General features: G+C 44.5%; 4 protein-coding genes across 7 annotated transcripts; 3 read left to right on the top strand and 1 right to left on the bottom strand.

Moving 5' to 3' along the window:
* The first annotated feature begins 16,629 nt into the window (after positions 1-16,629).
* On the top strand, positions 16,630-40,108 carry CNR2 (cannabinoid receptor 2). The gene is made up of 2 exons (XM_036871375.1): positions 16,630-16,771; positions 37,815-40,108. The coding sequence occupies exon 2, from the start codon at positions 37,860-37,862 to the stop codon at positions 38,940-38,942; it is 1,083 nt and encodes a 360-aa protein (XP_036727270.1). The 5' UTR covers positions 16,630-16,771; positions 37,815-37,859; the 3' UTR covers positions 38,943-40,108.
* A 4,684-nt stretch (positions 40,109-44,792) lies between these two features.
* On the bottom strand, positions 44,793-46,073 carry LOC118902454 (etoposide-induced protein 2.4 homolog). The gene is given in 2 exon segments (XM_036866792.1): positions 44,793-45,124; positions 45,127-46,073. Coding segments are annotated over 2 exon segments (1,032 nt in total). The 5' UTR covers positions 45,851-46,073; the 3' UTR covers positions 44,793-44,816.
* Positions 46,074-48,488: 2,415 nt separating this feature from the next.
* Positions 48,489-70,472, top strand: FUCA1 (alpha-L-fucosidase 1). 2 transcript variants are annotated; one of them, XM_036827479.1, is made up of 9 exons: positions 48,823-48,959; positions 51,930-52,014; positions 53,707-53,841; positions 61,211-61,348; positions 63,034-63,139; positions 66,629-66,829; positions 67,903-68,093; positions 69,386-69,485; positions 69,710-70,464. In XM_036827479.1, the coding sequence occupies exons 1-9, from the start codon at positions 48,851-48,853 to the stop codon at positions 69,848-69,850; spliced, it is 1,206 nt and encodes a 401-aa protein (XP_036683374.1). In that variant the 5' UTR covers positions 48,823-48,850; the 3' UTR covers positions 69,851-70,464. The 2 variants fall into 2 exon arrangements, with proteins under 2 accessions (XP_036683364.1, XP_036683374.1); XM_036827469.1 differs by lacking the exon at positions 51,930-52,014 and having other exon boundaries at positions 48,489-48,959; positions 69,710-70,472.
* Positions 70,473-82,570: 12,098 nt separating this feature from the next.
* HMGCL (3-hydroxy-3-methylglutaryl-CoA lyase) lies at positions 82,571-102,081 on the top strand. 3 transcript variants are annotated; one of them, XM_036824012.1, is made up of 9 exons: positions 82,571-82,717; positions 88,948-89,031; positions 91,189-91,296; positions 92,013-92,108; positions 94,753-94,901; positions 97,215-97,278; positions 98,728-98,916; positions 100,276-100,401; positions 101,405-102,081. In XM_036824012.1, exons 1-9 carry the CDS (start codon positions 82,658-82,660, stop codon positions 101,504-101,506), a joined length of 978 nt encoding a protein of 325 aa, XP_036679907.1. In that variant the 5' UTR covers positions 82,571-82,657; the 3' UTR covers positions 101,507-102,081. The 3 variants fall into 3 exon arrangements, with proteins under 3 accessions (XP_036679907.1, XP_036679916.1, XP_036679922.1); XM_036824021.1 differs by lacking the exon at positions 82,571-82,717 and adding an exon at positions 84,597-84,738; XM_036824027.1 differs by lacking the exons at positions 82,571-82,717; positions 88,948-89,031 and having other exon boundaries at positions 91,994-92,108.
* The last annotated feature ends 1,096 nt before the right edge of the window (positions 102,082-103,177 follow it).

Raw genomic sequence — 103,177 nt, 5'->3', positions numbered from 1 at the left:
AATGATGGAGTTGAGATTCAAACCCAGCCTGTCTGATTCCAAAACTGTTGTTTTTAGCTGTTGTACTATCCATGCACACTTGGCTGTTTCAATAGCTCAGGTGAATGTAAAATGTTATTGGTTATAATTTAGAGCTTAAATTTACAGTTGCCAGAAGTCTCAGATGACTGTTCATGAGCAGAGGAATGAGCTCTTTCACCTGCATTTAGCACTAGTCAAATGAATCCTATTTTGGTTCAATGTCAACTTGTTAAGGAAGTTTGCTACTCACTGTGGAAAATGAGTGACAAGCCCACTAACACAAACATGTGGAAGAATTTCTCTTCTTGCTATACTGGAAATGGTATAGGCTCTCCAGACTTCTTTCCTTTTTTTTTTAAATATTTATTTATTTGGTTGCACCACCTCTTAGTTGCAGAAGGCAGGCTCCTTAGTTGTGGCATGGGAACTCTTAGTTGCGGCATGCATGTGGGATCTAGTTCCCTGACCAGGGATCGAACCAGGCCCCCCTGCACTGGGAGTGCAGAGTCTTATCCACTGAGCCACCAGGGAGGTCCCAGTTCTCACGACTTCTATAAGAAGAACCTCAGCTTGAGGGAAGCTTTTGGACCTAACTTCATGGGCACCTCATAACATCAAATCTCTCAAACTACCCCAGAGTTTCTGGGTCAGGTCACACACAAGAGAACTTTGAAAAAACAGGTTTCCACAGAACCTCTGGGCCTGAGAGAGTTCTGCGTTCAAATAACTTCTCCCCCACCTCCTCCTCAGTCAGATTCTGCTGCTTGTGAATGGAAGGTCCTCTTCCTACCCTGAGGAATGTGTCCAGGAAAGTCTGCTGGAGCCATAAAGACTCTCTGCTTCTCTTTCTTCCCCTTCTGTTGAGACCGCATCTGCAAACTCTCAGCAAGAAAATGATACGTTGAGTCTTAAAGCCCAGGATAGAAAGCATGGTTTAGAAGTGTTTCAGGAACACTGAGATTGTTTTTTTTTAATGTGTTTTTGAAAGGTGTTCTTGTTTTCATTACATTGTAATGAGCAGATATAATTGCCTTAGCCCTTCAGCTTAAACAAGGAATCCACTCCATCCCCTCTTTTTTCCTGAGCTCCAATTCAGTCCTTGGAGCTGGATTGGATCCTTTGCGGGTGCAGCGATGAATGAGACATGGATCTTGCTTTTAAGGCATTTTGACAACAGGAGTCAGAAATGAGAGCAACTGTGTACACTATACAGCAGAGCAAGCTAAGTGCTCTGAGGGAGCTACAAAGAACTATAAATAAGTTTCTTCACATTTTGCACACAGCACTACTTTCATTTAGAGAAGCCCTTTCACTTACTTTCACAAGCTCTCCTTGAGTTCCGCCCCACCCCACTGGATCAACACAATGTTAAGTGCACAAGCTCTGGAGCTCGACAGCCTGGTTTTGAATCCCAGCCCTGCCACTCAAATGATGCACAGCCTTGGGCAAGTATCTTAATGTCTCTGGGTCAGGTTCCTCATTGGGAAAACGGAGATGATAATCTCTATCTCACTGGGTGGTTGTGAGGATTAAGGGAAGTGGTGTGTTTAAAGGGCTCAGAGCCCAGGAGGTACAGAGCATTTAATAACATTAGCAGTTACAGCATTTCCCTTCCATAAATGAGAGCCTGAAGTTTAGCTGACTTGGGCAAACTGACTTGCCCAGAATCATTCAGCTACTAGCCAGTGGACCAGGGCTTGAACCCAAGAATTCTCACACCAAGTCCAATGCTCTTTCTGTTGTTCAGCAGCCTGAAAGCTATGGGAGTTCAGAACTTGACCCCGGGTCTGGGAAAAGGGGTTGGGGGTGGGGGCAGTGGAAATCCAGGGAGGTTTCCTAAGACAGCATGGAATGGAGATTGTCCTTGAGTTCCCGTATCTGAAAACCTTCATCTAAAGATAAATTCAAAAATATACATGCACCTCAATGTTCACATCTGCACTATTTACAATAGCCAAGACATGGAAGCAACCTAAGTGTCCATTGAGAGATGAATGGATAAAGAAGATGTGGTACAGGGCTTCCCTGGTGGCGCAGTGGTTAAGAGTCTGCCTGCCAATGCAGGGGACACGGGTTTGAGCCCTGGTCTGGGAAGATCCCACATGCCGCGGAGCAACTGGGCCCGTGCACCACAACTACTGAGCCTGCGTGTCTGGAGCCTGTGCTCCGCAACGGGAGAGGCCACGACGATGAGAGGCCCACGCACCGCGATGAAGAGTGGCCCCCGCTCGCCGCAACTGGAGAAAGCCCTCGCACAGATACGAAGACCCAACACAGCCAAAAATAAAAATAAATAAATAAATAAATTTTTAAAAAAAAAAAAGATGTGGTACATATATGCAATGGAATACTACTCAGCCATTAAAAATAGTGTAATAATGCCATTTGCGGCAACATGGATGGACCTAGAGATTATCATACTAAGTGAAGTAAGCCAGAGAAAGACAAATATCATATGATATCACTTATATGTGGAATCTAAAAAAAAAGAAAAAAAGAAGCTACAAATGAACTTATTTACAAAACAGAAATAGACCCACAGACATAGAAAACAAATTTATGACTACCAAAGGGGAAAGGGGGTGGAGGAGGGATCAATTAGGAGGTTGGAATTAACATATACACACCACTATAAATAAAATAGATAACCAACAAGGACCTACTCTATAGCACAGGGAACTGTACTCAATGTTTTGTAATCGCCTATAAGGGAAAAGAATCTGTAAAAGAATATATGTATATCTATATCTATCTATCTATCTATATACATAACTGAATCACTTTGCTGTACACCTGAAACTAACACAACATTGTAAACCAACTATACTTCAATAAAATAAAAAATAAAGATTTCTTCCAACAACAACTCAGTTTGACAGTGTATCCCCTTAGATGTATTAGTGTAATTTCTTTCTTCACGTCGTACATTCAATTACTTTTCATGGCTCCCTCCTCTGTGTTTTCAAACACACGGTGCAAACTTCTGTTACAGCACTCATTGGAGGGTATTTGGGTTACCTGCGGTTCTAGTTACTATTGTTGCCTAATAAGTCACCCCAAAGCTTAATGGTTTAAAGCAACAGCAATGGTTTTATTGTCTCTCCAAGTTTCTGTGGGTCCAGCATACAGGAAGGATCGGCTGGGCGGCCTGACTCGGGTCTCTCATATGGTTGCTGGTGGCAGATGGTGGACGAAGCTGACTGGGCATCTCTCTGTCTTCATGGTCTCTCAAAGCCTCTCCTTGTGGTCTCTCCACATGGGCGAGTTTGGGCTTCCACACAGCCTGGCAACCTCAGGGCTGTCAGATCCTTTACATGGTAACTGAAGTCTTCAAGAGCGAGGGTTCCCAGCCTTGAAAGTCACATAGCATCACTTCTGGCATACTCTTTCAGTTAAAATAATCACAAAGGTCTTCCTAATTTCAAGAGGAGGTGACATAAACCTCACCTCTCCATGGGAGAAGTCATACAGACGGGAGACTTTGCTTAGGTCGTCTCTGGATAATACAGTCTGCCACTCTTGCTTTTGTGTCCACCTTCCATGCTAGAACGCTTGTGCATTCATTCACTCATGCAGTCATTTGTTCACTCATCAAACGTTTGTTGAGTGCCTACTATGTGCCAAGCAGTAAGCCAGTCCCTTTATATAGATAATTTCATCTAATCTTCATGTCAGCCCTTTGAAGCCAGTGCATTATCCCATTTAAGAAGCGAGGAAACTAAGGCTCAGAATGGTGCAGTGATTTGCCCGAGGTCACACAAATAATGGAGAAGCAGTGATTTTAACCCAGAACTGCCCATTCCAGAGCCTATGCCCATTTCTTACACCAGGCTACGCTCCCAGCTTCGACATAACCTGGTCACCTGTAGGGCCTTTTGATCTGATCTGCACCTTGGTGAGTCTCCTTGCCCTCCATTCCCCCAGGGTAGGTCAGTGGCTGGGAAAAGGAATGAGGAAGACACTGCCTGGGACCGGTGGGAAGAAACCCCAAGTCCTGGGCCAGCCATGGGCCTTGCATTTGTGGTTCCAGAGGTTCTGGCTGCACAGTGCATGATTGGGATTCATGTCCTTATTGATTCAACTATTCACACATGGCAAATAAGGTTTATTTCAGTGCCAACTCCAGTGGACAGTGGCAGCCTGGAGTGCTGCATTGTGGAGGATTGTGAGTAGCATTGGGCTCAGCAGGCATAAGGGCCTCTATCGACTAGTCATGTCTACCATGGGCATGCAACTGGGAGTTGCAACTCAACTCTCGGCCCTTGCATCCACCTTCCCAATATTATAAAGTTACATCTCTTTTCTTATGGGAGGATACTAGGATGCAAGCACCATGAGGGCAAGGACTTTGTTTGGTTTACTGCTGTAACCCCAGCACCTAGAACAGGGCCCAATGGGAATTAGGATCTCTATAAACATTCATTGAATAAAAGAGACAGTTATGACAAAGAAGTTAAATGGGTTGATTCCATGGGTTTGAATTTCAGCTCTGCCCCTTGCTGGCTGGATAACATTGGGTAAGTCATTTTATTTAACTTTTCTGAGGTTCAGCTACTTCATTCACTCATTTGTTCATTCAATAAATATTAGTTGAACACCTAGTATGTACCAAACACCGTTCTAGGCATTGGAGATGTAGAAGTGACCAAAATAGACATAGATCCCTACCCTCGTGGAGTTTATATTTTAGGGAAGAGAAACAGACAAGTGAACAAATAAGTGAAATATAGAGATTTATAGAAAGGACCTTTGGATAAATACAAGTTTCTGGCTTTCAGACCATAATGCTGAACTGGATTAAAATGCAAAGGGAAAAAAGCAAATCAGAGTATCCAAGAACAATGAGAGAATATCAAAAGTTATAAGATATGCTTACTTGGACTACCAGAAGGAGAAGAAAGAAAGAAAGGAGTAGAAGAAATATTTGAAATATTAATGGCTGGTAACTTTCCAAAATTAATAACAAACACTGAACCACAGATCCAAGAAGCACAGAAATCTTATCCAATGAGGTAAATACCCCCAAATGCACAGCTAGACATATCATATTCAAAATGCAGAAAACCAAAGACAAAGAGAAAATCTTGAAAGATGTCAGGAAGTTGGGGATAGTGTGATAGAAAGAATACCTTATCTATAGAGGAACAAAGATAATAATTACACCAGACCTCTCATCCAAAACCAGGCAAGCAAGAAGAGAGTGGAGTGAATAATTTAGTGTGTTGAGAGAAAAAAACCCGTGAACCTAGAATTCTATCCAGCAAAATTATCCTTTGAAAGTAAATGAGAAATGAAGACTCTCAGACAAACAAGAACTGAGGGAATTAATTGCTAGCAGATTTTCTCTGCAAGAAATTTTGAAAGAAGTTATTCAAGAAGAAGTAAAATATAGGTCAGAAACTTGGATGCACATAAAGAAGAGCAATGTAGAAGGAATAAATGAAGAACTCTTCAAGAACTGAGTAGGCATTCAATATCACTTTGAACGTTGCAATAAATGAATGAGTGAGTAATAGTAAATGTCAGCCTTTTAAATAAAGTGTTTGGTGATATTTCAAAAAAAAAATATATATAGTGGGTGTCAGATGATGATAAGTGTTTTGTTTGTTTGTTTTGGCTGCATTGGGTCTTCTTTGCTGCGCGCGGGCTTTCCCTAGTTGCAGCGAGTGAGGGCTACTCTTCGTTGCGGTGCGCGAGCTTCTCATTGCGGTGGCTTCCCTTGTTGCAGAGCACGGGCTCTAGGTGTTCGGGTTTCGGTAGTTGCAGCACGCTGGCTCAGTAGTTGCGGCACGCAGGCCCTAGGGTTTGCAGGCTTCAGTAGTTGTGGCTCGCAGGTTCTAGAGCGCAGGCTCAGTAGCTGTGGTGCACGGGCTTAGTTGCTCCCCGGCATGTGGGATCTTCCCGGACCAGGGCTCGAACCCATGTCCCTTGCATTGGCAGGCGGATTCTTAACCACTGTGCCACCAGGGAAGTCCTTGATAAGTGCTTTGAAGAAACATAAATCGAAGCAGGAGGACAGGAAATCCTGAAGTAAAGTAGAAGATTTGCCTCCTGGCCTATAAGACCCTTTGAAGATTTTAATCCAGGGCACAAAGGATGGTAGACCTCATCTCAGCCAAATCACTTGGACCTCCTTCTAACTCCTTCCTAGGAAAGACTATGTTATATTTCCATATGTAATGTAACATGGATATATGATCTTTATTGCTAAGGCTTGTGAGATTTTCTCACAAATGAAAAAGTGTTTGTTGAAAAGTTTAGTTCTATGCCTTGACTCCTTCCAGGCCTACCCAAATCCTTTCCCCTATAGATCTTCCCTGCTAGGTCACAAGTCTCACTTCTCAATCTGTTTGGTGTTTTTTTTAAAATTAATTAATTAATTTATTTATTTATTGGCTGCATTGGGTCTTCGTTGCTGTGCGCGGGCTTTCTCTAGTTGCAGTGAGCGGGGGCTACTCTTTGTTGTGGTGCGCGGACTTCTCATTGCAGCGGCTTCTCTCGTTGTGGAGCACAGGCTCTAGGTGCGCAGGCTTCAGTAGTTGCAGCATGCAGGCTTCAGTAGTTGTGGCTCGCGGACTCTAGAGCGCAAGCTCAGTAGTTGTGGCGCACGGGCTTAGTTGCTCCGCGGCATGTGGGATCTTCCCGGACCAGGGCTCGAACCTATGTCCCCTGAATTGGCAGGCGGATTCTTAATCATTGCACCCCAGGGAAGTCCCCTCAATCTGTTTTTGTTTTTGTTTTCTTGAATGGTTATATCTGTCAATTAGCTGGTAGGTATTTATTTGTCTGCTTATGTGTCTAGAACTTTGCATGGTGAGGGTTCAATACCTGGAGGTTGTTTTTATTTTCCTTTCATTTATTCAATGGACGTTTACTAAGTACCTACTGAAAGTCAGAGCTGGGAGGTCCACCCCATCCTCTAATTTTACAGGAGAAGCATCTAAGGCTCAGACTTGTTCAAGATCACACAGCCAGGATGAGGCAGAACTAGAACTTGAACCCCAATCCAGTCTTGCCTCCACTGTTGCTTCCTCAACCATTCAGGTATTCCCCACAACCCCTTGTTTGTGGACTGTTTCCTATGTCCTCTCATGGATCCTGAAAGCTATTGGAAAATTATTCATGACACTTGTTAAAGATGGTAAGAGAGGCTTTATTCAAGGGCTGGGGGTGGGGGAGCATTATGATGAGTGTAGGGACCACTGCAATGGTCTTTTGCAGCGGGAGAGAGATCGGACTCAGCTCTGAATACAGTATGGGCAAGTGGGGATTTCTAGCCAAGGGGCAGGGTGGGTGTGAGTGGATGGAAAATTACTAAGAGGCAACATCAGGAGTAAGGGGTGTGGGGGGTGGGATTCTGGCTAAACTGCCCTAACAGGATTCCTGCTGAAGGCCGGCCAGGGCGATCAGACATCACCTGGGGCTGGTGGAGGCTGAGAAGCCCAATTAGGTATGGAGGGAGATCAGACATGGAGGATGGGGGAATTCTAACTAAACCAACCTCACAGGATTCTTGCTAAAATTGGACAGCGCAGAGATGAACATGAAAATCCAAAAGTTGAAGCCTGATTGAAAAGTTCAGGGGAGCCTGAGTAGAATTTGGTCAAGGAGAGAATCTTTGTTGCTATTCAGTCTACGATTAAAAACCATGAAATAGTTTAGTCAACTTTCTTTTCTTGGAAGGTTCAAGATAAACCTACCGACAGCTTCTTGAGCCAACTCTGAGTCAGGAGTGTCCACAGCCAGTTGGACACTTTGGAATCTGCCCAGAGTGGAAACCACCTTTGCTGACCCTAAGATTGCTTAATCACCGGGCCCAGCCAGTCAGGCATCAGGAAGTGCCTCCCTCTGACCCATTTCCCTTGACCCTGCGTGGAGGCCTTGGATGCTGCGCTTTGTTTAAAGAATGGTTCTTCCTGCTCCTCCCCCGCCTTTGGGCTCGTTTTGTCCTCAGCCTTAACTCTCTTTGCCCTCCCTGCATTTCTCTGAATTGGGAAGTGAAAAGAGGGTTCTCTCCCCTCCCGGCTCCACCAGGACATTGCCCGCTACTCAATACTCAAACCGCCCCCACCCCACTCAGGCTGCGTTCTCCTGTTCCCTGTTCCCTACGTCTTGCTGATCACATGTGTCTTGTGCCTTCTGGACTCCTCCATAGACCCAAGCACAGTTCTAGACACAGAAGTAGGCAAATAAATACCTACCAGCTACTTGACAGATGTAACCATTCAAGAAAAAACAAAAACAAAAACAGATTGAGAAGTGGGATTTGTGACCTAGCAGGGAAGATCTATAGGGGAAAGGATTTGGTTAGGCCTGGAAGAAGGAGTCAAGATCAGACAGAAAAGCAGGAGGGAGAGGGCACTGCAGGCTGGGATGACAGCATAACCAAAGATGCAGAGGCAGTGATATGCAGGTGGGTCAGAATTCCAGACCTGGACAGGAGACCCTCTAACAAGTGTTTGCAAATTTCAGTTGGTGACCCATTTGTGGGTGATTAAAAATTATGTTTTTGGCTACAAATAACATTTTAAAGAATAAAACAGAGTAGATTTGAAGAGAATAAAGAGGATTATTACTGTTACATGAAATTGATGCTGTAATTTTATTCATAGCATGTAAATGTTATTATTTTTTTAGATAGTTGGTTATTTAAGTAATTAAATTGCTATTTAAGTACAATTTTCCTTTTTTACTAATGCTTGCCATAAAAGCTAATGGAAAACTTGGAATATCTCCAAGACTTAGATATCAAATCTCAAACTGTCCAACAAAGAAATAATGATGTTTTGACCAGCAAACTCCATCACAGAGCATGTGAAGGAAATATTAGATATGGTAACCACTTGGATCTGTGTTTCAAGTCATCAGAGAGGAGCACACTATGCGTGTTCAACAGCCTCGCCTGACGTTGGCACAGCCTCAGCTCCACGCAGCTCATAATTCATATGCTCTTCGCCAGAGCAGGAAACACAGGTCCTGAGAGAAGTGACGAAATCAATTTAAGATGATCTTGCATGATTCACTTTCATTTCCCTTGGAAAGACCCACAAAACTAAAGGATACGGGGGAGGGGGAGGAAGGACAGCTGGGTCAATGTTGTATTGTGTCCTGGATGCTAATCTTTCTTTTTAAATTAATTTTTATTGGAGTATAGTTGATTTACAATGTTGTGTTACTTTCTGCTGTACAGCAAAGTGAATCAGTTATGCATATACATATATCCACTATTTTTTAGATTCTTTTCCCATGTAGGTCATTACAGAGTATTGTGAAGAGTTCCCTGTGCTGACGAAGTGAGAGAGTGGCATGGACATATATACACTACCAAATGTAAAATAGATAGCTAGTGGGAAGCAGCCGCATAGCACAGGGAGATCAGCTCGGTGCTTTGTGACCACCTAGAGGGGTGGGATAGGGAGGGTGGGAGGGAGAAGCAAGAGGGAGGAGGTATGGGGATACATGTGTATGTATAGCTGATTCACTGTTATAAAGCAGAAACTAGCACACCATTGTAAAGCAATTATACTCCAATAAAGATGTTTAAAAAAAAAACTCAATGAATGAAAGTTATTCCCTAAAAAAAAAAAAGAGTTCCCTGTGATGTACACTAGGTCCTTATTCGTTATCTATTTTATATATAGTAGTGTGTATATGTCGATCCCAATCTCCCAATTTATCCCTTCCACCCCTTTCCCCCCTGGTAACCATAAGTTTGTTTTCTACATCTGTGACTCTATTTCTGTTTTGTAAATAGGTTCATCTGTAACATTTTTTTTAGATGCCACATATAAACGATATCATATGATATTTGTTTTTCTCTGTCTGACTTACTTCACTCAGCATGACAATCTCTAGGACCATCCATGTTGCTGCAAATGGCATTATTTCATTCTTTTTTATGGCTGAGTGTAAATGTTAGAAATGTACTGGGTCATAATGTAAAATGAATTTTTCATGGATTACAGTAAAAAAAATTTTTTTTTAACTTTTACTAACCCAGCCTGTTCATTTCACAGATGGGGGGACTGGGGCTCATGGAGAGAGCTAGGGCAGCCCCGGGGACCGGACACAGATCTCTTGACCCCTGGTGCTCTTCCACAAAGCATCCCACCCCCTGAGCTAAGGGAGCAGATAGAACTCAGCTCTTAAGCACTATGGCTCCCATTATTTTTCCCTCCCCGGGGACACTCCCCATTTTTTCATTCAACACATACTTGTTGAGCACCCACCATGGGTTGGGCATTTGTGCCAGGTACTGGGATCGTATGAAGTTTACAATGGGAACGTAGGATTTACTGCCTGACGTTGGTTTTCTCTTGGGTTAACTTTTAAATTTTTTGTTCTGATTGGGGACATTGAAGAAAAATTATTCTGACAATTGTTAAAATGGTAAGGAAGACTTTGTTCAGGAATACTGAGATAGGAATATTGCAGTAGGGAAGAGAGATGGGGCTCAACTCCAAATACAGCAAAGGCAGCTGAGGATTTAAAGCCAAGGAGCAGGGTGAGGGTGCCAGGGGGTTGAAAGTTACTAAGAAGAGATATTGAGGGTAGGGGGATTCTTGCTAAAGGCAGGCCAAGGACTGAGACATCAAAGTTGGGGGATGAGGGAACTTTCCTTGTGGTCCAGTGGGTAAAACTCCGCACTTCCACTGCAGGTCCCTGGTCAGGGAACTAAGCTCCTGCATGCCACGTGGCCAAAAAACAAAACAAAGTTGGGGGATGAGGAATTTGAAAAGATATCAATGGTGGGAGGGGAGGATGACTTAGTAGCCTTCCTTGCTAAGACTGGGCTGGGCAGGCCTAAGGCAGGACAGGGGCCAACATCAAGGCCTAGTTGAAAAGGGGACTCAGAGGAGGCTGTCTACCGTTTGGTCGGGGAGAGAGTCTTAGTGATGGCATCTATATCTGTCTTATTAATCTTGTGTTTACACTTGTCCTTGATATTTATACGGTGCTTTCCATTTTTTGCATTTAGTTGCTAGGTAGTATTAGTACAAGGGAAAACTGAAGTTCAAGGAAATTAAGTAACTTGATCAAGGTCACACAGCTGTTCAGTGGCAGAACTGGGAATGGACGCCCAGGTCCATCTGCTTCAGAGCCCAGATGCTTAACCACTGCGCTGCCTTGCTTCTCATGGCCAGACCCAGTTGGAAAATCCAAATCCAGTACTCTGCTACTGAAGATGCCTGCCACAGGTCCTGATTGGGGGCCCAGATGTTATCTGCCTGCGCTTGCACTGCTGTCTGAGCCCAATGGTGAGAGACGAGGCTATTATTAAACTCTCTCAGGTCCCTGAGCCTGGCAGGCTCAGATCTGCCCTCAGCCCCTGCCGACACTGTTATTTATAGAGCTGACTGTTTCCCGCTGCGGCTGGGCTCTGCCCCCAGGGCAAAGAGCCGATGGAAATACCCACATGCTTCGCCTGGGCACCAGAGCTCAAAGTTTGGCTCCAAATTCAGGTTCTGTTGATCCACCTTCTAATTCATCTTTTTAGCCGTCCTCTCTCCTCCGTCCCCGAGGCCCCCATAGCCATGCTGAGGCCCTCAGCATCTCTGGCCTGGACTTGCGGCAGCCGAGAGAAAAAGATTAAAAAGCTGGCAGTGGCTCTCTGGTTCCCTGCAGAGGGATCGGAGGCAAGCATTTTTATCTTCTTCCTCACATATATTTTAAATTTCCCAAATGTCTGCAATGAGAATTATTATACTTTTAGGGGGGCCCCTTGGGTGAGTTTACTGTCTTAAGTAGCCCCCTCCAGTCTAGGGTACCCTCCTCGCAGGTAACTGATTCATTGATGTACTGAATTTCTTTTATCCCCCTTCCTCCTGTGCTCCCCTCTGCTCCTCCCCCTCCACTACAGGTAACCTCTATGTGGTACCTCTTTGGTCACCAAATAACCTTGACTTTAAATGTATCCTTGTAAAATATGTTGTATTGTTTTCTGTGTGTAGGTGTTTACTAATCTACAAAAATAGTAGTATGCCACACGTCTTATTCTGCTTCTCTCTTTTTTTTAACTTGCACATATGTGGACATTGTCTGTGACTTCTGTTTAATTTCATAATCAGAAAAGAAGGCCCAACAAATAGCAAAGGTGGGGTCTGATGGATTTCAGAGGTAGCTGTGAGTGGATGCGGAGTCACATGTCCCCTTCCTTTGACATACAAAGGCAATACCTTGGAAAAGGGAAGAATAGGTACCCTTGGGGAGGGGATGTGTGTGCATTCATCTATGAGAAATTACCAGCTATCCTCACTGGGAGGGCTGGAGAGTGAGAGGATGGGACAACATGGAAATGCAGAGCCAGAAGGGTCCTTAGGCAGAGGTTGCAAACTGGAGGCCCGCAGGATAGATCCGGGCCGAAGATGTGTTGTTTGTTTAAACACATGTTTGATTAAAAAATCAAGGAATTCCAGATTTGGGGTATCTCTTGAAAAGTCATATGGTTTGGCCACTTGGGCTCATTCCTTCAAGGAACAATCAGCAGAGCCGAGAGGCACAACCTCCTTTGTGTCAACCTCCTGAGACATGGCAAGGGCTCTCTCAGCTAAAGTATAGTTGATTTACAACGTTGTGTTAATTTCTGCTGTACGGCAAAGTGACTCAGTTATTTCTGTGCGAGGGCTTTCTCTAGTTGCGGCAAGTGGGGGCCACTCTTCATCGCGGTGCGCGGGCCTCTCATTATCGCGGCCTCTCTTGTTGCGGAGCACAGGCTCCAGACGTGCAGGCTCAGCAATTGTGGCTCATGGGCCTAGTTGCTCTGCGGCATGTGGGATCTTCCCAGACCAGGGCTCGAACCCGTGTCCCCTGCATTGGCAGGCAGATTCTCAACCACTGCGCCACCAGGGAAGCCCTACCTTCTTCTTTATATTCTTTTCCACTGTGGCTCATCCCAGGACATTGAATATAGTTCCCTGTGCAGTAGGACATTGTTGTCCATCCACTCTATATGTAATAGTTTGCATCTGCTAACCCCAAACTCCCAATCCCTCCCTCCCCACCCTCCCTCCCCCTTGGCAACCACAAGTCTGTTCTCTATGTCTGTGAGTCTGTTTCTGCTTTGTAGATAGGCTCATTTGTGTCATATTTTAGATTCTCTATATAAGTGATATCATTCGGTATTTGTCTTTTTCTTTCTGACTTAGTATGATAATCTCTAGCTGCATCCACGTTGCTGCAAATGGCATTATTTTGTTCTTTTTTATGGCTGAGTAGTATTCCATCGTATCTATGTATCACATCTTCTTTATCCATTCCTCTGTTGATGGACATTTAGGTTGTTTCCATGTCTTAGCTATGGTCAATAGTGCTGCTGTAAACATAGGGGTGCATGTATCTTTTTTAATTATAGTTTTGTCCAGATATATGCCCAGGAGTGGGATTGCTGGATCATATGGTAACTCTACTTTTAGTTTTTGAGGAACCTCCTTACTGTTTTCCATAGTGGGTGCTCCAACTTACATTCCCACCAACAGTGTAGGAGGGCTCCCTTTTCTCCACACCATCGCCAGCATTTGTTATTTGTAGACTTCTTAATGATGGCCATTCTGACGGATGTGAGGTGGTACCTCATTGTAGTTTTGATTTGCATTTCTCTAATAATTAGCAATGATGAGCATCTTTCATGTGCCTATTGGCCATCTGTACAGCATCTCTGTACTTTAATAAGTTCTCCTGGAGAGTCTGATGAAGTTAACGTTTGAGAAACATTGACCAGGACCTGGTTCCTCATTCCTGGGTGAAGAAATTGAGACCAAAAAAAAAGAAAGTGCTTTGACTGAGCAACTGTAGATTCTCCCCAAACCTAGAATGTGAACCTAAGGCTAGCCCAATTCCAGAGACTGCACTCAAACCACCCACCACGCTGGAGAACCTAGTTCCACTTACTTTCAGCTTATATTCCCACTAAATGTACAAGAGCGTCTCACCACAGGCTTGCCATCATTGCTACTGTTTTTTTTGTTTTCTTGGGTTTTTTTGCCCAATTTGGTAAGTGAATCACCATGACTTAAGCATGCATTATGCAACCACCTAAAAGGGTGCTGGTAGTAAAAATTTGCAAAGATACACAAATCCTTCTCCGTGTAAATATCACCACCAATATCTGCATTTAGTAGATTAAGATAATTGTACATCAGGTTTTTTTAAAGCAGAAAATAGCAATGGTTTGGTGAAAATATGTTATTCCACAAGCTTGCCAGAGCATTTTATTTTCATTTTCCCAGGTGAATTCAGGTGCCATGTATACTGGAAGCTGAGTCCTCTGAAGGAGTCAGATGGCCTAGAAGTTACCAAGGCGGCTTCCCTGAAGCCTGGTAGGAAAGACACGACCCAGGAAGTTTCCTCCTTCAATCAGGCCCCGAATATGGCAGTGCTCTGGGCCCAACTATGGGCAGATGCATCCAGTAGATGGCAGTGTCTCACAGAACAAGGGCCGGGGGAAGCTGTCCACTAGGAACTGAAAAAACCGACTCCTGGACCCTTCCCTGCAGGTGCACCTAGCCCTCCCTGGGGAAAAACAGAACAGACTTCCTGTGTGGGCCCCCTCAGCCCTGCCCACAATAGCCAGAGGACTTGGAGATCTGGACCGACTGAGCAAGAAGGGCCCTTATCCATCACGTTGTCCAGTGCTGCCCAAGGTGTGTCCAAGGACCAACAGCATCACCTGGGAACTTGTTAGGAATTCAGATTCTCAGGCCTCACCCCAGAATACTTTAATCAGAAACTTGGGGCAGGGTGGGCCAGCAATCTGTGTTTTAACAAGCCCTTCGGGTGATTCTGATACACGCGGAAGTTACAGAAGCACCTATCATTTTCGAAGTGGGGAAATCGAGGCCAGACAAAGGAAGTAACACAGCCAGGCAGTGGCAGAACCACACTAGAACCCAGATTCCCAGTGTTCTTTCCACCTTAGCCTTTAAGTAGCTTCCTTCTTTTCTTCATTCATTCATTCATTTATTCCTCATTCATGCATTCAGCTTGCCATTCCACTCTCTGGGCTGCCATGGAGAGCAGGCTTTGGGGTCAACCTCCCCCTTCTTCTTCATGACAAGGTTTCCTCAAAACCAGGGGTCCGGGAGTCAGTGTCATGGAAGCGTCTGCTGGATCTTTGCCAGCTCAACCTTGGTGTTCTCCAATTCCTGTCCAGACAGAAGTCTGATGTAGGTTGCAGGTGGCCCCCACACCCCAGCTACCTCCTGTCTCCTTTTTCCTCTTTCTTAGCATCCCAGGGTCTCTTCCCATCCTTACTGTCAATTACTTGCTCTCAGGAAAGGCACAACAGTGCTCCCCAAAAGACTTGTCATCAAATGAAAGGCCTCCCAGAGTGGGGTTTGCTCAGAAGGGACCTGGGCTGGGTCTAGAGCCATTTCTCCACCTCCGTGTTATTGACATTGTGAGCTGGATAATTCCTGTGTCCTGCGCACGGTAGGATGTTTGGTGGCATTTTTGACCTCCACCCACTAGATGTCAGTAGGATTCCTTCCCAGTGTGACATCTTCACATATTGCCAGAGGTCCCCTCTGGGTGGAGTTGCCAGATAAAATATAGAATGGCCAGCTAAATATCAATTTCAGATAAACAAAAAATAATTTTTTAGTATATGTGTGTCTCAAATATTACCATCCTATATTTTTACTCGCTGAATCTAGTAACTCCACCTCGGGGGCAAAATCTCCCTTCTTGAGAATTACTGGCCCAGATCTATCCCTTGGGGTCTGGGGTGTGTGTGTATGGTGGCGGGGGGGGGGGGGGGGGGGGGGGGAGGCATTAGGTGAAAAGATCTGATGAGATAATTAAAGGCCATTACCCTAGGGAGTGAGAACTTTATCATACTCATCTTTGTATCCCTAAGGAGAAGTAGATTCTCATTAAATATTCTAGCTGATAACAGGTGTGAGAATAGTTCTGTATCAGGTGTTGGACTGGACGTTGGCTACACACTCCCTGCCCTCAGGGATCCCATGGTCCAGCAAACATAAACTGAAAATGGTGTTTGATTTGACCCACTTAACATTTTTAGAAGATTTGACTTTGTGGTCAACATTCTAAACTTGGAAGCCACTACATAAAAGTCAAGTTTTCCAGTATCTGTTGAAAAATGTGGTACATCTTCCAAATGCTTGGAACAGCTAGCAATCGGGCCTGCACTCCCAAGTAGCAAGGCTTGCCTGGAGCTGAGAGATGTGTTCCCCTTTTCCCCTGCAGTCCCCACCACTCCTTATTGCCCCATACCAGCATCCTTCACCCATTTATGTTATCTGCCTGGTGCCCGTAGGCATTTGGATTTCAAAGCTCTAGTCTGCTGGGGAAGAGTATTAGAATGGAACATCCTTTTAGGTGATCTGTGTAAAAAAAAATGGGTGCATTATCCCCATTTTACAGATGAAGAAACTAAGGTTTAGGGAGGTTGAGTGAATTGCTCAAGATCATAACAGCTAGGCTGGGTTGGAACCCAAATCCCATGACTCCAGGGCCTATGCCCTGGCCAGAGATCCCCATGAGAAACAATTCAACTGTAAGGGCAAGGACATTGTGGCACTGGGTACTCAGAGGGGAAGTGGTGACAGGGACGGAAGGCCAGAGCTCCGCACACTCACTCATCTGTGAGAAAGCAAAAGCAAGAGAAAGCTGGTGTGAGGGCAGCAGCCCCGCAGGAGCTCTGACTGGGACCCAGGGCTGGGCCTTCGACACACAACTGCCAGGACCCCTCAACGTCCAGCTGGGTCAGGGAGCTCAGCCAGGGACAACCGTGAGTAGCTTTTTCTGTTGTCTTATTTTGGGCTTCTTCCTCATTCCAGAAAACCTGTGTTCTTACCTTATCCCTTCCCTCCAGGGCTGTAAGAAGCTGGGTGGGCCTGCCTGGGGCCAGGGGATTGATGTTGTAGAGGACTCCTGAGGTTTTTGTGGACCAACCCCTGGAAGGCTAAGGGCTGGTGCAGTCCTCACCCTTGGACAGGACAAGAATCAGCTCTCAGCATTCATGTCCGCCAAAGTCAGGACACAAGGTGATGATCACAGCCCGCACAGAGCTTCACTGTGTGCCAGGTGCTGCTCTAACGGCCTTTTGTGTTTATTAAATCCTCGCGACGGTCTAAATCATTCCCCACTTTACAGACGGGGGCTCAGCAACTTACCTCAAGTCATATGGGCGTTAAATGAGAGCACTAGTCTTGAACTTAGGCATTCTGGCTCCATGGCCCACTCTTCAACCACTTGGCTCTCCTGCCTTACAAGTTACAGGCCTAAATAGCAGATGGTGGGCCAGGAAAAAACCCCAAAAGACTAAGGTTGGAAGAGACCATCTGGTGAGTCCTGGCCTTTGTTTTACAGGTGGGGAAACTGAGGCACAGAGAGATGCAGCGTGCCCGGTTGAGGCAGCTCGGTAATGTAGTGTAGTCTAGTCCACACTAGACCCAGGAGGCTAGGGGTCCACTTCCCTGGAGGTTCCACTCAGCGAACAGTAGTGTTGACCAGTGTGCCCTGGGGTCAGTGCCCGGGTGTGAACCCCAGCGCAGCCTCTAGTAGCCCTATGGCCTCAGACAAATCACTCTGCTTCTCTCCCACTCAGCTTCCTCTTCTGAGAAATTTGGGCCTGAGACCATCAGTCACAGGCTCGTGGGAGTGTTGACGGGATGATGCCGGCACTAGGATGGGTACCTGTGCTGGGCTCAGCAGGTGGCTGAGGTAGAGATTCTGATCTTCACCCCATCTGCTCTGGCCCTGGATTAGAGATGAGAATAAATGAGGCTGCGGGCTGTTTTTCCCTAGAATCGGTGGCTTGTAGACACCTTCAGGGCATAAAGACCAGGACTGAGGTGGGGGAGGGGCTGAGGAGGAATCTGCCCATTACCTCTGGTCCCCTCCCTGTGTGGGGCCATCCCTCCTCTCTCCTCGGCTTTGGATCGCAGATGCAGGCTCTCCTCTCCCCACCCACCTGGGACACCAGCTTAACCTTCTCACCGAGCTTAGGTCTTTCACAAAGGACAGGAAGAAGGGCCATCTTCAAACAGCTTCTGCTTTCCACCCCACCCCTGCACAAAGTCCCTGAGCCGGGAGACACCAAGGGCACTCTGAAGGGAGACAGGCTGTCCTACCCTACAGAGGAGGGAAACCAAGGCTCAAAGGCAATTGGTACTCGCTCAAGGTCACGTGGCCAAGAAAGAGAGGAGCCAGCGTTGGGTCCTGCTCTGAGGGCTCCAAAGCTTGTGCTGTCAATCACCGAATCCTGTGGAAGACCCAAGTCTCCCTCACCAATTAGTCAGGTGGCCCTGGCTGAGCCACATCACCTTTCTCAACCTCAGTCTCTTCAACTCTAAATATGAAGCTATGGTAGCATTACCTACCTGTCTCAAAGGGGTGCTTGTTTATTTTCTGAAGTTAACATTTATTGAGCTTTCTAGCACGACACGCTGGAGCTCTGCTAGCCCTGAAGACTTACCTCTTTCAATCCTCACAGCAGCCTGTGGGGGAGATGCTATCACTACCCACATTTGAGAGGCGAGAAACTGAAGTTGACACGGGCTTAAGACCTTGCTCAAGTTCACACAGCTGGTCACATGGCAAAGCCAAGACCCAAACCCAGGTCTGTCTGAATCCAGAACCATGGTATACTGTGGTGAGAATCAAACAGGAAAACAGTTGTGGAAAGTGCCTCATAAGCAGTAAGGTGCAATGCAGGCTCCAGGGTCAGCCGTCTTCCAGCAGAAAAGGACAAGACCATTATTCCCTGTTCCCACCATATCCTGGAGAGATAGGGTCCACAGAGCATGGGGTGTGTCCTGCCCCCACCCCCATGCAACGAAGACCCCAAAGGAAAGAAAATAGCAGACCAGGGCAGATCAATGGGGTAGGTCAGGTGGGGAAGAGCCTCCCCAGTGTCATTAGACCCAGACATGGGAAGGAAAGCTGGGGGTACCCCATCCAAACGGGGAGGATGTTTGTGGGACCTCGGGCAGAAGTGACAACATGGGTGGGTTGGGCGTCCTGTGGGTTTTGCTGCTTCTCTTCTCCTCCCCTACCTGCTCCCACCCCCACAGGGGAGGCCCCTGATCTGCTCACCCAGTGAGTCAGAAGCAGCCCCTCCCACCAAAGTCCCCCTGCCTTCCTCTCTGGGGGTTGCGGCCACCCCAAAGTTCCTCTTTGAGAATCACAGCTGCGTTCACAGTGTTGCCTCTGTCCGAGTTTAATGAGTCCATCCTTTATGTGTCTCCGTGGATCTGCCTGGATCCTGGGGAATCTGATGGAGCCAAAAGCAGGAGATGGGAGCCTGCTGAGGGCCAGGGGGGAGTGAGGTGCTTCATGGACCTTCTCTAAGTTGTCACATAATACCCACTGGACAGATGAGGCCACCAAGGCTCAGACACAGTAGGTAAATGGCAAAGACAAGAGTCAAGCCTGGGTCTGTCTTTCCACTACTTTCCACCAGCTCTTCCCAACAGGGAAGAAGGTGTTCCAGAAGGTTCACATTATTAGAATGTTTCCATTTTTTTTTAAATTAATTAATTAATTAATTTATGGCTGTGTTGGGTCTTCGTTTCTTTGCGAGGGCTTTCTCTAGTTGCGGCGAGCGGGGGCCACTCTTCATCGCGGTGCGCGGGCCTCTCACTATCGCGGCCTCTCTTGTTGCGGAGCACAGGCTCCAGACGCGCAGGCTCAGTAATTGTGGCTCACAGGCTTAGTTGCTCCGTGGCATGTGGGATCTTCCCGGACCCAGGCATGAACCTGTGTCCCCTGCATTGGCAGGCAGATTCTCAACCACTGCGCCACCAGGGAAGCCGGGGGCTACTCTTCATTGTGGTGCACAGGCTTCTCATTGTGGTAGCTTCTCTTTGTTGCAGAGCACGGACTCTAGGCGCACAGGCTTCAGTAGTTGTCGCACGTGGGCTCAGTAATTGTGGCTCACAGGCCTAGTTGCTCCGTGGCATGTGGAATCTTCCCAGACCAGGGATCAAACCCGCATCCCCTGCATTGGCAGGCGGATTCTTAACCACTGTGCCACCAGGGAAGCCCTACAAATATCAGACTTTTAAGCATCAAATGCAAGAATGCAAACCCCCAACTTATGAAAGTGATCTTGCAGGGCTTGCGGGATCTTAGTTCCCCGACCAGCGATTGAACCTGGGCCCCTGGCAGTGAGAGCGCTGAGTCCTACCCACTGGACCACCAGGGAATTCCCCATTTCATTCTATTTTAATGTCTATTTGGTCCCCCCATAAAACATCACTTTAAAATTTGTTCAGCAACCATGCATTTTCTTCTGTCATGAATTTAAAGCAAATCAGGCACATATGCCACTGTAAAGTGGGGAGAAGTCAAAATTTGTTTTTATATATTATGCATATAATTTAAATAAAATAAATGTTAGGGAAATTTTGGAAATAATACACTTATTAAAAATAGTACATTTGATTTAGGGGGTTTCCCTGGTGGCGCAGTGGTTAAGAATCTGCCTACCAATGCAGGGGACACAGGTTCATGCCCGGGTCCGGGAAGATCCCACATGCCACGGAGCAACTCAGCCCGTGAGCCACAACTACTGAGCCCACGCACCTACAGCCTGCGCGTCACAACAAGAAAAGCCACAGCAATGAGAAGCCCGCGTAACCCAACGAAGAGTAGCCCCCGCTCGCCGCAACAAAGACCCAACCCAGCAAAAAATGAATGAATTAATTAATTTTTTTAAAAAAAGTACATTTGACTTAAAAACACTTCCTTTTTCATGGACCATAGAAAATTATGATATAGCCCAAATAATTCTCATGGGGGTTTGTAAAATTATATTTTAGTGTGAAATAGTTCCTGAGTCAGGAGACATGAGAGATGGTCTAGTCCAACCATCTCATTCTATTTTATTTTACTCTTTAAATTTTGGATATGATCCTTAAGTAATCTGGCAGAGAAAATGCACACAAAAACAATAAACATAATAGCTAACGTTTATGAGGATTTATTAAGTGCCAGCCAGGCACTGTGTTATGCGTTTTCTACATGCCGCCCACCCCATTCACTCCTCACAACAGCCCTGAAGGGAGATAATTTCATTATCCCCATTTTACAGATGAGGACACTGAGGCTCAGGATAGTGAGGTAATTTGCCCAAGAGCCCACAGATATAATAAGGGGGCAGAATCAGAACTCACAACTGTGACTCAAGGCTGCCTCTTAAACCTCTAACTATTACCTTCTTATTCTGAGCTGATCCTTACCTGTTCACCACCTCTCTTCACAGAAGCAGGAGATAGAAATCCAGGTTACCTTGTAAGTGGGTGTACTGAAGGAATCAGTATTGCTGGATCTGATCCCAAATCCTAGGCCAGCAATGGTAATGTGCTTTCCTCTTCACGACCACGGAGGCCAGAAGCCAGACAGATCCCCAAACACACGTGAATTCATTCTATCACAAAAGGCTATCGTGGAACGTGCATGAGGGTCAACTCCACAGATGTCTGGCCTCTCCTTATCTGCCCGTGGCCTGAGTGCCCACACCGGGTTTAATTTAGCATCAAGCTGCTGTCAGCTGTCCCTGTGACCCTCCAGCCACTCTGTCACCACTCACATCTTAGCGGCCTGCAGCCCTACGACTCAGCCTCCTTCCTGATGCCAGTTCCCTCAATTATACAGTGGGAGTCATACCACTTCCCTCATTGGCTTGTCATGTGGAATGTGTGAGTTAATGTGTAAAGGGCGTGGCTTGGAGTCTGGCCCACAGTATACAGTAAGCGCTCATTCAGTGTCACTTTCTGTCTTTGTCATGAGCACCGGTGTGTTTCAAGAGCTGAGCCTCCAGGGCTCTGCGCACCATCACCCCACCACTCCCATCTCTGCTGGGGGACCAGCCCGAATTGTAACCGCCACCCCCACTGCTGCAACCCTAGAAACAACCAGAATCAAGATTAGGGAGGGACCCCACCCTCTGGGATCTGCCCAAGCCAGGAGGAGCAAGCGAGGCCTGCAGGGAAACCAACAGGGGATTCAGAAGACCCACCACGCGGTTAACCTTTCCTGCTCTCTGCTATACGGAGGAGCCACCGTGAAAAGGCCTCAGCATCCTTTAACGGCCTCTCTGCTCCCCCCCCACCCCCTACCCCATTACAACGCTTTGCTTGTAATGCACTTCATGGGCGGAGGGGGCTGATCAGCCACTTCTAGGTGTAATTTTAACAGTTTTAACAATGCTCCTAAACCAACCTGCTCCCCCCCACCGTGCTTCCCGTTGAACCTCCTGACCAAGCTTCCACCAGCAGCAAGTACCCCCAGGGGTGAGGGGGAGCCAGAGACTCTTATCGGGCCATTTACACTTTAATGACTGAGTTTCCTAAAATTTTCTGTAGTAGGTTTCTTTGAAGAGGAGGATAGGGACTTCCCTGGTGGCGCAGTGGTTAAGAATCCGCCTGCCAATGCAGGGGATGCGGGTTTGATCCCTGGTCTGGGAAGATCCCACATGCCGCGGAGCAACTAAGCCCGTGCGCCACAACTACTGAGCCTGCGTGCTGCAACTACTGAAGCCTGTGCGCCTAGAGCCCGTGCTCCGCAACAAGAGAAGCCACCGCAATGAGAAGTCACCACAATGAGAAGCCTGCGCACCGCAACAAAGAGTAGCCTCCACTTGCCGCAACTAGAGAAAGCCCGCGCACTGCAACGAAGACCCAACGCAGCCAAAAATAAATAAATAAAATAAATTAATTTATTAAAAAAACAAAAAAGAAAGAGGAGGATAGGCCTTTAGTTCCTATTATCAAGATGACGATAACCAGCACAGAATCAGAGTGAAGCCCTGAATTGTAGAGATGCTCCCTGCAGGGGCAGAACTAAGACACATGTCTTCAGACAGCATGTCAAGGTGCCCATCTTGAGACTCTGAACCCTGGGATCTGCTAAAGCAGGAAACAGGGAAGCCTATGTACTTACAGTATTTCAAGAACCCCCTCCCCCACAAAGGATAGAGGTCCCCAGGAGAAAGCTTCAGGATCTGACTGAGCAGGAGGTATGAGGATGATGGGCCTGGGCCTGGGTTCAAACTGGGCTTTACCCTCTGTATGACCTCGGGCAAGTCACTTCATTCCCGTGTGCTTCTATCTCCTCGTCTGTAAAAGAGAGACATGAGAATAGCACCACCTTCCCCTACTCATTGTGAGGAGTAACTGAGTTTACATGCAAAGCCCAGTGCTTGGCACACAGCAAGCCATTGTCATTAAGGTAAAGTCCCCCCTACCCTGCGATCCCCCTCTTGCCCATATATTCAAGGCGGGCAGGTCGGGCTCTAAAAGGCTTTTCCTATGTCCTCTTGCCACAGAACCTTTGAGAGTCACTTTTGAAATGTTAAGCCAGGCATGCCCTTCCTGTTGATGTATATTCTATCAGTCGGTCTTTTCCCCCATAAATCGATCAGTTGTGTCTACTTCGAGAATCTTGAAGAAGGTAACCCTCCCTGAGGATTTTCACAAGTGTAACAGAACTCCTTCAACCAATTCACCGGACAAATATTCCTTGAGCAGCTGCCATGGGCCAGGCAGCGTTCTAGGCCCCTGAGATGCAGCAGGAAACAAAACAGACAATGAGCCCCGGATCTCTTGGAGCTGACCTGTCAATGCCCTGGCAGCTAATGGTGGTGCTGGAGGCCCTGGTTAGAGGAAATGGTCCAAGGAGGAAAGGAGGAAAGGAGGAAAAGGAGACCAGGGAAGAGACTGTTGCCCAGAGTGTGAGAAAGACCCCCGTCCCCCTCCATCCAGGCCGGCCTGCCTTCCATGGACTGAGTCTGGCACCAGCCGTAGCAGAGCAGCCTGGCTTTGGGTTCTGATTCTGCCACCTACAAGCTGTGTGACCCTGGGCAAATCCATTCAGCTGAACCTCACTTTCCTGATCTCTAAGATAGTGAGAATAAAACATTTCTATCTGCAAGGACAGTTTGCAGGATAAAGGAGAGAGTGCAGGTAAAATGCCTCCTTGTAGTGCCTGCCACAAAGGAAGCACAGGAGACAGTGCAAAATTCATTTTCCTCATACGCTTTAACCACAACGACACATTAACAGACTGAATGCAGAAGCAGAGATGAGAATCCAGCTGCCTGACAATAAAGATAACTGCCCCCCCAAATTATTTTCATTAAAAACATGTTACTTCTATTAACATGTAACAGCTTTATTAAATATTGTTTCTAAGTTGTCAGTTTTAGTTTCTACCCGGTAGGTGTTGAAAGATGTAACCTGCAAGGAAAGCCCTTTAGAATCTGGGTAACTTTTGAGATGGTAAAGGGGTGCTGAGCCTATGAAGTCTGAGAACTGCTGCTCCAGGCGTTCTCACTGTTAGCTCTTTTGCAACCTGACAGATCCCATCCCTGCACCCAGTCCCCGCCTCTGCCCTGCCCCAGCCCTGCCGCAGCCCTGCCCCAGCCCGCCCCAGTTGTGTGTGGTTAATTGCACAACTCACAAAATGAAAGGACCAAGTTGGGTTTTGAGATCTCACCTGGTGCAGATGGACATTCTGAGAAGGGGACCGTTTTGCCTGAGGTTCCCAGGCATCAGTTCCACCCAAAATTGGAACTGGAATCCAGACTCCTATCTCCTTGGCCCAGGGCTCTCATGATTGCAGGCTGTCAGGTACTGACTTCTTTACCGCAGCCTGGTTAATAATCCATCAGGCCCCCAGGCACATTCTCAGCTTCCTGTTCACTCAGCTCCAGAAATCCTGATTGGAAACAGGATCTTCTCCCTCTGCTCAACCCCTCTCTCCTGCCTTTTGCCTCCCTCCTTGACCACGCCCCTGCCCTCACACCAGCCCAAGGACATAGCAGACATGGCATTGTCACTCTCATTTATTGCCAACTAACAAAGAACTTGAGAAAGTGAGGAGAGGGACTTCCCTGGCAGTCCAGTGGTTAAGACTCTGCGCTTCCACTGCAGAGGGAGCGGGTTCCATCCCCAGTCAGGGAATCAAGATCCTGCATGCCACGTGGCATAGCAAAAAAAAAAAAAAAAAAAAAAAAATTTGAGGAGAAAGCTACAGTATGTGTACATATTATATATACATATATAATCTGCCACCAGTGACGGGCTAACTGTGTGCCAGGCACTATACTAAGCATGATGCTATCCCAACTAGTCCTCGTGCTTCACCACCGATGAAATGTGTACTATATGTTATTCCCATTTTACAGATGAGAAAACTGAGGAAAAGAAGTGAATGAAGTAAGTGACTTTATCCAAGGGCACAAAGCTAATACTTGGCTGAGCCAGGACTGGAAATCAGCCTGACTGGCAAATCCATGGGGTTGGGACTTCACCAGGCTGATGGGGGCAGGACTAATATCTACACCAGCTAATGGTAGCAATGGAGGCATGACTGAGTGAAACTGGTCAGAAGAGGAAAAAGACAAAAAGAGAAAAGAGATGTGATTTGCCCCTGGGACTAAAGACAAAAGATTGCCTGTGTCTGGTGTCACCTGGGCAGGGTCATGCATTAGATCCTGTCCCTTTATCAACTTGACTTTGTCATAACACAAAGGCTCAAGTCCTGGCTTGACCTGCCACTTGCTGTGAACTGGGGGCAAGTGACTTGCCCTCTCTAAACCCGTTTGCTCAAGGAATGCTACCTGCTTCATATAATAGCCATGAGCCCTTCCCTGCTTTGCAAACTGTCAAGTATGATCTGAATGTGGGCCTTATGAGTCTATTCTCTGAAAGGGAAGTTGCTGGAGTATAAGGTAGTTGAAAAGAGGAAGAAGATATTTGAAAAGACTCAACAAAACTGTCCTGTGGGCAGATTTCAGGTTTGTTAATTTACCGTGTAATGGTTTGGAGGAGGTAAAGAATGTAAAGCAATAGAATGGGACCCTGGGTCTTCAGAGGAATGAACAAGAGCACAGGTTCCTCACGCCCCCAGCCAGTCTCTTAGCAACCCTGTAACCCAATTTCCTCATTTATGAAATATTGAAAATAATAATAAGATCAGGTTTAAATGAGATACTGAAGAAAAAGTGCTAGTGCAATGCCAAGTGCCCATCACCACTATCCTCCAATCTTCTTTTCAGATGGCAGTATGGAGGCAACAGAGAGTAAGTGACTTCTCCATAGAATTAACAAGTGCCAGAGCCAGGTTCAAACCCTGAGTATCTGCTTCCTGACTTGGGACGCTTTTCTTTCTACTACATCGCACACACGCTATGTCGTTCAATTAGGCGGCCAAGCTACTGCTTAATTGTTTTAAATAATTATTTCATCTGCACATCAAGAATGCTGGTATTACAGGGAAAATATTTTTTCAACTCAGAAGTAAACTTGCGAACAGTTTAAAAAAAAAAAAAGAATTCAGGTATTAATTTCCCCAGATACGGATGAAGAAACTGAGGCTCAGAGAGTTTGAGTAACTTGCCCCAAGGTCACACAGCCCATCAGTGGCAGAGCTGGGATTTGAACCCTACAATGCTTCATTCCGAAGATGTGGCATTTAACCTTCGCTACAGTGGAAAGAGGATTCAGGCATCATTTAGCTCAATTCCTCCTGGGAGAGAGGCTGGAGATGATACAGATTAATGAGGAAGGAAGGTCCAGGGAGAACAAGTGTCCAGACAGCAGGTGGTGACCTCACAGAGCCCTGAGCGGGAATGATGAATGGTGAGTAGACAGCAGACTTGGGACAGAATCCTTCAGCCCCACAAGGCAGATTCATGGGGACTGGGTTTCTTTGACGACCAACAGACATTTGAGAAAGGAATTGTGGAGGAGACCTCAATGATGATCTTTTGCCCCAATTCTGTAAAATACAAACTCTTTCCTAAAAGGACTGGAGGTGGCCTATGTTATGAATTAGGGCAGTGGAAATAAAAGTGAAGCACTAGAGAGACTTCCCTGGTGGCCCAGTGGCTAAGACTGCACGCTCCCAATCCAGGGGGCCCGTGTTCGATTCCTTGTCAGGGAATTAGATCCCACATGCCGCAACTAAAGATTCCGCATGCCGCAACGAGATCCCGAGTGCCAAAACTAAGATCCGAAGCAGCCAAATAAATATAGATATATATATATTTTTTTTAATTAAAAAAAAAGAAAAAACAAAACACTAGAAACTACTAAAAGAAGCAATAAATGAATGAGGAACCAACCTTGAATGACCCAGCACTGCTGGCTTGTACTGCATTTAGCTCTGAGCTTCCTGGCAGCTGAGGGAAAAGGAAACACGAAAGTTTGTCTGAAGAAACCTGCTTTTTTTCCTAATAGACATTTGTTCATTTATTCAATAAGTTGATTTGAAGATATTTAAGAGCCTACTTTTTGCCAGGCCCTGTGCCCAAGGGCTGGAAATCCAGGAGGAAAGTACTAGAGAAATCAGTTTGGGAAATAACCCCTTTGGCAGCCCTTTGCATCTCTCCTCTAAGGCAATTTCTATACTCTGCCTCGCATCGATAACCTTCTCCTGCGACTCATATCACTGGAGAAATTTTAAGTTCCTTCTTCCACATGCTGTCCCACCTCCCCTGCCAAATCCATTTTAGGAATGACTATCCTGGTGCTCTGTTTATAAGGTTAAGGAGCCTGGACAGTTGCCAACCTTCTAGTTAACTCTCTGCTTTCGACCTGCTGCTTGTGGGTCCTGCCTCTTTGCGGAAGTCTGGATCTGTGGGCCAGGAACACTATGGTGAGAAGCTCACAGTGAGGCTTAGGGCGCGGGAGGACTGGGACAGATGGACGATGTCTGCCATGACTTGGGAATGGGGAGTGGTGGCTTGGGGGCCATCAAATTGCCTTGCTTATGTGGGTTGAGTTCCATCTCCATAGGGCTGCTTAGCTTAGCTCGGGCCCTTCATCAAAAGATCTCCACCAAGAGTCTACTGTGGGCTCTTTTTGGTGTGAGGAGGACTAGAATACAAAGATGCCACCACTCCCTGACCCAGATTCTACGCTCAAAATTAGAAGCTCACGGTCCAGGGAGCAATATGAGGAAAACACACAAATAATGGAAGGTAGACAGTGATCCATGCATTAGGACTCAATGAGTTTCATCCTCGTGGACAGGTAAGGAGAAACCAGAGAATGCTTCCTGGAGGAGGTGGCTTTTGATATAGGGCCTGAAAAAATAAATAAGATTTGGGCAAAGGAACATAGCCCACAGCCCAGAACTCCAGAAAACTTTCTTGCAACTGCAACCAAGTGCTACCAAGCACGGAGGGGAATTAAGAGAAGAAAGATGGAAGGAAGGCCCCACGACACCCTTCCTATGGCTGAACATAGCACCAAGAGCCCTGCTGGGAAGCAAGTCAAGAGCCTCAACTTGGTCTATTACTAATGGATCATTCATGCAGGTCAAACAGGTTTTTTTTGTTTTTGTTTTTGTTTTTTTAATGTGATGGTCTGGACTTCATGGTAGTAAAGTGTCCACTGTGGATGAGTGAAGAGCTTTCTATATGCCTAAGTTCTCAGACGACAGTTGGACAAGACAAGCACAGAATCCTGTAAGAATCCTATAAACTAATTCTACTGAGTATGTCCTGCCGTTCATTAGACACATGCTGTAAGCCACCATACATTTCATAAATTTCTATCACTTGATTGCACAACAGTGTGATATGGGTAGTATTCCTCCTAGTTTACAGATGAATGAAACAGAGGCTCAGATAGGTGAAGTAACTTGCCCAAGATCACACAGCCCACAAGGTACAGAGCTGGATTTGAATCCAGGGCTGGTTGAATCCAAGGAGGTCTGGTTGCCAAGCCTGTGACATTGGGATCCAATATGGTGAGTTTCCCAGAGGAGACCTAAGAAGGGACCCAGGCAACCCACTTGCTTTAAAGATGAGAAAAGAAACACCCAGACAGGAGAAAGGACCTGCCCAAAGTCACTCAGTGGCAGAACAGGAACCGGAACCCAGGCCTCCCTACTCCCAGTAAGAGATAAATATGATGGCTCCCGGCCTCCAGTCTCAGCTTCTCACTGCACTTGTAGCGGCCACAATCAAAGGGCCAGCTCCTTCTCACTCACACATGGTCCCCAGTGCCTTTGGGCTTTCAACGCAGCAGTACAGAGGAGCCAGCTGGGACCATGGCATGCTTTCACTTCGCACTTTCAGTTCGGGTCAGTAAAACCCCCAGGCGCACCTTTTCCTGAGCAGCTTCCCGGCACTCGGTGCGCCCTTCGCAGACACTCAGCAGGAGTCAGGGCTCCAGGTCCTGGACACCCACTGCAGCATGGGCATGCTCTCTGGGGAAAGAGTGTCATGTAGTTTGGGGGTTTGGCATTTTTCTCAGGTGGGAAAAGCACTTGGTTGTTTGTTTCTCTTTTAATATTACATTTGTACGATGTCAAGTCACAAAATGTTTTTGCACGCATCAGTGGTTCCTAATATTTGGAACTCCACTGACACACTGATTTTTTTAAAAAATGAACCCTTTCCCCCTAACAAACGCACAGACATGAAGTCTTACCTACACTTTGAAAGGATTGGTACCCCGTCACAGCCTCCCCATGGACCTGGTTAAAGAGCCATGGGGGAGATGGCCAGCCAATTTGGTTTTCCCAAGGAGAATCGGACAGGTCTGGTCATTGTCATTTCACAATGAGAAGAGGGGCTCAGAAAGCTGAAGGGACTTGCCCAAAGTCACATGACAAGCCACGCAGAGGTGGAACTGGAACAGCTGTGCAGCACAGCAAGCACCGAGTCCCTCTCTGCGCCGGGCATTCAGACCAGTCCTTGCCCGGGAGGAAGGCTCATCTAGAAGCCAGAAGCTCTGACTCCAAAAGGGATTTCTATCTGCTCAGAGGGAAGGCAGACAGGGAGCTGGGTTTCCTGTTGCTCTGTGCATCCTGTTGTCGGATGTTTTCTTGTTAGGACCTCCACCCAAATGCCTGCATTTCCTGGCCTTACTTAATTTGGACAACAGCCATAGGTTGGTGGCCACGTCAGGCCTGGGTGAGGCGCAAATACCAGCCACCACCACCCCGACGCCCCTCTTCTAGGCTGGACTCGGCGTGGGGTAAGCCATTCTCTGATGATGGGGGGCTGTTTTCTAAGAGAAATATGGCAAGAGAGTTGGAGGGGGATGGGACTGGGGCTGCAGGGATGCAGGGAGGAAGCTTCCAGAAGTGGGAGGGTGGATATGGGAGCTGAGAAAGGCTTACACTGTCTCTTATTCACGTCCAGGGTTGAGAACTCGGCTGGCACCATTTCCTGTCTCACTCTCACTCTGGGGTGGCCTTGGCAACATTCAGCAAAGGGCATCCATCTCAGGGAAACACCTCTCTTCAGCTTTTCAAAGAAGGGTCACTTCTATGCTTACAGCACGAGGGTTGTTTGTTTTTTTTTTTAAATAATTTAAATTTATTTATTTATTTATTTATGGCTGTGTTGGGTCTTCGTTTCTATGCGAGGGCTTTCTCTAGTTGCGGCAAGCGGGGGCCACTCTTCATCGTGGTGCGCGGGCCTCTCATTATCGTGGCCTCTCTTGTTGAGGAGCACAGGCTGCAGACGCGCAGGCTCAGTAGCTGTGGCTCATGGGCCTAGTTGCTCCGCAGCATGTGGGATCTTCCCAGACCAGGGCTCGAACCCGTGTCCCCTGCATTGGCAGGCAGATTCTCAACCACTGCGCCACCAGGGAAGCCCAGCACGAGGGTTTTGATTGTGGTTTGGGGGATGTGAAATCTAGTTCCAGCTCTGCTGCTGATTTGTTGGGTGATCTTAGAAAATTACATCCCCACCCTTAGACTGTTTCCTTGATGGTAAAATGACAGAGTTGGATTAGATGAGAAGTTTTCAATCTGTTCCTTGGAGCCTGAGGGCTCCACAGAGGAATCTGGGCTGCCTGGAAGAGAGGACATAGGTGACATGAATTCAGATTTTTACCTGATTTATGAATAGGTGCTCCATTGACGGTAAAAAGCATTCTGCTCTCTTAAAATTTAAAAAACACTGGATTATAAGAGCTGCCACTTATTAAGCTCTTATAATGCTCCAGGCACATTATTCTCAACAATCTCACCAAGCAGGTTGAATTATCCCATTTGAAGATGCTCCTAATAATAATAACAGTAATAAGCACTTCCATATGTTATATTAATTTACTGAAATCCTCACAAAAACCCATTTTACAGATGAGAAATGGGAAAACAGAGGCATTAGGTATCTTGAACAAGGTCACCAGGCTAGGATTTGAACCTACCCTATGTGCTCCCCTCCCCCTCACACTCTTACTTGGGATCTACACTTTGGCAACAGCCCCTTTCCATCCAAATGGGTTTCATTCATTAAGCAGTTTTTGTTTGTTTGTTTGTTTGTTTGTTTTGGCCCCCCACTGCGGCTTGTGGGATCTTAGTTCCCCAACCAGGGATCGAACCTGGGCCCTCAGTAGTGAAAATGCAGAGTCCTAACCACTGGAATTCCCCATTAAGCAGTTTTTCAGCACCGACTAGGTAGCAGGCATTGTGCAAGGCACAGAAGACCCAGAAATAATGAAGGCTCAGTCCCTGACCTTGACAAGCTGTATGCCCTCCTCCAAGTAGTTTAATGTCTCTGAGCCTCCATTATCTATGAAATAACAATAACCACAATTCTTATATCAGAGATTGTGTGGATTACTTTAGATTGTGGCTGAGAAAAAATATTGTGTAGAAGTTAAATTGCATACAAATGTTGGTTGGTGCAGTTATCAACCTGGTTGGAGAAAAGACTAATCAGAACTGGTTATAATATATACAGAGTAAGTCTAGGAACTTGGTGTGTGACTGCGGGGTTGTGGAAGCTTTCACTGGGCGAAAGACAAGTCCAGAAAAAAGATGAGCCAGGGAGAGGAACACCTGGGGCAAAGGTGCAAGAAAGCAGAACTGTCTGAGGAATGGTGAGGCAACCAGTTGAGCCCAACTGGGGCTGCCTACAGCAGCGGCAAAGGAATACTTCTGACCTTGCTGTCACCAGACAGTACAGCACATTGGGGTGGGCTAGCGCTGTCCCATGAGCCCCTTGTCATTTAAAATGTTCCAGTAGCCACAATAAAAAATAAATAAATAGTGGGATAGGGAGGGTTGGAGGGAGACGCAAGAGGGAGGAGATATGGGGATATATGTATATGTATAGCTGATTCACTTTGTTATAAAGTAGAAACTAACACACCATTTTAAAGCAATTATACCCCAATAAAGATGTTAAAATAAATAAATAAATAAATAAAAAGAAACGGAAGAAATAAATGTTTTTATTTAGCCCAATATATCATTTCGACTGGTAATTAATATAAAAACATTACTAATGAGCTATGTTACCTTCTTTTTTCCATACTGTCTTTGAAATCTGGTGTGTATTTTACACTCAAGGCATATCTCCATTCAGACTAACCACATTTATGGTGCAGGTATAGACAGAACTGGAGTTGAACCCCAGTTCTCAACTCTTAAATAACTAGGTCATCCTGAGCGGCTTCCAAATTAAGAACAGTTCAGTGAAGTGTCGAGCTCTCTTCTAAATATATTTTGTGTATTGATTCACTTAATCCTTATAACGTGAACTATCTATAATGGTGGGTTACCGTCATTATCCCCATTTTATAGATAAGGAAATTGAGTACAGGGAGCCCAGAGAGCTTATCATTCCTAAACCTTCTTCCACTCTAAAATGAGCTTAAGCATAACCACCCTGGAAGTTACTGCGAGGGGAGACTTGAAAATGCCGTGAAGGTCTTCTCACCCAGACACACCAGGAAACCACTGCTCGGGAACCACAGACCTCTCTTGTCCCAACTCCCACTCCCTGATAACCTCTAGCAAGATCAGAAGTAGGGTGAGGAGAGTGAGGCCCTCACCATGGGCACAAAATTTAAATGGGTGCCAAAAAATTATAATAAATTCTGTTTTGAGTGTAAATAAAATATTTAAACCTTATAAAATACTGCTGTGAGTTTTAATGACCTACTTTTCCATTTTTCAATAATAACTACTTTTTAGTGTTTCAATGTTTAATGTTTTGAGGGGGAAAAAAAAGCCAGTAAAGAATACAGGGAAATGTCTACATAGAGGAACACATTTGCCTCAGGCAAGACATTGCTTTCTAGTCTAGTCCGGGAAAAAACCTGCACTCCCTCCTGCTTCTCTAGTTCCTCTGCCACTGTCCGTGAGCTCTCTTCTCTTTATCTACTCTATAAATCCTCTACATTCTCCTAAGGGATTGGACTTTTGGCTCAATGGTGTGATGTTAACATTTATCCTTGTTGACACATATAGCTCTAGTTCATTTTTTACTGTTTCATTTATTTCTGTGTATGGATGTACTATAATTTATCTATGCATTTTGCAATTGATGGACTTTTGTTGGTGGTTGGTGATGGTGGTTTTCTTTTGCTATTTCAAAAATGCTGATTGTACATGTCTCCTTGGGCACGTTTTCAGGAGCGGAATTGGTGCCTCTCAGGGCAGTGGCTCATCTTCAACTTCACTAGATTTTGCCAAACTGCTCTCCACAGTGTTTGCCCCAACTTACACCCCCATCACAGTGCTGACCGTTCGCACTCCACATCCTCTCCAGTACTCGATATTGTCAGATTCATCTTTTTGCTGATCTGATGGGAGTGAAACTTGCCTTTCTGTGGATGCTACTGAGGTTAAACATCTTTTCAAAGGATTATTGACCATTTCTCTTTCATGCCTGATATTTTTCTTATTTGTAGCTTCTCTCCTTCATCTTAAGTAATCTTGCCTGAGGTTTGTCTGTTTTATGATCTTTTCAAAGAACTAGTTTCGGTCTCTGTCAGGGCTTCTTATTCTCTGTTGTTTTACCATGTCATCAATTTCTGCTCTTATTATTTCTGCCTTCTGCCTTCTTTGTATTTTTGCTGTTGCTCTTTTTCTAATTTCATGAGTTGGATGTTTAGCTCATGAGTCTTTTTTCTTTTCTAATATGAGCATGTAGGTCTATAAATTTCCCTTTCAGTACTACTCACATGCATCCCACTCATTTTAATATGTTATAATTCTAAGAATTTTCTAATTTCTTTTATGATTTTTTGGCTCAGGAATTATTCAGGTGCTTCAAACCTGTGAAGTTTGTTAGTTATATTTTTTGAGTTCTTGATTTCTAAATAAATTGCACTGTGGTCAGAGAACATGGTTTGTATGTTACAGATTATTTAAAGTTTGTTGCAATTTACTTTTCACCTAAGACAAGACCAGTTTTGGTAAATGTCCACATTTGCTTGAAAACAATGGGTATTCTCTAATTATTGGGTGCTGAGTTCCATATATGACTATTAGATCAAACTTGTTAATTGCATGTTCAAATCTTATATATCATATTAATTAGTATATTGTCTGCTTAATTTATTAACTTCTGAGAGAGGAATGCTAAAAATCACTGACTGTTCAATTTCACTTCAATTCCACAAATATTTATTGAGTATCTACTATGTACCAAAAACTATTCTAAACCCTTATATCAGTGAACAAAATAGTCAGTTCCTTGACCTTATGGAACTTAAATTCTAGTGGAACAGATAATAAACAATAAAGATTATGTAGGGTAAATTATATGTTAGAAGGTGATTAGTGATATGGAAAAAATAAAATATAGAGCAGAGTAAGGGGGACCAGAAGAGCGGGAGGGTGGAGTGAGTTACAGTTTTAAATAGGATGATAGGGTAGATGTCTTTGAAAAGGCAAAATTTGAGCCACAACTTGAAGAAGGTGCAATTGACCCATGCATAGAAAAGAGTGTTCTGGAAGAGGGAACAACTAATGCAAAGGCCCCGTGGTGGGGCGGGGGGGAGTACCCATTAGTAAGCCAGTGTGGCTAAAGCTAGTTGACCAAGGGAAACATGGTTAGTAGGGAGGTCAGAGAGTCAATGGGGCCAGAACACACACAGCCTTCTAGGCCACTGTTAGTACTTTAGCTTTTACACTGAATGGAATGGGTGCTCTGTGGGGTTTGGGACAGAGGAGTGACATATTTGAAAAGGATCTGACATATTTTAAAAGGATCACCTTGGCTGTTGTATTGAAATTAGAGAGGCCTGGTTAAAAGCAGGGAGTCAGTTAGGAAGATATTGTAGTAAGCCAAGTAAGAGATTATGCCTGATTTTTAAAATCCTAAATTAGATCAATACCTTTACTCACTTCCTAAATAAAGCTTCAACTCTATTCATCTCTCTTGGCTTGTGTTACTGTCATTCACAATTTTACTTCCACTTTGTTTTTATACCCTCCAAATCAGTCTCAGTCATCATTATTATTATTATTGTTGCTTTATACATATTTTTTTATTTACTCATACATTTATCAATTTATTTGTTCACAATTCCTGCTTGCCTTTCTGTTCTTCCCTCTGTGAAGAATTTCCTTCTTCTAATGGCATATGCTTTAGACTTCCTTCAGTGAGAGTCTGTTAGTGGACAATTCTACTTTTATTTCTTTATTTTGAGTGATAGTGTAGCTTTTTTCCCTCTATCTTCTGGCTATTATTACTGCTATTGGAAAATCTGCTTTTAAATTTAATTGTGATTCCTTTGCCTTTTCTCTCTGATTGTTTTAAATTTTTTCTTTGTCTTTGGTATTCTGAAGTTTTATTATGCTATATGTGAATATGGAATTCTTTTTCTGTTTGTTTGGTTTTTGTTGGTTGGTTGGTTTTGTTTTTGGCCCCGCCGTGTGGCTTGTGGGATCTTAGTTCCCTGACCAGGGATCGAATGCCGGCCCTGGCAGTGCAAGCGCCAAGTCCTAACCACTGGACCACCAGGGAATTCCCATTGGTTTGTTTTTAAAATTCTGTTCAACACACAACTATATATAAAATGGATAAATAACAAAGTCCTACTGTATAGCACAGGGAACTATATTCAATATCTTGTAATAACCTATAATGGAAAAGAATCTGAAAAAGTATATATATATATATATATATATATATATATATATATATATATATATATATATATGAATCACTTTGCTGTACACCTGAAACTAACATAACATTGTAAATCAACTATACCTATACTTCAGTTTAAAAACAAAATTCTGCTCGAAGTTCACTGTGATTTCTAAATCTGAGGAGTCATGTCCAGGAGAATTCTGGGCAATTCTCCACTAGCATCTCTTTGAATATGGCCTCCCCAATGCCCACCACCAATTCTATTCTTCCTTTCTGAAACTCCAGTTAGATATATTTTAAACCTTCTCTTTCAATCCTTCCTGTCTCTTAACCTCTCTTTCATATTTCCCATCTCTCTATCTCCTTGTGCTGCATTTTGAGAAGTTTCTTCAGATCCACCTTCTAGATCAAAGCTTTTCAGCTAGTCTCTTCTGCTCTTTAACCTACCCTTAACGGTTTCTGTTTTCAATGACTTCATTTTTCACTTCCAGAAACTCTACTTGATTCTTTTTCAAATCTGCCTAGTCTCTCATTAGGTAATCATGGTTTTGATACCTTACTGTTTAATCATATTAAACATATTCGGACTTCCCTGGAGGTCCAGTGGTTAAGGCTCCGTGCTTCCAATGCAGGGGGCGTGGGTTCAATCCCTGGTCAGAACTAAGATTCCACATGCTGCGCAGCCAAAACAAACAAACAAACAAACAAAAGCATATAAACATATTCTATAACATAAACCCAAGAATTATATGAATTCTTGGAAGTCTAATTCTACTGTCTGACATTTCTGCTAACTCTTGTTCATGTTTCCTTGTGCATTTTGTAATTTTGCATCGTGAGCTCAAATTCCATGGGCCTTTATATGTGGAAATCTTGTGTGACCTGGATATGAGAGTATATCCCTCTAGAGAAACTCAGAGTTTGCTTTCTAATAATGTCCCATACAATATTTGGGTGCCCTGCTTGTTTTTCTCAATATTTAGGACATTCTTATACTAAGAATGATTCATTATCTGACATTCAAATTTATCTGGACTCCTATAGTTTATCTGGCAAATCTACTGGTGTGAAACCCAAGTCTTGTCTCCCATCCCTAAATAGTTGTTAAAACTTCAGCATCTTACTTACCAAAACTGGCAAACAAAACAAAATAAAACATCAATGCAAAAAACCCTCCACCGTATCACTCTGGATTCCATTTTTTCTTGGTTTTGATTTCCTCTCGGTTTTTGACCCTAGGAGATTCCTTACTTCAAAGGAAGTCTTAGGTGTAGTTTTCTGGTTTTTTTAAAAAGACCAAAAAAGGCAGGTCACTTTTATTTTATTTCTTATTTTATTTTATTGAGGTATAATTGACATGTAACATTATATTAGTTTCAGGTATACAACATAATGATTTGATATTTGTATATACTGTGAAATGATCACCACAATAAGTCATTAACATTTGTTACCACACATAGCTGCAAATTTATTTTCTTATGATGAGAACTTGTAAGATCTATTCTCTTAGCAACTTTCAGATACAATATTAGTAACTATAGTCACCATGTTGTACGTGCATTCCCAAGACTTATTTGTTTTATAATTGGAAGCTTGTACCTTTGACTACCTTTACCCATTTCACCCCCCGACCCCAACCCCTGCATCTGGCAGCCACCAATCTCTTCTCTGTATCTATGAATTAGATTTTTTCTTTTTCAGTTCCACATGTAAGTGAGATCATATGGTTTGCAGGTCACTTCTGCTTCTTGAATCCCCACATGCCTCTCCTAAGGCAACCAGTACAGACCTAGCACCCCACTAGGATGAAGAAAGGGTAAAATAGAGAGAAACCAATATAAATCGCTGTTTCAACACATGATCCATCGCACAGGTAAAGTGTTTGGTTAGAGTCAGTGATTGTATGAGGTCATTATTGCGCTGATTGAAAAAGAACTCATTTCTTCTTCTCATTGTACTACAGCAAAGGCTTCTTGGTAAGCCCGGCAGAAGCCGAGGGACCCAACCCATGGAGATATGCTGGAAGATACAGGCAGCCAATGGCTCCATTGATGGCTTGGATTTCAACCCCATGAAGGATTACATGATCCTGAGCAGTTCCCAAAAGATAGCTATCGTGGTGCTGTGCACCCCTCTGGGCCTACTAAGCGCCCTGGAGAATCTGGTGGTGCTCTACCTGATTCTGTCCTCACACCGGCTCCGCAGGAAGCCCTCGTACCTGTTCATTGGCAGCTTGGCTGGGGCTGACTTTCTGGCCAGTGTGGTCTTTGCCTTCAACTTTGTAAATTTCCACGTCTTCCATGGCGTTGATTCCAAAGCTGTCTTCCTGCTGAAGATTGGCAGCGTGACTATGACCTTCACGGCCTCTGTAGGCAGCCTGCTGCTGACGGCCATTGACCGCTACCTCTGTCTGCGCTACCCACCTACATACAAAGCCCTACTCACCCGTGGGAGGGCACTGGTGACCCTGGGCATCATGTGGGTCCTCTCAGCATTGGTTTCCTCTCTGCCTCTCATGGGATGGACTTGCTGTCCCAAGCCCTGCTCTGAGCTTTTCCCCCTGATCCCCAATGACTATCTGCTGGGCTGGCTCCTGTTCATTGCTGTCCTCTTCTCTGGCATCATCTATACCTATGCACATGTCCTCTGGAAGGCCCATCAGCATGTAGCCAGCTTGGCTGAGCACCGGGACAGGCAAGTGCTCGGAATGGCCCGGATGAGGCTGGATGTGCGGTTGGCCAAGACCTTGGGGGTGCTGCTGGCTGTGCTCTTCACGTGCTGGGTCCCGGTACTGACCCTCATGGTCTACAGCCTGGCCACCACTCCAAGCAAACAGGTCAAGAAGGTCTTCGCCTTCTGCTCCTTGCTCTGCCTTGTCAACTCCATGGTCAACCCCATCATCTACGCCCTGCGGAGTGGGGAGATCCGCTCCTCCGCGCACCACCGCCTGGCCCACTGGAAGAAGTGCCTGAGGGGCCTCGGGCCTGAAGGAAAAGAAGAGGTCCCGAGGTCCTCAGTCACTGAGACAGAGGCTGATGTGAAAATCACCCTGGGGCCAGATTCCAGAGAGCTGTACTGCTCTGATCACTAATGAGGCCACTTTCACAATTTTAAATAAGCCAAGTCAGAAATCATTTCAATCCCTGGAGGAGAGTGTCTTTGATCCTCTCACCTTACTTGAACCAGCCCCAGAGGCCTGGACACTTACCCCTTTTCACTGAGTGTTGGCACTGACCCCTGGTGGGTAACCTGGCCACGCCTGTCTGCACACAGTCTGTTGGGTAGCCAGGCCCTGTGAGGGGCGGCAAGGTGGGCAGGAGGCAGGAGGCCTGGGACAGGCTCATTGCAGGTCAGGACAACCTTCCCAACAAGACGGCTTAGTGCCTGCATTCTCTAGAGACCACGGGAGCCAAGCGGAGCCTTCAGGCTCAGCAGTAAAGGACCTGGAGGAAATCTGGGAAGAATGGATCACTCTCCTGGGATCTCAGCATGGCTGGCTAGCCCTTCTTCCTGTTTAATTGTTGGGTCCACCTTGGTTCTAGAGCTATGAAAGGCCCTACCTGCAGGTCACCCTTTCCCACAGAGGACCAAGAACTGCAATGCAATGAGGACCAAGGATGTTGATCCACCTCTTGCAGAGATAACTGACAAGCCTCCAGTTCAGGGCATCTTATTATTATGGCACCGGCCCTCTCTGACACCCTGATAATCCCCACTCACAACCATTGTGTCCTCCTAGGTATGTGGGGAATACAGAGGAGACTGGGATCGCTTGAGATGCAGATTGGTTTTGTGAAGACCTATTTGATGGTACCACTGGAAGCAGGCAGTGTCCCAGTCTAACCCAACTCCAAAAAAAAAGGAAGATATTCACAGAGATTTTATAAATCCCCAAATTGTTCCCGGTCATCCCTCAATTCAGCCCCTTTGTCTCCTCCACCCCCATGCCCTATACTGAATAATAAACAGAGCAAGTGGGAGGAGGGGGAAATTCCCTTACTATGTGCCAGGTATGGTGCTGACATCCCACAGTCCATCATCTCCAGCAAGGATTCAGCCCCATACTTTTGAAGATCCCAGGACACCCATATCTTACATATCAGGGAGGCTAGGTTCCTACCAAAGGGGCTTAAAGCAGTAGGCAAGAGAAACTGTTGATGGTGAGGAGGACTGCAGACGAATCCTAATGCAATTATTTGGAACTACAGATGGAATAAAAGGAAAGATATTGATTAAACGTGTCTTCATTTAATACTTACAAGACAAGGTGTTCACTATTCATTCATTCATCCACCCATCTCATAAATATGTGCCAGGCTCTGTGCTAGGTCCTGGATGTCCAGCCATAAATGAGACTCTGTCCCTGTCTAATGGGGCTCACATTCTACATTCTGGTGGGAAGAGAGCCAATAAAGAAAGAAAGAAGATGATTACTGGTGGTACAATGAAGGAAATCATCAGGGTGGTGGGATAGAGATTAACTGAGGTAACATTAGGTAAGGTAGAACTACTATGTGCTCTGGTCATAAGAGTCAACTGGCTTTTACTGAGGTTTTACTATGTGCCAGGCTCTGGGCTATGTGGGTTTAAATGAGGGATCTCACTTAGCCTTCACAGTAACCTGATGAAGAGGGTTTGGTATCCTCATTTTACAGATGAAGAAATCTCTGAGAGGCAAAATCACTTGCCTGAGGTCACACTGCTAACATGTACCCAAAGCTGGGGTTTTCAACCCCATTCTGTTTGACTCCTAAGCTTCTTTACCACTAACCTCTTGGCCTAGTTCAGTCAAATTCTGCTCGATTAGGATAGTAATAATACATAAGTATATAAATAATAATGACTTCAATAATAATAAGTCTAACAGTGATAAATATGTATAAAGTATAAGTGATAATATGACTTAATAGGTCCAATAATAATATTAGACTTTTGTAACATCAGATTGCTGCAAACTTATGATAATAACTCATCATTATTTCTCAACATACTTCATTTTATGCCCTGTATTAAACTTCCTGCAACAATTTTCCACAAACTGAGTGGCTTATAACAGCAGAAATTTATTCTTTCACAGGGCTGGACTCTAGAAAATCAAGGTGTCAGCAAGGCCATGCTCTCTCCAAAGTTGCAAGGGGAGGATCCTTCCTTGCTTTTTCCAACATCTGGCAGCTCCTTGTGTTCCTTGGCTTGTGGCAACATAACTCCTATCTCTGCCTCCATCTTCGCATGGCCTTTCCCCACCCTTTATCTCCAGGTGTCTTTTTTTTTTAATTGAGGTATAGCTGATTTACAATGTTAGTTTCAGGTATAAAACATAGTGATTCAACATTTTTATAGATTATACTCCATTTACTTATTATAAATATTGGCTATATTCCCTGTGCTGTACAATATATCCTTGTAGCTTATTTATTTGATGCATAGTAGTTTGTACCTCTTAACACCCACCCCATCTTGCCCCTCCCCCCTTCTCTCTCCCCACCGGTAACCACTAGTTTGTTCTCTATATCTGTGAGTCTGTTTTTGTTTTGTTATGTTCACTCTTTCGTTCTATTTTTTTAGATTCCACATATAAATGATAACATACACTATTTGTGTTTCTCTGTCTGACTTATTTCACTTAGCATAATACCCTCCAGGTCCATCCATATTGTTGTACATGGCAGGAATTTACTCTTTTTTAATGACTGAGTAGTATTCCATTTCATATATATATATATATATATATGTATATATATGTATATCACATCCTCTTTATCCATTCATCCCTTGATGGGCGCTTACGTTGCATCCATATCTTGGCTGTTATAAATAATGCTGCTATGAACATTGGGATTCATGTATCTTTTCGAATTAGTGTTTTCATTTTCTTCAGATATATGCCCAGGAGTGGAATTGCTGTATCATATGGTAGCTCTGTTTTTAGTTTTCTGAGGAACCTCCATACTGTTTTCCATAGTGGTTGCACCAATTTACATTCCCACCATCAGTGTACAAGGGTTCCTTCTTCTCCACATCCTTGCCAACATTTGTTGTTTGTGTTCTTTTTGATGATGGTCATCCTGACTGGTGTGAGGCGGTATCTCATTGTGGTTTTGATTTGCATTTCTCTAATAATTAGCAATGTTGAGCATCTTTTCATGTGCCTGATGGCCATGTGTATGTCTTCTTTGGAAAAATGTCTATTCAGGTCTTCTGACCATTTTTAATCAGGTTGTTTTCCTTTTTTTATATTGAGTTGTATGAGCTGTTTATATATTTTGGATATTAACCCCTTATCAGTCACATCATTTGTAAATATTTTCTCCCATTCAGTAGGTTTTCTTTTCATTTTGCTGATGGTTTCCTTTGCTGTGCAAAAGCTTTTAAGTTTAATTAGATCCCATTTATTTTTGCTTTTATTTCCTTTGCCTTAGGAGACAAATTCCAAAAAATATTGCTACGATTTATGTCAGAGAGTGTTCTGCCTATGTTTTCTTCTAGGAGGTTTATGGTTTCCCATCTTACATTTAGGTCTTTTCTCTTGGTGTCTTCTTTTATTTTTTTTATTTTTTATAGTTGACCTTTTATTCCCACAGAGGTTATCCTTTAAGGTGGTTCACGAACCCCTAACCATTAGTTGCCCTCTTCTGGGTTTATTCCAGTTTGTCACAACTTCTCTTAAATTTTCTCTTGGCCCCTTACCAAGTGCAGAGCAATGAACAAGGCAGTGCATGAATTTGTCCATTTAAAAGTTTCCAACAGACTTAACATACTCAGGTCTAGAAAGCATTTACTTTGTAGAGTTACTATAACGGACAACTCAGCTCTAGATAGGATAAAAGGGTCGTGTTTTCAACCACACATACCTGTCCAAGCTGTGATGTCTGTCCCTGAAGAGAGATTTGTGAACATGATTCCTTAGATCCTCCTGGCTGTATGATTGAAACTCAAGTTCTCACTTTCATCTGTAGTGATGTGCCCTCCCTTATTTTCAGTTACTATTAGTCTGCCTTAAACTGCCATTCTGAACTTGGCAAAAACAGAGCCTACTCTCCCTTTGATCCCAGTTTCCTAATCGTTGCCCTCACTGCCCATATGCTAGTGAAAAGGCAAGAGAAGTTTACACTGCTTTTGTGTACATCTCATGAAATTAGGAATACCTACAACAATAGACATTTGGTAATCTAGCCTTTGTACAGGCCTGGCCTCTCAGTTACACTAATAAAACTTTACAGATTCCTCACGTCCAGTGACTTAAAGCATTTTCTATAGCCAGGCACAGTGCTGGATAATATCACTTGCCTTCCTCTACTCAACTTCCCTCACCCTTCTAAGACCAGCTTAGCTGACACAAATACAAATTTCAGGCAGCAAAGATGTGGCCATTTTAATCTCATTTTAAAAACTACAACAACTAATCTTAAGTAAGGCAGTCGCTGATCAGTTGCAAGCTGATGAAATACTGAGGTCTTCTTCAACCACCCCCTCGGCAACCTGAAAGTAGTTCTCTGCAATACTACTGTCAAATGACCAGAGATGTCTGTCACAGAGGGATATTGAAAATAAATCTTAAACTGTCTTTTACATTTTTTTTTTCATGAGCTAGAAACACCTACTTCCAAAATACCCACTATTTTAAAATCTTCTGTATTCAAACTTGGTTCACATCTGCTGGCAACGATTTTTAAATCCTTATTTTGTCCTGTACATAGTAAAGGTGTCTGTTAACCAAATGTCTAATCTCTTCCCTAATGAGAATGTTCAATTCTTGAAGTCTAGAAGGCCCTCTCTTCCTTCATGAGTACACAGGACAGATGTACATATAGACTTTAAAACAACTCAATCCCAAATTCTTTCACAAGATGTTAACATGATTATAATCACATAACCCAAACTTTTTCAGGGAACATTTTTCAGAACTAATCTTCCAAATTATCCAAGACAAAGTCCTGGGTTCCATGAATATGTTTATTGAAGTGACGACTTGTAAATTTCAACCATTACACATTTGTGGGAAACAAGCTCACGTTTGTGATGTCTTAAAACTGTGCATGTGCTTTGACACCTGCCCTTCCCCCCATACCCCATATTTAGTCTCTTTAAAATGACAGGAAAACACCAACCAATCACAGGTTTAATGGGTTTAATAAGTTTACCCCTTCAGTTCCTATTTGCAGCACCCAATATTCCTTTGAAATACCAGACAGACCCAGCAGTGGCCAACAGTAAAGTTCAGACCTCCAGAGTTTAAAAGTTTAGGTTCTCTGAGCATTCTGTGTTGCAGTGGCACTTGTCCAAAATTGGTACCTCCCTATAGCTGGGGGAGCTTTAAATGTACCAGTGAACAAAGCTTTTTCCCCTTCAAGGGGAAGAAAGAAAACCACTCCTCAAAACCCAGCAGATCTGGCTGTGAGGTCTTTCCTCCTGTCCCATCTCTTCAGGCTTGTTTTTTTTGCAGTGGAGCAAGAAACCAAATCTAACCTGAGTTACAAGAAACAAGACAGTGATGGCTATAACGGGAGTGACCAGGAGCAGCAGAGTCTCCTTTACTTCCCACGTCCAATATATGTGCTTCACAGAAAAACCAAAACGACAGGTCCACAAAATACAACAACTAGAATTACAAAAATCCATTCATCCAGGGGTGGTGGAAGGCAGGAAGGGGAGGTGGGAGGATAGATGGCACAGGGAGAAGTATTCAAATCAGTCCGGGCACGGGGGCTGGCAAATGCTAGAAAAGAGCTGCAGAAAAACCTGTGGTCCTTTCAGACTCACCGGTGTTTAAAATCCATACTGGTGTCAGGACGATTCTGCCTTACGTGCACCAGAGACAAAAATCCCGATTCCTCAGAGAGAAGGGAATATGCACAGGGCCCTTGGCAGAGCGGGTCCTGCCTTCCCTGGTCGGGGAGGTGAACGAGAAAAAGAGCTGACGCGGCATCCTTCCAATCCCACCCATCCCCTCTAGGTGGCAGGCGACTCAGGGGCCCTCAGCAGCCTTCAGTTTGGCAGGAGATGGGTGCGGTGAGGGGAACTTCTCTGCAGAAGCTGAACTACTCAGGGCAGACTGCAGGTAGACCGTCTTGTGGAAGAGTCTGTTGCTTAAGAAAACCACCAAGGAGAAGAGGCGCAATTGGAAAAGGTACGCTTTGCCAGGGGTCTTTGCTTCATTGGCGCTGATAATGAATAAAGGAAAGAGGATAGAGACTAGGCAGCCACTGACAATGTAGAAGGACTGCATTGCTGTGAGGAAAGCCAAGGGCAGACCAAATCCAGGGTAGTAAGGGGTTCTATGGTTGACAATCGCTGGTGCATTTCAATTCCTTTAATTCCTTCAATTCCTTTATTGAACCAACGATATTCGAAGCAGTACAGTGAGCAGAGAAGAGACATATGCAGGAGACTAACCAGCTGACCAACAAGGTGGGTGGGAAAGAGACTCACAAACATCCCCTGGAGGAGGAAAAGAGCCTGCAGCAAAAGGTTGAAGAGCTTTTCAGCAATTATTTTGCTGACACTAGGGAATGGGTGAGGCTTCCTCCCTGATACCTCGAAGGCCAGATCAGCCATATCCTGAAACCAAACTGCATTCACAGCTTTGCTAAGCGCAAACAGGCGGAGCACCCAAAGAGCACTGAAAACTGACGTGAGGAAAACCTCGAGCCACGACCCAACATCCCCATGTAGTGACGGATCACCAATAATTTGGGCCGTTACTGACTGAAGCACGGGAATAAACACTCGATAAAACAAAAGGAGACTGAACCAGAATACTCCACCATTCCAAGCGCAGCACTGCAAAATTCTACTAACAGTACGTGGTTCACTCTCTTGCTTCCTCTCTATACTCTGGGCTCTCCTCTGAGCCAGGACCCTGCTTGCCCTTCTTCGACGCTGCTCCTCTCTCTTTTGTTGAATTCGAGCATCTAGCTTTGTGATGGTACAAATTCCCCAGATGGAGTCTTTGATTCCCCTGGCAAGGTCCTGCAGAAAGGTTTTGACGCTGTCAGCCATCTCTTCACCGCCCAAACTATCAACTACACAAAGGAGAGAGAAGTGTCCCCAGATGTCTCATCATGAAGCACCTTATTGACCCAACTGGACTACTGCCACCCAGAACAGGAAGAGCAGGGACTACAGCAGAGGGAAGGCAACTTGCACAACACTGTATGTACCATCTTCTCCTTGGGTCAAATCCTACACAGATGCACTCACTTCAGGTAGAGAAGTTTCCGGCAGCTTCCTCCCCCCACCCCCCACGAGGCTCTGGCTCCAGCCCGGCCCCTGGCCCACCGCTGGCCCGCTCGGCTCCTCCACACCCCTCCGCACCCCTCTGCGCCCAGCCACCCACTCCCGCCCTGGCGCTCCCAGGGCCGGGGCCGCTGCACCCACACTGGGCATGCCTGGGCCGCACGGGGCCGCCTTGGTGTCTTCTTTTAAGGACACCAATCATTGCATGAAGGCACACTGTAATCCAGTATGACCTCATCTTAATTTAACAGATTACATCTCCAAAGACGCTACTTCCAAAGAAGGTAACATTCACAGGATTCAGGCAGACATGAAGTTTTGGGGGACACGCTTCAACCCAGTACAGCCCCCAAGGACAAATTTCAACCCTCTCTTACAGCCCATATCATGGACTGTGTTAAGTGAGAGTCACTGGCTTGTCTTCCCCCACAAGATGAGCTCCATGTTAATCTCTCAGTTCCCAGTGTTATGTGAAGACCCAGCATAGAGTCTTAAAGGGACTGGTCAATATCTGTGGCACTGAACTGCTTCTGAAAAGCTTTAGATTACATTTTGGAAAATCGAATTTTATTTTAACCCAAATACCTATTTTTTGTAAGGCAAAGAAATGGGATGATTTTTTAAAGGTGGATATGTGGCTCCTTAAATTTGGGGCATGCCTTTCTTTATTCATTGGTGGGGTCCTATCTCATTTCAGCAAAGAAAATGCCCAAGTGCCTGGCATAAATTGATACTCAGTAAACATCTGTTTAATGAATAAAACTAGAGTTTTAAACTAGAGTTTAAAAATCATTGAATTAAATGCACTTCCACACTTTCTTCCTCTCGCCTTTCACAATCACACTCTATTTCTGCTTAGAGTTTATGGAGGGGGAGAGCAAGGGAGAAAGGGGACCTCAGGTATCACAGAGAACTGCTCTCATTGTTTAGATAAGGAAATGGGACCAGAGAGTGGACAAGACTTGCCCAAGGAGACCCAACAAGGTGGTGTCCAATGCAAGAAACCTAGGTTTCCCAACTTCCAGTTTTTTCCACCCTATTGCAATGCCTCTCACCTGCCCCTGCAGAGTTACATTTTGGTTATGAGGCTAAGGAGAAATGAAGGTCATGGTGTCCTATTTTATCTCCCCCAAGATGAGTTCTGTAACATCAAAGACCATTACTCATCCTGATCACTAGAAGATGTGTACGAATGCTTTTTGTTGTTGTTGTTTTGTTTGTTTGCTTGTGTTAGGTGTCTGGGCTTGCTGTTGTGGACAATATTACAACATAATCTTGCAGAGAAAGTAATGGAAAATAAAGAAAATGGCTGTTCATTCAGCAACAGCCACTGTGTTTCTTTATCACTCCTAGAATGAGGAAGTGCTTGCTTCTGTCGACACAGTCTTTGACAGGTTCTCTTGCGCCTCCTGGGGTGCAAGAGAGAAGCAGCGTTTGAGGGACATAGATTTTGCATCTGGAGACCTGGGTTCTGGTCCCACCTCTGATCCAAACTAGTTGCATGATCTTGGGCAACTCCAATCCCCTCTCTGGGTCTCAGTTTCCTCTTCCATAAAATGGTAAGAGTAAAGAAGGGGATAGTGTCGAGGGTCTCCAAAGTTCCTTCCAACTCTTACCTGCAGCAGTTCTCACTGATATGTAGGTACCAGCTGTGCCACGGGTGAGTCATTAGACTTCCCACACCTGACAGCCTCACCGCCTGTTTGCGCAGGCACAGCATCTACCACCTGTAGAGGAATTTGGTGACCTCCCTGCCAGACAAGGTTCACACAGGCACTCCTTGGGCCTGAGGCTCTCAATTTTCTCACGCTGTTAACTCTAAAAATATTCCTTCTTGGTAGCCTGTGCATGGGTCTTGTTTTTCCAACTAGACGTTAAGCTCTTTGAATTGCCTCAAAATTCCCAAAGCAAGTTCAAAAAATATTTATTAGACAGGCAAAATGGTCACACCTGTTCTTCCTCTTTCAGCGCCCACTTTCCTCCCACCTCTCCCCTTATAGTGCTTCTTCCCATCGTCCTTCTGCCCCGTCATTTCTGCCAGGGCTGTTACAATGCCCTTCCATCTGGTATTCCTGCCTCCTGACTTGTTCTTCCATACTACAGCTCAAAAAGTCCCCCATAGCTGCCAACGGCAAAATGGACCACTCCCAGTTCTCTGCACACACCATGCCTTCCACACCCCCTCGATTTCACCCCGCAGTGAATTCTAAAGTTTGCAATCATCGGTCACACCACCATCCTCCTTGCACCTTTCTCCCTTTGAGAGCCAGAGTGGTGGTAGGGACCGCCCACCAGGAGGGGAAGACGCTCGGTAGCCAAGCAGCCTGGGTTGCCCCACCCCTTTTTCCTTCCGAGCCAATCATTAGCTAGGGTGGGCGGGGCCACGCGCCCCGCACTTGCGCGTTCAGTGGCGGCGGTGGGGCTCCAAGACGGCTGTGCCAAATCCCGAGATGAAGTCGCGGGTGGTGGGCGTCGAGCTATTGCTGCTGCTGCTACTGCTGCAGCTGCAGCTGCATCTGCTGCTGGTGCTCGGCGCGGTGCGGGCTCCGCGCTGCACCCACCCTGCGCGCTGCACCGACCCTCCGCGCCGCTACACCGCGGACTGGCCGAGTCTGGACTCCCGGCCGCTGCCGGCCTGGTTCGACGAGGCCAAATTCGGAGTGTTTGTGCACTGGGGCGTGTTTTCGGTGCCGGCCTGGGGCAGTGAGTGGTTCTGGTGGCACTGGAAGGGCGAAAAGCTGCCACAGTACGAGAGTTTCATGAATGAGAACTACCCGCCCAATTTCACCTATGGCGACTTCGGGCCAAGATTCACTGCGCGCTTCTTCCACCCGGACAGCTGGGCCAACCTGTTCGAGGCCGCCGGGGCCAAGTGAGTGCCGCCGCGGGGGGCGGGCAGGGCCCCCCTTCCCCGGCTAGGACCGACCCGAGCGCCAGGAGGGGGCTTAGGCAGGTGAAAACCGAGCTGGGGGGAGGCTAGGGAGGCTAGGCGACTTGCCGGGTCACACAGGTGTCCGTCTGACTTCAGATACCGGGGGTACTCTGTTTTGCCTCCTGAAGGATGCAGTATTGAATATGGCACGCCTGATCCTAAAAAGGTGCGTCTGGTTGAGGATTAGAAGGAAATAAAGGTTTCCGGTTGGTGGTTGACTGCAAAGCCCTCAGTGCCTGCACCTGAATATTGAGAGGACTGAGCTAAGTGATACCTCATGTCCCTTCCGGGTCAACAAGGCAATCAGGATTCCAGGATTTTAAGCCGGTGGTATGGAGTCTGATCCTAGTTCAGCTGCGAACTTGAACAAGGCATTTTACCTCCCTACCGCCTCCTTCCATGGTTGTAGACAGGGATTGTGTTCTTCCTTTCAGCTTTAATATGTCCCGGAGGGAAGGGAGTTCTGGTGTGCAGTGTATTTGGGCAACAATACAGATTCTCTTTCAGCTGCTCTTCTCAATGCCTTGCACGTAGAGAGTGCTCAAGAAATGTCAGAATTGTTTTGAGAACTGTTGCAACTTGCTTGTGGATGGTTCAGAGAACTGAAAGTGCAGAGCACTGGGGCTGGGAAGAGAGAGGCAAGGACTCACAAGGCTGTTGAAGGCTGGGGCTAGTCCTGAAGGAATCATCCTTGAAGACAGGATGTTGCAGGTATTAAGTCAAGGAATGGTGACCCTGAGGCTGCTGGGCGGGAAGTGAGTTGGAGGAGAGTAAGAATGAAGGCAGGTAGGTTTCCCGGCTCCTGGCTTAGGGCAGTCTTCCACCCTTACTTTGTCTCCTCACCCATCTTCCAGGTTTTAGTTTCTCTTGGACTTTAAGTTCTCTTGTACTAGAAATTACAACTGATATTTAGTGTTTGCAATTAAGTGTGTGGGAATATTAAGCCTTGAATAAACAAAGGAGGAGTTCACTATCTTCCAGAAGCCTTAGAAATCCATAATTTTCAAATGAAGAAGTTAAAATCTGGGAGACATACTTTGTCCAGGACAAGATGCCCTTGCTATGGACAAGATGACTGGCCCAGACAGAAGAAGGGAACTAATGTCCTAGACTCCAAATCCCGTGACTCTAAGGTGAAGGTTCTTTCCACCACACCAGGGGTCTGCAACCATGGCCAGAGGGATTGGTCCTCTGCCTATTTTGGTAAGTTTCTTGAGATGAGAAGGATTTTTACATTTTAAGAGGTTGCTTTAAAGAAGTAGAAGAAGAATATGCCACAGAGAGGACTTTGATCCACAGAGCCTGAAATACTGTCTAGACCTTAAAGTCTTGAGCTCTCCACATCGGCCAGTGATTAAATTGTCACATGTGAGCACCAGCTATTTTTCTGCCATAAAAGTAAATGAAATGGTGAGTGATTTGGTTGTTATTTCAACACTTGCCTTTTCTCCCCTTTTCTTTTGGCCTTTTGTCACCTCTGTGAATGAGAGGCAATTCATATGGGCTTGGTAAAACAGCTTACTTTTTTATCATCCGCTATTTCCAGTAGAGATTTCTTTCTCCTTTAGGGCAAAGGGTTTTTTAAAAGAAACTAATCATCGATACACAGAAGGGTTGAAGAACTGGAAAGCCAAGGTGTACATATTTTCCCTTACCTATTCCTTCCTTCTTTCCAAGTCTCCTGCTTGTTTGGGAACTAAGGACTGTGGCTTCCCTGAGTTTGCTTTCATTCCTGGAGCAATACCCAAGGGGTGTTGTGACTGAAGCAACTCCCTGGGTGTCACTAATATAGTCACTCATACAAGTACAGTTGACCCTTGAGCAACATGGGTTTAAACTGCATGGATCCACTTATATGCGGATTTTTTCCAATAAATATACTGGAAAAATTTTTGGAGATTTGCGACAATTTGAAAAACTCACAGAAATATCGAAAATTAAGAAAAAAGTTAGGTATGTCACAAATGCATAAAATATATAGACACTAGTCTATTTTATCATTTACTACCATAAAATATATACAAATCTATTGTAAAAAGTTAAAATTTATCAAAAGTTACACACACACTTTCAGACTGTACATGGTGCCACTCACAGAAATGTAAAGAAACGTAAAGATGCAGTATTAAATCATATTGACATTTTACGCCACAACTACTGAGCCCGTGTGCTACAACTACTGAAGCCCGCGCACCTGGAGCCCGTGCTCTACAACAAGAGAAGCCACCGCGATGAGAAGCCTGTGCGCCACAACGAAGAGTAGCCCCCACTCACCGCAACTAGAGAAAGCCTGCACGCAGCAACAAAGACCCAACGCAGCCAAAAAAAAAAAAAAAAAAGGTGCGGGGTGAAGGGTTTCAAGATTTGGATCTTGGAGAAATTCAGGAACTAATTAACAGCCCACCTGAGGAATTAACAGAGGACAGCTTGATGGAGATGAGTGCTTCTGAACAAGTGCAGAGGAAGGAGATGTAGAAGAAGCAGTGCCAGAAGACAGATTGACGTTAGACAATCTGGCAGAAGGATTCTGATTACTCAAGACAGCTTTTGACTTCTTTTACCACATGGACCCTTCTATGATATGAGCACTGAAACTAAAGCAAACAGTGAGGACTTCCCTGGTGGTCCCGTGGTTAAGACTCCGCACTTCCAGTGCAGGGAGCACAGGTTTGATCCCTGGTCTGAGAACTAAGATCCCACATGTCAAGCAGTGCAGCCAAAAAATAAAAACAGACAAACAAACAAAGCAAATAGTGGAAGAAGGATTGGTATCATGTAGAAGCATTTTTAGAGAAATATAAAAGTAGAAAAGGCAGACAGAAATTGCGATGTATTTCCATAATGTTACACTGAATGCCTGCCTCTCCTGCCTCCCTGTCCACCTCTTCTGCCTCTGCCACCCCGAGACAGCAAGACCCACCCCTCCTCTTCCTCTTCTTCTTCCACCTACTCACCATGAAGACCTTTATGATGATCCACTTCCACTTAATGAACAGTGAGTAATCATTATGCCATACAGTTAATAAACGTATCTGCTGTGTATGTGTGTAAGTGTCTTCATGTGAAAACCTAAGAACTGGACGGCAGGAACTGTATGAAACGTTTTTGTGTTATCATCATCGTCATCATTGCCTGAGTATTCAGCACGTAGAACATCATATGCAAGATTGGTATGGAAGTGAATAGCCAATCCTTACATAAGCATAAGGTAAGTGACACAATAAAAAATTACTAATGTATCCGTTTTCTTACTGTTTTAAAACTTTGCTTTCAAAGAATTACATTACCATACAGTATGCCCTCCCCTCAACCCCCTCATAATTGGATAAACTGTGTATCAGCCTATCATCACAGGCAAGTAGTTTTTTTTTTTTTAATGTAACAATGTTTCCAATACTGTGTTATGAATAGGATTATAATACCATATGCCATAAAAATTTTATAATGATTCATTCATTAGTGTATCGGCTAGGCTACCATGAAGCAATCATATTGATTACACTAGGCTACTGTAAAGCAATCATATTGCTGCTTCTTTATTGTCAATGCACGAATCGTTATACCTGCAAATAAATATGAATTTCTTTTACACATTAGCTTTTCACTTTTTTTTTTTTTTTTTTTTTAAACTAGGATCAGTGAGAAGATTTTGAAATTTTATCTGGTAGACCTCCGGCCGTTTGCTGGTACTACAGCCATCTTTTTTTTTTTTTTAAGTATTTTTAAAATTTATTTATTTATTTATTTATTTATGGCTGTGTTGGGTCTTCGTTTCTGTGCGAGGGCTTTCTATAGTTGCAGCAAGCAGGGGCCACTCTTCATTGCGGTGCGCGGGCCTCTGACTATCGCAGCCTCTCTTGTTGCGGAGCAGAGGCTCCAGACGCACAGGCTCAGTAATTGTGGCTCACGGGCCCAGTTGCTCCGCGGCATGTGGGATCTTCCCAGACCAGGGCTCGAACCCGTGTCCCCTGCATTGGCAGGCAGATTCTCAACCACTGCGCCACCAGGGAAGCCCCCTTTTCACTTTTTATATCTAGTTTTAGTAATAATTATAACATCTGCAGTGTTTTCTATCATGTAAGACAATATTGATGTAGGTACTGACAGGTGGTTCATCTTGTAAACAGACAATGTAAACTTATGGTATCAATAAATACAATACAGTATTATAAATGTATTTTCTCTTATGATTTTCTTAAAAACATTTTCTTTTCTCTAGCTTACATTATTGTATTAATACAGTACATAATACATATAACCTACAAAATGGGTGGGGTTTTTTGTTTGTTTGTTTGTTTTTGTCCAGGCTGCATGGCATGCAGGATCTTAGTTCCCCGACCAGGGATCGAACCTGTGCCCCCTGCATTGGAAGCGTAGAGTCTTAACCACCGGACTGCCAGGGAAGTCCCCCAAAATGGGCATTAATCAATCATTTATGTTATTGGTAAGGCTTCCAGTCAAGAGTAGGCTATTAGTAGTTAAGTTTTCGGGGAGTCAAGAGTTATACATGGATTTTCTTCTGCACAGGGGGTTGACACCCCTCACCCCCACGTTGTTCAAGGGTCAACCATACGTTTCCTGTAGTCAAGTTCTCCCAACCATTTTAAAAGCCTCAGGCATACCAGGTAAGTTTGTGCCGGTGGCCCACTGCCCACTTCCTTTGTTCATATGGTTTCAATGTCCACAGGTATGTAGTCCTGACAACAAAGCATCACGAAGGCTTCACAAACTGGCCAAGTCCTGTGTCTTGGAACTGGAACTCTAAGGATCTGGGGCCCCATCGTGATTTGGTTGGTGAGTTGGGAACAGCCATCCGAAATAGGTGTGTGTCCGCAGATGATTGTTCCATCATCACTTTTGATCTAGCCATCCAATGTGCCGTGCCTTCTCTACTCTTGTGTGTTTTCTAAGTTTGCGTTTAACCAGTACCTTGAAGGGCTTCTGGCCTTGAATTAGCAGTGTTTGATGCTTGGCAGTTTTCATATGACCAAAGGTGACACCATCAGAGAAGTTCATAGCCCTGTCTGCTTAGGTGAAGGATACCCAGCATAGACCCCAATGCTTCATTTGCATTCTGCAAAGGATTTTTTCTGGAAAGCCTACCAACCCCAGGCCTTTTCCAGTATCTGATGGAGGCCAGGGTTGGGCCTCTCATCTTTGTGTCCTCCTTAGCTGTCAACACAGAGCTTTGCAGGCATTCAGGTAAGGTTTAGATGAATAGTAGATCAAGAGAGAACTGAAAAGGGCAGTTAAAGCAGCAAAAAGTGAGATAAGGAGCCACCCTGTTGATACTAATTAATATTTTCTAATATTTGCCACTTAATAAAAAGTAACTTCCCAAGATCAAAATGCTGGGAAGTGGCAGAGGTGGGATTTGAACCCAGGTATTCTGGTTTTGGATCCTATATTTCTGGGTATGTTTGCCTCTAAGGAGGAAAAGTGGTGTTTGTGTCATGCCCAATCTCAGCTGTATTGTGATTTGGCAAACTTGATGTCCTATTTAAGGGGTAGACCAGCTGCCTGTTTGTATAAGTAAAGTTTGACTGGAACACAGTTGTGCCCATTCATTTATGCATTGTCTCTGGCTGCTTTCAAGCTACAATTGCAGAGTTGGGATAGAGATCGCAAGGCCTGCAAACCCTCAAATATTATCTGGTCCATTGAGAAAGCATTTGCTGACTTATGTCACCGGTTAAATATTCAGTTTCCCAATGCTGTGCTCTGCTAATAGTCCTGCTGGAAGACTCTGAGGTGTTGATTAGATCTGGACTCTAAGATCCTTGATTTTTACCTTCTTTATATTTATTAGTCCCTGAATCACGTGATGAAATACTTAACATCAATTGTTTCTGTCTTATCTGTGCCATTGCAATGTTACATTTACTTCTTACTTGTATTATGGCGTTTCCAAAACACTCACTATTCTTAACTCAAAACAAGCTTTATTGTGTATGAAAATAGGTCACTTTAACCATAGTTCGTTTGGGGAACGTTAAGAACTATTTTTCTTTTTTTTAGAATTTTATTTTTTTAAATGGCAGGTTCTCATTAGTTATCCATTTTATACATATTAGTGTATATATGTCAATCCCAGTCTCCCAATTCATCACACCATCCCCCCGCCACTTTCCCCCCTTGGTGTCCATACGTTTGTTCTCTACATCTGTGTCTCTATTTCTGCCCTGCAAACCAGTTCATCTGTACCATTTTTCTAGGTTCCACATATATGCGTTAATATACGATATCTGTTTTCTCTTTCTGACATACTTCACTGTGTATGACAGTCTCTAGATCCATCCACGTCTCTACAAATGACCCAATTTCGTTCCTTTTTATGGCTGAGTAATATTCCATTGTATATATGTACCACATCTTCTTTATCCATTCGTCTGTCGATGGGCATTTAGATTGCTTCCATGACTTGGCTATTGTAAATAGTGCTGCAATGAACATTGGGGTGCATGTGTCTTTTTGAATTATGGTTTTCTCTGGGTATATGCCCAGTAGTGGGATTGCTGGGTCATATGGTAATTCTATTTTTAGTTTTTTAAGGAACCTCCATACTGTTCTCCATAGTGGCTGTATCAATTTACATTCCCACCAAGAGTGCAAGAGGGTTCCCTTTTCTCCACACCCTCTCCAGCATTTGTTGTTTGTAGATTTTCTGATGATGCCCCTTCTAACTGGTGTGAGGTGATACCTCATTGTAGTTTTGATTTGCATTTCTCTAATAATTAGTGATGTTGAGCAGCTTTTCATGTGCTTCTTGGCCATTTGTATCTCTTCCTTGGAGAAATGTCTATGTAGGTCTTCTGCCCATTTTGGATTGGGTTGTTTGTTTTTTTAATATTGAGCTGCATGAGCTGTTTTTTTTTTTTGTTTTTTGTTTTAAATTTTATTTATTTATTTATTTATGGCTGTGTTGGGTCTTTGTTTCTGTGCGAGGGCTTTCTCTAGTTGAGGCAAGTGGGGGCCACTCTTCATCGCGGCACACGGGCCTCTCACTATCGCGGCCTCTCGTTGCGGAGCACAGGCTCCAGACGCGCAGGCTCAGTAATTGTAGCTCACGGGCCTAGTTGGCCTAGTTGCTCCGCGGCATGTGGGATCTTCCCAGACCAGGGCTCGAACCCATGTCCCCTGCATTGGCAGGCAGATTCTCAACCACTGCGCCACCAGGGAAGCCCCAATGAGCTGTTTATATATTTTGGAGATTAATCCTTTGTTGATTCGTTTGCAAATATTTTCTCCCATTCTGAGGGTTGTCTTTTCGTCTTGTTTGTAGTTTGCTTTGCAAAAGCTTTTAAGTTTCATTAGGTTCCATTTGTTTATTTTTGTTTTTATTTCCATTACTCTAGGAGGTAGATCAAAAAAGATCTTGCTGTGATATATGTCAAAGAGTGTTCTTCCTATGTTTTCCTCTAAGAGTTTTATAGTGTCCAGTCTTACATTTAGGTCTCTAATCCATTTTGAATTTATTTTTGTGTATGGTGTTAGGGAGTGTTCTAATTTCATTCTTTTACATGTAGCTGTCCAGTTTTCCCAGCACCACTTATTGAAGAGACTGTCTTTTCTCCATTGTATAGCCTTGCCTCCTTTGTCATAGATTAGTTGACCATAGGTGTGTGGGTTTATCTCTGCGCTTTCTCTCCTGTTCCATTGATCTATATTTCTGTTATTGTGCCAGTACCATACTGTCTTGATTACTGTAGCTTTGTAGTATAGTCTGAAGTCAGGGAGTTTGATTCTTCCAGCTCCATTTTTTTCTCTCAAGACTGCTTTGGCTATTCGGGGTCTTTTGTGTCTCCATACAAATTTTAAGATTTTTTGTTCTAGTTCCGTAAAAAATGCCATTGGTAATTTGATAGGGATTGCATGGAATCTGTAGATTGCTTCGGGTAGTATAGTCATTTTCACAATATTGATTCTTCCAATCCAAGAACATGGTATATCTCTCCATCTGTTGGTATCATCTTTAATTTCTTTCAAAAGTGTCTTATAGTTTTCTGCATACAGGTCTTTTGTCTCCCTAGGTAGGTTTATTCCTAGGTATTTTATTCTTTTTGTTGCAATGGTAAATGGGAGTGTTTCCTTAATTTCTCTTTCAGATTTTTCATCATTAGTGATAGGAATGCAAGAGATTTCTGTGCATTAATTTTGTATCCTACAACTTTACCAAGTTCATTGATTAGCTCTAGTAGTTTTCTGGTGGCATCTTTAGGATTCTCTATGTATAGTATCATGTCATCTGCAAACAGTGACAGTTTTACTTCTTCTTTTCCAATGTGTATTCCTTTTATTTCTTTTTCTTCTCTGATTGCCGTGGCTAGGACTTCCAAAACTATGTTGAATAAGAGTGGCGAGAGTGGACATCCTTGTCTTGTTCCTGATCTTAGAGGAAATGCTTTCAGTTTTTCACCATTGAGAATGATGTTTGCTGTGGGTTTGTCATATATGGCCTTTATTATGTTGAGGTAGGTTCCCTCTATGCCCACATTCTTGAGAGTTTTTATCATAAATTGGTGTTGAATTTTGTCAAAAGCTTTTTCTGCATCTATTGAGGTGATCATGTGGTTTTTATTCTTCAGTTTGTTAATATGGTGTATCACCTTGATTGATTTGCATATATTGAAGAATGCTTGCATCCTTGGGATAAATCCCACTTGATCATGGTGTATGATCCTTTTAATGTGTTGTTGGATTCTGTTTGCTAGTATTTTGTTGAGGATTTTTGCATCTATATTCATCAGTGATATTGGTCTGTAATTTTCTTTTTTTGTCGTATCTTTGTCTGGTTTTGGTATCAGGGTGATGGTGGCCTCAGAGAATGTGTTTGGGAGTGTTCCTTCCTCTGCAATTTTTTGGAAGAGTTTGAGAAGGATGGGTGTTAGCTCTTCTCTAAATGTTTGATAGAATTCATCTGTGAAGCCATCTGGTCCTGGACTTTTGTTTGTTGGAAGATTTTTTTTTTTAATTAATTAATTTATTTATTTATTTATTTATGGCTGTGTTGGGTCTTCGTTTCTGTGTGAGGGTTTTCTCTAGTTGTGGCAAGCGGGGGCCACTCTTCATTGCGGTGCGCGGGCCTCTCACTATTGTGGCCTCTCTTGTTGTGGAGCACAGGCTCCAGACGCGCAGGCTCAGTAATTGTGGCTCACGGGCCCAGCTGCTCTGCGGCATGTGGGATCTTCCCAGACCAGGGCTCGAACCTGTGTCCCCTGCATTAATTAGCAGGCAGATTCTCAACCACTGCGCCACCAGGGAAGCCCTGTTGGAAGATATTTAATCACAGTTTCAATTTCATTACTTGTGATTGGTCTGTTCATATTTTCTATTTCTTCCTGGTTCAGTCTTGGAAGGTTATACCTTTCTAAGAATTTGTCCATTTCTTCCAGGTTGTCCATTTTATTGGCATAGAGTTGCTTGTAGTAGTCTCTTAGGATGCTTTGTCTTTCTGTGGTGTCTGTTGTAACTTCTCCTTTTTCGTTTCTAATTTTATTGATTTGAGTCCTCTCCCTCTTTTTCTTGATGAGTCTGGCTAATGGTTTATCAATTTTATTTATCTTCTCAAAGAACCAGCTTTTAGTTTTATTGATCTTTGCTATTATTTTCTTTGTTTCTATTTCATGTATTTCTGCTCTGATCTTTATTATTTCTTTCCTTCTACTAACTCTGGGTTTTGTTTGTTCTTCTTTCTCTAGTTCCTTTAGGTGTAAGTGTAGATTGTTTATTTGAGATTTTTCTTGTTTCTTGAGGTAGGCTTGTATTGCTATAAACTTCCCTCTTAGAACTGCTTTTGCTGTATCCCATAGGTTTTGGATCATCATGTTTTCATTGTCATTTGTCTCTATGTATTTTTTGATTTCCTCTTTGATTTCTTCAGTGATCTCTTGGTTATTTAGTAACGTATTGTTTAGCCTCCAGGTGTTTGTGTTTTTTACGTGTTTTTCCCTGTAATTTATTTCTAATCTCATAGCGTTCTGGTCAGAAAAGATGTTTGATATGATTTCAGTTTTCTTAAATTTACTGAGGCTTGATTTGTGACCCAAGATGTGATTTATCCTGGAGAATGTTCCATGCGCACTTGAGAAGAAAGTGTAATATGCTGTTTTTGGATGGAATGTCCTATAAATATCAATTAAATCTGTCTGGTCTATTGTGTCATTTAAAGCTTGTGTTTCCTTATTAATTTTCTGTTTGGATGATCTGTCCATTGATGTAAGTGAGGTGTTAAAGTCCCCCACTATTATTGTGTTACTGTCGATTTCCTCTTTTCTAGCTGTTAGCAGTTGCCTTATGTATTGAGGTGCTCCTATGTTGGGTGCATATATAGTTATAATTGTTATATCTTCTTCTTGGATTGATCCCTTGATCATTATGTAGTATCCTTCCTTGTCTCTTGTAACATTCTTTATTTTAAAGTCTATTTTATCTGATATGAGTATAGCTACTCCAGCTTTCTTTTGATTTCCATCTGCATGGAATATCTTTTTCCATCCCCTCACTTTCAGTCTGTATGTGTCCCTAGGTCTGAAGTGGGTCTCTTGTAGACAGCATATATATGGGTCTTGTTTTTGTATCCATTCATCAAGCCTGTGTCTTTTGGTTGGAGCATTTAATCCATTCACGTTTAAGGTAATTATCGATATGTATGTATGTATTACCATTTTCTTAATTGTTTTGGGTTTGTTTTTGTAGGTCCTTTTCTTCTCTTGTGTTTCCCACTTAGAGAAGTTCCTTTAGCATTTGTTGTAGAGCTGGTTTGGTGGTGCTGAATTCTCTCAGCTTTTGCTTGTCTGTAAAGCTTTTGATTTCTCCATAGAATCTGAATGAGATCCTTGCTGGGTAGAGTAATCTTGGTTGTAGGTTCTTCCCTTTCATCACTTTAAATATATCATGCCACTCCCTTCTGGCTTGTAGAGTTTCTGCTGAGAAATCAGCTGTTAACCTTATGGGAGTTCCCTTGTATGTTATTTGTCGTTTTTCCCTTGTTGCTTTCAATAATTTTTCTTTGTCTTTAATTTTTGTCAGTTTGATTACTGTGTGTCTCCACGTGTTTCTCCTTGGGTTTATCCTGCCTGGGACTCTCTGCACTTCCTGGACTTGGGTGGCTATTTCCTTTCCCATGTTAGGGAAGTTTTCGACTATAATCTCTTGAAATATTTTCTCAGGTCCTTTCTCTCTCTCTTCTCCTTCTGGGACCCCTATAATGCGAATGTTGTTGCGTTTAATGTTGTCTCAGAGGTCTCTTAGGCTGTCTTCATTTCTTTTCATCCTCTCTTCTTTATTCTGTTCCGCGGCATTGAATTACACCATTCTGTCTTCCAGGTCACTTATCCGTTCTTCTGCCTCAGTTATTCTGCTATTGATTCCTTCTAGTGTATTTTTCATTTCAGTTATTGTATTGTTCATCTCTGTTTATTTGGTCTTTAATTCTTCTAGGTCTTTGTTAAACATTTCTTGCATCTTCTCGATCTTTGCCTCCATTCTTTTTCCAAGGTCCTGAATCATCTTCACTGTCATTATTCTGAATTCTTTTTCTGGAAGGTTTCCTATCTCCACTTCATTTAGTTGTTTTTCTGGGGTTTTATCTTGTTCCTTCATTTGGTACATAGCCCTCTGCCTTTTCATCTTGTCTGTCTTTCTGTGAATGTGGTTTTTGTTCCACAGGCTGCAGGATTGTAGTTCTTCTTGCTTCTGCTCACGTTAAGAACTATTAATAAATCTTATATGAAACAATAAACCTATATTAATTAATTGAGCTACACAGAAAATGTTACTAATGATTATTTGAGTGGTAAGATTTTAGATATTTTATTCTTTATACTTGTCTCTATTTTCTAGTATCTCTTCCATATGTATTCTTACGATTGACAGAAAACATTTTTTAATAGGACTACATGCTATTGAGATAATTGACTTAAAAGACAAAAGATGGTTTAAATGACATTTGGTGTTAAGATATTTATGTATAAAAATAATTTGTTATGTGTATTATCAAAAACATAGTAAGCCCAATCATTTTGCTTAAGTGAATGATGATATAATTTAAGGAAATGGTTGTGGATCCTGCCCCTCTGCATGCCCTATGGATAAGTTTCACTGAGATGTAAAAATGCTGCAACTGATTTTTCTTAAAATAAATTATTTTTTCTTTGCTTAATGACAGTTGCTGTCCTGTTTTTCTGTTTAAGGAACATACGCTATGGACTCTATCACTCACTCTTAGAATGGTTCCATCCTCTCTACCTACGTGATAAGAAAAATGGCTTCAAAACACAGCATTTTGTCCATGCAAAAACAATGCCAGAGCTATATGACCTTGTTAGCAGGTACAAAACAGAAATTTTTTTGGCCTTATGACCTTCAGCAATGACACCTGAGCTTCTTATAGGATACTGTTAAGTTGAGGGGAAGGGGAAAAGGGGTAGGACATCAAAATAGTAAAAGTAGTGGTTGTGTTAAGACAAAATATATTTTTTCTTCCTACTTTTCAGAACTTTCATAATATGGTCATATTACCTCTATAAATTGAAACCAACAAAACTGAGGATGGTAGTAAGTCAAAACTTCAGTTCCCTCCTTACATGCTATTTTCTTTGTCAGGACCTTGAAGAAGGGCAACATGGTCTAACGGACACTGAAGAGGATGTGGCATCTGGCAGATTTGTATTTGAATCCTGGCTCTTGTTACTTACAGGCCTTAAACAGGTCACCGTTCTGAGCCTCAGATTCTTGCTCTGTGAAGTGGGGCTAATAATGCCTTCTGTATAGGGCTCAGCATAGTATGTGAGAAGTATCTGTCACTATGCCTGGTACAGAATAATGGTGTTGTTATTACCATTATTCTTAAAATGATGACTTTCACTTTGGCATTTGTCCCTAGTCTTCACCACGTTTTATTCTGCGTTTACCCTTCTTGCTTCTGGGGCTCCTAGAGGATGGTGGACCTTTAAAGGTTAAGAGGCAGCCATCTCTGCCTGGACACTCATTGTAGACCAGAAGACAAAAAAAAACTCCTTGCATCCAGATGACTTCTCTAAGGAAATAGTACAGTTGGAAGAGGTCAGCATAGGCTTTAAGTCAGAAGTCCAGTTCTTTTTTCTTACTGACTGTATAGCCTTGAACAAACTACTTCATCTTCCGAGAACTCAGTTTCTTTATCTGTTTATACATCACAGGGTTGTCGTGAGAATGAATGAGGTAATGAGTATAAAGTGCCTAGTACAGTTTCTCGTACACAGTGGAACACAGACCAACAGTGCTTCTCTCACCTCTCAGACAGGCAGTCATTTTCCTGGAATCAACCTGCTGTTCTAAGTAGTTACGGAGTACAGCACAAGATTAGGCATCAGGCAGATCTGCATGTGGGTTCCAGCTCCTGTTACTTACCAGCTTTGTCACCTAAAACAAAGTACCCTACTGAGCATTAGGTTCTTGCTTTCTAAAGTGAGAATAATAATGCTTACCTTATAGTTATAAATATACACACACACTCACACCTCATAGGGCTCAGAGTAATAATATGTGAAAGATGCAGCTGTGGCTCAAGTGAATTCATAGATTTTTATAGTCAAAGTTTTGGGTAGTTATCCCCAAAAATGCATTTGGCAGGACAGTTCAAGCTCTTAGTACATCTTAAAAGCAGAAACATTAATCCTATAGTTCTGGAGCACCACTCTTTTCATTGGAATTAGTTGCCGGAAGGAAACCAGATTGTATGCACACTGATTACAACTCTACTTTTTAAGTTAAGACATTAAAAAGAAAAAGATTAGGAAATACACCAAAGTGCTGTGTATTAAACAGTGGTTGTGTTAGCTAAGGGGTTTGTGTGTGTCTGTGTTGTCATTTTTGTCTCTTTAGTTTTCTACCTTCTCTGCACTGCAGTAGTTTTTTGGTACTTTCCAAATAGGAGAAAATTAATTTTTAAATATTTGTTGCAAAGATAGATCCTTAAGACTTTACTATGAATGGATTCAGATAATAAACATTGTTCTCATTGCTTGTCTCTCAGGTACAAACCTGACTTGATTTGGTCTGATGGAGAGTGGGAATGTCCTGATACTTACTGGAACTCTACAAATTTTCTTGCTTGGCTCTACAATGATAGCCCAGTTAAGGTACATGATTATATGACTTATCTCTTATTTTTCTGTTTTGATAAAAGAAAATGTGAGGAACCAAGATCCGGAGTAATAACAATAACGACAACAGCAACAATAATAAATAGTAATATCAACGTGGGCGTGGTAGGATCAGGGAACTTAGTGGATGTTAAAGGTTTCTCCGTTAATTCTTTTTTGGCCCCTTACTTGGAGTATAATCTTTCTTCTTCTCCTTTAATTCTGGATTTTTACAAGATAGTTTTAAATCTTCTTAAATTTAAGTAGGCTAGAAATAGTATGTAGAAGTCCCAGACCACCATAGAGAAAATAAACTATTAAGTAAACAGACATTATAAATGAGAAAACCACCCCAAAAATTAATATATAAAACATGTAAAATTAAATGATAAGAATAAAATGTGAATATCTATGACTTCACCTACTCTATGTTGATTATGTAGTTTAACTCTTAAGGGGAAATTTCATTTCCTTATATTCCAAATTCTTTTTTTTTAATTAATTAACTTATTTTATTTTTTTGGCTGTTTTGGGTCTTCGTTGCTGCGCGCGAGCTTTCTCTAATTGAGGCAAGCAGGGGCTACTGTTTGTTGCGGTGCACAGGCTTCTTATTGCAGTGGCTTCTCTTGTTGCAGAGTGCAGGCTCTAGGCGCATGGGCTTCAGTAGTTGTGGCACACGGGCTCAGTAGCTGTGGCTCACGGGCTCTAGAACGCAGGCTCTGTAGTTGTGGCACACGGGCTTAGTTGCCGTGGATGGCATGTGGAGTTTTCCCGGACCAGGGCTCGAACCTGTGTCCCCTGCGTTGGCAGGTGGATTCTTTTTTTTTTTTTTTTTTATTATTTATTTATTTTTTTATTTTTGGCTGTGTTGGGTCCTCGTTTCTGTGCGAGGGCTTTCTCCAGTTGCGGCGAGCGGGGGCCACCCTTCATTGCGGTGCGTGGGCCTCTCCCGTCGCGGCCTCTCTTGCAGCGGAGCACAAGCTCCAGACACGCAGGCTCAGTAGTTGTGGCTCACGGGCCTAGTTGCTCTGCGGCATGTGGGGTCTTTCCAGACCAGGGCCTGAACCCGTGTCCCCTGCATTGGCAGGCAGACTCTCAACCACTGCGCCACCAGGGAAGCCCTGGCAGGCGGATTCTTAACCACTGTGCCACCAGGGGAGTCCCTCCAAATTCCTGAGGGAACTTTGCCTACCTTGTCCTCTCCCCCATAATCAACACTATTACGCTGCACAATAGCTGCCCATTTAAAGTTTGTATTTCAATACACTTACAAAGCATCAGACATCTTAACCTTCACTATAGAAAATTTCAGAAATTTTACATATTCTAGATTTGTTGTGGATTTTAAAGAAAAATCTAAGTATAAGACCAGTTTGAACTGAGCTTTCTTGGTAGATTCATAAACCTCGAAGGATCTCATTGGGTAAATATTACTAAATTCAGAAAATGGGGAGAAAGAAAAAAGGAAAGATCCTATGTGACAAACTGAAGCAAATTCAGATTGGTTTTCTGGGACTTGCGAGATGTGTGGGGACCTCTAGTGGCGCAGTATTGTGGTTCTTCCCCGATGGTCCTCAGGCTCGGGTGGCTCCGTTGTGGATCCTTGGGTGGGACACCACAGACCCTATTCTACCCACTCTTGTTCTGAATGCTCTCTCACGCATTGGGAAAGAGGGTTGTTTTGGAGATATACTCATGTTAGGAAAGTACTTTTAGGAGAAATAGTCCCTTCTCCTTATTCTCCATTCTCTCTAGTTCCCACGTGGCTCACTCCTGAGCTCTCCGCAGGTCTTCCCTGGGAGGTCACCTTCCCCGTCACCCTATCTAAAATTGCAGCATGCCCCTGTCGCACTGTATGTCTTTCTTTGCTTTATCTTTCTCTTACCACTAAGATATTGATATTGGCCTAACATATTTCAGATATCATTTACCTCATTACTATCTGTCTCCCTCACTAAAGTGTCAGCTTTGGGAGGGCAAGCGTTTGGGTCTGTTCACTGCTATGTCCCCAACCCCACGAACAGTACTTGGCCCAGTTAGGCGCATAGTAAGTATTGGTGCAATGTAAACTAAATCTGGCTCCTGGCCATTTATATTCTTTCCTGGAAGAAGCAAGAAACACTCCTGGATCAGTGTTCCCTGTTTATGTTCATCCCTAACTCTGCTGTGATGTCACATTATAATTTTTCACATATCTGTCTCCTCAGCTAGTCTCTGCTGGATTTCTGAGGGTAAGAACTGTGTTTTATTTACCCTATATAACCCAGTATGAGCCTCATAGTAGTATTTTTTTTTAAACACTTATTTATTTATTTATTTGGCTACGTCAGGTCTTAGTTGCGGTGCACGGGCTCAGTAGTTGTGGCACACGGGCTCTCTAGTTGTGGCGCACGAGCTCTAGGGCACACGGGCTTAGTTGCCCCACAGCATGTGGGATCTTAGTTCCCCGACCAGGGATCGAACCTGCATCCCCTGCACTGGAAGGTGGCTTGTTAACCACTGGATGGCCAGGGAAGTCCCTTATAGTAGTAGTAAACATTTACATTAAGTTATTCCATGTAAGGATTTCTCAAAGTTCAGCAAAACCTTGAGGGAAGGAAAAGAATGTCTGATTTTTTCTTACCTAAGTAAAGAAAGTCAGGGTTGTATCGTGGAAAGCATCCTGAGCTGGGTTCAAATACCTGATTCACAGGCCCAGCTTTCTGAACCTCTGCCTGGGGATGTGACCTCGGGCAAGTCTCCTCCTCTCCATTTCTCCTCTGATAGAATAAGTGGTTTACTAGATGATTTAAACAGGCCATTCCAGCTCTGACATTACACATTGCTAGGCCAGGGTTTCTCAGCCTCGGTACTATTGACATTCGGGGCTGGGTTTTTCTTTGTTGTGAGGGGACTATCCTGTATGTTGTAAGATGTTTAGAAGCATCCCTGGTCTCCACCCACTAGGTGGCAGTAGCACCACCCCCAGTTGTGACAACCAAAAGAACTGTCTCTAGATTTTGCTAAAAGTCTCGCCCAGGGCAAAATGGCCCACAGTTAAGAAACACTGCTCTCGGGCTTCCCTGGTGGCGCAGTGGTTAAGAATCCGCCTGCCAATGCAGGGGACACGGGTTCAAGCCTTGGTCCGGGAAGATCCCACATGCCGCGGAGCAACTAAGCCTGTGCGCCACAACCACTGAGCCTGTGCTCTAGAGCCCATGAGCCACAACTACTGAGCCCGCGCGCCACAGCTACTGAATCCCGTGCGCCTAGAGCCTGCGCACCACAACGAAGAGTAGCCCCCGCTCTCCGCAACTAGAGAAAGCCCACGCACAGCAATGAAGATCCAACACAGCCAAAAATAAAATAAAATTAAAAAAAAAAGAAACACTGCTCTTGACTAAGTCTGCTTCTTGCTTGCAAGTAGGCACCTAATATATCAAACTGTTACGTAAGGAAGCTAAGTGATTTTACCCCCGATGACCCCGGTACTCCTTCCTCCTTTAGGATGTTGTTGTAGTAAATGACCGATGGGGTCAGAACTGTTCCTGTCGCCATGGAGGATACTACAACTGTCAAGATAAATTCAAGCCAGAGACGTTGCCAGATCACAAATGGGAGATGTGCACCTCAATAGACAAGCTGTCCTGGGGCTATCGTCGCGACATGGCAATGGCTGACATCACAAGTGAATCTCGAATCATTTCGGTAAGAGCGCCTGTGAGGTAGTGATTTGTTAACTACCTTCTGACTAAGAGTGATGGAAGCACTGTGGAGGGAAGTGCAGGCTGATAGATCCCTTTAGGGTTACTGAACACACTCATAAAACCTGTCCTAAGGAACTAGGTATAATTAAGAAGAGTTCTGTACAGAGACGTTTTTCCCAGGATTATTTTCAGTTTGACATTTGGGTTGTTTCAATTTCTTGCCACCATAAAGGAATAATTATGTAGATTTAGGGATTTTCCTTAACCATTAAAATGTTTCTGAATGTAATATGGATTAATGCTTAGAGGGTTGATGTAGTATCACAACTATATAGAAGTAACTGCATAAGAAAAGCACCAAAAGGAAACATCAAAAGTTAATGGTGTGATGTCTTTGGGGTACTGTAACAAAACCTCCTTTTTAAAATATTCTGTATGTAGCCTTAATTTTTCTGGGCTGCCTTGAAGTGCTACCGTTTGAGGTCACACTAAACACACACGCATCCCACTCCAAAAATCTTAAAGAATATATCTCTTTACAGCATGTTTTCCTGAAGGGGCAACATACACATTTATGTAGCCCACCACATACACAGTGTCCTGAAATTCATCAGATCTTTTCTACCTCCCCAGAGTCTCCACAGCACCTGCTCTGAATCTCTCCTCTCTGATCCCTGTCTTCTCTCTGGATGGCTCCATGGGATTCCTTCATGACCAAGTGCTCTGTTTTCAGTTCCCCTGCTCACACTCTGTGCTTCTGACACACGACCCTTCCCACTGCATATGGCACCACAGCAGGTGCCGGTTCACGGGGAAGTGCCTGTGATTACTCCCTGGAATTCGAGTTAATATATTTCTCCACCTTGTAGCAGGATTTTAAAATTTTCTCATATAAGCTTATCCTGCTTTTATAATGACAAAAATATATAGTATTTTCCAAAGGGTAAAGGATATTCACAAAACAGAGGGAGAATGTAGCCTAGATTCTTTTTCTTCCCTTCATCTGTGTGTTCGAAGCATTTCTCCAGTCTTGGCATTCAGAGCTGGGATTTTCCTTGTTTCTGTTCTCTCCAGGAACTGATTCAGACAGTAAGTTTGGGAGGCAACTATCTTCTCAACATTGGACCAACTAAAGATGGACTGATTGTTCCCATCTTCCAAGAAAGGCTTCTTGCTGTTGGGAAGTGGCTGAGCATCAATGGGGAGGCTATCTATGCCTCCAAACCATGGAGGGTACAATCTGAAAAAAACACGACCTCTGTGTGGTGAGTCTAGTCTTCTGTTACGTGCAGGAACGGGATGTGGCCCATCCTGAGCCGGCATCTCCTTGGGTCCACAATGGCACAAGCCAGGCTGGGAGTCATCTTGAGGAAATGCAGAAGCGGTCCTTTTGCTATTCAATTTGTGCCCAGGTTTATGTTTTAGGCCCCAGGGTATCTTTGACTAGTGAGGGAGGCCGAAGGCTTGGTGAAAAAAGAAAGAGCTACAAAGTATCAGTCAATTTGCTTGACAATGTTACCCCACCTCCTAAAAATACTAACAGCTGATATTTGTACAACATCCACAATATGCAGGCTTCATTCTAAATTCTTTCCCCTCATTTAATCCCCTCAACAATCCCACCAAGTTGATACTATCATTATCAGGTTACAAGTGAGAAAGCAGACTCAGGGCAGTAATATCACTTGCCTAGAATTGCAGAGCTACTAAATGGAGAAGTCACGATTCATACTTGGATTGTGGATCTAGTTATTTGATCTTGCGCTTCAGTTTTTTTCAACTGCAAAATGGGGTGATGATATGTAACTTCCTAGAGCGTTTGTGAGGGTTAAATGAGATAACATATGTAAAGTATCAGCAGAGTGCCAGGCACAAACTAACTGCTCAGTGAAAGACCTCTGTAAGTGTTATACCAGAGAGCAGGGGTCTTTGGATCAGGGGAAACACGTTCAAACTTCTGTTTTGGATGAGTTTCTATTTAGTGATTTTCACCCTCTTCTCTAAGCATGGTGAAATCTCAGAACAACAAACTTGTCTTGGGAATTCCCTGGCGGTCCAGTGGTTAGGACTCTGCGCTTTCACTGCCATGGGCCAGGGTTCGATCCCTGGTCGGGGAGCTAAGATCCCACAAGCTGTGTTGGGTGGCCAAAAATTTAAAAACAAAAAAATTTTTAAATTAAAAACAAAAACAAAAACCCAAATTTGTCTTCGTTGCACACCTTGCCCTTGTTATATCCTTGACTGTTTTCATATGGATTTGGAGTCAAAGAATGATTTGAATAATGAGGCAAATGGCTTCAGTGTGAGATAACTAGTATAAGAGTTAAAAATTTTTTTAAGAAAACTTAGAACCCCATAGAGAGAGAAAATGGAAGATATCACCAGAAAGAATCTTCCAGGGCTGCTTTCTTCCCACAGACCTTAATTGGTATCGAGTTATTAGTGCTTCCTCGTAGCAGTTCTTGGACTTGGTAGATAATTGAAAGGGGAATGTATAAGGTCGTGTGGCAGGGTAATAAGCCAGGTGTCTTTGACAATAATGTTTCTTTTTTCCCAGGTATACCTCAAAAGGATCAGCTGTTTATGCCATTTTCCTGCACTGGCCAGAAGATGGAATCTTAAGCCTTAAATCCCCCATAACTACTTCGACTACAGAGGTAAAGAGCCTCAGTCAGTCTTGTCAGAGATGTAACTTTTTGTAAAGGAATTGGCAAGCCTTCTCTAATTCTTCCTTCCTTCCCCAGGTTTCTCCCATATTTATTCCCCTTTTGGACTGTCTTCCCTGCCATGGCCCAGCATAGTTGTTTCCCACCATGTTCAGGCCACATTCTGTGCTCATCAGTGCATTAATATTTTTTCCATTCCCTTTTGCTTTCTACAGGTAACAATGCTGGGAATCGAAAAGCATCTGAAGTGGTCCCCAAATCCAGGTGAAGGTCTCCTCGTGTACCTGCCCCAGTTACCACCCTCTGCTCTTCCGACTGAGTTTGCTTGGACTGTAAAGCTGACAGGAGTGGAGTGATCATTGGAGTTCAACAAGAAAGGGACACTGCCTGCACTTTGATTTTCCTCTTATAGTACCATCACTGTAATAAACTGCTCTTGTGTACTCACACATCTCTTTTCCAACGCATTTTAATAAAAGGAATGAATTACGTTACACTGATGTCTCACAGGATCAAAGATCTGAGATCGATTGCTAGCATCTCTCTCTCTGATCAGCAGAAGGGATTGAACAGTTAAGCTCATCCTAACTTTGGGAATTTTCTATGATGGAAACTTCACTCCATTCTGCGTTTCATAACCTGCTTGTTTACTCAAATGACTTCAGATCAAGAATAAGCCAAGTCATCCCGTTGCCTATGGGAGGAGCTGAAAAGGATTTGGCAAAATCCACTACATGCTATTTATTTAGCATCAAATGTGACCAATTACCCCCACCTACCCCCAGGAGCAGGAGATCCTGGAGGGGAAGGAAAATGCTTCCTAGGCTGCTAATAGCTTTTTAGAAGTTTCCAAAGCAAACTAAGAGCTCTGAAATTCAGTCTATTTACAGTGATACTATGAAGAAAATGAATGTGATTCTGCCCTGCTTTCTTTAATACAATCAAATAAATAAATTTGTACATCAAATTATTTTCTACCAAAAAGCATGTTGTAGCTTTCTTCTTCCAGTTTCTATGTGGATTGCTTATAGCCTTATGTTTATGTTTTATAAAAAAGTAGAAGGGGGGTAACCTGCCAAGTCTCTTTAATGCAGAGCAAAGAAAGTAATTCCTTTGGTTCTTCTACTCCTCACTTCTAGTACCATTCTTTTGAGGTGACTATCAGTTCACCCTCTTTAATTGTTATAGATCTAATAAAGTTTTCTGTTTCTTTTTTATTTACTACATGTATTTGGAAATCCTTACCCTACATTTACAGAAAATTTGTTTTTCTCAAGCACATATGAAACATTTACAAATGTAAATACCAAAGACACAATGTCATACAGACTATATAGTATGTCTGCAACATATTTAAAGGACCATAAGAACTTGGAGGAAAAAAACTGTTATGTTTGGAAATTTTAAAACACACGTCTAAATACTTATTGATCAAAGAAAGCACCATATGGGGAGTTAGAAAATACTTAGAATGATAATGAAAACTCTATGCATTGAAACTTGTGAAATGTAGGTTTAAAAAAAAGTCTTTAGAGAGGGTTCTGGGAAGATGGCAGAGAGGAATCACCAAGAATCTGTCTCCTCACCTAGACAACAATTGCACTGGCAGAATCTGATGTAACTGGTGTAACTATTTTAACGTAACTATTTTGAAACTCTGGAGTCTAAGGAAGGCTTGCAACTTCCAGAGGAAGACTTGGATGGTAAAATCTGGTTAATTCTGTTCAATTTCAGCTACCCATCCCTCATCCCTAGTCATGGAGTAGGCAGCTGTGCATGTGTTCTTGGAGCAACTTACACACAGCTTGTGAGAGCCAAGCTGGGTAAAAGGACCCTGTCCTCCAAATGTCAGGGATTTGTGCTCTGATTGCTGCTTTTGACCACAGAGTTACAGGCAGAGAGGTGGGCAAGCCACTGTTGTACCTTCCCCATTGTTGCAAGCCCCTCTTCCAACAGCTAAAGTAACTTCCAGAGGATTTAAAAGGCTGGTGCTCTTTTTCCCCCCTTTTGTATTTTCCCCCTTTTGGGAGCTAGACATTAAAGGTTAGGAAATTCAAGAACAACTGCTTATGTGGGGAATATTAGAAAGTGACCATGCATGCCCAGGAAAAGAGTCAGAAAAGGCCTGAGAAGATCTTAAGTTTACACCTCTAGCTTATCCTTGGCACAGAGACAGCCTACAACAATCAAAAAGGAAAAAAAAGCAATGAACAAAAACTACAAAAAACAGCAAACTCTGGGGAAGGGGGAGGGTCTGATTTCCAGAGTTGCCATATTATTAGATTCAAATGTCCAGTTTTCAACAACAAGAACAACAACACAATCACAAGACATACAAAGAAACATGAAAATATGGCCCATTCAAAAGAAAATAGTAAATCAACAGAAACTGTTCCTGGAAAAGAACTGATGGCAGATATACTAGACAAAAACTTTAAAATAACCGTTTTTAAAATGTGCAAATAACTAAAGGAAGATGTGGAGAAATTCAAGAAAATGATGTATGAGTGAAATGAATATATCAATAAAGAGACAAAAAACCTAAAAATAAAAATTCTGGAGTTGAAAAGTATAATAACAAATCAAAATTTCACTAAAGGGATTCAAAGGCAGAGTTGAGTAGGCAGAAGAAAGAACAGTGAACTTGATGATAAGACAATGGAAATTATTGAGTCTGAGGAGCAGAAAGAAAAAAGATTGAAGAAAAGATCATATATTTGGCCATGAATTAGTCTCAGTAGATTTTTTTTAAATAAGTATTTTTCATAGTATCTTCTATGACCACAACTAGATGAAGTTAGATATCAATAACAGAGGGAAAACTGGAAAATTCACCGAATTGTGGAAATTAAACAATGCACTCTTAAACAACCAATGTATCAAAAAAGAGATCACAAGGAAAATTAGAAAATACTTAGAGATGAACGAAAACAAAAACACAACACACCAAAGCCAGCAAAATCAGTGCTAAGGGGGAAATTTATTGGTATAAACACATCCAAAAAAAAAAGAAGGTGAAGAAGAAGAAGGGAAATTTCAAATCAACAACCTAAATCTAGAGCTTAAGGAACTAGAAAAAGAAGAACAAACTATAACTAGCAGAAGGAAGGAAACAATAAAGATTAGAGCAAGATAAACAAAATAATATAAAAACAATAGAGAAAATCAATGGAACCAAAAGTTGATTCTTAAAAAAGTCAACAAAATGGCAAGCCTGTAGATAAATGGGCTAAGAAATAAAGAGAAAAGACTCAAATTACTAAAATTAGAAATGAAGTTGGGGGCATTACTACCAATTCCACAGAAATAAAAAGAATTGTAAGAAAGAAATATGAACAATTGTATGCCAGCAAAAAGGATAACCTAGATGAAAGTGGACAAATTCCTAGAAACACAAAACCTACCAAGACTAAATCATGAAGAAATAGAAAAATCTGAATAGATCTATAACTAGTAAGGATATTGAATCAGTAAAAAGAAATCCCCTGACAAAGAAAAGCCCTGGACCCGATGGCTCCTTTGGTGAATTCTACCAACATTTAAAGAGAACTAAAAAGAGCTAACACCAATTCTTCTCAAACTTTTCCCAAAAATTGAAGAGGAGGGAACACTTCTTAACTCATTCTATACTACCCTGATACCAAAGCCAGACAAAGACACTACAAGAAAACAAAACTACAGGCCAATATCCCTTATGAACATTAGTACAAAAATCCTCAACAAAATACTATCAAACTGAATTCAACAGTATAGTAAAGGGATTATATGTCATGACCAACTGGGATTTATTCCTGGAATGCAAGTATGGTTCAACATACAGAAATCAATCAGTGTAACACACCACATTAACAGGATGAAAAAAAAAACCACATGAGCATCTCAATTGATGATGAACAAGCATTTGACAAAATTTAACACCTTTGCATGACAAAAACACTGAACAAACTAGGAACAGAAGAAAACTACCTACTGAATACAAGCCATATATGAAAAAACTACATCAGACATCATACTCAAGGGTGAAAGACTGAAAGCTTTTCTTCCAAGATCAAGAACAGGACAAGAATTCCCACTTTCACCATATTAAACATAGTACTTAGAGTTTTAGCCAGAGCAACTAGACAAGAAAAATAAAAGACATCCAAATTGGAAATGAATTAAAAGTATCTCTGTTTGCAGATGATATGATCTTATATATAGAAAACCCTAAAGATTCCACACAAAAAAATCTGTTAGTTACAACAGTAATCAAAACAACATGGTACTTGCATAAAACAGACATGTAGACCAATGGAATAAAAGAGAAACCAGAAATAAATTCTCACATATATGGACAAATTATTTTTGACAAGTGTGCCAAGACCACTCAATGGGGAAAGGACAATCTTTTCAAAAAATGATGCTGGGAAAACTGGATATCCATATGCAAAGAATGAAGTTAGACCCTAACCTGACACCATACAAAAGTTAACTCAAAAATCAAATATCTACATGTAAGACCTAAAACAATACAACTCTTCAAAGAAAACATAAGACAAAACCTTCATGATATGAATTTGGCAGTGCTTTATTGGCTATGCCACCAAAGGCACAGACAACAAAAGAAAAAATAGACAAAAAGACTTCATGAAAATTTAAAAATCTTGTGCATTAAAAGGCACTCTCAAGAGAGTTTTAAAAAAAAGCAACCCCCAGAATGACAGATAATATTTGCAAATCATATATCTGATACGGGATTAATATCCAGAATACATAGTGAACTACTAAAATTCAATTAACAACAACAACAACAAAAAAGTAATTCAAAAATGGGCAAAGGGGCTTCCCTGGTGGCGCAGTGGTTGAGAATCTGCCTGCCGATGCAGGGGACATGGGTTCGCGCCCTGGTCTGAGAAGATCCCACATGCCGTGGAGCAGCTGGGCCCGTGAGCCACAACTACTGAGCCTGCGCGTCTGGAGCCTGTGCTCCACAACAAGGGAGGCCACGATAGTGAGAGGCCCGCGCACTGCGATGAAGAGTGGCCCCTGCTTGCCACAATTGGAGAAAGCCCGCACACAGAAACGAAGACCCAAAACAGCCAAAAATAAATAAATAAATAAATAATAATTAAAAAAAAAAAAGTCAAGCACGGATGGCTTCTTTAAAAAAAAAAAATGGGCAAAGGACTTGAATAGACATTTTTCCAAAGAAGATATACAAATGGCCATAAGACATGAAAGATATTCAAAATTACTAAGCACTAGGGCAATGCAAATTAAAACCGCAGTGAGATACCACTTCATAATCATTAGGATGGCTATTATCAAAAAACAAAAGCCAGAAAATAACAAGTGTTGGCAAAAATATGGAGAAATTGGAACTGTTGTGCATTACTGGTGGGAATGTAAAATGGAGCAGCTGGTTGCGGAAAACGGTATAGCAGTTTCTGAAAAAATTAAACACAAAACTACCACATGGTCCAGCAATTCCATTTTTTGGATATATACCCAAAAGAACTGAAAACAGAATCTCAAAGAGATTATGTGTAGACCCATGTTCATAGCAGCATTATTCACAATAGCTAAAACATGGAAGTGTATATATATGTAGCTGATTCTTGAACAATATGGGTTTGAACTGTGCAAGTCCATTTATATGCAAATTTTTAAAATAAATACTACAGTACTAACCCAATCAAAAATGGGCAGAAGACCTAAATAGACATTTCTCCAAAGAAGACATACAGATGACCAAAAGGCACGTGAAAAGATGCTCATCATTGCTAATTATTAGAAAAATGCAAATCAAAACTACAATGAGGTACCACCTCACACCGGTCAGAATGGCCATCATTAAAGTCTACAAATAACAAATGCTGGAAATGGTGTGGTGAAAAAGAACCCTCCTACAGTGTTGGTGGGAATGTAAACTGGCACAGCCACTATGGAAGACAGTATGGAGGTTCCTCAAAAAACTAAAAATAGAGCTGCCATATGATCCAGCAATCCTACTCCTGGGCATATATCTGGAAAAAAACTATAATTTAAAAAGATACATGCACCCCTGTGTTCATAGCAGCACTATTTACAATAGCCAAGACACAGAAACAGCCTGAATGTCCGTTGACAGATGAATGGATAAAGAAGATGTGGTGTATATAGTTGGGAATTCCCTGGTGGTCCAGTGGTTAGGACTCTGCCCTGTCACTGCCAAGGGCCCGGGTTCGATCCCTGTTGGAGCCAAAAAAAAAAAAAAAAGAAAAAGATGTGATATATATACATATATATATATGTATAGATACATGTATCTATATCTATATCCACAAGGGACTACTACTCAGCCATAAAAAAGAATGAAATAATGCCATTTGCGGCAACATGGATGGACCTAGAGATTATCATACTAAGTGAAGTCAGACAGAGAAAGACAAATACCATATGATATCACTTATATGTAGAATCTAAAATATGACACAAATGAACTTATCTACAAAACACAAACAGACTCACAGACATAGAACAGACTTGTGGTTGCCAAGAGGGAGGGAGGGTGGGGAGGGATGGGCTGGGAGTTTGGGATTAGCAGATGCAAACTATTATATATAGAATGGATAAACAACAAGGTCCTACTGTATAGCACAGGGAACTATATTCAATATCCTTTAATAAACCATAATGGAAAAGAATATGGGGAAGAAGTGTGGCCATTGGGGCCGTTTAGGCAGCGGCAGCTCCAGGCACCGTGGCTCCAGAAGGAAGCAGTGCCGCGTCCCAGGCCGGGGCTCTGCTGCAAGCCTGGCGGGGGGCCGGACAGGAGCCACAGCTTCGTGCACCACATCCGGCGGAGCCAGCTCGCCCTGTGCTGCACTGCCCCGCGCACCGCCACTGCCCCCAGCCTGGCCTGGCCACCCGTGACTCCTGCTCAGCTCCCCGCGGGGATGACTACGACAGGAGGGTGAAGCAGGCGGCCGGGGAGAAGGCGAGGAGGCAGCACAGGCCTGTGCCCACTCGGCCTCGAGAGCCTGACCTGCAGGTGTATCTGCCACTGTAATGTGGGCGGGCAGGTGCGTCACTGTTGGCCAGCGCCCACTGGCGCACGACCATTAGCGCGAGACCGTTGTCGTGCAGCAGTTGGAGATCCTGCTCCGCCAACGGTCGGCCTGCCAGTGGTCACGGCAGAGAGCGCAGTGAGAGGTGGATCGGCCTTCCCCATCCCGGCCTCAGGCCGGCGGGTGAGCTGGGAGGCCCCGGGGGGCTGGCTGAGGGCTGTGTCCTGCAGAACTCCAGAGCCCTTGCCACGCCGCCCACTGGCTGCGCCTAGCCCTTGACCTAATGGTGGCAGCAGTCTCCATGGGTCGCAGTCCATGGAGGCCTCAGCAACCGAAGTATACGGACACTGCCATTAAGGCGACAGCTTCACCAGCTTCGGTCTCTCCGTTCAAGTATCTGATTGGTATTTGCTAACATTTGTTTTAGTGGAGGTTTATAGGAACATCGTGACCTGACCTCAAGAACAAAGGATCTGACCCCAGAAGTTTGCAACAGCTAACCACGCCCCCCCCCCTCACCTTTCCCATAAAAGGGCTTTGCTGAAAGCTTTCAGGGAGTTCAGGGTTTTTAAGGCATGAGCCAGCCGTCTCCTTGCATGGCCCTGCAATAAACCTTTCTCTGTTCCAAACTCTGATGTTTCGGTATTGTTTGGCCTCATTGTGCATCGGACACACGACTTGCTTTTGGTAACACTAACAATCTACAGCAAACATTATACTTAAAGGCATGATGTTTAGAAAAAAGCTCTTCCAACCAGGAGTGAGATGGGGCGCCAAGCATCACTGCTACTATTCAGTGTTGTTTGGGAGGTGCTAATCAATGCAGTAAAACAAGTAAAAAAATCAGGGGCGTAAGAATCAGAAAGGATGAAACCACGCAGTCATTGTTCTTGGATGATGGGATTGTTCACATAGAAAACTTCAAAGAATATATACAAATTCTAAAGTATTAGAATTAGGGGCATTCCCTGGCGGTCTAGCTGTTAGGACTCGGGGCTTTCGCTGCCGGGGCCTGGTTCAATCCCTGGTCGGGGAACTGAGATCCAGCAAGCCTCGGGGCATGGCCAAAAAAAAAGTTATTAGAATTAATAAGATACTTTAGCAGGTTTTTGGATCCATCAATAAAAAGCAATTGCATACCTACAGTCCAGAAACTAGAAAACGATGAAAAAATTCCATTTACCTTAACAAAAGATATAAAATACCTAAAACAAAATTAGCAAAAGTTGTGCAAGAGACTCAACAGCCGAAGTTCCAACTTCTCTAAGTTTCCAACCGCCATTTCCCACCGAAAGGAGATGGCGGGGCAACAAGATGGCTCCAGGCAGCATCTCAGACCTTTTGGACGCTTTGGCACCCCAGTCTCCCTGATTGTATGGAAGGTTCCCAGTAAATCCTGTTGGGTGAATCCGCAAATAGATCCAACTCCTGGCAAAATCATGGCCCCAGGTGTGTCCTCAACTTGTAAATTTTCCAGTAGATACTGAATGTCTGGAATGCTTTGGGGTGTGATTCCAGGATGATTCTAATGAGAAGAGTAGATCCAAATCCTTAAAAATTTCATCCAAAAGAATGATCCCAACTCTGTCTTCAGGATTGCATGCAATGTGTTGAGTAAATCCGCGCTGTTGGGCTTGATTCCAGGATCGTTCCATTGGAGACAGGGAGATCCAACTCCTTACAAACTCAAGTCCCAGACTATGTCTCCAACCCTAAGACTTCTAGACTGCATCTTAAAGTCTGGAGTAAATCCACACTGTAGGACAGGATTCCAGATTCCAGAATGGTTACAATGGAGATTAGTAGATCTGACTTTTCACAAAATCGAGATCTGAGGTGTGTTGTTTCTTTCAGTGGAATAGCTCAGTGGAGGGTCACAGACCAGGATGGTTTGCTGTGCAACCACGTGGATGGACCCCCTTACAAAATGGAGGCTCAAGGTGTGTCCCCAACTCTTAAACTTTCTAGATTATATCAAATATCCTTAGTAAGTCTACTATGGAGGATCTTTCTCAGTGGAGAGGAGTAAGTTGAACTCCTTGGCTTTGCCTTCAATTCAAATGTCTCAAATAATTCAGTGCCAGGATTACCAGGCCAGGACTGGATAGTTTGCAGTGAAGAGTGGATTGAACCCCTTACAAAACTGTGGCCTAAGGCATGTCTGGACTTTTCAGCCGGGGACTTTGGGAGGCCACGTCCTCCCATCTGCCATCAAAATATTTTTTCACTGTGCTTATCTTAGAAAACTGATAAAAGTGACTCCCATAGTCTGTTAATGGGCTGAGAATTTTCTGAAGGTAGGCAATCCTGCCCAGTGGCCACCAGGGGACGTGTGGTGCAGCTGAGGAGACCTTTTCCAGGCCCAAGACACCGCACTTGGGGGGACTTTCTTGGGCCATAGACCCAGCCGGTCAACCTCAAGCAGGTGGAAAGGTGGGACTGGGCCTCTGAGGCCCAATGGACTCTACCGTCAGTCGTCTCAGGGACTTTCCCTCAATTTATTTATTAATTATGTTTTTGCCATGTAAAAAACAGCTTTATTGAGATATAATTCACATTATACAATTCACTCATTTAAAATGTACAATTAAGTGGCTTTTAGTATATTCACAGTGGTGTCAACCATCGACACAATCAATTTTAGAATATTTTTATCATCCCCAAAAGAAACCCCGTACCTTTTAGCAGTCACTCTCATCTCCCCTCAACACTCTCCCAGCCCTAGCTAACCACAAATCTACTTCCTATCTCTGTGAATTTGCCTGTTCTAGGTACCTTACACAAGTGGAGCCATACAATATGTGGTCTTTTGTGTCTGGCTTCTTTCAGTTAGTATAATTTTTTCAAGGTCAATGCATGTCAACACACATCAGTACTTTATTTCTTTTTTATGGCTGAATAATATTCCATTGTATGGGCACACCACCACATTTTATTTACTTATTCATCGCTTAATGGACATTTGGGTTGCTTCCACTTTCCAGCTAACTATAAATAGGCTGCTATGAACATCCATGTACAAGTTTTTTGTGGACATATGTTTTTATTTCTCTTGAGTATATAGAGTGGGATTACTGGGTCAAATGGATTTTTTAAGGCTAATATTCCATTGTACATATATATCGTGTTTTGTTTATCCATTCATAAGCTGATGAACACCTGAATTGTTTACACCTTTGGGATATGAGAAATGTTGCTATGAACATTGATGAATAAGTTATTTCTTTGAGTTCCTCCTTTTCAGCTTTCTTGGGTATATACCTAGGAGTGGAATTGCTGGATCTATGGTAATTTTAAGTTTAGCTTTTTGAGGAATCACCAAACTGTTTTCCACAGCAGCTGCACCATTTATATTCACCATTTATATAGTCATGTATAAAGATTCCAATTTCTCCACATCCTCACCAACACTTATTTTCTGTCTTTTTGACAATAGCCATTCTAGTGGATGTGAGGAGATTCTTTTATTTTCAAACCACTTTTTAAAGTTATAATATTCCAGGAAATCCATTTCAACAAAGTTTTCAGATTTATTGTCCATAAATTTGTATGTTAAACAGTGCAGTGTCTTTAATTCTGTCCTCTTCTTTTATTCATGGCTTTTTTGTGTGTGATCAATGTGCTTATACAATGTTGTCAATTTTATTAGTCTCAAAAAGCCAGTTTTCTTTTTTTTTTAATTGGATGATTCCCTCTCAATTGTAACTTTTTTCCCTATATCATTTAATTTTCTATCTTTTATTTTGGGCTTCATTCTACTTATTTAGAGTTTTTCAGTTGTTCTTTTTCTCACATCTTGAATTAAAATAAGATTCCAACTGCAGGTGACCCTAGGCCGACTCTCATACCTTTGCTAGTATTACTCTTACAGTAAATATTTACTTAGTGCCAGCCATGTACCTGGTATTGTGGGCACCACAGTGAACAACCAGTTAAAGTCTTTGATCCATTTTGAGTTAACTTTTTTTTTTTTTTTTTTGAGTTAACTTTTGTATGTGGCATCAGGTAAGGATCCAACTTCATTCTTTTGTATGTGGATATCCAATTTTCCCAGCACCATTTGTTGAAAAGACTATTCTTTCCCCATTGAATGGTCTTGGCATTCTTATTGAAAATTATTTGATCATATATGCAAGGGCTAATTTCTGGATTTTCTATTCTCTTCCATTGGTCTATATGTCCCCCTTTATGCCAGTACCACACCATTTTAATTAACATAGTAAGTTTTGAAATCAGGAAGTGTGAGTGCTCCAACTTGGTTCTTTTCTTAAAGAACATGTTGGCTATTCAAGGTCCTTGAGATTCCTTATGAAATGTAGGATTTTTTTTTCTATTTCTGCCAAAACCATCACTGGGATTTAAATAGGGATTGCAGTGAATCCGTGGACCACTTTTGGGTAGTATTAACATCCTAACAACATTAAATCTTCCAATTCATGAACACGGATATCTTTTCATTTACTGACGTCGTCTTTAATTTCAGCAATGGTTTGTACTTTTCAGTGTAAAAGTCTCAAATGTCATATTTATTTTAAATGTCATGCTAGTATTTTGGGGTCAAGTTCAGCCCTCTAGCTGCAGGCTTGAGGATTCTGTCAGTAGTGCTCTGTTATGATGGAGAAAATTTTTGGTGCTGTGGAAGCATAACAAAACACTTATCGGGGCTTCCCTGGTGGCGCAGTGGTTGAGAATCTGCCTGCTAATGCAGGGGACACGGGTTCGCGCCCTGGTCTGGGAAGATCCCACATGCCGCGGAGCAACTAGGCCCGTGAGCCACAACTACTGAGCCTGCGCGTCTGGAGCCTGTGCTCCGCAACAAGAGAGGCCACGATAGTGAGAGGCCCGCGCACCGCGATGAAGAGGGGCCCCCGCTCGCCGCAACTAGAGTAAGCCCTCGCACAGAAACGAAGACCCAACACAGCCAAAAAAATAAATAATTAATTAAAAATAAATATCCCAGTTGTCATATAAAAAAACAACAACAACAACAAAAAACACTTATCATGTCTTGTTCTCTCCCTAGCTAAAATCTGAGTCCCTTGAAAACAGGGACAGTGCCTTCTCTGCCTCTCCTGAGAATGCCAGTCAGTGCACTTACTAGCTGGATATCCACCCACCCAGTAGCCACAGTGACTACTTACAAAATGCAAATTTGATCGTATCTTCCTGCTTAAAATCCTTCAAAAGCATTGCTATTAGGATAGCTGTTATTAACGTGTTCTCCAAAGCCCTGTGGTACAGTCCCTGCCAATCTCTCCCATCTTAGTATGAAGACTCCTTCTAACTCCCTGCTGGCTCTCCAGTCATGTGGCCTTCTTTTCATCTTTCTAAAACAATGTTTTCAAACATTTCTAATTGCAGCCTACAGAAAGGATTTTATTTTATAGTGCAACCTAGTTTGTTATGCATTAACAAACAAAAGTTTTGTAAAGCAGTACAGTACTTAGCTTTACTACTTATACAATGCACTCTGATATTTTCTATTCTATTTCTTTGAAAAAGTACCCACTAAATTGATATTATTACCAATGAGGTACAACACACATTTTGAAAACCACTGCTCTGAGCATTCAATTTCTTTGCCTCGGGGCCTCTGCATATGCTATGCTCTGTCTGGAAAGCTTTTCTTGTATCCTCTTTACCTGGGTAAATTTTACTCATTCTTCAATCAAAGGATGCTTCTCTCTCCGGAGTCGACTGCCTGCATTTAAGTCCTGAAGATCGTGATGAATGAGTTAATACATGCAAATAACTCAGAACAGCGCGTGGCAAATAGTAATGCTTCATCTTATTAATGCGGAAGGTAATTCTACAACTATTCGTGTGACTGTTAATATCTGTCTTCCCACACCTCCCAGACTACAAACTCATTAAGTCAGAGACTTTGGTTAATTTTTGTTCATCTTTATAGTCCTAGCGCCTCACTTCGCCTGGCACACAAAGGGCGCGTATAAACAACGGCTAAGGAAACACTGCCCAGAAGAAATAAAAACGTAGACAGACTGGGTACGGAGCCAGCGTAGGGCGTCACCACGGCGCTCCAGAGGCCCCGCCCCACAGGCGGGGCCCTGCCCACCTGGCTGTCAGTGGTCACGTGGGGCTCCGCTGGGTTGCCGCCGGCGAAGCTGGGCCAAGATGGCGACAGTGAAGAAGGCGCTCCTGCGGAGACTGGTGGGCTCGGCGTCCCTCCGGGCTGTAAGTGCCCCGGCCCGCCCAGGGGCGCTCCTGAAGGCACCGTGATGGTCAGGGTCGGGGACGTGGCCCATAGCGGCTGCTCTCTGAGAGGCGAAGCCGGAGAGCTCATCAGGCCAGTGTTGGGAGGGCTTTGGAATCTTGGACCCTCTCTGACCCGTCCAAATCCCTTGAGGGGCATGGGGAAACGGAGGCCCAGAGATGGGGAGCGACTCGCCCGCGTCGTGGAGACCTGGGTCGCCATCCCAGGCGTCCTAATTCCCTGGCCAAGGCTCTTTCTGGTGACCCTGGCATCTGTCTCCTTCTAATTGAGCTTCAGACTTCTTCAAGTCCCTCATTAAGGAAAATCATGATTACCCTGCCAGTTCGAGAGGAAAAAGCCAGTCATCCCCCTCCGTCCGTCTCCATTTCCAGCTCTTGTCGCGTTTGGGGACGCTTGGCGAGCTATCCCAGCGTGCCGAGCAGGACTTGGATCGCGTGCGGCCAGTTGTGATTCCCTTGTAATTGTACTTTGGGCCAGTTTGATCCTGGTGTTTCCATCTCTCGCCCATGCTCAGTGAGTGGAAGGAAAGTGTAGGAGACCTAATTGTATAAAGGGTTGAATACATTGTGTTGGGAAAAGCTCGAGCTGAGATGTCCCAGTGGTTCTGAAGCCACTTTTTCGGTTGAGTGACAGGTCTCTAAACCCCGGTTTTCTTGATCTATGACATGAAAAAACGTTACCTCAGGGTTGGTTTGGAGATTAAGGAAAACTAAGTAAAGCATTTAACATTGTTCTAGCTCTTAGGAAGTGATTGCCCAGTTGTTGCCTTAGAGTTTAGGAGGAGTTTAAACTGGTAAAAATTACACTCTTGGCAGTAGGGGCCCCTCTCAGAAAACCACTTCAGTGTCTACTAGACCACCTTCCCCCACCGATTGCTCATTGCAGATAAATCCAGTAAGTCCAACTTGAAAAGTTAAGAATATTAAATGAGATGGTGGATGTAAATGTGATTTGAAAAAATTCCTGGTGTAATGAAATGCTGGTAGTAGGCCCTCCCTCCATGGGGTAACTTGCACAGACTTGATGTCGGAACCAGACGGTTAAATCCAAACTTCCTCACTTCCTACCTGTGTGATTTGGGGTCTTTCTGAGGCTGTTTCCTCTTCTATGGAATTGGAATAGTGATAGTTCCTGTCGTGTAGGGACTAAATGAGGTGCTGATGTCTGGAAGTTAGCACTGGGCTTTAGTCAGTTTTAGCTGTTGATATAGGTACCATAGCTCAGGAGGCTGTGGCCCAGGATTTGTGTGGTTAGAGGGGATTATTTCCATGCAGAACTTTACAGAGGGAATGAACTGGGTGTTTAACCAAGGCGAGAGAAGACCGGGGCGGGGGGGACCGAAGGGTGACAGAGGCAACATGGCCTAGGGGTTAAGAGCATAGACTCTAGATCCACACTGCTGAGTTCAGATATGAGCTCAGTGACCAGCTAACCATGTGACCTTGGGAAAATTACTTAATCTCCTTGGACTTCAGATTTCTCACCGTAAAATGGGGATTATAATAGTTCCTACCTAATAAGGTTGTTGAGAGGATGATATGGGTTAATATGTAAAAGGCTCTTCTAAGTGCCTGGCAAATAGTAAATGCTTCAATAATAGTAAATGCTTGTTTTGTTGTTAGTACATGAAGAGTTGTTATGGGGAAGGAAGTAGAATTGAGCTTATTCTGTTTTCATAAAAGGAACTTGGAAACAGGTTTTACATTCTTTCAACAACATTCACCGGTTATTTATCGAGCCCATGTTAGGTAGCAGGGCGTTGGAAACATAACAATGAATAAAACAAAGTCCCTGCCTCATGGAGCTTACATTCCAGTGCGATCCTTTTAGGGTAATGTACCAGCAGAGGCTGAACATCCCTTTTGGAGGGAGATTCAACTTGCAGGGACCTTCCAACCTAGCCTGTTGACTTCCTGAAGTTCAGTGGCTCATCACCTTAGTCTCTAGGAAGCTTTGCTGGCTAAAACCAAGGCCAATTCAGGTGAGTTGTTTAAGTTCCAGCTGATTCATAGCTGGGAATATTTCCTTCCTTAAGGGTTGCAGGAATTTGGGATCCTTGTCAGATTCCCAGTACCCCTTACCCCATTGCAATATGTTTATCCAGAGCAAATCTGGTAAAATGTAATTAATTTAAACAGTATTAAGTAGTACTAAGAAGAATAGAGGAAAGAGGGGAGAAAAACCTTGTATTAGTCGGTGGTGGTGGGGAGGGGGAGATTTCCTATAGAGGACTTTATATAGGACAGACTTTATACAGAGGAGACTCGGGGCCTTTTTTTAAATGTCTTCAACTGCTGAAGGTTTTATCTCCTCTCAGACTCACTCTCCTTGTCATCACCCAGCCTATGATTATAAGAGAACAGAGCCCCGTCCATCCCCACAGCCCCACAAAGTCCAAGACTACTTCTCGCCACACTCAGTAATTGCCCTCCTCTGGGGCAGGTATGCTCTTCATGCATTTATTTGTTGTTTTTATAACTAATGAGTGCCTCCTTTGTGCCAAGCACAATGTCAAACGTGAGAGGAAGTGGAGGTTACGACAAACTTGCTCACAGAGCATACATTCTACTGGAGGAATCATTGAGCAGGCATTATTTGCAGTGCTCTCAAGGAAGTAATTATAGTCCTGAAATAGAAAATAATGAGGGTGAGGGGATGGGCAACTTTACAAAGGGTAGTCAGAGGGGCCTATCTATGACTGAAAGATGAGAGGGAGCCAGATGTGGGAAGGGCCAGGTGAAGAGCATCCTGGGCAGAGGAACTGTAAGCTCAGGCCCTGCTGTGGGAGAAAGGCTGGTGGGTCTGGAGTATAGTGACCCATCTGAGGGGTGGGTGCAGAACAGAAGGAACCAGTAATGAGTTCACGGAGATTGGCAGGAGTCAGGTGATAAGAATCTTATAGGCCATGGTGTGTGGGGAAGGAATGAGTCAGGTTTCTGGCTTAGGCAACAGCGTGTATGGGATGCTTCTTACTGAGATAGGAAGACTCAAGTCGGACTGGGCTTTAGGAGAAATTGCAGTTCTGTTTGGGGACATCTGTGAGAGCGCAAATAGGTTTGTTTAAAAAAACAACCTAGGGGGACTTCCCTGGTGGCGCAGTGGTTAAGACTCCGCGCTCCCAATGCAGGGGGCCCGGGTTCGATCCTTGGTCAGGGAACTAGATCCCACATGCATGCTGCAACTAAGGAGCCTGCGAGCCACAACTAAGGAGCCCACATGCCGCATCTAAGGAGCTGGCGAGCCACAACTAAGACCCAGCGCAACCAACTAAATAAATTTTTTTTTTTTTTTTTACAAGACATAAATAGACTGACACCAAGCATTGTACATGGATGACCACAACAAAAGCAACAATGGTTGCAATTACCAAACATGAAACACACTCATACTATGTCATAATATTGACATTCAGTCCAGTAATCCTCCACTGTAACAGCTCCTTTACTTTGCAGTGAAAATTGATTTGTATATTCTTTGCCTCTGAGTCCTTGTGGGATTTTTTTTTTTTTTTTAATTCAGACAGAAAGTCACAAAAATTATACTCATCCTCATCAGTTCACTCAGTCCCATGTAATTAATTTTTTTTTTCATCTTGATCTTTTGTTAGCACTTTTATGAGTTCATCAGTTTTTCATTAGAGTTCTGAAAATGCTTATTCATTCAGTTCAGCAGTACAGTCAGTTACCAGAAACCTGTACTTGTCAGAGTCTTTTCCATGAATTTCTTGAAGATGAAACCCTTTTATAGGAACATATTTGCAAAATCATCAGAGTACACCCAGAACTGTCTGTAAATGACAAAAGACTTAAAAATGACCACGGTTAAAGATTTGATGAAAGTTCATAATAATGCAGTTGACAAGAAAATTAGTTATTTCTGAGATATACATTTTAAAGTAATAACTAGGATTATTACTTATAACATTATACCAGAACATATAAGATTTTTAGAAATTTCATGTAATGTCTGAAACATTTATATTAACATATTTCCATACATATTTCCATACAAATACAAATATAAGATTTTTAGAAATTTCATGTAATGTCTGAAACATTTATATTAACATATTTCCATACAAATAACCCAATGAAAGTTTAGTATTAGTTGTTTTGTTTGTTTTTTTATACTGCAGGTTCTTATTAGGCATCAGTTTTATACACATCAGTGTATACATGTCAATCCCAATTGCCCAATTCAGCACACCACCATCCCCACCTCACCGCAGTTTTCCCCCCTTGGTGTCCATATGACCATTCTCTACATTTGTGTCTCAACTTCTGCCCTGCAAACTGGCTCATCTGTACCATTTTTCTAGGTTCCGCATACATGCATTAATATACGATATTTGTTTTTCTCTTTCTGACTTACTTCACTCTGTATGACAGTCTCTAGATCCATCCATGTCTCAACAAATGACTCAATTTCATTCCTTTTTATGGCTGAGTAATATTCCATTGTATATATGTACCACATCTTCTTTATCCATTCGTCTGTTGATGGGCATGTAGGTTGCTTCCATGACCTGGCTATTGTAAATAGTGCTGCAATGAACATTCGGGTGCATGTGTCTTTTTGAATTACGGTTTTCTCTGGGTATATGCCCAGTAGTGGGATTGCTGGGTCATATGGTAATTCTATTTTTAGTTTTTTAAGGAACCTCCATATTGTTCTCCATAGTGGCTGTATCAATTTACATTCCCACCAACAGTGCAAGAGGGGTCCCTTTTCTCCACACCCTCTCCAGCATTTGTTGTTTGTAGATTTTCTGATGATGCCCATTCTAACAGGAGTGAGGTGATACCTCATTGTAGTTTTGATTTGCATTTCTCTAATAATTAGTGATGTTGAGCATCTTTTCATGTGCTTCGTGGCCGTCTGTATGTCTTCTTTGGAGAAATGTCTATTTAGGTCTTCTGCCCATTTTTGGATTGGGGTGTTTGTTTCTTTGATATTGAGCTGAATGAGCTGTTTATATATTTTGGAGATTAATCCTTTGTCCGTTGATTCATTTGCAAATATTTTCTCCCATTCTGAGGGTTGTCTTTTCGTCTTGTTTATGGTTTCCTTTGCTGTGCAAAAGCTTTGAAGTTTCATTAGGGTTAGGGTTAGGGTCACAACTAAGACCCAGCGCAACCAACTAAATAAATATTTTTAAAAAATAATTTAAAATATAAAAACCTAAGTGCTCAACTGTCAGGTGGTTGGAAATGGGTCTGGACTAAAGGAGAGTTGGAAATGGCCCTGTACTGGGAGCATGAATCACTTACTCCAGAGGTCCCCAACCCCCGGGCCATGGACCAGCATCGGTCTGTGGCCTGTTAGGAACCGGGCCACACAGCAGGAGGTGAGCGGTGGGCAAGTGAGCGAAGCTTTATCTGCCGCTCCGAATCACTCCCATTACTGCCTGAGCTCCGCCTCCTGTCAGATCAGCAGTGGCATTAGATTCTCATAGGAGCGCAAACCCTACTGTGAACTGCACACGCGAGGGATCTAGGTTGCTCGCTCCTTGTGAGAATCTAATGCCTGATGATCTGAGGTGGAGCTGAGGCGGTGATGCTAGCGCTGGGGAGCGGCTGCAAATACAGATTATCATTAGCAGAGAGGTTTGACTGCACAAAGACCATAATAAATCGGTTGCTTGCAGACTCATATCAAAACCCTATCAGTGAGTGGCAAGTGACAAGCTGCATCTTACAGAGTAGACTGGACATAAGCAACACACTTCAAGTGTCACTGTCTCCCATCACCCCCAGGTGGGACCATCTAGTTGCAGGAAAACAAGCTCAGGGATCCCACTGATTCTGCATTATGTTGAGTTGCATAATTATTTCGTCATTATTACAATGTAATGATAATAGAAATAAAATGCACAATAAATGTAATGTGCTTGAATCGTCCCGAAACCATCCCCTCCCCCCACACACAGTCCGTGGAAAAATTGTCTTCCACGAAACCAGTCCCTGGTGCCAACAAGGTTGGGGACTGCTGTCTTACTCTATTCCTGTTTCTAAGTGAAATTTTTTTTTTGTTCTTGATTCTGAAACAGAGCAAATGTGAATTAAAGGGTGAGAAATACTGCTTCTTGTCTCAGTATTAGTGAAGATGGATACATTCTTTCAGATTTGCCCCCCTGGAGAATTGTGACAATTTCCTCCTGTTACTTTTTGTTTCCTCTTTTAAACCAAAGGTTAGCACCTCATCTGTGGGTACTTTCCCAAAGCGAGTGAAAATTGTGGAAGTTGGTCCCCGAGACGGACTACAAAATGAAAAGGTAAGGATGGAAATCAACCAAAAAAGTTTTTGCAGGCATTGAGCGTTCCATGTGGTGGGTGCAGAACTATACCCAACTTAGGGCCGGGTCGGGGAGGCCAGGCAGGCACCTGTGACAGTTCAGGCACAAGTGTTGTGACCCCAGGTCCACCTTAAGGCCCTGTGGGGTGGGGGTGGGGGTGGATGGTAAGTGCTGCAGGAGTGCAGAGGGAAGGTGAGGGCGTGCCTTTGATCCAGCAATTGCACGTAAGGGGATTTGTCCAAAGGAAGTCATGAAAGTCACATGCAAAGACTTAGCCTTGCAGATGTTCCTTAAAACCCTGTTGTAACAGCAGAAATGACCTAAATGTTCAGTAGGGGAAAGATAACTCAAATACATTAATGACTTCATAAAATGGAATATTGTGAAGCCGTTAATAATATAGGAGTATATTAAGATGTAATCAGATTATAAGATAGTGTCTGTATATATATTTAATCTTATACTTTTGTGTAAGAAACAAAAAAGTTTATATATGTGTGGGAGCATCTGCCTAGAAAAGGATCATAGAACAGTGCTGTCCAGTAGAACTTCCTGTGAAGACACAAGTGTTCTAGGCTTGAGCTGTCCCAGACAGTAGCCACTAGACACTTGGGGCTGTTGAGCACTTGAAATGTGACTAGTGTGGCTGGGGAATTGAATTTTTTAATGTAATTTTAATTAATTTAAATTTAAATAACCACGTATGGCTTATGTCTAATGTATTGGACTGCACAGATCTAGAAAGTTACCTATCAGGGTATTGAGAGTGTTATCTCTGGGAGGTTTTAAGGGTGGTTTTTTTTTGTTTTTGCCATGTTTTTCTGAAATAATCATGTATTAATTATTTTATTTCAATAAGAAAACCTCTTTAAAAATATTTTTTTTAAAAGCATGATCAGCCTACCTTTAATAGTGAGTGTTGGTTGGAAGCAATAAGCTGTAAGCTCTCTGAGGACAGGATCATGTCTGTTCTGCTCACCGCTGTATCTGTAGCTCCTAGCACAATCCTTGGAACATAGAAGGCTCTCAAAAATTACTTGTGGAATAGATTAAATTAAAGCAGTGGGAGAGAAATTGGGGGTGGAAGGGCCTGGCAAGAAGGACTTGGAGTTTCTAGGATTTTTGACCTAATCCTGTAAGTACTAGGGAGCCATGGAAGGCTTTTGAGCAGGAGAGTGAGATAATGGAGACTGTGCTTTAGAAGGATTCCTGTGTGGGATGAATTGGTAGAGTGACTGTGACCATGCCGTAACATACATGGGATAATGATGGTAGATTTGGAGATAGGAGTCCACAGAGTCTGGTGAGCAGCTAGACGTGGTGAGGGAGGGAGAGAGAGAAGCAGTAGGCTGATCATGGGAGGGTGGGACCCTGCGCCAGCTGAGAGACGGAAGGGGGAGGGTGGGACCCTGCGCCAGCTGAGAGACGGAAGGGGGAGGGTGGGACCCTGCGCCAGCTGAGAGACGGAAGGGGGAGGGTGGGACCCTGCGCCAGCTGAGAGACGGAAGGGGGAGGGTGGGACCCTGCGCCAGCTGAGAGACGGAAGGGGGAGGGTGGGATCCTGCGCCAGCTGAGAGACGGAAGGGGGAGGGTGGGATCCTGCGCCAGCTGAGAGACGGAAGGGGGAGGGTGGGATCCTGCGCCAGCTGAGAGACGGAAGGGGGAGGGTGGGATCCTGCGCCAGCTGAGAGACGGAAGGGGGAGGGTGGGACCCTGCGCCAGCTGAGAGACGGAAGGGGGAGGGTGGGACCCTTTGGAGGCCACATTCATAGGACCCAGAAGGTTAGTCATCTCTGCCCTTTCAGGCCATGGCAATTTGTTTATGGTGGGGTCATAACGTAACAAAAATTTAGTTTAAAAGCCTGTATGACAGGAAAATATTGTTTCCATGTCAGTATTAACTCCTTTTCAAGTGAGAAACTGCTTCCACTGCAAAATGCTATCTGTAGAACTCGAAGACAAGCCTTGTTCTGCACCTGTTGGCCAGGATTACATGTGAATTCATGTTAGTGTTTGAAAGTTGAGATAGTGAAGTGCTTGCTGTAGTAAAAGCTTTGAACTAACAGACTGCATTCTGAGACCATTTTATTACTGGCTTTGCCAACCTGTCTTTTCTGGTTTTTCTCTGCATTACAGAATATTATACCTACTCCAATGAAAATCAAACTGATAGACATGCTTTCCGAAGCAGGACTCCCTGTTATAGAAGCCACCAGCTTTGTGTCTCCCAAATGGGTTCCCCAGGTGAGCCCCAGCCCTCAGGCATGTCTCAGATGAGAGGGATGTAAAGTTTTGCACTTGCCCTGGAAGTCAGTAGAAGTCAGGAGTGTAGGTTTCCAGGTCTCTGGCTTTGAGAGCTCTCTGTGCGTCATAGTAGCGTGTGCAGCAAAAGAGCATGCCCCAGGAAGCAGGTGGCTTGGATTCAGTCTTGGTTCTGCCCCGACTTGCGTGGTGAGCTTGGTGAGGCCTTCCCCTCTCCAGCTTCAAGATGACCTCTCAGGTCTCTTCTGCCTCTAAGAAGTCTAGAATCTCTAGGCCTGTCTAGAGGTGTGGCTTCTGCGTTTGTGAAGGGGAAAGACTGGCGACTCCTGCTTCACAGAGATAGTCAAGTGGGAAGAAAGGTCCTGTTCCAACTGAGTTAGATGACAGCTGAGCACAGTGCCGGGCTCGGAGCACGTTCTCAGCAAATGGCTACAAGTACCATTGCTGCTCTTACTCCTTATGTAGAGTTGACAGTGTTAGCCATATGGAGAAACTGGGGATCTCACCCATGCCAAGGAGCCTTCTCGCTCATCAGCAGTCAAACAGATAGTAAAAGCATTGGGGAGACTCAGCTCTGCAAAAGGACTCATTCTCCAAGGGTCCTGGAGAACAGAGATTTTGTGCTAAAACGGTTTTCTCTACCTGAACTCTCTGCCTGCCCTTGGTGGTGACTTGGCAGTGTCTCCTTTGGCTCTCAGATGGCTGACCACGCTGAAGTCATGAAGGGCATCCAGAAATTTCCTGGCATCAGCTACCCAGTGCTGACCCCAAATTTCAAAGGCTTCCAGGCAGCGGTAAGAGACTTGTTTTTGGTGGGGGCCCCTGAAATGAGATTGATGGCATTGGCCTCTGTCTTGTCCCTGGGCTCAGTCCCTGTCCCAGGATGTCTGTCTGAATGACTTGTCTCCAGCGGTGATGGGCACCGTCAGACAGACCTGGGGGCAGTCCTGGCCCTGCCACTCCCAGCTCTCTGATCTTGACAAGCTGCTAAACCTCTTTGAGCCTCAGGTTCTGCCTATAAAATAAGGTTAATGATGGTACCTAACATTGTGAGGATTTCAGAAGATAGGATGCACATGAGTTGCTTAGTAAGAGCCTAGTAGAAGATAAGTGCTTAATAAACGTTAGCTCTTCTTGTTGTTGCCCATCTCCTCTTTAAAGAAAGGTGATCGAGCTCTTCACAAGAGTTAAAGGTAGTTGCTAGTATCTGTCAACTTTCTTATAATTTTACATGAGAACGTCATTGGAGATGTTGATTCCGAATTTAGGCAAAAAGCTTCTTTTAAGAGTGACTTCCAGGCTGGGTCGCGGCTCCCTAGTTCCTGCCATCTCCCGCCGTCTTTTGCTTAAGGTGCTACTGGGTTTCCGCCTGGCTGCTCTTCGGGTGACTCCGTCCTCGCTGGGCTGCCTGGAGCTGCGGCCTGTGTGGACTTCCGCCCCCAACCCCTGCGTGGGCTGAGCCGGGCCGGAACATGGCTGCGTGGGGGCTGGATCATCTCAAAAATGACTATAGAAGAAGATTTTGCCGACCTTCCAGGGCACCTGACATTAATACGGAGCAAGGCCAGAATATACTGGAAATCTTACTAGACTGTTTTGAAGAAAAAAGTCTTGCCAATGATTTTAGCACAAATTCCACAAAGTCAGTGCTTTATTCAACACCTAAAATAAAAGACATTTGTGTTCGGTCACCAAGTAAAGAGGGGACACGAGTTTGATCCCTGGTCCGGGAAGATCCCACATGCCGTGGAGCAACTAAGCCTGTGTGCCACAGCTACTGCACCTGCACTGTAGATCCCGCGAGCCACAACTACTGAGCCCATGTGCCACAACTACTGAAGCCTGTGCGCCTAGAGCCCGTGCTCCGCAACAGGAGAACCACTTCAATGAGAAACCTGCACACTGCAACGAAGAGTAGCCCCCGCTACCACAACTAGAGAAAGCCTGTGCACAGCAACAAAGACCCAATGCAGACAAAAATAAATAAATAAATAAAATAAATTTTAAAAAGAATGCATTAAAAAAATCCTTGGTGAGGTTTCAAGAGGGAGTAGAATATAATGAAAACTTGCTTTTGTTACTTTACGTAATTGAGTTCCATAGTGTATCCGCTGAACTAGCAATGTAGTGGCTCCATTATTTACATATTTCCCTATTGGTAGATGTTTAGATTTATTTCCCTCCATTCATTATAACAGTGATGTAGTGAACACCTTTGTTTATGCCTCCTTGTTTGCATTTGTAAATTGAATTTCTCTAAGATATGTACTTTTGAAACGAAATTGTTAAGTATTGTCAGTTTTTTCTGCAGAATGGTCTATTAGTTTACTTTCCCACCTGTGATGTGTGAATGGGATTTCTCTTTTCTAGAATTAAAAAATTTACGACTTGAAAAAAAAAAGAGTGACTTCCAGGGTGGCGACGGCAGCAGCAGTGTTGGTCCTTGGGGGAGGCCAAGGCTTCTTTTTTATTGAGATATAATTCACTGTATTAATTTCCTAGGGCTGCCATTATAAAATATGAAAAAACTAGGTGGCTTAAAACAATAGAAGTGTATTCTCTCACAGTTCTGGAGGCTAGAAGTCCTAAATCAAGGTGTCAGTAGGGTTGGTTCCTTCTTCTTCTTTTTTTTTTTTTAAATTTATTTACGTATTTATTTTTGGTTACGTTGGGTCTTTGTTGCTGTGCGTGGGCTTTCTCTAGTTTCTGCAAGCAGGGGCTACTCTCTGTTGCGGTGCACGGGCTTCTCATTGCGGTGGCTTCTCTTGTTGCAGACCATGGGCTGTCGGCACATGGGCTCAGTGGTTGTGGCACACGGGCTCAGTAGTTGTGGCTCGTGGGCTCTAGGTGTGTGGGCTCAGTAGTTGTGGCTCGTGGGCTCTAGAGCGCATGCTCAGTGGTTGTGGCTCACGGGCTTAGTTGCTCCGTGGCATGTGGGATCTTCCCGGACCAGGGCTCGAACCTGTGTCCCCTGCATTGGCAGCTGGATTCTTAACCACTGCGCCACCAGGGAAGTCCAGGTTGGTTCCTCTGAGGGCTCTGAGAGAGAATCTTTCCACGCCTCTCTCCTAGTTTCTGGTGATGTTTGGCAATCCTCAGTGTTCCTCCGCTTGTAGGTGCGTTTCCCCAGTATCTGCCTCCACCTTCGCTGGCCTTTCCTCTGTGTCTGTCTTCACATGGGTGCAATCGTATAAGGGAAGAGGGACTAATATGACTTCATCTTAACTAATTACACCTACAATGACCCTATTGCCAAACAAGGTCACGTTCTGAGGTACTGGGGGTCAGCATTTCAACATGTCTCTTTGGGAAGGACACAATTCAACTTATAATATTCATATATCATAAAACTCACCATTAGACAAAGGTTTTTGCCACTCTGTGTGGGTGTTCCTTGAAGAGAAAAGTGCTGAAAGGAATTCACCTGGCTGTTGGCAGGTTGCTGCCGGAGCCAAGGAAGTGGCTGTCTTTGGAGCTGCCTCCGAGCTCTTCAGCAAGAGGAACGTCAACTGCTCCATAGATGAGAGCGTGCGGCGGTTTGACGAAATCCTGAAGGCAGCTCGGGCGGCCAGTATCCCTGTGCGGGGGTGAGTCTGACCACATTGCTGCTGCCTCTCTCTATTTCCTCAGTACCATTCTGGGTAGGGCCAGGCTCCAGCTCCAGCGACCATCCCTCACAGACTCCTTATCCTGGGTGCAGGCAGCCCAAGCTCCACACCCAGACATCTTTTCCCAAGTAAATTTGCTCAGAAGAAATCCTGGCAAGTGCTTTCCCCAAACCTGATTTTTGGGTCAGTTCACCAGAGGAATCTAGCAGGACAGACACTAAGCAGGGTTTGTGGAGGTCAGTTTAATCCTGGCTCCACCACCAACTCTTCACACCTCCCTGAGGAATCCCCTCGGCCTCTAAGATGTCTCCGACATCATATCTTTAATAGCAGTAGTGCCAGGCGTTGTCCATGTATTATCTAATTGTAGCCTCACAGTCGCCCAGCAAGGAGGCCTCTGTCCCCACTTCCAGATGACAAAACTGCAGCTCGGGAAGGATGAAGAGTCTGCTGTGAGGTCACACAACAAACTGCAGCCAGAACGCTGTTTCAGAAGTGCACATCTGATCACATCACTCCCTGGTTAAAAACCTGTCAGTGACTCACCAACTCCAGACTTTTCAACATGGTTTACAGGCCCCTGCGTTTTTCAGCCCCTGTCACTCTCTGCAGCCTCGTTGCTCACGTCCCTCTTCTGGCCCTGCTTCCTCAGCACACTGCATTCCAGCCAACTGGAATTTCTTTCCATTTGTCACATGGCCCAGTTCTCTCCTGCCTCTGGGCCTTTGCACGTGCTTTCTGTAGACTCAGAACACTCTTCCTTCTACATCCTACTTGTCAGGGCTAACTCCTGCTCATCTTCAGGTCCTCTCATGGATGCCAGTTTCTCCAAGAAGCTTTCTCTTCCCTTAGGCGGAGTTGGTGTCCCTCCTCTGGGCTCCCAGAGTCCCCTGAACATCCTCTAACAAAGCACTTACCTGCTTGTTAAATTCTCCTCTGCCTCCCATCCCCCACTAGACTGTGCTCTCCGTGAGGGCAGAGCCCACCTCAGTCCCTGCTGTACTCCCTCTCCCAGCTCTGGGCCTAGCACATAGTAGGTGCTTAGGAACCGATGGGCGGATAGATGGATGGGGAAGCAAGGGCATGTAGGTCTTCCTGACTCCCAAGCCTGTGCTCTTTCCTCAGTATTTCTTTAGCTTTTCTGTGCTCAGCAGTGATTGGAGAGTAAGAAGAAGGATTAAGATGGAAAAATACACTGAGATGTTTGAGTCTGAAATTTATCCAGCAGACATTTATTATGCCTCATAATATGCAGAGTACTTTGTAAGACTCTAAAAGGTTTTAATGGAGCCTCAGCCTGAATGGGGTGGGTGGACATAGAAGCTGGCTACACACAAGATCCGGACTCCTCACCGTAACTCGCAAGACCCCATGATCAGGCCAGTGGCCTCTTCTCCAACCTCATGTTGTACTTCTTTGCCCCTTGCTGCCCATACCTCAGCTGTTTTGTCCTTTGTTCTGTGTCTTGAACACACCTACTCTTCGGTCTCAGGGACTCTACGCTGGTTCTTCTCTCTGCCTGGAGCACGGCTCTCCCCCCATCTCAGCTCCAGCTTCGCGTCCTCACAGAGGTCTTCCTGGGCCATCCTACTGTTGTTGGCCTCCTCTGGTTGCTCCTGTCACACTTCCCTTGTCTTTCCTTCATAGCACATCACTTTTTGAGATTATCTCCTTCCCTTATTAGATCACTTTTTTACCGGCTGTCTCCCTAACTTGAAACCTTAAGCTCCGTGGCGGTGGGGATCTTTTCAGTCTTGCTCACTGCGCTTCCCCAGTGCCTGGCACGCTGTGGGCAGCTCGGTATATATCAGTTGAATAAATGAGTGTTGGAACCCTCTGGCCACTCAACCGGAGCAGCCGATCCCTTGGCCCTTGGCTGGCCCAGCTTTTTTGTTCCCGCTTTGGTTTCATCCGTCCTTGGTCCTCTCCCGAGCGTGGCCCCACTCTGCGCGGCTCAGCTGGCTGCCCATATTGCCCTCTTCAGCTTCTCCTCCTCCTTGGTTGATCTCTGGCCGCCTCTCTGTGTGTCGCCTGCTTCCTGAACTACAGGCCTGTTAGTTTCTTCCCTTCCCTGCTGTGGCGCTGCGCTGGCCCCTCCTGGCACTGAGCAGCAGTGCCTTCGTCCGGCTCACCAGCATTGCATTAGCCTTCCACCCAGCCCTTGGCCTCCTGCCCGGCTGCAGGTTTGGGTGCAGGCTACCCAGGGACGTGTGTCAAGCAGCCACCTTGCCCCAGCTCTGCTGGCCAGAGAGCCCGGGGGCATTGACACCAGTCCTCCCTGTTTTCCCACAGGTACGTCTCCTGTGTGCTTGGATGCCCTTACGAAGGGAAGATCTCCCCGGCTAAAGTAGCTGAGGTGCGTGGGGGGGGGGGCGGGATTTCCTGAGGGTTGGCTCCCGTGCCTGCCCCTGAGTGCGTAGGTTGCTCTCCCCACACTTTCATGGTAGGTCACGGATTTCATTTGTTTGCCCAGCTCCTTCATTAAGCCCCTCTGAGAGCACAGCCCTGCACTCACCCCTGGAGGGCCACCTCCTGGCCTGGCATGGAGTCTCTGAAGCCCCTGCCCTCTACCCCTGGGTGAAAGCCCCTGACTCAGTTTCCAGTCTGGTCAGTGGACCGGTGACGTGAGGTGAGAATCCTCTGCAGAGGGGTTCCTTGTAGTGGCTGGAGAGGCCATTGACATCTTCTGAGAAGAACACAGGGCGGGAAATGACCAACCCAAGAACTTATGTCATTTTGTCCTCAAAGCCACCCAGCAAATTTGGTGTTATTGTTATTCCATTTTACAGTTGAGGAAACTGAGACTGACTTGCCGTGCAGGTTGCAAATGGTGAAACCAGGTCTCAACCCCCATCTGCTTACCTCTAAAGCCCTCTTGCTCTTCCCACACACCAGGCAGCACCCAGAAGTGAGCATTGGTGACAGTAGCAACTGCTTATTGAGAGTGGCTGCTGTCGTCCAGAATCTCAGCCTCCTGTGGCCGCCAGTCCTGCCTGTATCCCTGCAAAGGCTCGTCATTGTTTTTCAGAAGCAGAAATTGAAGCTCAGGGAGGTTAGGTCCGTGGCCAAGGCCCCGTAGCTAGTGAGCGGCAGAAGTGGTCACGTCCAGCGTCGCGTCACTCCCAAGCCTGCCCCTTTGGCTCCACCCTCTGCCGCCCGCTGGCTGCCATGGCTCCTTGTCTCTCTGCCCACATGGGCGGCCGCGGAGGGGGCGCACCGGTTTCTTTATCCAGCAGACCGCCGTTGAGCACCACCACGTCCCTGACCCCACCTCCCGCTTCCTCCCGCTTCTCCAGCGGAACAGTGTGCAGCAGCACCTCCCCGGGTGGGGCGTATACTCTCTGGTTCTGCAGTGATTTTAGGGGTGGACAGGTGCGCTTCTAAAAATTTTAGTAGTTAGGTACTTCTCTTAAAAATATATAACTAGCACCTCAGACCCATGTTTCACACATCTTCCTACCAAGGATAGAGCTATGCGAAAGGAATCAATTCTACTGATTCTGGTCCTTGGGTCTGACACAGTGTGTGAAGGTGGTAAGTGAAGGAGTGGATGGAGTTTGAGACACGCGCGGGAGGAAAGCACAGGGGTTGGGGCCCCAGGGCCTGCACCCAGTGGCCGGCTCTGCTCCTTACGTCCCAGTCTCCTGATGAGTAGAAGGAGGATTATCATTCCCACTCATGAAGTTGTAAGGAGTCTGTGGTCTGATAGGAATTTAGTGTCTCAGACGTGGAGGTGTTCTGCGTAGGCCAAGGACCCCTGGCTTGAGGAATCGGGGGTCCTCCAAGCACCTGCTTGTTTCCCCAGGTCGCCAAGAAGATGTACTCGGTGGGCTGCTATGAGATCTCTCTGGGGGACACCATTGGCGTGGGCACTCCCGGGACCATGAAGGATATGCTGTCCGCTGTCATGCATGAGGTGCCAGTAGCTGCCCTGGCTGTCCACTGCCATGACACCTATGGCCAGGCCCTGGCCAACACCTTGATGGCCCTGCAGGTAATCAGGGCATGTCCCAGAATAGAGGCACATGTCCATTCTCCCAAAGGGTATGGTGGCAGGACAGCTATGTTTCATTTATTCTTTCAGCAAGCGTTCACTGTGCTGAAGGCCCACACCTGTGTGCCAGGCCGCAGGCTGGCCATGGCGGACACAAACATGTGACCCTGCCCTGAAAGTGCCTGCATCTGTCTGTTAGGAGAGACAGTCGAGAATCAGGTGATAATCCTAATGCATTGTGACAGATGCCACGCAGGGAGGAAGCATGGGGCTCGGGAAGGCCCCAGTCCCAGCTGGGGAGGTCAGGGAGGATTCGCCAGGGGAGGCCTGAAGGACACGAAGAAGTTAAGCAGTTGAAAAAGGGAAGCGGAAAGGTGACCAGGCAGCACTGCATTTTAAGACTAAGGTGGGGTCAGGGAGGACTCAGGTGCCCTGGCCCCGCCCTGGCACACAGGGCTGTGAGTGCAAGTGCATGTGCCTATGTGTAGCGAGAGCAGGCAGGAAGGAGGGAGGGAGGGAGGGAGGGAGGGAGGGAGGCAGAGGTCACGCAGAGGGAGAACCTTTAATGCTGTTCCCCAAAGATTGGACTCAGACCTCAGATTGGGTTTCTTTTGAGGCTTGCTTCTTGCGGGCTGGCCCAGAATGAGGGTCCCGTGGCCCAGCAGCCCCTTAGACGGAAAATTCCGAGTGTTTGACCACAGGCTGCCTTGCTGTAGTGATAGTCTTAAGTCTAGCCGGTTGTCTTTAGGTTAGCTAGAGCAATCCTGGGCCACCTTAATTTTTCCCCTCTTTTTAGTTCTCACGTTACCTCCTTGAGGCTCATGTCTTTAAGCCAGATGATTCTATTACCTTCTGGGTCTGTTTTCTCAGAGTTGAGGTTTAAGGAGAGAGGAGAAAGTGAAACAGTCATCTTAGGAAAGTGGGAGCGACTGACCTAGGGAAATGGGATAGGCCCCCGTGGGGTTAGAGGCTTGACGTGGGGTGAGGGAGCGGGGGTGGGTGAGTGAACACAGGAAGCAACAGGGGTCTGAAACCTCAACAGTGGGAGAGGGTTAGTTTAGGTCGGTGATCGGGAAGGGCCCCTCTGAGGAGGTGGCTTTTAGGCTGAGAAGGAGAAGGTGAGGAGTCACCCATGAAAGGAAGGAGGATAGATATTCCTGGCAGAGGAAACAGTGTAGCATAAAAGACTCACACTGTTTTAGGAACTAAAAAGAGGAACAGTTTCTTTCAGTGGGATTTTCACATCGACAGAATCATAAGCCAAAGAATTTCAGGCAGCAGATGGTAGGTTTACAAGAACCGGCGTTGTAGGCTCTGGTCCCCACAGTGACAGCCGTGTTTCACCATCCTTGTTTGCAGATGGGAGTGAGCGTCGTGGACTCTTCTGTGGCGGGACTTGGAGGCTGTCCCTATGCACACGGAGCATCGGGAAACTTGGCCACCGAGGACCTGGTCTACATGCTGGCCGGCTTGGGCGTTCACACGGTAATGCCACCTGCCTCCTGGTGGCGACAGCCCTGAACTGACCAGAGCTCTGCCTGAAGCCGGAGGACAGAAGCTGCTGGGTTTGTTCAGGGTTTTTGTGGTGGTGCTGGTGCAGTTAAGAGAAGGGTGCCAAGAGATTAGGGCCGTTCTGTCATATGTTTTGAGATAGCAGAGCGTGGCAGATGGAGGCCACGAGAAGGCAGGCCCTCAGTGTGAGTCTGACGGTTCAGTCTGAGTAGGCACCGGGGTGTAGGGAAAGAGCCCTGAAAGAGTAAAGCCATGACCTGAAACGAGTCAGTTTCCTCTGGACCTTTGTTTTGTTCTCTGAAAAATGAGGGCAGTAGAATTAGCCCCTCAGGGCTCTGCCGGAGTCAGTAAGGGCCCTCAGTGTGGGTTGGAAGCAGTGTAGCATCTGTGCTTTTGGATTAGACAGAACTGGGTTTAAAACCTAGTCCTGTCACTCACAGGCTGTGTGACCTGACAGATTACTTCACCGCTCTGGGCCTAAGAAATGGGAATAATAATAGCACCTATCTCACAGAGTTATTATGAGCATAAGAAAATGTGGAATGCTTGGCCCAGAGCTAAGCAGATAGTACGCATCAGTAAATAGGAGCTATTGTTATCAAGGTTTTCAGTGTGGCCCTTTTAGTTGGTGTTTTTACTCCTGTTTCTCTCTGCCTCACGGTCCTTACTTCAGTATTCAGTGTCTGACCACTGTGGGCCAGGCCTGTGCTAGACCCTGGAGTTGGAGAACCACACAGGACTACTGAGCTCCCTCCCCTGGTGGCGGCGCTACAAACCATTTCACACATTGAGGGCAGTCAGAGGGGAACCCCACATGCCACGAGGACACCACCTCACAGGCAGCGGGTATCCCGTCGTCAGAGGAACGAGAGCCTGGTTGTCTTCACCCTCACACAGTTTTCTGTCCAGTCTGATGTTTCCCTGGGTGTTGAGGGCATGTTGTGACTTACTGCATCCTCTAACTTGTTTCTCAAAGGGTGTGAACCTCCAGAAGCTCCTGGAAGCTGGGGCCTTTATCTGTCAAGCCTTGAACAGAAGAACCAGCTCCAAAGTGGCTCAGGCTACCTGTAAACTGTGAGCCCCTTGCCCCCCGAAGCCCTGGGGACTGTGTGGGAATAGGGACATGTGTGGATGACTCACAGATGGGCATGTGGAAATGGGAATGAAATCAACAGGAGTAGGCACCTCACTGCCAGCTCTGCACCTAGGTCTCTCCTGGCGGAAAGGAGGTGGACTGGAGTTGCCCGGCCTCAGGCCCTCCCTGCCTGACCTGAGGATGAGTGAGAGGCTTGGGCAGCTGGAGGTCTCCCTTCACCATGGACCCAAAGGCCCAGGAGTTGGATGCCTGAGGGCACTTGGGAACCCAATTCTCTGACTTGGGTTGATCCTCAAGTCTCATCTCTGGGTGAAACCTGCCAGTTGGCCACTCTACACAGCTTAATGCTGCCATATCCTTGGGGCCATCGCTCGCTGACTTTGTAGGGCAAAGGGGCAGGGAGGAGTTTTTTCCTCAGCTGGCAGAGGGCATTTGGTGAAGGGGTGAGGGCTGAGCTGTGGTGGCCACCTGCCAACTCCAGCACCTCTGGAAAATCTCCACTTTGAACATGATTGTTGAAAACAGCTTACGTAATTAAAGGTTTAATGACATAACCATTCCAGTGTTCTGTTGTGCAGATGTGTGTACATAGGGGAGAGGGAATAAAGCATCTTTACAACATTTCCTCTAAGAGGAAAACATAGACTTCAGTTTATTAATCTCTGAATTTTCTCCCTCTTTCCCCTCTTGAGAATTGGGGAGGTCGGTGGTAATGACAGCGCTGACCAGAGCACCCTGGGGAGGTTGTTTCTGAGGCTCGTGGCTCTGTGACCTGGGCTGTTGCACAAAGTCCTCTGGGCCTGGGCAGGTGCAGCTCTGGGCGCACTCAGCTCTCAGGACCTCAGCCTCTCCTTCCTGTCAGCGTCCTTGCTGGACTCGGGCAGGCCCAGGGCACTCAGGCTGTGGCACACACGTGTGCATTTCTTCCTTTGCTCGGGTTTCATCATTCCGTATGTCATGCCTTTATACACATCATTCCTTAACCCTCCCTTTATTTTATAAATTTATTTATTTATTTATTTTTGGCTGTGTTGGGTCTTCGTTTCTATGCGAGGGCTTTCTCCAGTTGCGGCGAGCGGGGGCCACTCTTCATCGCGGTGCGCGGGCCTCTCACTATCGCGGCCTCTCTTGTTGCAGAGCACAGGCTCCAGTCGCGCAGGCTCAGTAGTTGTGGCTCACGGGCTTAGTTGCTCTGCGGCATGTGGGATCTTCCCAGACCAGGGCTCGAACCCGTGTCCCCTGCATTGGCAGGCGGATTCTTAACCACTGCGCCACCAGGGAAGCCCCCTCCCTTTATTTTAAACAAAATCAGAACACCATTTTCTAACGTACTATTATGGTAGGCAGGGTGCAAACCGTTCCAGGCTGACCGCAATTGGCGCTGTAATTCCTGTTTTAGTTTCAGGGCTCCCTTAGCGGTATTTTTTTTTTTTAAGTATCTATCTCATCTATCTATCTAATCTAATCTATCTATGCCGGGTCTTCGTTGCTGCGTTCGGGATCTTTAGGTGCGGCATCGGACTTCTTAGTTGCAGCATGCATGCGGGATCTAGTTCCCCGACCAGGGATCGAACGCCGGGCCCCCAGCATTGGAAGCGCGGAGTGTTACCCACAGGACCGACAGGGAAGTTCCCATTTGGCGGGTCTTTGAAC

Source organism: Balaenoptera musculus, chromosome 1 (assembly GCF_009873245.2).
Source record: "Balaenoptera musculus isolate JJ_BM4_2016_0621 chromosome 1, mBalMus1.pri.v3, whole genome shotgun sequence".
Lineage (NCBI taxonomy): Eukaryota > Metazoa > Chordata > Mammalia > Artiodactyla > Balaenopteridae > Balaenoptera > Balaenoptera musculus.
Note: the sequence above shows the minus strand (reverse complement) of the source record. Positions and strands in the feature narration are given on the sequence as shown.

Coding starts and splice junctions, on each gene's coding strand:
- CNR2 (XM_036871375.1), top strand. CDS start 37,860: ATGGAGATATGCTGGAAGATACAGGCAGCCAATGGCTCCATTGATGGC.
- FUCA1 (XM_036827469.1), top strand. CDS start 48,538: ATGAAGTCGCGGGTGGTGGGCGTCGAGCTATTGCTGCTGCTGCTACTG. Junction 61,349..63,033: donor CTATATGACCTTGTTAGCAG/GTACAAAACAGA, acceptor CTTGTCTCTCAG/GTACAAACCTGACTTGATTT. Junction 69,486..69,709: donor TAACTACTTCGACTACAGAG/GTAAAGAGCCTC, acceptor TGCTTTCTACAG/GTAACAATGCTGGGAATCGA.
- HMGCL (XM_036824012.1), top strand. CDS start 82,658: ATGGCGACAGTGAAGAAGGCGCTCCTGCGGAGACTGGTGGGCTCGGCG. Junction 94,902..97,214: donor GCCAGTATCCCTGTGCGGGG/GTGAGTCTGACC, acceptor GTTTTCCCACAG/GTACGTCTCCTGTGTGCTTG. Junction 100,402..101,404: donor CCGGCTTGGGCGTTCACACG/GTAATGCCACCT, acceptor TGTTTCTCAAAG/GGTGTGAACCTCCAGAAGCT.